Source organism: Choloepus didactylus, chromosome 6 (assembly GCF_015220235.1).
Source record: "Choloepus didactylus isolate mChoDid1 chromosome 6, mChoDid1.pri, whole genome shotgun sequence".
In the NCBI taxonomy this organism is placed as follows: Eukaryota; Metazoa; Chordata; class Mammalia; order Pilosa; family Megalonychidae; genus Choloepus; species Choloepus didactylus.
Genome location: NC_051312.1, coordinates 122,290,431 through 122,421,748, shown reverse-complemented (window position 1 = coordinate 122,421,748; position 131,318 = coordinate 122,290,431). Strand labels below are relative to the sequence as shown.

The 131,318-nt window shown below is 36.9% G+C and overlaps 1 long non-coding RNA gene across 1 annotated transcript; it reads left to right on the top strand.

Moving 5' to 3' along the window:
* Positions 1-32,248: 32,248 nt before the first annotated feature.
* LOC119538388 lies at positions 32,249-80,740 on the top strand. The gene is made up of 3 exons (XR_005217548.1): positions 32,249-32,358; positions 79,704-79,782; positions 80,707-80,740. It is a non-coding gene; the product is annotated as an uncharacterized LOC119538388 (long non-coding RNA).
* Positions 80,741-131,318: the final 50,578 nt, after the last annotated feature.

Sequence of the window (131,318 nt, the reverse complement as noted above, 5' to 3'; positions counted from 1 at the left end):
AATAGAGAGCAATTAAGGAAGGGGGAACAATAATCCAAGAAGAACAGATAAGCTATTTAAGGTTCTGGGGATGCCCAGGGATGACTATGGTCTGTTAATTTCTGATGGATATAGTAGGAGCAAGTTCACAGAAATGTTGCTATATTAGGTAACTTTCTTGGGGTAAAGTAGGAACATGTTGGAAGTTAAGCAGTTATCTTAGGTTAGTTGTCTTTTTCTTACTCCCTTGTTATGGTCTCTTTGAAATGTTCTTTTATTGTATGTTTGTTTTCTTTTTAACTTTTTTTTTCATACAGTTGATTTAAAAAAGAAGGGAAAGTTAAAAAAAAAAAAAAAAAAAGATTTAGTGCCCCTTTGAGGAGCCTGTGGAGAATGCAGGGGTATTCGCCTACCCCACCTCCATGGTTGCTAACATGACCACAGACATAGGGGACTGGTGGTTTGATGGGTTGAGCCCTCTACCACAGGTTTTACCCTTGGGAAGACGGTTGCTGCAAAGGAGAGGCTAGGCCTCCCTATGGTTGTGCCTAAGAGCCTCCTCCCGAATGCCTCTTTGTTGCTCAGATGTGGCCCTCTCTCTCTGGCTAAGCCAACTTGAAAGGTGAAATCACTGCCCTCCCCCCTACGTGGGATCAGACACCCAGGGGAGTGAATCTCCCTGGCAACGTGGAATATGACTCCTGGGGAGGAATGTAGACCTGGCATCGTGGGACGGAGAACATCTTCTTGACCAAAAGGGGGATGTGAAAGGAAATGAAATAAGCTTCAGTGGCAGAGAGATTCCAAAAGGAGCCGAGAGGTCACTCTGGTGGGCACTCTTATGCACACTTTAGACAACCCTTTTTAGGTTCTAAAGAATTGGGGTAGCTGGTGGTGGATACCTGAAACTATCAAACTGCAACCCAGAACCCATGAATCTCGAAGACAGTTGTATAAAAATGTAGCTTATGAGGGGTGACAATGGGATTGGGAAAGCCATAAGGACCACACTCCACTTTGTCTAGTTTAGGGATGGATGAGTAGAAAAATAGGGGAAGGAAACAAACAGACAAAGGTACCCAGTGTTCTTTTTTACTTCAATTGCTCTTTTTCACTCTAATTATTATTCTTGTTATTTTTGGGTGTGTGCTAATGAAGGTGCCAGGGATTGATTTGGGTGATGAATGTACCACCATGTAATGGTACTGTAAACAATCAAAAGTACGATTTGTTTTGTATGACTGCGTGGTATGTGAATATATCTCAATAAAATGAAGATTTAAAAAAAAAAAAAAAAAAAGTTGTTCCTTGGTGGAGGTAGACCATCTTCCAACAATGCCCAGATGTGTCCTTGATAGTTAAGCCGATTACTTCTAAGGGGGGGGTGAAGGGAGTAGGGGTGGGCTCAGTTTATTAGTATTCCCAAACAGCAGGAATGAATCCCAAGTAGAATCACAGGGAGCATTTGCACCTACCTAACAGCTGCACCAGGTAGCGGGATACCTTGCTTGAGCTCCCTCAGCGTGGCTGGAACCACTCTGACAAGGAAATATCAGCAGCTGCTTTACTGCATGCACTGTCACTGGATATGAGTCCCACATTTCTAGTGCAGAAGAACCTCCCAGATATTTCAGTTCATGAACAGCCTGGTGTGTGGCTCATCACAAGGCTTGTCCTGGAATACAAATCTAACCACTTATTCCATGAACCCACCTTCAGAAAATTGCAGTGACTTTTCAAATGTGAAGGGATTTGGTATCTTTTCGAGTAATGCTTACATTGCTAATTCCTCTTTCTCCTTCTTAACCTTCTCACTGATATTTTCCCCCACCCTAAATAAATTCATGTGGGATGGAAGAACAGAACTTTTTTCCCACTCCAGTTTGGGATTCCTGAAAAGGTTTTCTACCTGTGATTAATAATAAAAACGTTTGTGTAGCCAAGCAGTGTGCCAAGTGCTCTACTTATATTATCTTATTTAAAATCACAGGAGCCCAGAAAAGGAGGTTCGGTCTCTCTCCATTCTAAAACTGAGGATGCTGAGATGTCAGTTTGCTGCCCAAGTTCTCACAGCTGGTGAGTGAAAGGGAGGGTTGGGGTAGATTTTAACCCAGATCAGTTCTACTCCAATGCTACCTTCTTATCATGACTCCAGCAGTTCTCAAAATTCATCAGCATCACCTGGGAACTTGTTAGAAATGCAAATTCTTAACCGTACCCCAGGCCTTCTGAATTGAAACTCTGAGAGGGGTGCCCAGGATTCGGGTTTAGAAAGCCCTCCAGGTGATTCTGATACAGGCTAACAATTGAGAACCACTGATGTAAGCCAGGTGTCAGCAAGCTGTGGCCAGAGAGCCAACTCCAACCCCACAGCCTGTTGTTCCATGGCCCTGAGCTTAAAACAGTTACAGCTTTAAAAGGTGGTCAAAACTAAAACAAAAAAGAATATGTGACAAAGAATGAATGTGACTAGCAAAGCCTAAAATGTTTACCATCCTAAGTTTGCTGACTCCTACTTTAGATCTATGTGTTTCAGTGGACTATGACCACTAGACCTCCTTCCACTGTTTATTTCCCTACTAATACATAATCAGTAATTACTATTTCACCACACTGCCTCCCTCAGTTTCTTTCTTGCCACTTCAAAATTGTTTACCCCAATATTTTTAGCAAACTATCAGCATCTTGTTCTATTCATTATTGCCTCTTTACATTTGCATATCTTTATGGATTTGAGTTTGTGAAGTTTTCCAGATGTTCACTTCTTCTGTGGCACTTTGCTTTCAAACACTAGACTTCTGTGGTATCTGGGAGAGATTTTTATAGTCTTATCCTTTGTTCACCCAAACTTCTGGAGTAGTTATTAATGTACTTATGAATTGAATACATTTTTTCTTAAGTAAATATATATTTTTATATAAATAAGTACTCTTTTCATTAATCCTAAGAAGCTCTTTGGTGGGTGTATTTTAAGATCTCTAAAATAGGATGCATCTTAAAATCTACTGTGCTTACAGTTGTTTTTTTGTCCAGGCAGCTGCTGTGCATAGTTCACACGTGGGTGAATGGGTTCATCACTATTCCTATTTCTTGAGTTACAAGTCTAGTTGATAATACCCTTGTTGAGTTTGCTATTTAAAATGCCTTCAAAGATGATATGATGCTTCAGTATAGAAACAAAAAGTCTCTCCATATGTAGAAAAAAAAACAAAAAAGAAGAGCGGTGAAGCAAATATTCATTGTTGGAAAAATGACTGACTATAATCGATATTTTCTTGCAAAATAACAAGCAAGTGCCTTACAGAATCAAAGAAAGGAAGATAACCAGCAAGTATATGAAGCTGCGTTACATTCTGTTTGTGAGAAACATGCAAAAGAATTGCTGACACTTGCTAGGCAACAAAATGATAGTAGAAATTACCAAAATCCTCAGAGTAGATGAAAGTAATTTCTAAGCAATAAGAGGCTTGTGTGAACAATTCATACATCATGCAAAAGTTTCTTTAATGCATTGTGTCATATTTTATCCAACAGAGTTTTTGTCTCTGTTAGTGATCCATAAAATAACAGTGGGTCTTGTGATTGATGTTGTGTTAGATTTTATGAAGCGGGGTCTTAACAATTGCATTAATGAGTATTGCTAAAAACTATGTAATGATATTCTAATAAAATCAACATGAATTTAATAATATCTATTTTTAAAATGCTAGTGTTCAGAGTCTACTCACCATTCACATGTTCAGGTATCATCAAGGTTGCTTATTCATGCAGATATGATCAAGGGTTGCTTAATTAACTGCTTTTATCACAGCTTAATTAGAAAATGTCTAACTAATCCTAATCTATTAAACTAAACTCATTTTTTTTCCCCAGAGGCAAAAAAGGTTAGGATGCTCTTGACATAGTTTTTATCAAACCCCTGGAATTACTTCTTGTTTTTGTTTTGTTTTACATCTCTCTTCCAGAAAAATGCCTGGCTGTCTACAATTCACCTGAGTAAAGGCTTAGATTATGATTCCAGAGTGTACTGGATTGAATGGTGCCCCAGCCCCTAACTCACATAAACCTAGAACCTGTGAATAGTGACCTTGATTGGAAATTTGGTCTTTGCAGTTAAAATGAGGTCGTACTGGATTAGGGTGGGCCCTAAATCCAATAGGACTAATGTCCTTATAAGAAGAGGGACATTTAGTCACAGAGACACTGACACTCAGATAACGCCAAGGGATGACAGAGGTAGAGATTATAGTTAGGTGTCTACCAGCTAAGGAACACCAAGGATTGCCAGGAAACACCAGAAGTTAGGAGAGAGGCAGGGAACACCTTTACCCCTGGAGCCTTTGGAGGGGGCTGTGCCTGGCTGACACCTTCATTTCACACTTCTAGGTTCCAGAATTGTGAGGGGATACTTTTCTGTTGCTTTATGCCACCTAGTTTGTGGTAATTTGTCAAGGCAGTCCTAGGAAACTAATACACAGAGTAAATATTTTCAGCTCCAGCTTCTTCAGAGGAAGCAGAAACAAAGAAAAAGAAAGACCATCTGCTATCAAGAAACCGTTGGCTCTCATACACACCCATTATTTATTTCCAATTAAATATAAAGGAGGTGGTATTCCCATTGTCACTGTCAGTCTCTTTATTGAGAATACCTCATAGTTTCATCCTTCCATTTGGCATTTGCTCCCTTGCCAATCATAATATGATGACTTCTAAAAACTGCTTAGAGTTTAAAAAGAAAAAGACAAATGCTAACAATTTATTCATATTTTAATAGATATGCATTTTAAAAATCATAGTATATTGGTCTTTCTAGAAAGAACAGTAACATTTGAAGCTACTCTTATGCCTTCTACCTATATCAACAGAAATCCAAAATTTAATTCCTATTTAACCCCCCAAATCACTAAAGAGCAAGTTGCCCAGTGAACATGGATTGGTGATAATTTAAGGTTCAAAGACGGGCCTGCCTGATAATGATCTAGTACTATGTAAAGTGCTTCTGGGCTAGGAAAATGTATCTTCAGTCCCACGCTTGTAATTACAAAGACAAGTAGCCCTTCAATTATGTGAGTAGATTATTGGCATTGGCAAACCAACAGGCATCTTAGGTTTAGCTCATTTCCCCTGAATTTCATTTAAGAGAGTAGTTTCCAATAAAAGTTGCCTAATGAAATCACAACCTGCAGTACTACGATGCAGAAAGCAGTTGCTGAATATGACTTGAAGCACAGCTTGAGTGGAGAAAATGTTAGCATTTCAATGTTAGCATCTCCTTTGAAACTACTGGAAAAATAACAGGCTTTCCCTGATTCAGCTACCTCTATACTGCCTAACAAAAGCTGTGTGTGGCAGGTCATTTTTTTTTGTTTAGTTTCCTTTAACAGCAACTCCATAATTTAACAAAAACTGACTCTTTAAGGATATGGTTGTTTTCTGAAATATGGGCACAGATATTCTTGAGAATGGAAGAAATATACCAAATATTTACCTAATACTTTAAAACACCATTTTACAATTACATAGAACTTTGACTAGGAAGTGAGATATGGTAGGTTAGTATAGTTTAGAGTGAAATAGTGACACATCCCAAAGTAATTTGGGCAGAGAATAAGAATATATTTACAGGGCCCCCTGAAGAGCTGGGGGAAAGTGCAGAAGTGTTGGACTTCCTCACCTGGACTGATGCTGATGTTGTCACACACGTTAGGACTGGTGGTTGATGTGCTGAGCCCTCTATCATGGGACTTGCCCTTATGAAGCTCGTTACTGCAAAGGAGAGGCTAAACTTGCATGTAATTGTGCCTAAGAGTCTCTCCCCGAGTACCTCTTTGTTCCTCAGATGTGGCCCTCTCTCTCTTTAATTGAGCCACCCCAGCAGGTGAACTCACTGCCCTCCCCCCTACATGGGACCTGACTCCCAGAGGTGTAAATCTCCCAGGCAACGCAGGATATGACTCCCAGGGATGAATCTGGACCTGACATCATAGGATTGAGAATAACTTCCTGACCAAAAGGGGGATGCAAAATGAGACGAAATAGTCTCAGTGACTGAGAGATTTCAAATGGAGTCAAGAGGTCACTCTGGTGGACATTCTTATGCACTATGTAGATAACACCTCTTAGGTTTTAATGTATTGGAATAGCTAGAAGTAAATACCTGAAACTACCAAACTCCAACCCAGTAGTCTGGACTCCTGAAGACGACTGTCTAACAATGTAGATTACAAGGAGTGACAGTGTGATTGTGAAACCTTGTGGATCACACTCCCTTTATCTAGTGTATGGATGGATGAGTAGAAAAATGGGGACAAAAACTAAATGAAAAATAGAGTGGGATGGGGGGATGATTTGAGTGTTCTTTTTTACTTTTATTTTTTATTCTTATTTTTATTCTTTCTGATGTAAGGAAAATGTTCAGAAATAAATTGTGGTGATGAATGCATAACTATATGATGGTACTGTGAACAGCTGATTGTTCACCATGGATGATTGTATGGTATGTGAATATATTTCAATAAAACTGAATTTAATTAAAAAAACAAAACAAAACAAAAAAACACCATTTTAAGGTTTCCTTGATCAGCTTTTACTGAGTAAGCTAAATTGTCCATTGGTCAGTTAGATCGAGTTACTTGGTAATGAGACCTTACTTATTAATTATTTTAAATACATAGCACCTGGTACAACACACACACACACACAAAATAAAATGCTGATTGGAAGGTAGGATGACAGAAAGGATAACAAGGAAAAAAAAATGGGAGGAAACAGAGAGGGGAAAAGAAAACAAAAAGAAGAAAGGGAAAAGGAATGAAAGGAGGAAGGAAAGAAAGAAAAAAAGGGAGTGGGGAAAGAAGAGGAGAAAGTCTAAGATGTTTAGAATGCATGGAAAAAAGGCTTTAACATTTAGGTTGATTTTCCAAAATATATAGAGATATATAATGAATGAATCATAATTAGAATTGAAAAGGCTTTTTTGATGATTACTTACAGATTGGAAATATTCAGGATTGCAATGCTGATTTCTGGCATGGGGGGAAGAGGCCTTAAAATAAAGCATGCCATGAAAAGGCAAACACATCTAAACCTCTGGAGGGTGAAAGAGCCTTGTGGTAGAACTTAAAATAGAAGTTTTAACTTCATCCTCAAATACAAAGTTCCCAAGTATGAGCATGTTAAGTGGGTATCATGGAGAACAAACATCTTTGATCGATGGGATACACTAAATCCAAAAGTGTAGGTAGAATTGAGGTTGGACTTAGGTTTGCTCTTCGAGCAAGACATAAACTTGAGTGAGGCTTGGTTTTTCTTTGGCTTGTCCGTCACACTGCAGGAGGCACAGGGAGAAGTGGTGGACTGAAAGGTCAGGATTCTAAATGGGATGGCTTGGCCTGGGGCAGGAGAGTTCAGCTCCCAGAGGGACTGGCACTGGTAGCCAGAGAGAAGACAGGACCCATCCATTGTCTTGCACCTCTGCTCCTCTCTGTTAGTTTGGATAATTTAGTGTGTTGACTGAACTTGAGGATTTTATAGGATTCTTAGGATGTTTCATTAATCTTCACAGTTCTCTAAAGTCTTTTGGTATAAATTAAAATATATCAATTTAGTTATTTCTTTTTATTTCTGAAATCAAACAAACATATTAATGCCAATTAAGTGCCAATGACCCACCATTTGAAATAGGTATGACAATTGCATGTATTTGGCATACTTTGATGTGTTTGAGGATATCAGGTTGTTTTGGTTTGGTATTTTTTTTTTCCTCTCATGTAAAGTGCTCACCCAGAATAGAACTGGTAAAGATAAAGAGGAGAAGAAAAGAAAATGTCCAATTTGAGGGAAGGTCATGCAGGGAAATTTGTCAAGAAAAAAAATTGTGAACATACTTTGATTTTCGTGAATGAAAAGGGCATTTTTCAAAGGACACTCAGAAATTCCTTATTAAGGAGATTAAAGTTCCTAATTTAACTGTCAGGTTTTCCATATTTCACGTAAACTGAACATTGGATAAAATCTACCATTAGGTAGAAATCTAGATATAGACACTTCCCATTATTTGTAAATACTCAATTAGGCATTTCCACCTCTTTTTCAGTATTAAAAATCAGATCCTGCATTGCATATGATATTCTTGTTAATTTCTTAGTACTGATTCTGTCTACATTATGCATTTTATTGCCAGGTAAATTTGGAAATCCTTAAGTATATTGTAAGTTTCCAAATATCAGGATTTTTTTCATTTGAAATGACTATGGTTCATAGAAATGAGCATTTAAAAAGCACTAACATATACTGAGAGTTCCCTGTGTGAAAACAACATACATTATTGCTAGCCTTCACAATAACTCAAAAGTAAATTTCACTAGCCTCATTTTACTGAGGGAAGAACGGCTGTGGTACGAAGCTTGGGGTAAAGAGTGTGGGGTTTGGAATCTCACAGACCTGGTTTCAAATCTCAGCTCTACCCCCTCTTCTTGTGATTTTGGGCAAATGATACAACCTCTTTACACCTCTCATCCTTTCCTCATCAATAAAATAAAATTTTTAGTATGCATTTCAGAGAAGCTTTGCCAGAATCAAATTAAAAATGCACTAGTATATGGTAAGTGTTCAATTCATCTTAATTTCTATTACTTTATAATATCTTGCATAAGCCATAGAATTAGTAAGTGGCATTTCTAAGAATCACACCAGGGTCTATCTAACCTCAAAATAAACTCACATCTATTATACCATGCTACTCACAAATCATCAGAAGGGAATATTTCAAATACATTAATATATGCAATAACTACTACCTAATTTGACTACATTTCGAGTGGAGAGCACGGAAAATAGATTCTCTTTACCCAGTTAGTATTTTGTTACTAGATTTTTATAAATACTTTCTTATAGCCACAGATGGCTTACTTTTGAAATGCTTAAAATCTGGAATTGTCTTTAACTGGGCACCTGAAAAAAATTATGAGTTCACTTGAGAGCAAAACTTGTCAGATAAAATTACAAAGTGATAATTTGCAATATAATAATAGAAGCTTTTTTTGGGGGGGGGTTCCTCCTTTCTTCATGGCACTATGCTAAGGTCTTCACAGGCATTCTTTCATCTGAACCTCCACACAGACTCATGAGTAGTTCTCACACTACCCACTTCACAAAGAGCAGTGGAGGCTTCAAGAAATCAAGGAACCTAATCAAGTGGCAAAGGCAGGATTTGAACCCAAGTCTGCCTTATAACAAAACCTAGTTCTTAACCATTAAATCTAAACTGAATTCAATAAGCCTTGTTAATTCAATAGATTTATGGCACCAGAGACCACTGTGGCTCTGAATAGAACCAGGCATGCATATGTTTACACGTCAGTTACTAGAAATCTCCACAGAGGAGAGAAGGTTTAAATCATCTGTAAATCTGTCTCAAACAAGAACTACAATATCCAAGGGCTATCGTTTACCTAAGCTGCCTTGAGCCTCCCAACCACCTGGGCTCTTTTCCCTAAGATGTTCCAAGCCTCTTTGATTACACCTCACAGCATGAAGCTGTTAAAGACCCACTCAGTGTGGGCTGCTGAGGTTCTGCAGATCACGATCCTGCCCCATAACTTTCCCTGGAGAGTTGTTTTCAAAGGCTGAGAACAATGACTAAGCAACTTCCAATCTTCCAACTTCTAGCTGTAGAACCCAAGGGTGAGGATTCTAAATGGGAAGACTTGGTGTTGGGCATAGGAGACCAGCTCATGTGGGGCCAAAGCAATCTTTTAATCTTATTTTGTGTGTCAAGCTATCCAAAACCTGAGCTCCCAGAGTAGTCAGTCCACCTTGCAGCCTTGTCATTTGCTACCGTTGGGCAAAATGCCTGACATTCTTCAATTCACTAAACACTCTGACAGAGGTAACCAGTGATTTCTTAATAGTCAAAGCAAAGAGCTCTTTCCAGAACTTTTATGGCTGATCCTTTATGGACTATTTGATGTTGCTGCCCACTCTGCCGTTGATGAAACTGTATCTCAGTTTCCTCACCCTCTTTAATAAAAGCTCTTAGCACAATATATAACACTCAACACAGTTCATTAAATTTTAACCACACTTATTATTACATCCCTCTTCAATCTTGTCCATAGCCATATCTTCCCTCCCCCACAAATATAGTCAGCTAATTCAGCTAACTTGAGTGGGTATGCAGTATGAATCACTTTCAGGTCCTGAAACATTCCCTGATGTTTCCAGTTTTCTCTCCTTGAAATTTTCCTTCCTTGCTCTCTTTTCTATTTCCCATTTTTAAAATTAGCTCATTCATCATTTCCTTTAAAAAGTCATTTCTGACCATTCCATATAAAGTTTAACACTTCTTTTTTAAATATCCTATTAGCACCTAGAATGCTTTATTGCACTTATTTTTTTAAAATCAGTTTTATTGAGATATATTCACATACCATACAGTCATCCATGGTGTACAATCAACTGTTCACAGTACCATTATATAGTTGTGCATTCATCACCCTAATCTATTTTTGAACATTTTCCTTATACCAGAAATAATCAGAATAAGAAAAAAAATAAAACTAAAAAAGAACACCCAAATCATCCCCCCATCCCACCCTATTTTTCATTTAGTTTTTGTCCCCATTTATGTACTCATCCATCTGTACACTGGACAAAGGGAGGATTGCACTTATTTTTACCTGTCCTGTCTTTAACTAGTCTGTGAATTCTTTGACCTCTCATAGACCACCTAAAAACAGCATTTAGTGAATGTAAATCTCTCTCCTCTCTACCTCCAGCCCCATTCTACTCCCCAGGTGTAATCAGTGATGGATTTTTATGTGTGCTACCAGAAATTTTCCAAGTATACAATTTATATTTATTTAATTTACATTTCTATAAATATATACATACTTGAAATAGTATCCAAATTGGTCTGAAGCTTACTTTTTAATATACTTAACACCATTATGGGAATTTTCCCATATCAATACATTGTTTTAAATACCTATTTCATATTCCATTGTATGCATAGACTCTGATGTATTTAAATGGAAGGGATATGTCCTGCTCATTTTGTGTCCTTTCCAACTAGAATGGTGCTTGGCATGTAGGACATACATAATAAATGTTGGTGGATTGGATACCGTTATCCAAACAGAATTACACAGTTTTTCCACTTCTGAAAGAGGGGTCTTTGGCTTGGACCAAGTCACAGCAATTTCCCACTGACTCTCCCTGTACTCTGCCGTTCAATTCCTGACCCTTTCTAAACATAACTTTCAACTGAATTAACCATGACTGAATATCCATTCCACCCTGAGAATATCTGATAAAGCCTGGATTTATCTTTTTTTTTTTCTTTAAGAGGAGCACCATCTGGATGCAAACCGAACATTTGATTCTGAAATTGATCTTCAGGATGTTTTGATTCCAATCCTAGGACCATTTCAGTGGTGTCCATCTGAAATTAGGACATGCCAGTCAGCAACATTGGCCCAATCCACATTTGTTCTAATAAACTTATGGACCTAGTCAAGGAAATGGAGATTTTAATTTTGTTACTAACACTCTTAGAGTAACTGAATGTTCTGGTTTGCACAGGACAGCTCCCAGTTATGTCTATTGTCCTGGTATCCCATTTAATATACCCTTGCACTCCCCATAAATTATATGGGCACTCTAAGCATGCTCCCTCTCCAACAGGCTTGTTTTCTCTCCAGTTGGACAGACATAAACTCAGCCACAACAGAAGCATTATTGTCAGCCCTGCTCAGCTGTCCCTTTGGTGTGACGTGTGTTACTGAAATCCATAAAAATGCCTTTTAAAGCACAGATTTTAATGTATGCTCTACTGTCTCATTTCATTTCAAACTGCCAATCAATTGTCACCTCCTACACCCTTTGGTCTTGAGACCTGATGTGGCTTTTCACTCTTTGTCAAGCCTACCTCAGGAAGGGCTCTTGCATGCAACAATGTTTACCAGTGGGTCTATGTGAGTCGGAGAAACAGGGCCAAGGATGGTATAAGAAAGCTGCCTCTTTTTCAGATACGTTCAGTACATGATCTCCAACAACTGTTTAAAACTTGTGCATCTGACTTAGACTATTCATCTGCTGAATGTGTCTCCTGTGGTTTTAATTTTTCTTCCTCCCTCCCTTTCTTCCTTCCTTCCTATCTTCCTTCCTTTCAGTGGCCCATTGTTCTGAAAATTTGAGCAACACCTCTTACCATCCCACACTCCTCGGACTTTTCTTCTTTCTGAACATTGGACTAACCCCTAGGCCTTCTTTCCTGAATACACTCTTCCTTGGACTTCTGCTTCGTATAAACTGTGTTGAAGCTGCTTCTACTTCTACCACTGACTGTGAGCCTGTCTGGAAGGTAGAAGTATAACTTCTGCTCTCTGACAGGATTGGTCCCCTGGGAGGTAGACCCCTGCTATCACTCAGAGCATTTCTTTATCCAGACTACAAACTGACTCTATGGACCAGAAGTAGCTGCTCAAAATAGTATTTTCCTAACACTGATCTAATGTAATGAAAACTGAAAAATTCAACTAGAGGTTGGTCTTACCACTGAACATAGATTAGATCATCCTAAATTCATTATTACCAAACTAAGTACCATTTGTACCACATGAAGTGAACCATTTGTTTTGACAAGTATTGTTCATTTGAGGAGCACAATATTTAAAATCAATTTATTCTTTTATTCTTTCAACATATATTTATTAAGCATCTTCTACAATGTGCCAGGAACTACTCTAGAATCTGGGGATCCACTGGTGAATAAAATAGACACATGATTTATGCCCTAAAGGAACTTGGAGTGAGTCAAGGAGAGTAACAAGTAAATCCATTATTTGAGCATCATGAGGTAAATGCTTTAAACGGTATAGGCACTGAGTACTCAGGGATCAATAAGAAGGGGCACTTAATCCAACATGGAGGTATTAAATATGAGCCTGGCCTTGAGGAATTCCATTCCCCTTATAGTGCCCCTTAGTTTTGAAATTGGGAAGACAATCAAGTACTCAGTGTTTCCATCTGTGTTGTCCAATATGGGAGCCACTAGTCACATGTGGCCATTGAGCACTTGAAATGTGGTTAGTGCAACTGAGGGGCTGAATTTTTAATTTATTTAATTTTGACACGTTTAAATTTTAAAGTGGAAGCAATATAAACCTTTTCAATTAAATGCAATTTATTGTTTTGGTAGGCTCCTATTCCACTTAAACTCTGAAGGCTTAGCATTTGAATTGACACCTGCCATAAATGTAAAACACACACCAGATTTGCAAGACTTGGTAGGAAAAAAATATTAATACTATAATGATAGTAATAATTTTATACTGATTACATGTCAAAATGATGATTTAGATAAATTGGATTAAATAAAATATATTATTGAAATGAATTTCACCTTTTTAAACTTCTTAAAAGGTGGCTACTAGAAAATTTAAAATTACATACATGGCTTGGGTTTCTGTTGGACAGAATTGGTCTAACATTTAGTTGGCACTGGATTGAAGTGGACTTTGGGGGTGGGGGAAAGAACACAGTGTTATAATCTGACTTTTGCATTTTTTTCTGACTGGAAGATCTTTATGACATCACTTAACCTTTGGTCAGTGGTTTTCACTATAGTTTGGGGAATGTGATTCCTTTAGATCCAGAAATGCTACATAGATTAAGTACTTTAATGTTTAATAAGCCATTTATGAAGAATCTTTTCTCCTATTTGCAAAATGAGTTGTCACAAAACAATCATAAGGGCAGATTACCATCTTAAATCGTATTATAGACTGCTAAAATAATTTCTAAACTGAAGAAATGAGGGAGATAAATTTTTTAAATCACTTTTTAAAATTTATTTAGACTTCATCAGACTTAACACAAACTAAATCAAAGAACTGAGAATGAAAATGAGGTTAGCTAAATAATTTATGTCACAAGCGGATATAAGAATCATAGCCACCATTAATTCAGAACTTTATCTGTTCCAGTTAAGTGTTTGTAGATGGTATTTCATTTAATACTCACAGCAACCCAAGAGGTAGGGATATTACCACCTCATTACAGAGGAGGGATCTAGGCTCAGAGAACTAAGTATGCTCAAGAATGCACGGCTGTTAGGTGGTATGAACGGTGTTCACATCCACATGTGTTATTCCATAGGGATTGAACTCTTAACCACTACAGGTAAAGACAGGCCAGTGAGGGTCTGGATGCCTGTAACAAGGGAGGATCAGGGTAGGCAGCCACAGGGGTCCAAACACCAAGTAATGGAACATGACCCAGGAAATCAGGAGGCCACTATGGAAATTTCTGAAGTAGGCCAAGAGAACAGGTCCCTGGAGAAGGGCCAAGATCCATGGCAATAAATTCTGAAAGGAGGAAATAAGCAGAGGACCAGAGAAGCAGGCAGCCTGCTCCCAGGGTCTGATAGAAAGTACAGAGACCCAACCAAAGTAGCTTTTGGGATTCGGGACACAATTGTAGTTCCTGGAAGGACAGTGGCCAGAGCCCTTGCCATAGCCATGTACTGCATTCTTGAAAACCTAACCCCAAAATGCACGTCAAAAGCAAATTTTTCTGAAGAAGTGATAGTGAAAGACTGTTGTCTAATACCTAGGGTACTAGGTGTAGAGGCACGTTCCCCCAGGGAGTCATTATACACATTAGATTCAATTACCTTCCTATTACTCTGCTTCCTGTCAGAGTCAAATATCACATACATACCAAAAGAAAAAGCTGATAAAGATACCTCTGCTTCTTTACTTTTGCTTTCCTCTTCAAAGCACTCAAGTATGGATTCTACCACAACTTCACACCAAAACTGTTCTCACAGTGGTCACCAATGATTTTCACATTGCCAAATCTAAAGGAAGATTGTTAATCCTCCTCTTATTTATCCTTTCACCAATATTCAGCATAATTGATCAGAACCCTTCTGCTTTACTTTCTTCTCTTGGCTTTTCCAATACCACAAGCTTCCAGTAGCAAATCTTCCCCTTTCCAGCCACTCCTCAGTTTATTTGGCGGCTGCTCCTCCTGTACGAAACTCTAAATGTAGAATTTTTTTTTCTCCATGTACACACTGCTTTAGATGATCTCATTAATATCCATGACCTCAAATATCTTATAAAGGTTAATGATGCATAAATTTTGATCTCCGGCTTAGATTTCCCTCTGAACTCCAGACCCATTATATCCATTAGCTGACATCCATCTCAAACTACAGGCATCCCCCAAACCGCCTCTTCCTTCAATCTTCCCCAAATCAGTAAATCCACAATCCACCCAACTGCTTAGAACCAGATCTTGGGGTTGCTCCTGTCACCTCAATTCCCCTGTTCTGGTTTGCTAATGCTGCCGTTATGCAAAATACCAGAAATGGATTGACTTTTATAAAGGGAATTTATTATGTTACACATGTACTGTTCTACAGCCATAAGAGCATCCAAACCAAGGCATAAACATGAATATACCTTCACTGCAGAAAGGCTGTTGGCTTCTGGAAAACCTCTGTTAGCTGGGAAGGCACATGGCTGGTGTCTCCTTGCTCCCAGGTTGCATTTCAAAATGGCATTATCCAAAATGTCTAAATGTCAGCCAACATCAGAGATCCACAACTCCATGCATCTCTGAGCTAAGCCAGCAAGCCTCTGGGTCTGTGCCAGCATTTTTAAAGGAATCTAGTAAACTAATTAAGACCCATGCTGAAATGGGCGGGGCCACACCTCCATGGAAATAATCTAATCAAAAGTTTCACCCACAGTTGGGTGAGTCACATCTCCATGGAAACAATCTAATTACAATATCCCACAAGATTGGATTAAAGATCATGGCTTTCTGTGGGGGACATAATATATCCAAACCTGCACAACTCCTAAACAATAGAATTGCTGATAAATTGAATACATCCCTCAAAAGTCCTGAACAAGTCCGCTCCTCTTATTTCCACTGTCTCCACTCTAATTTAAAAGTCACTTTTCTGGTCTTTGCATTTCCCCTCTTGACCCTCTCCAACCCATTCCACAGTTATTTTTAAAACAGATCAGGTCATGTCATCCCTGGGTAAGAACACATGAATTGCTTCCCACTGTACTTAGGACCAAACCCCAAACCCTTAACATGGACTATGAGCCCAGGTCACTATACCTGCTGTCTACAGCCCCAGTCTTTTTTTTTTCTTCTTCTTTTTTTCTTTTTTTTGGCCATTTTACTCCTTGCTTTCTCTGGGCCACGTACTCTGACCTTTCAGTTCCCCAAATATACAATATTCCTTCCCAAATCATAACCAACCTGACTACCTCCTACTTAACATTCATTTATTTGTCTACATGTTATTTCCTCATAAACACATCCTTTGATCCTCAATATCAATTATGTCCTCCTCCTATACTCTTTCACAGCTCTACATAACCCTTCATAGGGTCTCAATTGTCTGTGTGACTGTCTTCCCCGCTGAGCTTATATGTAGGGACCATTCTTTTTTTACTTATTTCTGTATTCCCAACCCTAGTAGAGTGCTTGGCACATAGTAGGTGCTCAATGAACACCTGTTAAGTGAAAGTTGCTTGACTGATTGAATGGTTGAATAAATGAATGAAAAAAGTCTGCTCTTAGTAGTTGGCGTCTCCTTCAGCAACTTGATATTCATCAAGTGACAGGTATAGTACTGCATAGCCAGAAGACACTTCAGTGAGCCACTATGAGGCTAAACTTCTTTCATTGTCAGAGTGGAGTTAGAAGGCTTGGTCACAGGTAATATCCCTTGATTGGAGATTAAGCAACTCCCAAGATTAGGCAATATCTTGCTGCCTTATTCTCCTAACTCTGAACATGAGCTTTTGGACATAGATCAAGTTGGTTAAAAATCAATAAATAAATGGCTAAATTTCACTGCTGCTCCTAAATGGTGATGATTGAACCTTGAAACGCCTAAAAAATTAAAATTGTGTATCCTATGAAATTGATAAAGGGTACCCCAAACTTTCAAGTTCTGTATATTAAAGCCATAAAAGCATGCCATATGAAGAGAGAAAACATTATTAGCTTTTGTTCTTCCCCCTCTTGAATTCATTAAGTAGTTTTTTTCCTTGGAAATGGATAAGATACTTCCTTTGTAATACTTCACTAGTAAGCATAGGATCAGGATATATAATTTTTGCAAAAACTCATTTTGAAGTGATAGAAAAAATAAATATGTGTTTTCTTTTGATAAGAGAAAATAAACTGAATATTCTAACTTTGGGGAAAAATTAGCTAAATGCTAAAATGAAAGCTATAGAAAAACAGGACAAGAAAAATTTGATAAAGATTCCATTGCTCCGTTGGCTCTTAAAATATTTCTGAGAGGCTCAGTTATTACTAAACATATTACATTTTGGAAATCCTGATATTTATTGGCAAAATCCAAATGCATTCTTGTTACTATTAATATGTAAGCAATTCTTCACTTTAGGTTTTGGAGAAACAATGTTAAATGGAAATATTTTTAGATATGTATAAACTTTCATTTGGAGAATGGGAGCAATCTGACCTCAGAGGCTTTTAGAGGAAAGAAAGACTTGGAGTGTGGAGACATCATTTAGGTACACACACACACACACACACACACACACACACACACACACACACACTTCCATTGCAGGAGACTGAAAACTTCTAGTATGGCTTCAACATTATCATTTGAAAGTTAATTATCTGTTTCATGGATTTCATATTGACCTGGAAGACAAGAAGAAAGGTCAGCATTTTGGGTAACTGGATATCTGTGCACAGGTCCAACAAGGGTTTAAGAGTTTTATATAATTTTTACAAACTCCTTATTGTAGACATTATGGGAGAACCCATCTGCTCTCCCTATTCTAGAATTTACCCCATTCTCAGCCCTTCTTGTTGGAAGCAATTCCTCACCTCTAGCTCACTTGGCCAGGATTGAATGCTAACATAGGAAGAACCAGTGCACAGTCTGGGTTGAACTAATCAGATTCTTTCTCTTGAGAAATTGCACTTGTTGACCCAGGGACTATTACTTATTCAGCAATTGAATTGATGTGTCTGGGGCAGCAGAAGTAGGACAGTTATATGGAATCACATGAAGCCAAATAAGGCAGAAAAGAAAGATGCTAAAATGAAAAGGATCTCATATTTTAGAAACACAGAGAATGATCTTACACCCAGCTTTCCTGTTCTAGTGTCTGTTCCCGTATAACTCGGCTCTATTTCATTTCCTATCCTTCAATGCCTGTAAGGTTGCTTGTTTGAGTCTAAAATAAATTTCCCCTAACTTAAGCTGGCTTAAGTGGGCTTCTGTTCTTTGCAACCAGTAATCCTGGGCTGATGCATTATTTTATAGAATGGTCTATGTCCGAATTTAACGGGTCCTCCATCTTCAAATCAGTCTGTTGTTGCAGGAGACTCCTGTATGTTTAGTCAGTAACTTCTTTTGGCCAGGGCTCACATTTGTAAATTGACAATGGCCTCAAAAGAGCAGCTCCAAGGATCAGGCAAACTGTCATCCTATTTCCCCACTGCAGACACAAAATGCAAGGAATGTCCTTCATAAACAGCCAGGAGGAAGTCATTGTATCTGGGGGTTTGTGCTCTCTGTGCCAATTTCTTAGCGGTGGTAGGCAAGATCTTTGAAGCTCCATCCAAAAATGGCACAGCTCTAAATAACACAGTTGAAACATATTGAAGCAGATTCATAACTGTCTGCAAAAGAAATCTCCTGCTGACGTCTATAGGAGTTTATCCTGAGGGCCTAAGAATTAGGCAAGTATTACTACATTTTGCTGAGTTATTTCAATCTGATTTCTGAAGGCATTAGCTTTTTCCTTCCCTAGAGTGGGCTGGAGAAGAGGAGGATGTGACTATGTAAGAACACTTTGATGTTCTCAGTGTTTTACTTGGAGATTTTACTTAGGAAGTTTGAGTTAGAAGAAATTAAATACATGTTTTCATTCTTCTTTATGCTTTGACTCTCTTCTCCCTCCTTAACCCTTTTCTATTCTTCTTGCACTTCTCTTATATTATTTTGATTTTTCATGATTACAAGAAAAAATTTTGAAAACTACATTTGGATTTAAAAGCAGGTAGCATTGCATGTGTTGAGCATTTAATCATTAAGTTTTGAGGCCTTGGTTAAGTTTATGTTCCCTTTATCATTATTTCCATTAAGAAATCAGGTTTTTTTTTTTTTTTTGGCATGATGGGTGTAAGCACTCAAAGTAATTAATTTATGTGGATCTATTAAATTAGGCAAAACATTTTAGATGAGTAGAAGGAAAAGAATGTATAAGAAAAAAGAAATGCTATGGCTTTGGAAATGCACAATGTTTTTTCCAAAACTGCATACACATGAATAAGCCACTCCACATTTACCCAGTTGGAAATTCTTATTTCACAAACTAGAATTCAACATAGGAAAAGACTTTTTTTCCTGATGTCTAACAAAAGCATGCTAAAATCAGACATATAGTCCTAATTTATTGTTCAAATTGAGACACACTGAGAATGAAGGGATACAATTAATAGTGTACCTGGAACAACAGGTATAAATCAGCATGCCTCACAAATAAGGCCCTTGTTGTCAATATTTTCCCCCAAAAGTTCAAAAACATTGAAAAGTTTTCCTTTGTTCCCAAAATAATTGGTGCTGTCTACTTAGTTTCTAGACTTCACAAAGGCTTCAAACATTTAATTGCCCTCAGTATATACAATTCGAGATTCCACTTGTTTCAGCTTTGAAAGTAGTGTGGATTCTATATAATTTTCTCTGCTAGTTATTTGGCTTTCCTAATTTTATTGTTTTATATTTGAACATTTTTTCTTTGTTATTGTGAAACATTATAAACATATAGAAAAGTATCTCAAAAATATAGAGTTAATTATTATACATAAAACTTCTATTTAATAACCTCCCATATACTTCCCAATAAAAACACTTTATCACCCTGGAAAGGTAACCTCAGCCCATATAATGTTAAGGCAATTCCTTATTTGGTTTTCTTTGTAGTTTTAACTTTTAACTATGCATCCCTAAACAATATAATTTATTCTTGCTGATTTTATTCAAAATTTATATGAAATAATTCATACCACATGTGTTTTATATGCATATGTGTTTGACTTCTTTTCAGTATTACAAATTTAAAAAATCATCCATATTATTATATCATTAGTGCTGTATAGCATGTCAATGTATGAACATGCCACACTTTGTTTATCCATTCTATTGTTGGTAGATATTTGGGCTGTTTCTTGTTTTGCCATTAAAAATAATACTGCTGAGAAATTTTCTTATTTGTGTCTCCTCGTACAAAAATGTATGAATTCCTGTAAGGGGTATACTGAAAAAAGGAATCATGGGTAGGGTGCGTGTAACTTTTCCTTTAGTAGTTAATGCTAAACAGTTTTCCAAAGTGCATGCTTTACGTTCCCTCACTGGCATTACCAGCAAGACCTGCAAGTTGTTTAGAAAGCCAATTCTTAGCCACACTCGCCTTCCCCTTCCCACCCCCCAGCTGAATCAGAAACTCTTGAGGTGGAGCCAGGCAATCTTTGTTTTAACAAGTCCTCTATGTTATTCTGATGCAAGGTCAAGAGCAGGGATTCCTAAACTTTGTTGCACATTGGAATTTTCCTAAAGATTTTTAGGAATCTTTTTTAAAAATACCACTGCCTAGCTCCTTTGCTCCAAATATTCTAATTTAATTCATATGGGGTATGACCTGGGCATTAGGACTGAAAGAGTGGTTGTCAGTCCTAGCTGTTAAATTAAAATCACCCAAGGAGCCTTGAAAACAATACAAACAAAAAGACTGTGTCCTATACCCCCCCCCCCCCAAAAAAAAGATAAAAAAAGAAAAAAGAAAAAAGAAAAAGAAAAGAGATTTGGACATAATAATTGCCCTTAGAAGTGAAGGACTCAGGCATTGGTCTCTGTTTTGTTTTGTTTTGTTTTAAATTGCTTCCTTGGCAGTTTTAATATGCAGCCAGGATTTAGGCCACTGCCTTGGAGTGGTGAAGCTATATGACAGCATCATAAATGCCCCCGTTGGTTCCAATTATCTCTCTCCTCTCTATTCTCCTCCAATCTCTCACTATCATTTCTCAATGCAATTCAATTCGGGAAAAAAAATAAATTTGATTCAACTAAATCATACACAGGTGAGAGTCCCAAAGTTACTTCTTATTTCATACTGAACTGTTATCTAAAATGAATCTCTAACTGGTAGAATAAAAACTGAAATCAAGGATAATTCAGAGCAGAAAGAGCTGTTCAGCACCTTTTAAATCACGTAAAACATGTTTCATCTGAGAATGTGATAACCTGCTCTTTTCTCTTTAAAGTGTCCACTTTCAATTTGTTTTATAATCTGGTGGAGATTATTTTACCTCTCAGTCATAATTTTCCTGTTGAAAGATGTGCCTATTCCTTTCAAAACGACACGATAGAAAATGTTGATAATGTAAAGTACTTTGATCATGCTGGTGGAAAAAAACATAATTTAAATCTATTTCAAGATACTACATGGGTAACGTTCTTTTACCATTTAAATCCTATTTCTGAGTAATTATTTTAAAGAAAGAATTAGAAATTAAATCAACCAGGACAGATTTTCAGAAAAGCTATACAAAGTGTTTAGTATTTGACCTGTTACTTAAGGTGTCTTTTACTTAAATTCAAAATAAGTTATCCTATTTCTGATCACTCCATGATCCACTTAGTGTCCCAAGTTGAAGATACAGGGAATTCTGTTTTCAGCATTGAAATTCTGTGAATTCTGTATCACTTCACAGCAATCTGACAGTGTGGCAGATAGTAAGACATATATTCAAACATAAAATAGGCTTTTTTATAGTACCAAAATTAATCAGCACCTATCTACAGGATAGAGCTCCCAAGACTCCCAACAAAAACCATGTTTTTTGTTTGTTTGTTTTTTTTTAATAGCTCCGGGATGATTTGGTGGTGAGGACTGGTATATGAAAGCAGGATCACAACCTCCTCTCTGAATCTTCCCTGAAAACTCAGCATGAGCTCAGATTCCTTCTCCTTGTTGAATGCAAAAACACAGGGAAACAAATCCACCGCACCTATCATTACGGCTAGGTGGGCATGGGCACCCAAGAGGCATTTCCAAAAGGTGAAAGCGGTCAGCCCAGGAGGAAGAGGCAGTGTTTTCTCCCTACTGAGAGTATTCTTTGAAGAGCAACTGAAGGCTCTTCCAAAGTTAACCCAACTCCGAGCAATCCCATAACCTTCGCCGACACTGTTTTCTTCCACTACCCATAGGAAGTTTAATGCATAATTAATTCTGACTTAGATGCTTGAGTCTTTTCTAGTTAGTTAGTACTGGTGTGGGTAGACTTGGATGAAAGGGATCATCCTTTTTAATAAGCATATATTGATTACCTACTAATTGCCAGGCACTATGCTAGAGAATCCCCAGATAAATAAGAATAGCCTCCGTAGAGAGAAATCCATCATGGCAGGGCACGCTGGGTAGCCAGGACAACAAAGAGGAAGACCTAAGCATCAGATACAGAAACAGAGAAGAGGAGGCAGGAAAGAAAGAAGATGGACCCATGTTTCCATTTTTAAGGGCAAACTCAGCTAATGGACAAAACCCAGCAGAAGCCAAAATTAACCTTTCACCTAGAATGTTGTTTGATGCAAAATGATATATTGTGGCATGTGAAAACAGGGCCCTAAGCCTGGAGTTAAAATGCCTGGCTTCAAATCCATGTTACACTATCGACTTGTGTGACCTTTGACACCCACCCTCATTGAATTTTCAATTTTTCATCTATAAATTAGGGTGGTAGTAGTGTTTTTAACAATTGGCTCTAAGGGTTGTTGTTAAACAAGAAAACATAAGAAAATTCCCAATACTCTCAAGCTTTCAATAAACATACTGCTTTCACTCTCTACATTCCTCCACGCAGTTCTTCATTCATTCTGCAGGTACTAATTAACTACTACATGTCAGACACTGGTCTAGTACTTAGGATACAACTGCTAACAAAATGAATATCCCACTCTCATGAAAACAGCATTCCACTTAGGGAGACAGAGAGTTTAAAAAAAAAAAAAAAAACATAATGACAAACAGAATTTTAAATGCTCTTGATAAAGTTAGAACAAAAGGGATTATTAGAGTTTGGGATTGCAATTTTAAATGGGGTGGTCTGGGTAGGCTTTTTTTGTGTGTGTCAGTGAAATCTGAGAAGGCTTGAAGGTAGCAAGGAAGTTACACATAGGAATATCTTGGAGTAAAGCTTTCCAGGCAAGAGGACAGACAATGCTCAGCATGATCAAAGAACACAGGACAATATGGCAAAGTGGTATGAGGAAGAGAGAGAGTATTAAGAGTTGTGGCCAGAAAGATGTTAGGTCAAACTCATAGAGGGCCCTGCATGTAGAATACGCTGGTGGCTCGGGACAGCATGGTAGCAGTATTCTGATCAGACTCTGGATTTACATTAAAGAAAGGGCCTTTATAGGATAAAAATATGAAATGAGTTGTTAAGGAAAGAGAGGAGTTAAGGTTGACTCCAAGGTTTTTGATCAATGCATCTAGAAGGATGGGGTTGTCATCCTTTGGAATACGGAAGGCTATAGGTGGAACAGGTTTGTGGGGGTTGCAGGCAAGACTATTTTAGACATGTTGCATTTGAGTCTATTAGATTCCCAATGGAAACGTTGAATAGAAAATTAAATATAGGTCTGGAGTTTGTAAGAGAATTCTGGGATGGAAATAAATGTGGAAGTTCTTAGCATATAATCGGTTATAAAGCCAGGCAATTGGATGAGATCATCAAGGGAATACATGGAAAAAGAGAGGAGAAGTAGACTAAGAACCAGGTCCTGCAGCCCCCATACTTTAAAAAAACAAAAGACAAAAAACAAAACAAAACAAAACAAAAAACAGTGAGACTACAAAGATATGGTGAAAGAAGACAGAAAATCAGCAACTAGTGAGAGAAAAAAAATGCCAAGAGAGTGTGGTATCATGGAAAACCACTGAATGAAATATATCACGATAAAAGGAAAGCAACTGTGTCAAATACTGCTTATAGAGAAAGTAAGGTGAGGATGAGAATGAGAATTTGCTGGAGATCACTGGTGACCTTGACAAGAGAGGATTTGGTAGTGTGATGGTGGCAAATCTTTACTGGAGTGGTTTTAAGAGAGGAGAGGAAAAGAAATCAGAGAGAGGGAGCATAGGCATCTCCTTCAAGAGTTTTACTACAAAGGTAAATGAAAACGTGGGATGGGAGCTGGCAGATAAATGAGTCAATAAAAGGCATTTTATATAAGACAGGAAAGAAACCAGCATATTTTGTGTTCTGATGGTAATAATCCAACATAAAATGAAAATTTGGTGATGTGGCATGGAGTGGGGTGATTACTGAAGCCATGTCTTTAAACAGAAAAGGAACGGAATCTGGTACATGGGTGGAGGGGTTGGCATTAAATAGAGATAGGCGAGAAGGTAGGAGACTGAATGCAGGTGCTGGTAGGTGGATCATCATGGGGGTGGGGTCCATGTAAGTTTTCTTTCCATTGCTCTTGAAGTTCAGTTTAGTGGCCTGAACACTTGAAAATTCAGATTGGGTTCTAGGACTTGATTTTCATATCTCTTTTTTTTTAGCAGGAAGGCAAGGAACAAAGCAGTTCAGGTCATTGCTAAACCTTCTAGTTACTTGAGGGAGCATTGATCTGTCATTCTCAGGGTATGTGTTTGTTTTGGGAGGTGGGAAACAGAATAGAGGAAAGGGGAGTTCTAGGAGTATGACATTAGTCCAGTTTCCCCAAAGTAATGCTACATTCAGACCTGGGGCAATCTCCTTGAAAGAGCTGTGCTGCATGACAGCTGACACTACAGGACTCAATAAGGAGTTTGGCATTAGAAATGCTTATCTATACCAACACCAAGGAGTTCAAGGAGTTTTTTAGAAGCCAAGAGATGCAGAGAACCCTATGAGAGTTGTTGATAGGAATCTGCTCAGATTTTTTGTTATACTAGATCATGTTCTGGAGGCCAAGGCTCTGTGGGAACCAGGCAAAGAGCAAGAACTCTCTTAGAGACACCAGGAGGAATTGCTAAGAGGTTCTATGGAAACTGATGAAAACAAGACTTTTTTAGGTTCACATTGTGCAAAATTATCACTGAAAGAGTTAAAATGGAGAGCCAAAGGATTTCAGCTCTCTTTGAACCATCATTAGTGCCACCAAGAGAGAGTAAACAACTGTGATATCCCATTGTATAAATAATGGAATCATCTGAAGTTAATCCTGTAATTCCAATTAATCCTGAAGTTAGTGCTGGGTGGCTTTGAAAACAAACTAGATAGAGGCAGCCCTTCTACACTTCTCTCAGAGGAAAGGTCAATAACTAAGCACAGCTTTCCATGGGACTGAGGGCTTCTTATCTAGCAGGGAAATTATAACATTCCATGAGTCACAGGGGGCTGGACAGTTGACATTCCAAATCAAATGTATATAATAACTAGCAATGGCACACCAAGGCTAGACTACCTGGCAACAAGTAGCCTGTGTATTCTCCCACTGACAAGACTGCTTTCTTGTACTTCTCCTGTGAAAAGGAAGAATAACAGAAGGAAATGTTCATCCCCTCTAAAACCCACTTCATGAGTTCCCTGCAGAGTTCCCTGGCCCCAGCACACCTCTCAGAGTGGGATGGTGAAAGCATGATGGACCAGTGCCTTCTCTTTTGTGGCTGGCCCTGGTCAAAATGTTGTTGTGAACTTAACCTCAAACACTTTAGCCTGACAAATGGACACCCAGGACAAATACAATGAGCATGACATATTCCTAATACACATCATAAAATGAATGAAGAATAAACAGTTTTCTATAAGGAAATCTGGAAGAGTTGAATGTCCAGAAAGTCTGGGTTAAGGTATAAGTTAGCTATAGATGGCTTAGCAATGCAACTTGATCTTCAGAATCTTGGTAAAGAATGCAGTTCTCCAATTGAAGGTTGACTCTCCAATCAATCTTCATTTTCAACCTGTTTCTGCTCTCCAGCAACAGTTGTGAAGTCAATGCTCCCATTCCCTCTTTGCTATAGGATTGGCTACCAAGAGACATTTTAGAATTCACTACTTGGAATGACCACTTTTTATCTTTTCTTTTTTTTTAATTTACTATATTTTTGAAACTTTCCACATTAGCAATTCATTCATTTGATGAGAACATTACATTCTTCAGGAGTATTTGCATTTTAAGATGGGATTTCTGAAGATGTATCACATTAAGATATTATGAGCCAGGAATTATTTACTATGAAATTGTAGATTAGTCAATCAAAACTTAGCAACATACTAGGACAGTGGTTCTCAAAGTGTATTCCTTGAACAAGCAGTGTCGCCATCACCTAGGAACTTGCTAGAAATAAAAATTTTCAGTGACCTACCATACCAACCCTACAGATTAGAAATTCTGAGAGTAGGATTCAAATATATGCTCTTCCAAACTCTCGGGTGCAACTCATGCAGGCTAAATTTGAGGCCCATTCTTCCAGAATAATGGGACGTAGATTCTGAACAGGTAGGATATGACTGATGAATTAGTGAGTAGACTTCTGGTTTTAAGACCATGGGTGAAACAAGTCTATGCCTCATTCACCTGTCAGGAATCACCCCCCAAACAGAGAAAGAGATACAGAAATGTAAACATACTCTTTCATGAAATTAGAGGCTATCTGTATTCTGGGGAAGTCATGGATACAGCTAGTGGCCATCTCCCAGCCCTTGCCTACCCCCTCCACATCTGTTGTGTGCAGATGTTTCAAAGTTTCCATTGCACAGCTCTGGGGCAACTAGGTCTAAACAATAGCCTGACGTGACTGTATCTTAAAGGAAAACTAGGAACAAGCATTTCCAGCTGCTTATCAGGGCAGGGACTCTCAGTGGCAGAGCCCCCTCCCCGTGGAGTATGTAAATACCTAACAGCAGCATGGCTGTCCCTCATCTCCATGGCAAATCAGGACATGCAGAGCCACTGCCCGCTGAGTCTGACTTGAGCAGCTGGCTTCCTGGGAGACTGGCCATGATGGGATCCCATCCCCTGCTCTTTTGGACACTTTGTCTCTGTAAGTAATGAAGCAATCATTTGCTGAAGGTTTCTGCTTTGCCTGAGCCTATGTTCACAAGACACGTTGTAGAGAACTCACTTCACACTATATTCCTAACACACAATATATGAAAGTGGTCTCCTAAATGCAGTGAAGGTCAAACAAGGATGTAGAAAGACACTAAGGGGATGCCTGTGGTTTCAGATCTTAGACAAATCTGGTAGACCCAGCTCTCCAAATTTGGTAGGACACTGAAGGGCAAAACCGTGATCCCCTTTTTGGATCAATGGGAAGGCAATGCAGAGAATGGCAGAGAAAACTTTCCTGAATCCTGTTTGATGACAGGGAGTAAGGCAGAACAAAGAAACACTGTCAATTCATTTTTAAAGCAATAATAAAAAAAAAAATCAGTGAGGTAAAGTGGAGGAGAGTAACTGAATTCTGGACAGTCCTGCAGCTAATCATATCTATCAGCTGGGAAGATGTAAAAACCAAATCAATTCTCTCATACATATACACAAACAAAACCTTGTGTCATAAGAAGCTTCCCTTGAACCACTGAAAATTCCCACTGGCCCAAAACTTTGGCCAGATACGTCACTACATAAATAACAAACACAGGTTAGCTGTTACAGAAGAGAAATATATAGAATTTGAGCATTCCTGTGATTTTTATATTCCTTCATTATATGTGGTGTTGGGTATCCATAGTGATTAATGAAAATAGGCAAAATATGGTAGATACTTACCAAGGAACATCATTAAATAGTTAGAAGCAATGGGTTGTGATTATACAAATAAATTTTCTAAACTGATATCAGATTATATGAAGATTTTAAAATGATCACTGACTACAAAAGAAATAGAGAAATGTAAACAAAAATCAAAACAAAATAAACTATTGTCCAAATAAACACTGAGCCTAAATAATTTCACAGAAGGAAATAATCTGTTGAAAGGAACAGATAACTTCAAAGCTTTTAAGAATTGCTCCAGAGAATATAAAAGAAGCAATTCTATCAAGTTATTTTTATAAAGTGATCATAATATTGATAACAAACATGTTGAGTATTGCCAACAAAAAACGCACCGTCATCAATCCAATCAGTTGGAGGCCTTGAAGTAAGAACTGAGGATTTTAGCAGTCAGAAAGAACAATTTCTATCTCTACTTCAGCCAGCCAGCTTCTGCTGGGGAATTCAACTTCACTTTCATCTGAGTTTCCAACTTATGCCCTGTCCTACAAAATTTAGACTTGCCAATCCCCACAGTCACGTGAGCCAATTCTTACCATAAATCTGTTCAGCTAGCTATCATCTATCTTTCCTGTCAGTTCTGTTTCTCTGGAGAGCCCTGACTAATGCATATAAATCAATCAGAACAACCTTTAGAAAGGTCAATTTGGCAATTTCCCAAAAATGAAAATGCCCATTCCTTTTGACCCAGTAATTCTACTTCTGTAGATTTAGTCTACAGATCTACTCACAGTGGGGTGAAATTATATATGTACATTGATGTGTACTGAAACAGTATTTTTAATATCAAATGATTGGAGACCATTAAAATATCCATAAACAGGGGACTGATTAATTAAATTATGATATATCCAGAATGGAATACTATACAGCTCTCAAAAAGAATAAAGCAGCTATATTTGCTTTGGTATGGAAATATTGAATGTTAAATAACAAAAGCAAGGCACTGAATAGTGAGCTTAAAAAGTTACCATTGTTGTAATAAACAAGCATATTTAGAGATCCATTTCCAATATTGCTGAGTAAGGTCCCACTGTACTGACCTTCCCACATGTCAAACTATAAACTCTCAAGAATGAATGATGCAGATTATGGAGGAGAGATGATATTTAGAAGGAAGTGGTATGTTTCTCTTTTTTATGGTTTTAGCTTGAGAACAGTCTGCTTCTGGCACTGCACTGGGGGAAAATTTTCTTTTATGGCGTATTTTCTGGCTTGAAGAACTAAATTCACACCAGTGGAATGTTAAGGGATGTATTGGGGTTCTCCAGAAAAACACAACTGACACGATGGAGCTAAAGCAGTGGTTAGAAAGAAATGTTTAGATCTAAATGTTTATATTACAAAGGAAGGAAAATCTAAAATCAATCATCTATGTTTCTACCTTCAGAAGCTAGTAAAAGAAGAGGGGAAAAAAACCAAAGTAAATACAAGGAAGGAAATAATGTAATTGCAGAAATCAACAAAAAGAGACCCTCCCCCCCCCAAAAAAAGAGAGAAAACTGACAATGCCAACAGATAGTTAATTGTTAAGATTAACAGATTAACAAAATTGATAAATCTCTAGCTGTATCATTCAAAAAAAAAAAAAAGAAAACCCATATGTAGAACATAATCAATATCAGAAATTATAGAGGAATTATCAACAAAAATCCAACAGAAATTTAAAAACATAATACTACATAATAATACTACTGTGAGCAACTTTATACACACAAAAAAAAATTAACAATAAAAATGAAATGGACAAATTCCTTAAAAAATAAAATTTCCCAAAATTGACACAAGATGAAATATCAAATCTGAATGGCCATGTATCTATTAAGAAATGAAATGAAATTTGTTTGAAAAAATTCTCCCACAAAGAAAATTCCAGACATCTATGGTTTTGTTAGTGAATTCTGTCAAAATTTAAATAAAAAATAAAGCAAACTAATAAAAATATTTCAGAAATAGAGTACAGAATACTTTGTGATGTGTTCTATTGCCAGCAAAACCCTAATACCAAAGCCTAACAAAGACATTCCAAAAAATTTACAGAGTACTACCCTTCATGAACATAGATATAAAAACACTTAACATAATTTTGGCAAATCAAATCTGTGAAAATATGAAAGAGATAATAGATCATGACTGGCTAGGATTTATTCCAGGAACAGGAATGCAAGGTAAATTTAACATTCAAAAATCATTGTAATCCACCATATTAACCAAATGGAGGAGAAAAATATATGCACATTTGACAAAATTTAATATTTGTTAATTATAAAAACTCTCAGTAAACTACCAAAAGAAGGGAATTTATTCAATCTGATAAGGGGCACCTAAGAAAAACCTAAAACTAACATTATACCTAACACTGAAATATTGAAAGCTTTCCCCCTGTGTTTAGAAACAAGCAAGTGTGCCCTCTTTGTTCAATTCTATTTGACCTTATACTGTTGGGGCTAGCCACTGTAAGAAAGCAAGAAAGCAAGTGAGCAAGCAAGCAAGCAAGCAAGCAAAAAAGCAAATTGTCTCTGTTTGATTATTTATGTAGAAAATTGTCAAGAATCCTCAAAACAACCACTAGAGATAGAAATATTTAGCAAGGTAGGAGGATACAATGTTAATATATAAAGATCAATTGCATTTTTATATATTTACAACAAAGAATTGAAAAATACAATTTAAAAAATCCAATTGGATTAGCTTAAGAAAACATAAAACACAAAATAAATTTAATGAAATATATGCAAAAACTCTATGTGAAAAGATACACAACATTGCTGAAAGAGATTAAAGAACATCTAAATAAATGTAGAGCTATACCATGATCATGCATTAGAAGGCATTAAAAACCTTTGCATTTTATTGTATTTAAAGTTTACAACAAAAGAAAATCTAAAAAATTTGTTGAGCTCTAGCTGATGACATGCTTACTGCGGTATTTAGGGAGTTGTATAATAAAGTCTGCAACTTACTTTGAAATGCATCAGAAATAAGATGGCTAGATCAATGGAAAAAGGGATGAATACATAGATAGAAAAATGATTTTTTTGAAGTTCAATGAAACAACAATAGAATCTAAGTGGTAGGTATAAATTATTTTAACATTGCTATGTATCTAAAAGTTTCCATAATAAAATGTTGTGTATGCATAAGCATATAAAATAATATATGTTTGTGTATGCATAAAGTAACTTTGGAAGGAATACCAAGAAGCCAGTAACTGTGGTTGCTTCTTGGGAGTGTACTGGGTGGTGGAAACATCTAGTGGCACAGCAACACATCCCTTGAACTGTGTACCATTCTGTACTTTTGAATATTAATCACATGCATGTATGGTATATAAAACGAAGGAAGAGGACATCTCTAATTGAGCCCCCACCCCCCCCCCCCATACTCAATAAATCTCTCCTCTCTTATCCTACTTTATCTTATGGTAGATAAAATTATACTATATAATATATATATTTCATTGTCTACTTCCTCCACTAATGCAAGCTCCATGATAGTATGAATCTTGTCTTGCTCATCACTCTATCATCAATGCTTAGCACACAATTTTTAAAAAGAGAAAAAGAACTTGACCATTTTGTGGTCTTGAGGCAGCAGGCAGGGGCAGGTATCACAGTTACTGAGCAGACAGGTCTGGGCAGGTAAGGCAAAGGGTACTGGCCACATGGATGACTTCAAATGAGCGAGAGGGCTACAGGGAAGGAATCGGAGAGGAAACTGAACACAGATAACTTTACTGTTTCTAAAGTTGGAACTCAGTTTTTATTTCCTGTTGACATTGACATGTCTGCGTTAGGACACACATTGGGCCTAGCCTGGGATCTTGCATATCCTACCAGAGTTTTCTCTTCTGTCTAAACCAGATCACTGCAGAGGGTCGTTACCACATGCCAACTCTCCAGGCTGTTGATGAAGCTACATCTCAAATCTGAGCAATGGCAGGTATTCCCTTAGAAGGCCTATCTTTGTCCTTGTTTGAAAAAGAGTCAAATAATTTTCCTCCTTCTCCAGAGACTGCATTTCCTCAGAGCCACTTTCCAGTGAAAAAAACGTCAAAATCCCAAGTTATTTCTACTTCTTATTTCCATCCATAAAGGGAGCCTTTCCAGCCCCATATTGCCCTCAAATTCTGGGATTACCTCAAACAGCTGCACAGCCCATGGGTGGGGAGACTGCTTTCTTGCCAGCAAAGCTTGAGGGCAAAGTTTTGATGTCTTTGACAACCTGAGTTTATTTTTAGAGATATTAGGGTGACTCACCTCTCCTGACATTTGTTTCTATAAAAACTAACTTTAAAATGTCACACTTCCAACTCTGTACAAAGAGTGAGAGAAAAGCTGTAAAAGCAGTTGAACCCAAAGAGGACTTCACTTGAGAGTTCCTTTCATCCTGCCTTGTCTCGCCTCTCTCCCTTTTGCTTGCTGAGATTGATAAGCCTCTTCCGACCACCCCCGACGGAGCCGTGTCCTGCGGGTGTTTGTTGAGTGAGACACCTGACAACAGATGTCTGGGGACAGGAGGTCAGTTATACAAGCCAAAATAAAATGAACCGCTATTCAAAGTGCTGCCTCTACACATGAATTGCTGGCCATAAAATTAGTAACAGTTAAATTATACATATTCTTAATACAATATCAAACAAATTTTTAAAAAATGTTTCAAATATAGGTAACACAAAAATGCTTCTGACACAATATCCAGTACCACATACCTTTCCTTTTATTTTATTTAATCCTCTCAAGGGACATTGAGTCGATTCTAATCAAAAAGGGTAACATAAAGAAAAGAGGTAGGTATATCATGAAAGATTTTCAGAAGTCTATAGGTAAAGAGGGTGAATGGAAATGTACAAAGTGCAGACATATTTGCAAAATGCTAAGTTTATTGGAAAGCTAAGATTATAAGGATTTTTTTCCTCTGGCTGCCCCAAATTTCTAATTTCCAAATATTATTTTAAAAATGTTATTTTATCAACATTCTCTAAGTGAATATGTGTTCATGTGTGTATATTTAAAGTATATGGACGTGTATAGTCTGGAAATTCCTAGATCAGTTACTTTGAAGGATTTAAGGCAGTCAGCAATCAAATGGTATAAATAGAAATCCACCAACAAAGCTCAGTGTGCCAAAGGGATATATAGGAGCCAACTGGGAGAGCAAGAGAATGAGTTCTGGCTGGCTGACAGATGCAATAAAAGCATGAAACTGCTGAGAAAGGTCTCGTGTATCCAAATTAACTAGAGAATAATAGGACAAACTCAACTAGATTCCTAATCTGGGGATAACTGTCTTATTCAGGAGTCAATAGATTTGAGAATATTTACTAAGCACTATGCACTAAGTAATCATATCTAAGTCCAATGGGATAAACACAACACACAGTAAAATGTTCCAGTTTCTTTGGGGGGATATAATCATCAAATAGTACAGATAGTTACTTGTCAAGATTTAAAAGATGCAAGGCAAACTGTGCATGCAAAAGGAGATCAGATAAGAGAAAGATGGGGGGGTGGATTTTGGAAAACATTAGATGATGGAAGGATCTTGGCTGAATCTTGAGTGATGGGTGAGAGAAAGGTAGGGTATTAGAAGTGGGAAAAACAGTCTGCCTCATTATAGAGAGATAGTAGGAAGTTTTGAAATAAGAATATTCACAGATTCTTACTAAATATTGTATTATGAATGAATGAATGAGTAAACAAATGCATTTTGAATTGAATTCTGTGCATTTTCAAATGATAGTGGGCATTTAAAGCTTGTGTTCATTCTGCTCCCAACACTTTAGCTGCTTTTAGTTTGTGTACAGCTTTGGCCTGGAACTCTCCATGAACACTGCTTTCAGGAACTCCCTCATTGCCTCCCATGCTGCAGAAGTGGGGCAGTGACAATCCCACCCCTGTGCTGCACCCAAGCTCCAGGACCAGCCCTTAGTTCTGCTCTAGCTGCTTATCTGGAAAGGGGTTTCCTGAATGGGGCTGGGAGTCCACTGACAACATGCTGAGTCTGCTAGGACAGAAGGCTGGCCTCCAGTTTGGTTGACCCCATTGATTACTTAATTGATGAGTGTCTTACATGTGCATAGCTCTGTGCTCATTTCTAGAATTCAGTGATGAGTAAGACAGAGTTTCTGCCCTCATGGAATTCACATTCCAGTGAAGGAGAAGTGGGCTATGGTAGTGAGTTTGGAGTTAAATGAAAGAGGTCATTAAAGGGTGCTAGGTTGGAGAGTTATATGATCCCATTTATGTATTAAAGAAATTACTCTTGTCCTGAGCAGATGACTTGTTAGGTGACATTAAAGTAGATCAGAGGAGAAAAGGTGATAGTTGGGATTGATAGAGATGGTGGAGATGGAGAGAAACGGGTGTTTATGATATATTTGGAAGATAGACTTGACAGGATTTGCTAATGCAATGGATTTGAGTGAGAGAGGGCAAGTGTGAAGAGTCCCCTGGAGATTCTTGGAACCAGGGGAGTTCCGGATTCAGCTGACTTTCAAGTGAGATTGACTCACAGAAGAGAGTCAAGAGGGACTTGAATACTAGTATTGCAACTGGTCAGCCTCAACCCTGCAAGTTTTGAAATGTAAGTTATCACTTTAACCTAAGTAAGCCAAATCTCACCGTTCTGTAGTTTGGCAGTGCTTAGACTAGAGGTTTGTCCAAAGCTATGAACATACAGTGCCCAGACTCAAGACCATCTGTTTGGTGGGATAAAGCTCATTCAGAGGCAGATCTTCTGGATTTAGCAGTGGCCAGCTGCCAAACACAGATGGGAGAACTATAAACTAAAGGAAGAAATTGGTGTTTCCTGGAACGCAGTGATTCTTGACAAAAGGAAAGGAATCCCTACTCTTTGACTTGTTGATTCTAGTGACTTAAATATAGAAGTAAACCACTGTAGGAAACTCCTTGGAAAAGCAGGATGAATGCCATCTGTCTCAGTTTGTGAAAGTGTTTTGGCATCCTGTTTGACTTTACTCACTTGTCCTGCCAAGGCTATTATCTCCAGGCTAACATTTCTGCTGAAAGAACAAGGCCAAATTTACAGACAGCAGTTTGCTGGCCTCCATATCAGGCCTTTATTCTCTGGCCCCAGGCAGTTCTGCAACAATACTTATGTGTGTCCTCAGAGGATGCTTCTTTGTGTCTCAAAGCTACCAAATATTTACAGTTAAGAGTTATCTTGCAGTTCACCTGCCCCATGCTAACAAGGTCCTACATGCTGCCTTTATTTGTCTCCCCAGAAGTTCTGAAGAACATGGAAGATATGTGAGAAACTTTGTTCCTCTCTAGCTTAGGGCATTACTGCACACATGATCTGTCCATTTCTGAAATTATTTTTGATGGTACTCAAGAAAGAAGATCAGGCAGAGAGGTGGTGATAAAAGTGTTGTGGTAGATTAGAGGTAGGAGAGACTCAAGGATTAGAGGATAGTAATAATATCCCATTTATAGTGTGCCTGCTAAGCACTAGGTAACATTCAATGCCTCACATCTGGTTTTCTATTTGAACTTCTACTGTACAAAATCAGTGTTGTTCCTATTTTGCAAAAGATAAATCTAGACTCAAAATCACCCTATGGGTGATTACTATGATTACTATGAAAATAGCAATTTGAAGTAAAAATTGGTACCAACCATTGGTTATTCTTTCTGGACTCCCAGGCTATCCTAAGCTCGTTTCTGAGTTAAAGCTGACTTTCTGTGGTTTCCTGTCTCTCTGAGGAGCTATGCCATAGAGATCTCTACCACTCAGATGGTTGAGATGATATTAACAAAACCACTTGGAATATTTTATTCTCTCCAGCTATATGCTTAATGTTTAGCTCTGTGATAAATACTTTCCTTCTTCTCTATCATACAAATGCTCAAGGTTAGCATTATAGCATCATCTGCAGTTTTTTGTTATCATGCCTTACTAGATTAATAACTAATGTCATTTGCAGTGTCACTAGTATACAAGAACAGACAGGGAGGTAACCTACTGATGTAATTTATGAGATATTAAGACAAAGCTCCCCACCTACCAATGGGGTTTCCCACTCTGGATATACCCAAATGAAAACTATTGTTAAAAGGCAAATGTTACCCCTAAAGGAAAAATCAAACAAAACAAACAATGACCTCAGAAAAGATGCAATTGTTAGTCATAAATATCTTGGTTCAAACTAGTTTTAATAAAGAAAGGGCAAGGGTAAGGAGGAGGAGATACCGATATTGGGGGTGGGGGTGGGGAGTCTGGGGGGGTAGAAGAGCAGGTTACCCAGAGTTTAGTCGGAAGTCACAGGAAGAGAGAGGGAGAGATGGAGGGGTGTGTGTGTGTGTGTGTGTGTGTGTGTGCATGTGTGTAGAGTGAGCATACGCACATGCAGACTAAAGGGTAAAACTGGATACCCAACGCGCCTGCCTCCCATGTTTCACGTAACCAGCTCAATGTAAATGGGCATTTAAACTTGATTCCTGAACTCATTTAGGTTCAGATTCTTCTCTCTTTTTAAGATGTTATGTGACCAAGGTGCTTTTCAGAGAGCATATTTATTTAAAAATAGTTATTTCTGAAAATATACTGCAATGGAGGCTAATCCATGAGGCACTGGGTTAAATATATCATTGTTCCTTTAAACCTTCACTAGTCACTCTTGAGAACGGATGCTGCTTTTGGAGGGTAATCAGCAGGGGAGCCATGTTGTGTTTGCACTCCAGGAGATGAGGAGGAGAAAGAAGAATCATTAAAGAACCCAGATTTATTTTTGGAAATAGACAAGGTGATGCAATTTCCAGGCTGATGAATGCAACCCTTTCCTCCAATGATCTATGACATAGGAAGATAAAAGCCATATGAAAGGTGAACCCAGTGAAGGATGCTTTTCCTGCTTTGTGGTTCTTACATTCTGCTAGGGAACATGTGGGAGTCCCTGAGATTGCTGAAGACTAGCAGACCTACTTGTGTTGTCATGGATTTCCAGGCTCAATGAAATGTGGCTTATTCTTTCCTCTCTGTCCAAGCAGGACCAAGAGTTTCCTTAAACAAATACTTAATGACTGTCACCAAACACCAAACAGGACACCTAATGCTAAGGATAAAATGGTCCATAGGCATAGCTGTGTCTTTGAGGAGCTTATTTGATTATACCTGATACTCAGGGTTTTCCTCATTCCGATAACTGTGAAGGTTTTCTTGTCAATTTATATATTCAGCATTGCAGAAGCAGTTCAAAGAAGCCGGTTATTTTCACTTTGGAACTTCTTAGCAGTTAAGATCACCCACCAGTGGGTGAGTGGTGGTACGGTGGCTATTGTGGTACATGGGCTAACAAAACCTCAGCCCTTACCTGATTGTCAATAGTGCCAGCCTCAAGCATTTCTAAAATGCATATGGAAACTGAAAAGTTCATCAACAAACTTAAGACAATCTTGAGGAAGATGATCAAAGAGAAAAACACATTATGTCATACATCTAGACTTACTATCAAACTACATAAATAGACCAGTTATTCAGAATAGAGACTGGAAACAGATCCATACATATATGGCCATTAGTCTCATGCAAAATAGATACTTCAGAGCTTTGGAGAAGGATTGAGTATTCAAAAAATAGTGCTACAACAATTAGTAATCTATGTGGGGAAAAGAAAACCCTGACCCCTAGCCCATACCATACTTAAACATAAATTCCAGATGAAATAAGACTTGAACATGAAAGGTAAAGCAATAAAGCTTCTAGAAGACAACAAAGTGGAATTTTATGACCTTGGTATAGGGAAAGATTTCTTAAACTTGACACAGAAAGCACTAACCATAAAAGAAATTTTTATTAAACTATATTAAAATTAATATAATTCTTCTAATAAAAAGTCTCCAGTAAGAGAATGAAAAGACAAATCCACAGACTAGGACATACTCTCAGTATTTAACGTCTGAATAAGGGCTCATTTCCTATATATATGAACTCCTATACATCAATAAAAAGAGATGGCCAACTTGATAAAAAAGAATGGCAAAACAAACAAGAACTTGAGGACCTTCAAAAAAAGCATATCTGTATGGTCAATGAACACGTGTAAATGTGCTTAACCTCCTTATTCATCAGAGAAATGCAAATTAATACCACAATGAAAATCCACTACACACCCACCAGAATGGCTAAAATTAAAAAGATTGACAATGTCAAGTGTTTGTGAGAATTTGGAGTAACTCTGCTCTCACACACTGCTGGTGAGACTACAAATTTTTAGAGCCATTTTGGAAAACTCTGCAGCAGTATTTACTAAAGTTGAACATACACATATTCCTTGACCCATCTATTTCAGTCCTAGATACATGCAACAGAAATGCATAAAAATGCACAGCTGTAATAGACCAAAGAGGATACAATTCAAAAGTCTATCAAGAGTAGATGGAAAAATGAATTATAGTATATTATAGGGTATATTATACAACAATAAAAATAAACTACAGTTTCATACAACAATATAAATGAATCTCTCAAGCATAACATTGAATGAAATACAACAAACATAAAAGAATATACTGGATGGATCTATTTGTTTAATGTTCATAACAAACCAAATTGATCTGTGGAGTCAGAAGCATTAAAGGGACTATGGCAATGTAAAGGCAATATAAAGGTTATAAAGGTCTCTTTTAGAATGATAGCAGCTGGAAACTAAAAAGAGCTAGTATTGAACAAAACCTCATGAAAATTAAACAACTTTTAGCCTTGTTGGAATTTGCATTTGTTTTTACAATGTGCTTTGTATGTCTTAACCAATATACTCATCAGGAATGCCCAGTGTTTTGATAACCTACTCTCAAGGAAAAAAAAGAAAAAGCCCTTTTTGTAACATCTATTGATTTCAGTACTGTAAATATTCTCACCATGGCCAGTTTCAGGTTACCAACAGGATGTTGCTGAACTCAGTTTTGGAAAGAGATACACACAGTCAGCTCTCCTCAACCTCTAGGAACTGGATCCAACATACCACTGACTGTAACCCGTTATTAATAATATATTTCAGACCTCATAAATGGTATCCCTTAATTTTGAATTAATGTTTTCAGTGCAATGAGGCTAAAACACATTTTTGCAGTTTATAACAAAAGGGTTTAAGAAAATTCAGTTAAAGAAAATGGAGGGAAAATAGTGGTGGCATGGTGCAGTGGAAAAGGCAAAGCACTGAGAATCAAACCAGAAGGCAAGTGCTACTTGTCAAGTGGAAATGACATTCTCAGTGCTTACAGTATTTCTGGGAACACACCTGCAAATTTTTGCCATACATTGACAGGTAATTTTGGAGACGTGGCAATTTACAATCACTGTGTGTTCTCTTAATAATTTCCTTTCCTGGGTTTTAATTCCTTTTAAACAATGTTCGATCTACCCTTTCCTGTTAGCATATTGTTCTTAATGACAGAGAAGAGAGAAGTAAAATAAGGGTTGAGTCACTTTGCTTTCTCTCTCATTGGTTAAAATTATAGTTTTACTGAAGCACTGAAGCTATCCTTATCTCACTGACTAAATGTAGCTGTAAGAATATATGTATATGCTGCATTCACATATTTTGTATAGCAGCTTATTTTGGTGCCTGCCACAGTGGGATGTATTCAATAAAACAAAATATTTGTTAGAATAAATAAATGAAAGAAATAAAAAAAATGAATAAATGAATGGTATTCCAGGTTTTTGTATTCATTCTATGGCCTAACAAGTTTGTATCATTTTTTGTACATTTTCTTAGCCAACCCTAACCCATCTTCTGTACATGGTCTTTTAAAACCTGAGCCTACTGGCCAGTTCGATAGATTTTTTCATTGAATTCTCCTTTCCAAAAAGATTATTAATATGCAATTATTTATACAAATGCTGTTTTTAGAGAAGCTTTCATCCTACTGAGACGTTTTCCATTTTTGAATCTTTATCTATGGGATAAAATAGAAACTATTATCTCTGCTTTTTCACATTCTGCTTTTCTAAAACCTAGACCAGTGATTTAGCACTCTACAGAAAGAGGTAGACTGCTGGGTTTCACAACATTAAAGAATTGTTCATAGATTATTAATTTCCAATCTTGGCATTTTATCAAAATCACCTGGAAAAATGTTTATAGCAATTCCTGGATGTCACATCCAGAGATTTGCATTCAGTGAATCTGGGCTAAGAGCTTGGCAGTTATGTTTTTAAAAGATGCTTGAGCTTCTCCAATTTTAATGTGCATTTGCGTTACTTGGAGATCTTGTTAAAGTGCAAATTCTGGTTCAGTAGTGCTGCAGTGGGGCTCAAAAATGATAATTTAGATGTTGTAGTTACTGCTTCCATGAACCACACTTTGAGAGCAAGGGTCTAGATTAAACATATATCATTTTATTGGTTTGCTGTGTGAACCGCTATATAAAATTTACATATAAGAATACCTAGGCCTCTAAGAACATACAGCAATGTCTAAAGTCAGGATATTTGAGGAAATATGTACTTTTATGCTTTTAAAAATTCCTTAAGAGAAAGACTGATTGTTACATGGATGGATAATTAAATAGTATCATATCAAATGAATGCACTTCAATTTTTATGGATGTAAATTAATAGTTATTGAATGTTCCAGGATCCTTTCTTTGTTGAGATTTAACTTGTTATTATCCCCTGGTCTCAGGGGTTTCACTAAGATAGTTTGGTTTTTCCTTTAGAAAATTAGTCTTGCTTATTGCATACTATTCATTAATATGCAATGACTATTAAGCATGCTATTGAGAGCACTAAACTGTTATTTTCTATCTTTCTTTCTTTCTTAGGGGAGGAAAAGGAAGAGTTTACTAGGAGTTGCCAAAATTAACAAAGCTTCTCAGAATTTAAATAGCACAAGTGAAAATCATGAAAAAAAAAGGAATTATTTACTAATTTCTCAGTTGGTAGCATAATTGGAAGTGATTACTAGAAATAGTAGTAAAATAGCAAGTATTGAAAAAGTTTCCCTATTACCTCCCAGAAACTTTTAGACAATGAATTACAACGGGAATGGAAGCTAGAACATCCTCTAAGTCACATGGGTTATAGCATATAATAGAAAATAAGAGGTGAAAATAAGTCATATGTGGGAGCTCCTATTGTAGAAAAGTGGGGTTGTGGGGCAGGCAGGGATTTCTCTTTCATCCTTGGCATTTGGAACAATGATTTATATACAGTGGGTTTGCAATGTTTCTAGAGGACCTGACTGGTAATAAATATCACATTTTGTGTAGCTTTATTTTATCTACTATGCACATGAATTAAATAAGGCACCTGCTGGGCTATATACAGCTAATATATATATTAAGACTCACATTTGTTCCCTCATTCACTTAAGACATGCCTAGACATAGACCCTCTGAATTCCCATTCTTTGTCTCATAAATGATCAGCTGAACTATTTGTCTCCACTGATAACAACAAAATATTTGTTCACTTGACCAAACATTTGTTACATTTCTCTCCACCCCAAAAGACCCTGAGTTTTGACCCACCCCAGCCTGAGCCAGCATTGGATCACAGGACTAGCCCCTCCTAAGCATCACTGACTGACCGCTGCGAAAAAATTCCCAATCCCACTCCCCATTCTGGTTCTTTATAGTCTATAAAAGAAAAGCTTTTTTTGTGCCTGAACTTGATGGGCTTGCAGATCTTACAAGAGTGTTTTCCCTATTGCAATAGCCTTTTCAGATAGTCTCTCCTTATTTATTTGTTTATTTGACAGTAATCTTTTCTCCAGGCTCACCCTTCCCATGTATCCATCATGCGCCACAAACAGGACTGCCCCATTACATAACTTCAGGGGACTCAATTCACATGGGAGAAGACATAAATGACACCCACTGGAATTGTACAAGCCATACTGTGTGTGATAACACATGGTAGTAGCAGCCACAGGAGTGGAATCTTTACAGCTAAAAACTGACCTCTTTACTCCTTTGCCTACAGTAAGTTAATGACTCCAAGTGTCAATAGGAAAATATACAAACTCTTTGACCTGACATGCAGGTACTTTCATAGTTTGGTTCTCACTTCTTTCTCTAGTTTCATCTCTTACCCTTTCCTTTGTGTTATCCTTTAACCTTCTCAGGATCCACCATTCCCTGTCAATTCTCTGTGTCATTGGACCTATTCTTCTCTCTGTCCAAAATATCCCTGCCCATCACTCGAGGTCAGAGTGTTCCCCCCACTTTGAAGCCTTTTTTAATCCTCTTTCTGACTTATAGTCGGAACTGGGCATTCCCAACTCTGATCATTTGCCATATGTAAAAATCTCTAGTATACCAATTACATTGCTTAATAGTAATTTATTTCTAAGGCCATCTCTTTCATGAGGCTGTAAGATTCTTTTTTTCTTTTTTAGGCCAACTGGTTGATGGAATCTTCTTTTTATTTTATTTTATTTTATTTTATTTTATTTTTATTTTGAAATAAATTCAAAGTTATAGGAACAGTTGCAAAAACAATACTAACCCCATACACAGAATTCCATTATACCCTGACCCCCCTCCCCCGATAGCTCAATCCACCAACTTTAACATGCTGTCACTATTTCTTTCCCTCCCTCCCTATCTATCATCCATCATCTATTGCTCTGTCATTTGAACATATGAGAGCTAGCTGCACACATCCTTGAACATACACTATAATTCATGTATACACTTCCCATGAACAAGAACATTCTTTTATGCAATCCCATTAAGTGCAGCTAAGAAGTACAAGAGATTCAACAATGATACAAAGCTTACATTCTATATTTCCTTTTCCTTATGTCTCAACTGTGTCCCTTTGAGCCACCTGTCCTCTATCCTCCAATCCCATCCAAGTTCATCCTCGGCATTCAATTGTCATCTATTTAGACTGTCTTTTTCTTTTCCAATTGTGGAGACATATATACAGCCTAAATCTTCCCATTCCACCCCCTCCCTAGCCTTCCATTAGTGGGATTAATCACATTTAGAATGTTGTAATGCTCTTTCCCATCATCCATTACTAGAAATTTCCCTTCACCTCAAACAGCAACCCTACACTCATTTCTTAACTCCCCATTGCCCCTTCCCCCATTTCTCTTAACCCAAACTCTACTTTTCATCTCTATGGTTATATTCTCTGATAATTTCTTTGTGTTTACTGTGGGACTTAAAATTAACCTCTTAAATCCATAGCAATCTTGTTTTTCTTTGATACCACCTTCACTTCAATAGGACACAAACTATGTTCCTATAATCCTCCATTCCCCGACCTTTATATAGTTGTCTAAAATTACATATTTTACATTGAGTTCAAAACCACTGATTTCTCATTAGAGCTTGTGTATTTTATATCATGTAGGAAGTAAATAGTGGAGTTACAGTTCAAAAATTATTGACTTCTATTTGTATTCCATTGTGGTTGGAGAATGTGCTTTGAGTATATTCAATTTTTTTTCTTTTTTTAATTTCTTGAGGCTTGTTTTATGTCCCAGCTTATGGTCCCTTCTGGAGAAAGATCCATGATCACTGGAGAAAAATGAGTGTCCTGGTGATTTGGGATGTAGGGTACTATATATGTCTGTTAAAATTCTCTATATCTCTTTCTCCTTTCTTTGTTTCTCTGTTGGTAGGGCTCCTTTTAGTATCTGAAGTAGGGCAGGTCTTTTATTGGCAAAGTCTCTCAGCATTTGTTTGTCTGTGAAAAATTTAAGCTCTCCCTCAAATTTGAAGGAGAGTTTTGCTGGATAAAGTATTCTTGGTTGGAAATCCCTCTCTCTCAGAATTTTAAATATGTCATGCCACTGCCTTCTCGCCTCCATGGTGGCTGCTGAGTAGTCACAACTTATGATGTTGTTTCCTTTGTATGTGGTGAATTGCTTTTCTCTTGCTGCTTTCAGAACTTGCTCCTTCTCTTCAGTATTTGAGAGTCTGATCAGACTATGTCTTGGAGTAGGTTTATTTGGATTTATTCTGTTTGGAGTTCGCTGGGCATTTATGCTTTGTGTATTTATATTGTGTAGAAGGTTTGTGAAGTTTTCCCTAACAATTTCTTTGAATACTCTTTCTAGACCTTTACCCTTCTCTTCCCCTTCTGGGACACCAATCAGTCTTAAGTTTGGACGTTTTATTTTATCTATCGTATCCCTGAGATCCGTTTCGATTTTTTTTTTTTATTTTTTTCTCCATTCTTTCTTTTGTTCTTTCATTTTCTGTTCTGTGGACTTCTAGGACACTGAGACATTGTTCAGCTTCCTCTAGTCTTGTATTGTGAATATCCAGAGTCTTTTTAATTTGGCCAACCATATATATGTCTCCACAATTGGTAAAATAAACGACAGTCTAAATAGATGACAAATGAAGGCCAAGGATGAACTTGGATGGGATTGGAGGATAGAGGACAGGTGGCTCAAAGGGACACAGTTGAGACATAAGGAAAAGGAAATATAGAATGTAAGCTTTGCATCATTGTTGAATCTCTTGTACTTCTTAGCTGCACTTAATGGGATTGCATAAAAGAATGTTCTTGTTCGTGGGAAGTGTATACGTGAATTATAGTGTATGTTCAAGGATGTGTGCAGCTAGCTCTCACATGTTCAGAAGACAGGGATCTTCTATTTTTTTATTTACTCTTGCAATGTCTTCTTTATGCTCTTCTAGGGTCTTCTTTATGTCGCTTATATCCTGGGCCATGGTCTTCTTGATGTCCTTTAAATCCTTTGCCATGTTTTCATTCCTCAATTGTAGTTCTTTGATTAATTGTGCGAGGTACTTTGTCTCTTCCAATACCTTGATTTGTGTGTTTGGAGTTGGATTCTCCATATCATCTGGTTTTATCATATGCATTAAGATTTTCTTTTGTTTTTGGCCTCTTGGCATTTGCTTTGCTTGATAGGGTTCTTTCAAGTTGTAAAAAAAAAAAAAAATACCTATCTAATCTCTCAGAAACACAGTTTGGTGGCGTATACTTTCTCTAACTATCCAGCAGATGGCATCTGTGAGTCACCCATACCCCTCAAGTCAGATCTCCACCTTGTCCCCATGGTGTGTGGGGAAATGATTCTTGTGGGGTTCAGATGGTGAACTCAGTTTGGGTGTGTTGCTGGAGCCTTCCACCCTGAATGTGGGGCGTGTGTATGGGTGGCCAGGGAGGAAGGACAGTTTTAATATTCAAATCCCCCAGGTTCCCAGGGATTCAAGGCCACTGCAAGAGTCTAAGCCTTTATTTCATTTCAGCCCCAGACCCTCTCTCTTGCTGTCCCACAAACCACCGGACTTGGCATATTGTCCCTGGGTTCTCCAAGCGGGTCCCCCACCCAGCCACGATCCTCCAGGACCTCTGCTGAGGGAATACCGTGGTATGTCACCAGTGCACACTGTCCCTCAAGGGAAGCCCTGGGCCGCCGGGCCGTGCCAGGGCGCTTACAGCCTGATGTAAAGATGGCCGAACAGGGCATCTCCACACCCCCCTCCTCGCACAGTTCCTCCTTCCCAGCTCCGGGACAACTGGCAGAGCTCTGGGCTGTGGGCACGGCCCCGGGCTGGAGTTTATCCAGCCCTCCGGGGAGCCAGCTGTGAGCCATGGGGTTTCTTTCTGCTTCCGGCTCTCCCCTCCATTCCCCCGGCCCCGAGGGTATCTGCAGCAGGCCATCTTCCAGGCCAGACACCAAAAGGCCAGCCCAGCCCCCTCTTGCTGTGTTTTACTGCGTGGTTCCCACTATTGCAGCTGCAGCTGCTCCTGGGTTTTTCCCTTTTTTTTTTTAAAAAAAAACAGAGCCTGTCGGTCTCCAAATGCCAAACCCTGGCTTTCCTAGACTGCTGCATGGCTGCGGGTCTTCCAGCCAGCTTACTCACTCGTTTCAGAATGCAGACTCCCGGTTTCACCAAGTATACGGCCTCTGTGGAACTAGAAGACCTCACCCAGTTGGCACATCACTGTAACCGGTATTCTGGGTCCCTTTCTGGTTTTTATCTAGTGTTTTACATGGAGGTGTATTTTTGCCCTGTCTTACCTAGCCACCATCTTAGTTTCTGCTCAAGGCTGTGAGATTCTTAAGGGCAGTGGGTGAGTCAGGAGATGAATTATATGTATAAATGCAGTGAATCTGGATAGGACTGCTTGCGTTTGAGTCTTAATGCAAGAATTACACAAGCCTGGATAGTTGAAATGATGACAAGACGCCAAAGAGCATACTCATGTTACACTTTAGTAAAGGTAAAGAATGCAGAACCCCTTGAGAAAGAAAGTTCAGGCAAGCATTGAGGGCCAGAGAGACTTCTAGGTGCATTTCCTCAGGGTCCATTCTTAGCTGCACTGAGTGCATTTCATCTCCAGATTATAAACAATCAATAAATTTTTGAGGAATCTTGATTTCAAGAGAGCTCAGAAGAACTGCAAAGTAGGTAAATTTATGCTCCAATATCATGTAGCCAAGCCAGGCTGGGAACAAGTTAACGCAGGTGTCAGTCATCAACCTACCCACCATAAACAAGGTAAGCAAGTTTACCCTGAGAGGACTCGGGAGACCTTTGAATTTTAAATAGCAAATTATAAATCACTACCTAATCCACCACTGCTTATCCCGTTTCTTTTCTTCCCATCATTCAATCATTCACACATTTATTCATTTATTGGTTAATCTCATCAATGGCAGTGAATTTCCTTTTTCTATTTCTTTCCTTCTTATTTTAAAGCCTCTCTTACCCTTTCCCTAAGGCACTTTGTGTCCTCAGATTCTCTCCAGTCTTCCTTTTTGCTATAATCACTTTCAATAAAAATTGATTAAATTAATTCGTGCTAAAGTATACAGCTATTTTGTGGATTAAAGTGTTACTCATTATGGCTTAACGGGAAACAACTTATGTTACAGAACAATTCTCAAATTGTGAAATTTCAAGTACTAAGAAGAAAATAAAGGAAACTTTTTTTGAGGTACAGAGGATTCATATGCTGAGTTGTAGAGTTGTTTGTGCCTTAGATATTTCCAAAGACTATATTTCCTGCAGAAATTATCTTGAAAAGTTCCCCAGTTCCCCATTTCAGCAAATAGGATTCAAACATGTAAAAGTTATAGTGAGATATCCACTTCTGGATAGCATTTGGTTGTCCACAACAAGCCAATATTTTTCCTGCAAGAAATGTAAAAATATGGATAATCTACCAAAAAATCTATCTAAAGGTATCAGATTCCTGTGGAAAAAATGGAACTAGATGAACTAAAATTCTGTGAGGGAAGAAAAATTCCTGTGAGGTGAACTGACACTGCCTGCTGTTTTTACTTGTTTTCCTAGGAGAATCTGAAAATTCTGGTGCTGGTGAAGGAACCAGCTCGACCCGGATAAAGGAAAGATAAACCAGAAAAAATACACGGCAATTTTTTGAGGGACTAAAAACTTGAAAAAAGTCAAGCATAAGCTATTTTTCCTCATGAAAGATTTGCACAGGAGCCTGTAAAACTAAACCAAAAGTTTCTCAGCGGTAGAGTTAAATTTCCTGCAGACTTGTGAATCCTAGAAAAAGACCAACCAGAGAATGCAGGACTTTCTCAAGCATACAACTTGTTTCCCTGTTGAGGAATTTACCAGATATTGAAGCTGTGTAGCTGGAGAGCTGGGTTGAGAATCTTTGAATGACAAAAATGTATCTCCTACAGTCTTCAGAAATGAGAAGGAGATCACCAGGGCCTAGAAAGGGAAAGGTTAAATTTGAAATTGGTATAGAAAACAGGATTGGTGAACTAGAAAACAGATTAATGAAAACACCCAACTGAATCACAGACAAAATAAAAGGAGAGAGAGGAGAGGAGAGGAGAGGAGAGGAGGGGAGGGGAGGGGAGGGAATGTAAAAGGGTAAAGGCTTTGTAGGACTTGCTCAAAAGTTATAAAATAGGTGTACTGGTTTGTATCTATTATGTCCCCCAGAAAAGCCATGTTCTTTAATGCAATCTTGTGGAGGCAGATTTATTAGTCTTTCAATTAGGTTAGAAACTTTAGATTATTTCCCTGGAGGTGTGCCCTGCCCATTCAGGGTGGGTCTTAATTAGATCACTGGAGTCCTTAAGAGAGCTCACACAGAGAGCAGGAGGACAAAATGTCCCAAGAAAAGCTGAGAGAGCCCCCGGGTGAAGCTAAGAGCCTAAACAGACACTGACATTTGCAGACACTTGGAGTTGCAGACAGAATTATGTTTGGAGATGCTAAGCTAAGATATGAAGCCCAGAGTTTGCTCTGGAGAAGCTAAGAGATGCTTAGAGAGAAACATCCTGGGAGAAAGAAGCAAGGATGCACAGGAGTTGAGAGAGAGGAGTGAAGATAGAAGCCTGGAGACATTTTGGAGAAAGCCATTTTGAACTACAATCTGGGAACAAAGGACCAGCAGATGCCAGCCACGTGCCTTCCCAGCTGACAGAGGTGTTCCAGATGCCATCAGCCTTACTTTAGTGAAGGTATCCTCTTGTTAATGCTTTAGTTTTGGCCCTTTTATGGCCTTAGGACTGTAAATTTGTAACCAAATAAACCCCCTTTATAAAAGCCAATCCATTTTTGGTATTCTGCACAATAGCAGCATTAGCAAACTGGAGCAATAGGTATAATTGGAGTCCCAGAAGGAGAGGAAAGAGAGAATGGTCAGAATACATATTTGATGAGAGAATGGCTGACAAAATTTACCAAAGTTGTTGAAAAATATCAGCCCAAAGATTTAAGAAGTTTAATGAAACCAAAGCAGAATTAATATGAAGAAAATCACAACTAGGTACAACTACTAAAACAAAATAAAAGAGAAAAAAATTAAAATAGCTGGAGGATCAATATAATTTACCTTTACTGGAGCAATGATGAGATTGATAGCCGACTTCTCAACTAAAATGGAAGCTAGAAGACAGTGTAAGGGTATTTTCTTGATGTGGAAAGGAAAAAAAAAAGCCACCTAGAATTCTATACACAATAAAATTATCATCCAAAATTAAAGGTGAAATCAAGACATTTTCAGAAAGACAAAAGTTGAGAGAATTAATTACCAGAAGGCCTGAACTATAAGAAATAATAGAGAGAGTTCTTAAAGCTTGAGTTTCTTAGGTTCAAGAGAAAAATGATTCCAGTGGTTGTATGGACAGGCAGGAAGGAATAAAGTGCACCAGGAAATACGTAGGTCAACATAAATTTGTGGTTAAACAAAAATGAATATTGATTGCATAAAGCACTAATAGTCATCCATTATGTAGTCTGAAAAATAGATAGAAGGGAGATGGGTAAATGGGCTAAAAATGTTCTAAAGTCCTATGAGTATGGGGGAAATGGTAAAAGTTATAATTTGTAACTTTTTATAACCCCATTTATGGGAAAAAAAAACAAGGAATAGGAGGGAACTTCCTTAATTTTATAAATAAAATACATTTAAAAAATTTAGCAAAACATCATACTTAATGATGAAATATTCAATGCTTTCCCAGAGGTTAGGAATGAGACAGAGTTCCTTGCTATTCAATACCAGTCCTATTTAACATTATACTAGAGACCCCTGCCAGTGTAACAGGCCAGGAGAAGAAATAAAATACATAGGAATTTGAAAGGAAGAAATAAAACTGTCATTATTCGAAGATAGCATGACTATATTCTAAGATAATAAAAATAATCTACAGGAATACTATTAAAATTAATCATTTAATATAGCAAGGTTGCTAGATACAGAGTTACTATTAAAATGAATTGTATTTCTATATGCCAGCAACAAATACATACAAATGAAAATTTTTATAAGATACAATTATAACAGCATGAAAACACATCAAATACTTAGGAATGAATAAATTTCATGCAAAACTTCTACATTGAAAAATCTAAAAACATGTTGAGAGAAAATAAGACATAAATAAAGAAAGGGAACTTCCTTTCCAACTGTGGTGGATTAACTAGCACCTGTTTTACTCTCCTACTATACATAGCTAGGAAACTGAGTACAGTATCGAAAACAAACATTGGGCAACAGGCAGTAAAGGATTATGATCTTTGAGAGAATGGAAAGTAATAAGAGGGTTTGTTATGGTATATAGTTATACAACAAATTATGCACCTATTAGAAGCTTGCCTACATTCTTGAAATAACCATGTAGCAAAACAATCTGGTTTCTCTAATCAAAAGCCCTGTTTTTTAGAAGATGTAAAACTGGAACAGTTTTGCAGTATCTTCTAAAATTAAACACTTGTCTATCTTGTAATCGAGCAATTCTATTCTTTGGTATACATCCAACAGAGTTGGATGCCTGTGTTCACCAAAAGATAAGCACTAGAATGTCCATCGCAGTACTATTTTCAATAGCCCCAAACTGGAAATAGCCATATGCCCACCAATAGTAGAATGGGTAAATAAATTATAGTATACTACATAGTAATGAAATGACTACTTGACAATGTGGATGCATCTCACAAATATAACTTTGAGCAAAAGAAGCCTGACACAGAAATAGTCAATATAATTTGATTCCATGTATATAAAGTAAAAAACACACAAAACTAATTAGGAAGGAATCTCAATAGTGGTCATACTTGAGAACGGATAATGAGGAGAAGGAAATGCAAAGGAGACTCCTCAATGCTTATAAAGGCTTTGTAAAAAAAAATGCTTTGTCAAAAAGATAAAAAAAGATCTGGGCAATGGTTACATTTGTGTAATTAGTTTGTGAAAATTCTTTGAGCTTTACCTTTATGATATATGCCCTTTTATGTTTTAAAATTACACTTCAATAACACTTTTTAAAAAATGTGTAAGGAGTTCCCCAAACAGGTTGTTGAATAACACTTAGTGAGATTAATGACAATTTACATAATTGGACTCTAAAATCTTTCAAAGTTGTCAAAAGCATGAAATGAACAACTATCTGCCTACTGATGGATAAAAGGAATACTTTGACACTTCATATTCATTAAAGTTTTCAATCTTTTCCTTCCTTTGCCCTGCAGTTCAATGCTTAGCCTATGGAGATGTGGAGTTGGAATGAACTCCTTCCGCGTTGTTATTTTGACAGGTTCAGTGTATGATGGTGTTTTCTCAGTATTTGTATGTAGCACATATTTGGTGCTTTTCATCCTACAGCACACATTCTTTCTTCCAGGAACAGCATCTCCTACCTTTCTGGGAATTAATTCTCCTTCTCCACCAGAATGGCCAAAGAGAAAAAGATGCACAATAGTGAATGTTAGAAAGGTTGTGATCAACTGGAACTTTCACAGTGTTGTTGTCTGAACGGGAAGCTGAGGAGGATGTGACTGTCCTGAGAGGAGTCAATGAAAGTTTCATAGAGAATATATTTGAGTTGTCATGGTATTAAAGAAGTAGATTATACATCACACAGGCAGTAAAAGCAAACAAACAAACAAACAAACAAACAAAAAAACACCAGAAATTTTACTGAAGAATGCAGATTAGGGATGTAGGTGGCAAATTCAAATTTCTTTAATGCTACAAAAACTCCAAAGTGATAAAAATGATGAAAAAATAGATATATAAAAGAAAAGGAATCCAGAAAACGGAGGAAGAATACATAGATTATAGAATCTCCTGAAGAAAGATGAGATCAAACAAAATATTTAAAGGGATAATTTAAAAACAATGAAGAGTCTTCCTGAATGAAGAAATGCACATGCCATCATCTCACTGCCAGCTGAGGAAATCATGCAGTACTTTGCCTCCTACAGTCTATTTTCAAAGCAGGAACCAGAGGATCCTTTTAAAGGGTGAGGCTGTGGGGTGTCATGTCATCTGGCTCCTCTGTTTATAATCCTCCAGTAGCTTCTCATCTCACTCAGACCCTCCGTGGCCTGGTTCTGCTGCTACCTCTCTGCCTTCATTGTCTAGCAGTTTCTCCCTTACCCAGTCCACTCCAGCCTAATAAAACCAGCTTCAACTGCTTCTGCCTCATGGAATTTGCATTTGTTTCTCTCTCTTCCTGGAACACTCTTCCCCTAGATATCTTCATTTATTTAGGTCTCTATTCAAGTGCCACCTTGTTAGAAAGTCCTTCCCCAAACACTCTGTATAAAATGGCATCGCTCCCCCTGCACACTTTGCCTCATTTTCCCGCATTTTTACCATCTAATACTACATATTTATTTAATTTATTTATGATCTGCCTCTCCCCTACTGGACCCCAAACTTCAAAAGGTCAGGATTTGTTGGTTTTGTTTTGTGTACTCTGAGAACCTAGAACAATTTCTAGAATAAAATGAGTTCCATAAATATTTGTTGAATGAATGAATTTGAAATTTATCGTGTACTACAAGAACATAGATTTAACAACAAAATAATATAGTAGAGTTCATAGTGAAAAACAACAGTTCTCTGCTCTACCATTCTTCACACTTAGGTTTCATGTCTCAGAGGGAATTAATTTCCATGGTTATGGCTGTTTCGTTACCTATTTGTCATCCTATTTCTAAATAATGTGGTTATACTGCTATTTATTAATTTTGCAAATTTAAACATTATCTATCGTCTTTTTACTAGAAAGGAGGGAGGGGGCTAACATTCTTATTTCTTCCCCAGCAGTGGCACAGGCATTCTCCCATTATAGTTATATTACAATTTTAAAGGTTTACATTATTATGACTATGTAAAAACTATCCCCCAGCTGAGCCAAATGATCTACTATGATGACATGATTAAATCTCCTTTCTTGTACAATTATGTCTTTGCTTCCTGGATTGAAATATTGCTTCATTTTTGTTTCCTTAGCATTCTATATAACTATCACTAATTCTTCCTTAAATGCTTCCTTTTGAGATTGTCAAATACATCAAGTAATCTATCGGTTCTGTTTTCTTAGCACAATCTCCCCTATTGTCTTTAATCTGGGTTTCTATAGAACAGAACTGGGACCTTACTTTCATCGTCCTGAAATTTCATCAATTTCACCTCCTCCCATTGCTTCTCCTTTGTCAGATACCCCATTTCCTGAATCCCATATCGTCTCTTTCTTGGTTTACTTCTTCATTTTAGTAAAGTCTATCATCCAATGACTTCCAGAGAAGTTATGTAAGATAAGTGACATCCTGATTCTATCTCACACCAAAGTGCTAATTTAAGGCTATAGGATTCTAGTTTGGGAATTATATTACAGAAATATAAAGGCATTATTTTATTATATACTAAATTCCAATATTTATTAAGAAAGAAATCAAATACCATTGTGATTCCTGATCCTTTGTATGTAACCTTTTCTTATTATTTCTGTGTGTTATGAGAATCTTCTGTTTGCCCTAATGTTATGATAATATGCCTTGATATGATTCTTTTACCATTAACTGTGCTGAGTTCTAAGTAAATTCTTTCCAAACGAGAAACTCAAATCATCCAGTTCTGTAATATTCTCTTGCCTCATTTTTCTGGTCATTTAGCTTTTGGACCTCCTTCACCACATCTCTGTTTTTTATCTTTTCTTTCTCTTATTTTATATTTGTTTATCTTTTTTCTAAAATGTGGCAGGTTTTATCAAATTTATCTTGTGAAAGTTATTTTTTTTTCATTCAACCAATATTTAGGTACTGATAACAGCATTGGGAAACACAGACAGAAATCCCTACTCTCATGGAGCTTGCATTTTAGTAGGAGAGAGAGACAATAAACAAAATAATAAAAATAGAGTATGTCAGATGTGAATAAATACTATAAAAATTAAAGTGTGGAAGTGGAAGAGGGACTACTGATGCTGGGGATAAGGGTATGATTTTTAAAAATATGGTAAGCAAGGAAGACTCTCCTGGTGACATTGAGCAAAACAGAAAGATAAGAGAGTGGGCCAGATGGATAGTTTGGAGAAGAATTTTCTGGCAGAGAGAAGAATAAGGGTAAAGACTATAATGTAGGACAATGTGTATTGTCTTGAAGGAATAGTAAGAAGACCAATATAGTGTGAATGAAGGAAAGAGTACTATAAGATGGGGTCTTGGAAGTCAGGAGAGGGCTAAAAGGTGGAGTCAATGTTATAGGTCCTTGTAACTATTGTGAAGACTTTGGCTTTTACTGTCAGGTTGCTGAGAAGCCATTGGAGGATTCTGAGCAAAGAGGTCAGATAATCTGCAAGATGTATTTTAACACCTGGCTTCTGTGTTGAGGATAGACTGTATCAGAATAATGACAGAATCAGGGAGACCAGGCTAATGCAGAAATCCAGATGAAAGATTAAGAAATGATGATGGCTTGGTACAGTGGGGTAGCAGAGTGATAGCAGTGGAGGTAATGTTAAATGGACATATTGTTGATATTTTTGGGAAAACGTGTTTTATATTCACCCACATGTTTATGACATCCTGCAATCTTTGTTCCTTTGTGTAGACACAAATTTCTATCTTGTATAATTTTCCTTATGCCTGAAGAACTTCATTGATATTTCTTGTCAGGCCAATCTACTAGAGATGAAATCTCTCAGCTTTTGTTTATATGAAAAAGTCTTTATTTCTTGTTCATTTGTAAAAGATATTCTGGTATAGTAGACAATATAGGTTGGCCTTATTTAATTTTTCACATTTTGATACTTTAAAGACATATTTCCATCATCTCTTGGCTTGCATGAATTCTGACAGCAGTCTACAGTAATTCTTATCTTTGTTCCTCTCTATATAATGTTTCTTTCTTTCTCAGATGTTTTTATGATTTTCTCTTTATTACTGGTTTTCAGAACTTTGATTATGATGTGCCTTGGTGTGGTCTTAAAATACATATTTATGATGCTAATATTCTTAAGTAGTGGATTTATAGATTTCATCGAATTTAGAAAATATGTGACCATTATTTCTGAAAATATTTTTTCTATTCTTGCACCTTTTTGGACTCAAATGATGCATATGTTAGACTGCACAGGGTAATTATGATTTGTGCATTTTTTTCAGGTTTTTCCCCCTTCTGAGTGCTTTATTTTGGATAGTCTATTGGTACATTTTCAAGGCCACTGATCTTTTCTTCTTCAGTGTCTTCCTTATCTTCAGATCCTGTACTATGAACAAATATATTTCATTACTGTAATTTCTATTACTTAGAATCAAGACTATCCTATGAAGGTTACTCTTCTAAAATAAGTCTGCATAGGTGTCCAGAATAATTTCCCTAAAAGTCATATCTGACCATAAGGCCCAAAATGATCCGGTTTCCCATTTCTTCTCTGAACCATTTCCCTCTCCTCTCCATATCACTCCTTCTAGTCTATTCTTCTAGCTCTCTTGGCTTTTACAAATGTGCTAGATATTCTTCTGCCTCATGTCATTTGTGGTGGCTGGAGAAAAACCCTTGCTTGGAATGTTCTTCCACTAAATATTTTCTGGGGTCATGTCCTTATCTCTTTCAAGTTTTTGCTCAGACATCACCTAATCAGTGAGATCATCACTAACTACTCTGATAAACCTGCAGGACACATCCTACCAGCACTTCTAATACCTCTCACATAGTTTAATTATTTTTCTATAGAACTTGTTACTTCTAATAAAATGTATATATTTGTTTATGTTTATTATCAGTCTACCCACACTAGAATGTAAGTTTCATAAGATGTTTTACTATTTTATTCAACAAATGTATTCACAGCACCAATAATAATGTCTGGAACACAGGTGTTTTCAAAAAATATTTTTTATGGGATTGAATTAATTAATTATTTTATGGAAAATCCTTCAGTGGTTCCTTTTGAACTATAGAACTAATGTTCAGATTGTTAGCAGGTCATACAAGTCTTCTTTAACTAGAACATACTGCTCTCTCATACCTTACCCTCTGCCACCTCTTCTTTGCAATCTGCAATCACATCATGCTGCGGGTCACTCCCTGCTTACACTATGCTCTTATGCGTCCATGTCATAGCTGGTGGGGTTACTTTCATGTTCCACTGCTGGCTTATGGCCAGGGGTCCTTTAATACTCAACCTATCCCCAAAGGTATTTTATAACTGGCTTTCCTATCAGTCATGTTTTTACTTATCATAATTGTGGTGATGTGGTAGATTGAATTATGTCCTACAATTTAGTCATATTCTTAGGCTTAATCCACATTCTTGTGGGTATAAACACATTTTTCTTAGTTTTCCAGCTGCAGTCACAAATACCACAAAATGGGTTGGCTTAAACAATAGGAATTTCTTAGCTCACAATTTGAGGCTAGGAGAAATCCAAAATCATGGCAGCAGCAAGTCAATGCTTTTTCCCCGAAGGCTGTGGCATCCTGGGGCCTGCTGCCTGGATCCTTGGCTTTTCTCTCACATGGCAATGCACATAGCTGTGTCTTCTCCTTTCTCTTCTGGGTTCCACTGCCTTCCACCTTCTGCTCTTCCATGTGGCTTTCTCTTCACAAAGTTCCCAATAATAAGAATAAGGTCCAACCTTATTCAATTGGGCCACACCTTAACTTCTTCAGAAGGTCCTATTTACCATGGATTCACACCCTCAAGAATGGATTAAGATTAAGAACTTGCCTTCTTCTGGGGTACATAATTCAACCTACCACACCCTTGTAGATAGGATCACCAGTCTCTCAGATTTTTAAACATTTCTGTCATTAGTTTTTCATTGACATAACAAAAAATTATCAAACAGAAACTCTACACAATTCTCTCAGCCAGGTGTTATTGATAGAGTGGTGAATAGACCACCACTGATTCAAGTTCAAGGATGAATGCTGAATTTGATTGCACTGAATGGCTACTTTAAAGCATTAAGAGGCTCCCAGGTATTTTTAGCATAAGGTCAAAATCCTTGGTCCAATGTAAAAATCCCTTTATATTTTCACTTTGTCCACTTCCCTCTTAAGATGTATTCATGTACACATGTGTCCTATATGCTTCAGCGGTTCTAAGCTACTCGACTTTTCTTGTCTCAAAGCTCTATACATTTACTAGTGTTGTTCTAGTTCAAATATCTTTTTATTATAAGAAACCCAGTCAAATTTTAGCTTCATTTCAAGGTTTGCATGTTTGGTGTGTGTGTGTGTGCGTGTGTGTGTGTGATATTTTAAGCTGCTGAGAAGACATGGATGTAAGAGAAGTCAAACTTCATGGCAAACAGAAAGCTTCCTTCAGGAAATATGGCTGCTGCTCTCAGTGTCTTTCATTCCCCTGAACTTGTTTCTGCTTCGCTCTTCTTTCTCTGATGGCTGCCTCCATTTACTTATGGTTCCTAGTCCAGAGCATGTTGGCTCACATGTGACATTGGTTTACTTCCTTCTCTTCAGCCTACCTCAGCCCCAGCATGGAGTGACCTCCAACAGAAAACCATCACCATGTGTACACCGTCAGGAGTACGGTCTTTTTGTTAACATTTTGAGGGGTAATCTGACTTTTGATTGGTACTCTGTGGGTCAGGGGTTTACTTCTGGTTAAATCAGCTGTATTTGGCAAAAGGGAGGAAGTCAGATGTTCCAGCAGCTGCAGGCAAGGCAGGGTAAATGTGAAAGGAAATAGTGGCATACCTAGCAAGCTATCACTATATTGAACCCTCAGTTTCAAACCTGTCTCCTTTTGGTTTATTGGAAAGAACATGGGTTTGAGAAGTCAGATGTGGACTCAGATCTGAGTTGTACTATTTACTGCTATGGTAATCTTGACCAATTTATTTGAACTTCTGTTTACTCTTCTATAAAATATGGGTTTATTGTGAGGAATAAGTGAGAAAAAGATCACAAAGTGTCTATCATAGGGCTTGGAATATGGTGGACATCTCAAAAATACTGAATTCCTCTTTCCTTTTATCTATATATTTTGGCTCCAATAACATTGGAACTTGTAAACCTGAAATCACTTTCCAACACCGCACAGAATTGTAAGTCACCCACTTCAGTGTGCTGCCATAACGTTTATAATTTAAAATAATTTCTGTGGTTTTCTCCTCCCCTATAGTGAAAGCAATATGAAATCAGGACCCTTTTCTTATTTATCCTTGTATTGCCAATGCTAACACATTGCTTAGCAAACAGTAGGAATTCAATATATGCTTTTTAAATAAAGGAGTAAATGGATGGTGTGCCAGTTTGGATATGTTATGTACCCCCAAAAGCCATATTCTTTCCCACCAAAAGCCATATTCTTAACGCAATCTTGTGAGGACAGATATATTAGTGTTGATTAGGTTGGAATCTTGATTGAGTGTTTCCATGGAGATGTGACTCAATCAACTGTAGGCAAAATGTTTGATTAAATTATTTCCATGGAGATATGGACCTCACCCATTCAGGGTGGGTCTTGGTTTAATCACTGGAGTCCTATAAAAAGCTTACAAATAGAGGGATCTCAGAGCAGCTGAGAGGGACATTTTGGAGAGAAGTTAATAGCTGACCCTGATGCTGACATTTGGAGATGCTTGGAGATGTTTGGGGATGCTCGCCCAGAGTTTGCTCTGGAGATGCTAAGAGAGGACCCTGATGCATAGATGCACAGGAGCTGAAGAAGCTAAGAGAGACACAGAGACATTTTTTGGAGAAAACCATTCTGAAATGCAACCTGGTACCAAAGGAATAGCAAACACCAGTCACGTGCCTTCCCAGCTGACAGAGGTGTTCCAAATTCCACTGGCCATTCTTCGGGGAAGAGATCATCTTGTTGACGCCTTAGTTTGGATACTTTTATGGTCTTAGGACTATAACTTTGTAATCAAATAAACCCTGCTTATAAAAGTCAATCCATTTCTGGTATTTTGCATAACAGCAGCATTAGCAAACCAGAACAGATGGGAATGGATGAACAAATGACAAAATCGAGTCAGATGCTCTATAGAATAAGACCATTGGTCTCAAATAAGGCTGATGATCCCCTTCTATTTGCTCTTAAATAAATTCAAAGTATCAGGCCAGAGCCCCAGTTCACAATCAGGAGAACCATTGCTATGTACAAAAGGCATTGCATTCAGTTTGAAAACATTTTTCTTCCAAAGGGAAGCCCAGGAGAAAAGAGTGTAAGTTAAAAGCTCCTTAGGCAATGGGGTAAAACTGGAAACTTAAAGCCATGAACTAAGCCCCATTTCAACTGAAGATAAAACACCTAAACTTTCTATACTCATGAGGGAGGGAATTTTGAAAAGCACCATCTTTTTATATTTCAAAAATCCTTTAATCCTCTAGTGATTTAGTTTTTTTTTTTTTTAAACACTGCTGACATCCTACTTAAAACTATATAGATGTAAATCAGTGCATTTTCATGGCTGAAAATCTTAAAGGGAAGACCATTTGTCACCATAAACCAGGGTTTCTCAACAAGCACTACTGACAATTTGGATTTGACAATTCTTTGTCGGAGGTGGGGGTGGGGTTGGTCCTGTGCATTGTAGTATGCTTAGTAGCACCCCTGGCCTCTAGTCACTAGATGACAAGAGAAATCACCCCTATTGTGGAAACCAACAATATCTCTAGATATTGCCATATGTCTCCTGGGGGGTGCAAAATTACCTCCAGTTGAGGATCATTGTCATAAATCATCAATAGATGATTGTTTCAAACACTTGATCTTTTCACTTTCTCAGTCTCCAAGTCACATTTTTGGTGTCTAAAAGTCTTGAAAAAACACCTAGTTCCTCATTCTACCTGTCTAGGGAGATAGCACCTCCACTACCTCAGACCAATGGCAATCTAATATAATACTGGCCAGGGTAGTAAAGGATATTTAAATCACCAAGAATTTTGACAGGACCAGTGTTTGAGAATGTGATAGTGGGTATAGCTAAAATCTTCAAGGAAGAAGAGGGAGTAAAGAAGAGGGAGTTACTCAAGGGTCAATAGATCACTAAAATAAGGAAAGTTTGTGGGTGGTATTGTTTGATGATGTGAGATTCAAAGCAGAGATACTGTAAGGAAAAGAGCAGGAGAATAATGTGGATGAGGCAATGAGGAGCCCCACTTCCAGGCTGAGAGGTAAGAGGATTGTCCACTGCTTTAGAGGACCAATAGAGAAGCAATCCTCAGAGGAGTGGCAGGTTTAAGTTACAGCAAGAAAGTAAAGATGATAAGTATATGGGAGATTTTGCTGAAGACTGATCCTGAGATCCAGGGGGAGGGAGAGTGAAAGGGATTCAGGATATGGGTAAATGTGGAAGACGGTATAATAAAAGGGAACGTACAGGAGAGGATTGTGGGAGGATGGCAGAGTTGGAAGCCTGAGGAATTAGCAACTCCACCAGAAAAAAAAACAAACTATTAAATAGGCAGATACTCTCTAATCAATTGTTTCAGAACTCTGGAGTCCAGTAGCAGCGTCAAGGAAAGAGTGGGAGGAGTGATTGGTAAATTGCAATAAATACCAGTGACTTGTTCTCTCCAAGGGCAGGTACCATAGCCTATTCCCCAGCCTCTTGGCTGGCAGCAGTGCTGGTGCCAGGGTGGGGCATAAGACCTGGTTGCCCAAGATCCAGGGGTGTGTGGTCCCATTGCTGATCAGTACTTTTGATTAGCTACTCAGATTGCCGGGGGCCTGGCTCTGAGGGCACCCATTGTTCCAACCCACCCAGAACAAAGGTGGCAGAAGAGATTTTAGGACAATATGCTTCCCCAGAGATGCGGAGGAAAACAGAAGGGCTGCATTTGCTGGGGAGGTGCCAATTCAGGAAAGCACAGCTTTTGGGAGCCATGAGAGAAGCTCTTGGCACCTGCCTGGCCCCTCCTTCCTCCCCTCCTAGGGTAACCTGGAGCTAGGCATGGAGCGCTCCCTTTGTGGTTCTCTGGTCTTGTGCCTGCTGGGAATGACTGACTTGGGAAACTCCTCTCCAGCCTGCCCCCACCCCCAGAATTTGCCCTCCAAGCAAAAGAAGACGAGGCAGTGAAAGCAGAGTAGGAAACAATTGCGTCAAGCAACCTGGAACAAAGGCTTACCTGCTTTGTGAATCTGGCAGTGGGACACCTGGGAGAGGGAGAGGTCTGTTTCCTGAGGAGTAGAGGAAGCATAGAAACTCCTGCAAATACGGGAGCTCCTAAGGCCAATGGCAAGTACATGCCCAAGACAAGGCACAAGCCCAGAATAGACAGGGAGGAGCTGCACTTTGCTTTCACCTTGGGCTGACCTTCTCAAAAGGAGGGCTAAACTCTGAAGGAGAGCACCAGCCAATGTAAAACTTAAATCACTGAGGTTCATTCATAGTAAAAATAGAGAAGGTACAGATGTAGGCAGGTTAGTAGATGTAGTAGGGGGGAACTTGTGGAAGTTTTCTTAATGCCTTTTAAAAATTCTCCTCTAAGAGGGCATGATTTTTCCTTCTTAAGAAACCTGTTAGGATGAGTTCTACAACTTTATCATGCTGCATCCTTTCTTTTTTATGCTCCTTTATATGTGCTTTTGTATTTTCCATATTAATTATGAAGTACTTTGAGCATGGGGGGGAGAGGCATACTTAATTTGTCTATTTTTTTTTCTTCCTCTCTCTTTGGTTCCTAGCATCACAGAACTTAAAACACAGAATGTGGTCTCTCAAACAGCACTGAATATATGATTCCAGTTCCAAATATAACTAAGTAAAATTAACATCCTCCTCCATCTAATATATCATAAACGGGGTCCAGGTCATTGAGGGAGGAAGCACTGCTCTCTGAAGTTCTACTACTTAAGGAAGACGGCAGTGGAGATAAAATCGATGGCTTAGCTAGCAGATCTAAAACAGACCAGAATCTAAGGAAATAAAATAATCAAATTTCAAAAGCAGTGACTTCTGGCCAAGATGGCATAACCAGGACCAGACTTACCCTTCCATCTGAAACTACATGAACTAGACAAACAATACAAAACAATGGCTTTTAGGACATTGGACATCAGGCAACAAGGGCAATTATCCTTGAGAGAGAGGTGAAATAAGTGAGATGAACTCTAAAATTGCCCCAGATTATAGTCTTAAGAGAGTTTTAGACAAGGTTTCAGGGAAGAGGAGCCCAGGTAGAGACTGGTAGTCCTCTAGAGTTGACAAGGTAGAATACTGTGTGTCTGGGGAATCCAAAGGAAGTATTCACAGACCAGAGTACTAGAGATGGAAGAGCTACATAGAGATTAACCAGAGATTTTCAGAGGATGCCCCTCTTATACTCAGTTAAGAAATGATAGCTTCCCAAAGCTAGAGAGAATTGCCTGAAAGGATCAAGGGAACAGTTCTAAGAATTCTCACAGTGCTAAAAATAATTCTTCTCCCAAGCAGTCAAGATGGAAAGTCATATAATTCATGGGGTATCAGAATACTGAAAAGCATCTTACCTAAGTAGTGGGGAAACTAACCATAGATTAACGGTGCTCTCATACCAATAAAAGAGTTTAGAAATAAGACCGGAAAAGAGTAAATAGTTTCCAAATAACTAAATGGCAACCTAAAAAAAAATCTCAAGAATACTTCTTGGAATAAAAAAGTCTTGAGCATAAAACAAGGTAAAATTCACAATGCATGGTATCCAATCAGAAATTACCAGACCAAAAAATAAAGCTACCAGACATGCAAAAAGGTAGCAGAATTTAACCAGCCCAAAACACAGAGGAAATTCTATCAGCTGAAACCAACTAGGAAATGACACATATGATGGAAATAATAGACAAGAACATTTAAGCATTCCATACATTCAAGACACTAGAGGAAAGACTGAACATATTAAATAGAAAGAGGAAGCATATTTAAAGAGGATTAATAGCAACATTTTGAACTAAAATCTAAAATGTCTCAGATGAAAATATGCTGGAGGAAATTAGTGACAGACTGGACATTGTAGAAGAAACAACTAGTGGAGTTGAAGATAGCAATAGAAAATACCCAAAATAAAACACAGAGAGGCTGAGCTAAGATGGCAGCACAGAGAGGAGTGAAAGCTAGTTAGTCCCCCTGTAACAATTAATAAACAATAGGAACAACAAGTAAATAACCTGGAATAACTGCAGGGAGACAAACGTGACCGTTCACTCATCATAGACCAACCTGAATTGGGAGGAATGCCCAAAATCACAGCATAAAGTCTGTAAGTAAACACCGTGGACCCATGCTGAGAGCTCCTCCCTCACAGAAGCCTCACGGAGATAGAGAGCAGCACTCTCTGAACAAGCGAATATACCTCAGCCCAGCTCCAACTGGAGTTTTAATGTTAACTGCTCAATATAGACTGCGAATTCCCAACAAGCAGACAGAGGCTTCTGGAGACGACTAACCTTGGAGAGTCAGGGGATGGGGAGCCCACAGGATCGGGGGCTATCTCTGGCTGACAGGTGAATCTGGGCACTTTCTGTCCCTTTCTCCATCTCTCAACCTGGGCGGCTCAGTGGAGAAAGCCTCAGCCATTTTCAGCCTGCAGTGTTTGCAGTAGCGAAAGCCTCAGCCATTTTAAACTCACAGCACTCTGACCCAGACAAGGGTGGAGATAGCAGAGTCAGAGAAGCAAAGAATCTATTTTGACCTCTCTCTAGGGGGCATAGCTTCTCAAGAGAAAAGAGATGGGGCCCAGCTCTACTACCCGATTTCCTTTCAGAACCAGACCCCAGAGCCTGGGGGAGGAGAGCCGTGGACCACACTTCCTTACACCAGCCTGGAGTGACAGGCTGACAGGCACCACCTGCTGGGCAGAAGGGCACAGGGTGTGTCAATCCTCTAAGACACACCATCAGGGAATCCGGATACTGAATATTTCCTCCTTCTGGGACCTGAGCCTGCTCTCATCTGGGAAAACCTGACTGGAGTGGCCAAGGAGGCCAGATGCTTAAACAACAGAAAACCATAACCTACACTAAGAAAAATGAAGTTATGGCCCAGTCAAAGGAACAAACTTACACTTCAACTGAGATACAAGAATTTAAACAACTAATGCTAAATCAATTCAAAAAGTTTAGAGAAGATATGGCAAAAGAGATAAAGGCTATAAAGAAAACACTGGGTATACATGAGGCAGAAACTGAATGTTCAAAAAAACAGCTGGCAGAATCTATGGAAATGAAAGGCACAACACAAGAGATGAAAGACACAATGGAAACATGCAACAGCAGATCTCAAGAGGCAGAAGAAAACACTCAAGAACTGGAGAACAAGGCACCTGAAATCCTACACACAGAAGAACAGATAGAGAAAAGAATGGAAAAGTATGAGAAACATCTCCGGGAACTTAAGGACAAAACAACATACAAGAATGTACATATCATTGGTGTCCCAGAAGCAGAAGAGAAGGGAAAAGGGACAGAAGCAATAACAGAGGAAATAATCAATGAAAATTTCCCATCTTTTATGAAAGACATGAAATTACACATCCAAGAAGTACAGCATATTCCAAACAGAATAGATCTGAATAGACCTCCTCCAAGACACTTAATAATCAGATTATCAAATGTCAAAGACAAAGAGAATCCTGAAAGCAGCAAGAGAAAAGCGATCCATCACATACAAAGGAAGCTTGATAAGACTATGTGTGGATTTCTCAGCAGAAACCATGGAGGCAAGAAGGAAGTGGGGTGATATATTTAAGATACTGAAAGAGAAAATCTGCCAACCAAGAATCCTATATACGGCAAAACTGTCCTTCAAATATGAGGGAGAGTTCAGAATATTCTCTGACAAATAGACAATGAGAGAGTTTGTGAACAAGATACCTTCCCTACAGGAAATACTAAAGGGAGCACTACAGACTGATAGAAAAAGACTGGAGTGAGAGGTTTGGAACACAATTTTGGGTGATGGTAGCACAGCAATGTAAGTACACTGAACAAAGATAACTATGAATATGGTTGAAAGAGGAAGGTTAGGAACATGTGGGACACCAGAAGGAAAGAGGAAAGATAAAGACTGAGACTGTATAACTCAGTGAAACCTAGGGTGTTCAACAATTGTGATAAAATGTACAAATATGTCTTTTCATGAGAGAGAACAAATGAATGTCAAGCTTGCAAGGTGTTAAAAATAGGGAGGTATTGGGGGAAAAATACAATCAACGTAAACTAGAGAATATAATTAACAGAATCATTGCATTATGTTTCCTTTAATGTAAGAAAGGCAATATACCAAGGTAAATGCAGATAAGGGGGGGACATAGGGGAGGGGTGTGAGACTCTTGGCATTGGTGGTGTTGTTTGACTCTTTATTCTGCTTTGATCTAAGGTTATCTTTCCTTTTGCTGCTTCCTAGCTGTCATGTTTTTTGTTTGTTTGTTTAGTTGTTTCTCTCTTTCTTTTTTCTTTTTTCTTTTTATTTTGCCTCTCTACCTTCTTTGACTCTTCCTCCTGCTTTGTGAAAGAAATGTAGAAGTCCTTATATAGATAGTGGTGAGGGTAGTGAACACATAAATATGTGACTATACAGGGAACCATTGATAGTTTACTTAGGATGGAATGTATGGTGTGTGAACAAAACCATCTTTAAAAAATTGGGTTGATGATGAAACCTTGAGGGCAATATACTGAGTGAAATTAGCCAGGCACATAAGAACAAATATTGCAGGGTCTCACTGATAGGAACTAATTATAATATGTAAACTCATAGACATGAAATGTAAGTTACCAAGATATAAAACAAGGCTAAAGAATGGGGAACGGTTGCTTAGTATGAGCAGAAGTTCAGCTAGGATGAACTTAAATATTTGGAAATGAACTGAGGTGACAGTAGCATGTTGTGAGAATAACTAACGGTTCTGAATGGTGCATGAATGTGGAGGAAAGGGGAAGCTCGGAGTCATTTTTGTCACCAGAAAGAAAGTTGGAGTTTGAAAGATGGGAATGTATAAAACAGTAAACCTTGTGGTGGGCAATGTCCGAGATTAACTGTACAAATATTAGAAACCTCTTTCATGAACCAGAACAAATGCATGACACTACAACTAGAAGTTATTAATCGAAGGGTATATAGGGAGAAATATATAACTATTGCAAACTATAACTACAGCTAGTAGTATTTCAACGTTCTTATATAAACAGTTACAAATGTACTACACCAATACTACAAGTCAACAATGGAGGGGGGTTGGTTAGGGATATGGGAGGATGTGAGTTTCCTTTTCTTTTTTTTTTCTTCTTTGTCTTTCTTTCTTTTCTGGAGTAATGAAAATGTTCTAAAAATTGAACAAAAATTAATTGTGGTGATGGATGCACAGCTGTATGATAGTACTGGGGGCAACTGATTGTACACTTTGGATCTTTGGATGATTGTATGGTATGTGAACAATCACAATAAAAAAAGTAAATCTAAATAAAACACAGAGAGAAAAATGAAAAGAACATCTTTGAGCTGTTCACTACTTCAGTCAGCTTATGAAATACATATTTCTCTAAGGAGGGGGGATTATTTTAAGAAATAAGACTGAAATTTTTCCAAATTTGAAGAAAACTATAAACCCACAGATCCAGGAATCCCATAAAACACCATGCATACGACAAATAAAGAAGACTACATCAAGATATAGCATAATCAAGTTGCTCAAAATCAGTGACAATCTTAAAAGCCAAGGGGGCAGGGAGACGTTCTATGTAAAGGACAAAAGATAAGGATGAAAGATTTCTTATCAGAAAGAATGCAAGCTAGAAGGCAGTAGACTCACAGTTTTAAGGTAAAATTTGTTTAAAAAATTTTGAGTTACAATTTTCTATTCAGTGAAAATTTCTTTCAAAAATAAGGGTGAGATAAAGATACTTTTAGATATAGAAAAGCTAAATAAATTCATCATTAGCCCCCTGCATTACAAAAAATTTTAAAGGAAGTTCTTCAAGAAGAAGGAAAATAATACTAAATGAAACCTGGATCTACATAAAGGATAAAAAGAGAGAGAGGAAAAAAATAGATCTGATGAATAAAAACCAAAGGATAAGATGGTTGAATCAAGAACTGTCTTTACAGTAATAACTTTGAATGTCAATGGATTAAACTCTCCAATTAAAAACACAGATTGACAGAATGGATTAAAAAATATGATCCATCTATATGCTGTTTACATGAGATCATCTTAGACTCAAAGATACAAATAGGTTGAAAGTTAAAGGATGGAAAAAGATAAGAGACAAGGAAGGACATTATATATTAATAAAAGGGGAATTCACCAAGAAGAAATAACAATCATAAATGTTTACGCACCCAATCAGAGAGCTCCAAAGTACAAGAGGCAAACACTGGCAAAACTGAAGGGAGCGACAGGTGTTTCTACAATAATAGTGGGAGACTTCAATACATCACTCTCTTCTATAGGTAGAACAATCAGATAGAGGTTCAGTAAGGAAATAGAGAACATAAAAACTATGATAAATGAATTAGACCTAACAGACATATATGGATTGTTGCACTCCAAAACACCAGAATATGCATTCTTCTCAAATGCTCATGAAACATTCTCCAGGATAGATCATATTCTGGGGCACTAAACAGTTCTTAATAATTTTAAAAAGATTGAAAGTATACAGAGCACTTTCTCTGATAATAATGGAATGAAGCTGGAAATCAGTAACCACTGAAGAACCAGAACTTTCACAAATGTATGGAGATTCAACAACATATTCTTAAACAATCAGTGAGTCAAAGAAGAAACTGCAAGAGAAATCAGTAAATATTTGGAGATGAATGAAGACGAGATGAAAACGACAAATTCCTTGAAACAATTAAAAATATAAAGCTCATTCAAGAAGAAATAGATAACCTCAATAGCCTTCTATATTAAAGCAATTGAATTTGTGGTTTAAAACTTTCCCACAAAGTAAACTCCAGCTTCACTGGTCAATTTGACCAAATATTTAGGGAATAAATAATGCCAATTATGTGCAAATCTTCCAGTAAATTGAAGAGGGAGAAATATTCCCAATCTGATTCTAAAATTCATAAGTAACTACAGAAGTTCAAGAACAGCTAAAATAACTTGTAAAGGAATAACAAAGTAGGAAAACTTCTTACACCAGCTCACTCCAAGACCTAATATAAAACAACAAAGATTAAGAAAGAAAAAAGTTGATATCAAGATAGACAAATAGGTCACTGAAACAATAGACAGCCTACAAATAGAACTATATGGCCAAGTGATATTTTACACAGTAGCAAAGGCAATTCAATAAATATTCATATGCAAGAAAATGATCCTCGAACCTCACACCAGGAATAATGTCTAATTACAAATGGATCATAGCCCAAAACTATCAAACTGAATAAGAAACAATTGAATAAAAAATAGGCAAATAATTCAAACAGTTGTTTCATTCAAGAAGTTACATGGATGAAAAATAAGCACGTGAAAAGATGCTCAACATCAGTAGCCATTACAAAAATGAAAAATTAAAACCACAAGGAACTTCTACTACAGACCTATTAGAAAAGTTGGAAAGAATGTGGAGGAATTGGAAATTTTTTACACTACTGATGAGAATGTAAAATTGTTCAACCACTTTAAAAAACAATTTGGATGTTTCTTAACATTTTAAACACATACCATCATATCATTCAGCCATATAAGGCCTAGATATTTTATCCAAGAGAAATGAAAGGATATACTCATACAAAGGCTGAGACAGGAATGCTCATAGCAGCTTTATTTGTATTAACCCCAAACTGGAAAATACTCAAATATCCATCGAGAGGTGAATGTATAAAGAAATTTTGGTTTATCTATAAAATAGAATACCACTTAGCAATAAAAAGGAATGAACTATTGATAGATGCAGGTTGTTTCTCAAAATAATTTTGCCAAGTGAAAGAAGACATACTTTGTGATTCCTTTTATCAGATTCTGGAAAATGCAAACTATTACATGATGGCAGAAAGCAGATCAGTGCTTGTCTGGGAAACAGGGAATGGATTGTGGCAGGAGGGAGAGATTACAAATGGCCATGAGACAACTGTGGTGGTGATGAATAGGTTCAATATCTTAGTCATGGTTATGTTTTCATGGGTATGTGCACATGTCAAAACTTATCAAATTGTATACTTTAAACATATGCAGTATATATTTTTGTAAATTATATCTCAATTAAACTGTTCAAAGAAATTAAAATAAACTTCCAACAAACATATTATATTCCTTCATGCAAAAATACACACACACATGCACACACTTTCATAGGTCCATACTTAATAAAAGCACATATAGCAAAAATAAGGAGGCTCGCGAGCATCACCTCTTCCATTATTCAACACATTTAGTGTTCACCTACCATAGACTAAAATCTATATATTAAAGATTAACATATGAATGTGAATCAGACATCACCATACCTACAGTCATGCTACCACCCTTGTCCCTTTTTTACTTTTTCCCTTTAATTATTTTAAACTAGCCACATATATAATGAGAGTAGGGGTCATCTGAGAGCAGGAACCAACATGACACAATTTGCTGCTGTAGCCCAATGTTTTTCAACTTCAGCACTATTATATTGTGGGCTGAATTCTTCATATTGGGAAACTTTCCTGTGCATTGTAAGATGTCTAGCAGCATTCTTGGCTTCTGCATGCTAGATTCTAGGAGCACACCTGGGATCATTAATTTCATGTGTCAGCTTGGCTAGGTTATGGTATCCAGTTATTTGGCCAAATACAGGCTTAGTTGTTAGAGTAGAAGTATTTGATAGATGTGATTAGCATCTACAATCAGTTGATCTTATGTAAAAACAATTATCTTTCACAATGTGAAAGAGCCACATCCGATCAACTGGAGGTCTTAACAGCAAGAAGCGAGAGTTCCAGAGATCAGAAAGAATTCTACTTCAAGACTCTACTTTCCAATCCTTCCTTAGTTTCAGTCCAAAGATATTTGGACTCAAGAATTCAATGTCACTCTTACCAGGTTTTCCAGCCTCCAGCCTTTCAATGAAATCAGATTTGCCAGGCCCCACATTGTGTGAGACACACATTTCAATTTTGGTTATATTTCTCTGGAGAACTCTGCTACCTGATACCACATTCCACCCCCTAGTTGAGATAACCAAAAAAATGTATCCAAACATTTCCAAATGTCCCCCAAGATGAGGAGGGAGGGTAAAATAGCCCGCATTTTAAAAACCACTGCACCAGCCCCAGTTTATAGCACAATATTGTATTAGTAGGTGCAAAGTATATGTTTTTTGAATGGATGAATGAAAACACACCATTTGTACAAAAATACTGGGCACAAGACATCAACAAGTATGAAATGTAGTTCATTCTTGCTCATGCATTTTGCTTAAAATTATCGTTTCCAGTGACATACAGGTACCTACGGCAGGTCATATTTTATGTGTGACTATTTCTTTGGAGGAAAGATCATTTTCTCTCTGGGGTCTGCTACTTTTTCCATCAATAGGAGAGTACGATGAGACAAAAACCGTTTTTATCCATTGCTTGGTAGTTACAATTCTTTCTTCATTGGGAGCTTATTGATTTTATTTCATCTTTCAGCTGGTAAATAAAGCCAGTTCTCAATGTCCACAGTATGGGGCTGACAATATCAAAAGCAGAAGTTCACATTCACCAACTTGACTTATTTTTCTGCTGTCACTATTCTAGCTGAACTGAGAAAACCACTTGAAAGAATTTCCCACCTCTTAGCAGGTGGTTTAAATTCCCCCAGAGACGGCAAAGAGAGCACAGTGCTCAGGTTTCTGCTAATAAATGGCACAATTAAATTTGCGGGTAGGCTACATGGGATCATTTCATGGGTACTCGGAAAATTCCTCCTGCATAAAAGATGTTTCTTTCCTTCCTCTTTGATTCAACTACAATATAACTCAAACTTATTTATTGAAAGCCGACTGTGGGCCAGGCACTGAGTTAGGTTCTTGGATTATGGTCATTACTCTTGATATAGTCATTTTTTGAAAAGATATCTATTCTAATAAGTGTGTAGTAGTATTTCATATTTTTTATTTGTATTTTCCTAATGGCTAAAGATGCTGCACATCTTTTATGCCTACTTGCCACCTATATATCTTCTTTGATGAAGTGTCTATTCAAATTTTTGCCCATTTTATTGGATTATTTGCTGTTATTACTAATATTTGAGAGTTTGTTACTTATTCTGGTTACAAATTCTTGATTGGATATAGGATTTGCAAATATTTTTTTCTGTCTGGTTTGCCTTTTCATTCTCTTAACTTCGTCTTCCAAAGAGCAGAGGTTTTGATTTTGATGAAATCTAATTTATCATTTTTTTTCTTTAAGGGTCATGATTGGGTATTCTACCTATGAAACTTCTGTCTAACCAAAGATCACACAGAATTTTTTCCCATGTTATCATCCACAAATGTTTGGTTTTGGGTTTTACATTTAGGCCTATGATCCATTTTGGGTTATTTTTTGGCTATGGCATGAGATATGGATTGAAGTTATTTTTTTTTTTGCATATGGATATTCAATAATTCCAGCACAGATACTAATCTTTCTTCACCAAATAGTCTCCACACCTTTTGTTGACATTTAGTTATCCATTTATGTAGGAGTACATTTCTGGACTGTCTATTTTGTTCCATTGACTTCTTTTGCATTTTTTATGCTGATACCAAACTTTCTTTGTAAGTGTAGCTTCACAATAAACCTTGAAAACAGGTATTGTTACTCTTGCATTTTTTTTCTTTTTCAAATTTAATTTGTCTCTTCTAGATTGTATTTCCACATGAATTTTTCAGTCATTTTGTTAATTTCTCCAAAAAAAAAAAAAAACCCTGTTGCTATTTTGACAGATTATGTTGAATCTACAGATCAAAATTTTCACAAAATTCGTCTTCTGATGTATGATCATGTTGTATCTTTCCATTTATTTTGGTCTTTAAGGTTCTTTTAATAATATTCTGTAGCTTTCAGTATATAGGTCTGTGTTGGTTTGAGTCTGTTCTATAACCCAGAAAAGACTATGTTCTTTTAATCCAATCTTGTGGGGACAGACCTATCATGGGTGGGACCTTTTCATTAGATTGTTTCCACGGAGATGTGATCCTGCCCATTCAAGATGAGTCTTAATCCCCTTGTCCTCTATGAGAGGATAAAAGGCAGAGACATTTTGAAGAGAGCTCAGAGAAGCTAAGATATGTAATCCAGAGTCTGCCCCTGGGAGAAGCAAAAAGGATCCATAGGAGCTGAGAGATGCTAAGACAGAAGCTCAGAGACATTTTGGAGAAAGCTATAGAAACCAGAAGCTAAACCTGGGAGAGGACAAGCAGACTGCAGCCATGTACCTTCCCATGTGTATTAGTTATGGTTCTCCAGGGAAACAATCAATAGGAAATATCTGTAAATATGAGATTTTATAAAAGTGTCTCATGCAACTTTGGGGATGCATGAGTCCAAATTCTGTAGGGCAGGATGCACGAGTCAAATTTCTGTAGGGCAGGCAGTGGGCTGGCAACTCTGATGAAGTCTTCAATGAAGAGGCTGGCTAGCTGAAGAAGAGAAATTCCATAGGGTTGGCTGTGAGCTGACACTCCAATGAGATCTTCAATGAATTTTCCAGGAGAGGCTGGCTGGCTGGAGAAGAAATGAAAGTTCTCTCTCTCCTCCCTTTAAAGTCTTCAACTGTTTGGGTTAAATAGAGCTGATTGAATTCTCTCATTGTGGAAGACACCTCCTTCGTTGATGTTATCAGCCACAGATGCAACCAACTGACTGGTGATTTAATAAACCAGCCTTCTGGTTTATTAACCAACCACAAATGTCCTTGCATTAACGGTTAGGCCAGCTCTTGCTTGACCAGACACCTGGGCGCCATCACCTGGCCAAGTTGACACATGAACCTAACCATCACAGTCCACCCTTTGTCAACTTGTCGACTATATGCAACACCTTAGACCATACTTAATCTCTAAGTAGAACACAATAACGGCCTTATATTTTCCCTAACAATACTCAGCTGTCCTGTGTACAATCGGAAAAGCACTAGATCTCTCCAGAGTAGGGTGCAAGCCCTTAGGTAACATTCACTCTTAAACTTGATATCCTATAACTTAAATACTATGAAATGAACAATACAACTTATGTCATATGATAAGGGGATAAGATAGAGAAGAAAACAAAGATAATTTGCTTCATGTACAATTACAAATATACTCATAACAAAACAAGGAGGAAATCATGCCATCACAGCCCTAATTTCTGTAACTAGTCACACAGTTGCAGTTTATATTTATCATTACCTTCCTCCACTACCCATTCCATGTTCCCTTTACCCTCAGCAAGCACTTCAGCTGGCCATGGTTCTTTGCCTGGTGGGGTGACCCAAACCTTCATTCCTGAAGTTTCTGGGCCATTGCTAGTCCTGCCTGGATTGGGTTGTTGCCATTTTCCATTGACTTTAATTACAGGGCATGGTAGTACTAAGAGACACCCTAGGGGATCTCCTGTATTCCAGAAAAATTCTTCTTTACCTCCACTGTGTTTAAGGATTCTAGCTCAGTGACAGCAGCTCCCACAGTAATATCTGACCAACAGAGAAGAGCAACTACAGAGCTCTTCAGGGATCACAGAGTTAGTCTTACAAATTTATTCCTCACAGTCCTGGTAAAAGGTGTGTCCTCTGGACATTCCTGGGGTATGTGAGCAGGTCTTCCATGATAAATCCACTCTAACATTCCAATCTCTCTAAGCCTTTGAATTCCCTTCTCTCCATTATACCAGGACAGTTCTCGCATTTCAACCTCAGGTAATGTCGGCCACCTTTTGATCCATGCTTCAGTCATCCACCCAAACAAACTGTTAACACCCTTTCTAACCCCTCAAGCTACAACATTGAATGCAGAATCTCTGCTTAGTGGGCCCATATCAATAAATTAAGCCTGATCCAACTTTATATTCCATCCACCATTATCTCACACCTTTAATATCCATTCCCACAAATATTGCCCTGATTTCTGTCTATATATATTGAAAAACTCATGCAGTTATTTGGAGGGTAGTGTACTTCCCCATGGGTCACACTTTGGACCTCATCTTTCAGGGTCTGTTGTGACTTTGGTCTAGTTATAGGCTTGGAAGAAAAGAGTGGTGGTGGGGGGAGGTCATGAAACGAATTAGAAGTATCCTTCAAGCCAATTACCTCAGGTCATTCCATTGCAGTTTCATCTGGTTGAACTGAATTAATCTCTCCAGACAGAGGAGTGAGGGTTGTTTCTCTAGGGGAGGTAATTACAGGTTTAGCAGGCACTGAAGGGTTAATCTTTTAGGCAGACGTTGGATGGCAGTCTCCTCAGGGCAGACTCCTCTGGTTCTTGAGAAACAGAATCTTAAAATGGGATTTTACAGTTGTTTTTCTTACCTGATTAGATTCAAAAGCACTAATGACTCTATTTCCCATAATCAAGATGTCACTGACAGTCCATGGCATGAGTTGGCAATGGAGATACACAAAATACCACCATTTGAATCTCCTAATCATACTCTTGTATGAGGCAAGGCTCTTGGTGACAGCGTTTTTGACACCGTAATAGAGTTTTGTGGAGTTAAGAGGTATAATGATGTCAGCTGGTTGTTCTTAGATATGCTGAATACAGTTATAAGAGAAAGGGAAACTGTTTTCTCAAGGCAGGCTGGAGGGTGGGTAGCTGTCTCCTCAGGGCAAGGCTGGAGAGTGGGTGGCTCTTACCTCAGGGCAGGCTGGACGTGGGGGGGGGCGTTTCCTCAGGGCAGACCATTCCAGTTATATCTAGCAAAGACTCAGCAGAAACCAGGGTTCCAATGTTCACACTGCCATCATTATTAACCCATATGTCCCCATCCCAATTTTCTAGATCCCATCCTTTTCCAATTAATGCCTTTAACAGCAGACACCTGTGAGACTAAAATTTTTGTTTGCATTGTAAATTTGCTACTCGCACAATGAGACTCTGGTCTGGTTTTCAGAGATCTCAAGTCTGCAGCCACAGGAAAAAACTTTTCTTTCAGGGCATATATAGAAACCTTTACATCTTTCATACAGTGTTTAAGTTGCAAATTTGAAGCCTTCGGCTCATCCCTTTCTCTTATAACTGTATCCAGTGTATCTAAGAGCAGCCAGTCAACGTCATTATACCTCTTAACTCCACAAAACTCTAAGGTGCCAAAAACACTGTCACCAAGAGCCTTGCCTCATACAAGAGTATGATTAGGAGATTCAAATGGTGATATTTTGTGTATCTCCATTGCCAACTCATGCCATGGACTGTCAGTGACATCTTGATTATGGGAAATAGAGTCATTAGTGCCTTTGAATCTAATCAGATGAGAAAAACAACTGTAAAAGCCCATTTTAATATGCTGTTTCTCAAGAGCCATTCCCGGTACCAAGCTATATTAAGCAGGGCTCTCTAGGGAACCAGAATCAACAGAAGATATCTATAAATATGAGATTTTTTAAAAGCGTCTCATGCAACTATGGGAACGCATGAGTCTAAATTCCATAGGGTAGGCAGTGAGCTGGCAACTCCAATGAAAGTCTTAGATGAATTCTCCAGGAGAGGCTGGTTAGCTGAAGAAGAAATGAAAGTTCTCTCTCTTCTCCCTTAAAAGTCTTCAACTGATTGGGTTAAATCCAGCTGATTGAATGCTTTCATTGCAGAAGACACTCTCTTTGTTAATGTAATCAGCCACAGATGCAATCAATTGACTGATGATTTAATAAACCAGCCACAAATGTCCTTACAGTAATGGTTAGGCCAGTGCTTGCTTGACCAGACACTTGGGCAGCATTACCTGGCCAAGTCGACACACGAACCTAAACATCACATCATGTGATAGAGAAACCCCAGATGCCATTGGCCTTTCTTCAGAGAAGGTATTGTCTTGTTGATGCCTTAATTTGGATATTTTCATGGCCTTAGAACTGTAAATTTGTGAACTAATAAATCCCCATTGTAAAAGCCCGTCCATTTCTGGTACATTGCATTTCAGTCTAGTTACATTTGGTTTTGTCTTAATTGCACTAGTAATAGCTTCTAGGACAATGTTGAATAAAAGTGATGAGAATAGAAATCCTTGTCTTGTTTCAGACCTTAGGGAAAAATCAGCCAGTTTTTAATGATTAAGTATGATATTGGCTGTAGGTTTTTGTAGATGTCCTTTAACAAGTTGAGGAAACTCCCTTTTATTATAGCTTCTTCAGAATTTTTTTAGATTTGTTGATTTTGAGGTAACTATTAGAGATCTAATGGAGACATCCAGCAAACAACTGGCAATCTGTATTTGAAGCTCAAGAGGAAGGAAGAAGACAAGCCATTGGGAGATGAAGATATAATTGGTTTCTTCAGCCCTTAGAGTTGATGGAATCAAATGGGGAGAGTTGTATGGACAGAGGAGAAGAACGCTTACAGTATTAATATATAAAAGATGGGTAGAGGAATAAGAGCCAGGAAAAGGGCCTTAGATGAAGCAGGCAGGGACAGGAAGGAAAAACAGGTGTGTGATATATCACAAGTCAAGGACTATCAAATTTCCTTTAATAAACGGGAGTGGAAAATATGGCTCAGTAGATACTAACATAAAATTTGATGTGGTCACAATCCCTCCCTTTTTCTTTCAAACAAATGTAAATGGATAATAAACATTTGAATTTTAAATAAAATTAATAACCAAAAAAATACATGTTTAACAATTTAAAAAATTAAATTGGCAAATATTTTTTAAAAGATAAAAAGAAGAAAATACATAATGTCAGAAATGATCAATGGATAGATATTGCTATAATCTTTTTGAGAAGGAATTTAGTAATGGAATTTGACCAGTTTTGTGTATCTTAAGAAAATACAGATCTTTAATTCTTTAGATATATAGATGTTTGATAGAGTGCTATTCATTTCAGCAAAATCTTAGAAAAAAATTGAAAAGTTCCACACACACAAAAAAATAAATTACTACATAAATAATGCTTAATTCATTTGAAAGTAGTATGCAATTCCAAAAATTGAAAATTTGAGGCTAAATGAAAATTGCAAGTACAGTATGTTTTCAATTATTTAAAAATATGCATTGGAGAAAACCTTTAGTTGTGCATGCTTTAAGTAATTAATCGGTTTCTTAGCTACTAACAACATTTTATCAATAAGTAAATTTGAGGAACTACCACATTAGATAGTTTCCCTTCTCTAATATAGGCATAAAATAGATAGCTTTGGTAACTGAGTTAAAGGAGATTTCACATTTGTCCAAAATACTTTTTCTGCAATATTCTACTGCGAATATTAACTGATACATCATTTCTGACGACAAAAAAAAATAGGTTGACTCTGAGAAAGGGGCAAATATGAATAGATTCTTTTCCCTGGCTGTTAGATAAAGTATCAAATTTCCCCCCAGAACATTAGCAAGGAGTAAAGAAACCTATACTATAAACAAACAAATGAAAATCTGTAGAGTGTTTATAAAGTATGTGAAGTTTCTAAAAAGTTAGTTATTCACTGGACTAAACTATGATTCATCAAAGGGTTGAGGTAAAATTGATATTTAATAACTGTAGTATAGACTCATATCAACTTTAAAGGTCAAATTATTACCTCCAATCTTCATGACATACAGTGAAGTCTGTCTTTTAAAACTATCTTGTCTATGCCAGCAAAATATGTACTTTTAAGTATGTGCAGAGGTGAGAATTACATTCATTCTTATGAAATAAACTTTTAATATACATTTACTGTGTGCCAAGCACTGCCCTAGGCCCTGGGGATGTCAAGGAGAAAATCAAAGTGTCCACAGACTGAGAGACAAAGGCATAAACAATTTAATGATAAAAGCCGCAGCAAAGACATGTGCAGGGGATTACAGGAACATAGAGGAGGTACATTTAATCAAAGCCAGGAGTAAGAAACAGAGAGAGGTCAGGAAAAGCATTTCTAAAGTTTAAGCTATCTGAACTGAATTTGTAAGGGATGATAGGATTTAGCCAGGTAAAAATGGAGGAAGGACAGCTGGCAAAGGAAATAGTTTGAGAAAAAGAAGCAAAAAAAAAAAAAAAATAGCATGGCACATATGGAGCCTTGCAAGTGGTGGCTGGAGAAATGTCTTTATTATTATCAGCTTTAGGTTTTAATGGCTGCAGCAAGGACTGGCTTCATGGGCAATCTGACCTGTGCAGTCACACAAGGCCCTATTCTTAGAAAGTCCCCATGCTTGGTTTAATGCTCTGCTGTCATCATCTTGAAATTCTTAATAATGTTTGAACAGGACACCTGTATTTTCATTTTGCATTGCACCCCATAAATTATGCAGCTAGTCCTGCCTGGGACATGAGTTGGCAGGAGCAGGGGTTAGAACTGCAAGAGTGAACTAATGAAATGACCTCAAAGGCTTGGTTTAGAATTTGGGTTTTTTGGAAAGTGATAGTGTCACTAAAAAGAAGAATTTGAGCTAGGAGTGGTCATGATTAGTTCTGCATTTTGTAACAATAAACATTGATTGAACTATTGAGAATGGATGGAATGGGCAAGGCTGGAGGTAGAGAGATAATTAGGAAGCTACTGCAGTAATACAAAAGGAGAGATTAGTAGGATATACAATCTGGAAATAGCAATTGAAATGAGAAGAGACCAAAATTTCCAGATATATTTAGGAGGTATAACTAAAGGACATGGTGACCAACAGGATGAGTGATAGAGGACTCAGAGATTACTCTAGACCATACTATTAACCAAACAGATATTGAGGAAGAGATAGACTTTAGAAGATAAATTCATTCATCTTTCTATATTCCAGCTTCACACAGTACATGAGTTAGGCGGCCCTGCCTACATTATGTGATCTGCGAGGATCTAAATGATCCTCCTGCCAATTTCCTTCCACAGGTGATAACTGATTGGGTTAAGGCAATGGGAAAAGAAGACCTCTGGGAAATATCAAACATATTATCTGATAGTGATAATCATCAATCTCCAATTACTTGTGGAGAGGAAGGTCTGGGTGTGGGGGCAATAGCAAGCATGATTGTTCTTTACGATAGCCTGGGGAGTTGGAGTTGAAGAGGGCAGCTAAAAGAAAGGCCAATCAAAGACTAATTTTACCTCCTTGATTGTGTAACAAGATGACCTTTCATGGAATGTATTTTGGAAAAAATTATGCAAAGGGACATTTGAATTTCCTTGATAAAATATGCACTAAATAAATCATGTTAAATAATATGCAACACAACCAGGAACTTCAATGGCCTTACCGTTCCTTTGGGAACTTTGTATCTTGGTTTTGATTCGAAATAAAATCTTTAAGTATTTGACTACTCTGAGCAGCAGCAGCAGATATATAATATGAAGGAACACCAATAAACAAACATTTACTAAAGATGGTATTGAATTATTAATGCCAACTTTTAGAAGTTTTAGGGAATGTAGAGAGGCATTCTGTTTGCAAAAAGTTTACAATTTATGGATTATGAATCTTAGACATACCATACACATATGCACACATACACATGGTTATCACAAGCCACTTCCTTGGAGGGAATATCATGGAGAATCACCCCCCCCCCCCAGAAAAAAACAAACAAACAAAAAGTAGGACAATAGCACAAAAGCAAGAAGATAGAAAAGAGGAGGGGAAAAGGATAGAAAAATATAAAATCAATCCTACAGATTGTAAAACTAAAAAATAGGTGTTTCAGAGAGATAGAACAGAAATCTAAAAGGAGTAAAGTTTCAAAATAATAAATGAGAAATTTCTAGAACTGAAGAGCAAACGTTTCCAGGTTGACAGAGCCCATCAAGTGTCTGGCAAAATGGATGAGCTAAAAATGCACAGCAATGTACATTATCATGAATTTTGAGAACATTGTGGGAAAAGAGAAGATGATAAAATATGAAAGAGACAGTAATATAGATGAGAGAAAGGGAGAGAGGGGAGAAGAGAGATCAAGATTATGAACAAAGGGTTTGTAATTAGAATTGCATCAAAGTTATAATGGTAAAACTGTAAGCTACAATAATATGGAGGAATGCTTTCAAACTTCTGAGGAAAAATATTTTTCAGCATAGGATTCTATATTTAGGCCAAATAATCAAATGTATGGGTAGAATGAAGACATTTTCATTCATAAACGTTCTCCACATTTAACCACCCAGGCTTTTATTGATGTAAATCAAGAAGAGGAAAATAGTGGATCTAATACAAGAAAGATGCAAAGAGAACCCCCAAACCATGGTAAGGAAATGTCCAAGATTACCGAGTTGCCAATGTTCTAGAGAAAAAAGCATATCCAGATTGCACTAGGAGAAAGGAAGGCTCCAGAAGGAATGTTGCAAAGGAAAAGATGAAATTAGTACATTACTCAGTGTATTTAAACATATCAGGAAGACACAGACTTATGGTAAAGAATTTGGGGCCAATTTTATGGTAAATACATAGAAAACAAAGCAACCAAGAATCAGTTAATTATTAACTGCATGGAAAATAAAAGATTATACAAGAAAGTAAATGTACAATACATTGTTTAGCTGTGATTAATATTTATAACACCGTAATAGTGAACATACTGAACAGTGATCAAACCAAGCATTATAAACATATAAACTATCTTGGAATCATGGGACAGAGGGGAAAAGTGTACATGGGAAGAGGAGGTAGCCCCCAGAGCGGGAGGTCAACAATTATATGTGAAACTGAAATTTTTTTTAAAAATCTGGCAAAATAGAAGCATAATATTTTATTTAGCAATATAGATGTAAATATCATTAGAAGCAGTCAAAAGAGTTGAAAAGTGGTTGCCTCTGGGAAGTAGAAATGAGTTTTGGAGGCAGTAAGGGACAATTTTCCTTTTAAATTATACGTTTTAAACAAATTGATAGAAATTCAAATTTTAAAATGGGATTTGATGGGGTAGTTATGGAAGTGATTTCTGTGCTGAGGGAACAGTGTGAATAGAGGCCAAAAAATGGGTACGCATAGAGTATGATTAGGTCAAGTTGTAAAGTGTGACACAAATAAAAGTCTAGAGAAGGGGAAAAAATAGGTAAAACATGGGACTAAAAACAGAGGTTGAGGCCAGATCACTGAGGAAATTGGGTTTGGACTTTAATTTTGGTTTTGGTTGCCACTTACTATGTCTTTTCCTGATCTTTCCCTCAGAAATGCCCGCCCATACCACAAGCGAGATGCCAGGCAGCCATGTTTCTGCTAACTGAACTTCCAGTCATAGCCAGCTGTGGAAGGATGGACAGCTGACCCTTGTTTGGGCAGTAGATTCTGTTTTAGGAATTCAGGTATTAAATTCAGAAACATAAGGGTAGGAGTTATTAGTAACTGAGTCACATTATTTATAGTATTGACAGGAAAGGTCTAAAAACTACAGCTCATTATTTTCCCAGGAATGCTCTGATTCTGGTTTTCCCCAAGCCTTGGTTATTTGGCTCTCATTTGGATTTTGTGAGATACACAGATACCCCATCAATACACTGCACTTTGTGCTTTAACATTTAGAGTCTGTTTCTGTTGTTTATACCTTAACTAATGTATAACTAATTGGGAACACTCATGAACTGTTGTCCTTCATAATAAAACAAAAATTGAACACAGGTCAAATTGCTAATTCTTTCAGGGCTAGTTGCCCCTTAGCAAGGATCTAATCTCAAATTGGAATAACTCCCTGTCACTGGAGTTGAAATAGGATGACTGCTTTTTGGGAATGCTGGAGGGAATTATTCAAAAGGAAGTTTATTCAGTGCCTGAATAGTGGAATTATGACTTTGGGATACACAGCCTCACCAACATCCCTAAAATCACACAGCTACCTGTTTCAATTTTTTCCTAAGGTTGACTCTGAAGTCAGAATCTCTTCTTTTCATGGTGGTCAGAAAGTCCAGCCCTTTGATCTCACTCTTCTCATGAATCCACTTCTCAGGGACTGCAGGAAATCATATTTGAAAGATTTTAGGGCCTGTCCTGTCCACTTCCCCTTCAAAGAGAAATTGCCCCACTCAGGCACTGCTGAGGTGGCAGTGACCCAATTTTGTACCAAAATATCCTGGCCCCTAAGTCATAAACTGTAAGATTAAGGTTGGAAAGCTGACCCAAGTACAGTCAGTCAGTTGGCAAACTGACAGATTATGACATATAGATGAAAACCCAAGGCTTGATGTGAAAAGCTGTGCCAAGGCAATCAATTTCCACTCTAGGGATTCTTTATTGAAATTATTTGGTAGAAAGAGAAGGCAAAAATTTGCATAAAGGGATTCCATGAGGAAGAGTCCAGGCTGGAATGGCTTGGCAAGTCAAAGTTGAAATTGTGAAGAATCAGAATTTTTGAAAGTGCAGAAAACCCTAATTGCTAAACACAGGTGTCTGGAACAGTTCACAGAAAAAAGAAGAGATGCTAAAATAAAGAATACCCTCTGATAATTGAGTACCCAGTCCCTAGTGCTGCCTTAGTCCCCGTTAATATTCAGTTTCCAGTTCACTGGTGTTTATAAAATAAACTGCCCTTTCTTTGAACTTGGCAGTGGGCATGGCTGGCAGTGCAGTGGTCAGGGATGATGAATACTGCTTTCCTTAGTTGGAGTTAACAGTGCATTTAATGGAAAAGTTTTGCATGGCAGTAGCTTGTTCAAAGTAATTAGCTAAAACAACAGGAATCAATTCTTCAAGCAACTCATTTCAGAAAAAATAGTCAATTCAGTAAACTCCTGAACAAATTAAACAAAAGAGGCAAACTTGATTCCTTTGGAGAGTAAGAAAAACAAAAACAAAACAAGCAATGAGGAACATTAAGACTTGGATAAAAAAGAGGTCAATAAATAATCCATTCTTAGTTTAATCAACATCTTAGTTTGGAAATGGGGAAGCCATACTAAAATGAGAAGTCTGAAGTCTAAAATCTAGGTTTGTAAAAAATTAAAAAAAAAAAGTGCATTCTAGCTAGTGGACTAGAGTAAAGGAGGGGAGAACAAGAAAACCCTGAGAACAAAGTCCTAGAATGTCCAGCACCAGAGTTGGTTCACTATTTCTCTGGTGAGCTACAGAGTTATGTGTTTTTCTACACTCCAGGATGGAGCAGGGTCTGAACCCATGGGAGGCACCATGCAATGGAATCCAGGAAGGTATTACCAAGCCATCTTTCCTTCTTACCACCCATTAATTCTCTACTCTATGGTAGCCTGTTTGCTAAATGTCAAACATTATTGGCTGTTTTAATGCTTTTGTACATATTCTCCCCACTACCTGGAATCCTATCTCTTTCTTTCTATATAAATTCTATCCTTTTTAAAACCAAGTTCAAATGCTATCAAATCTTCCTAGTCCACTGATATTAAATGGAATTTAAATGTCATTGTCTTGCCTGTCCACTTATCAACAGTTCCTTGATATCTTTAATGCCCAGTTCATATTAAAATTTACTATTCCCCAAACTCTCTTTTTTTCAGTTGATTTATTTCAATCACAATTTTTTTTAAAAGTCTCTTTTAAGTTTTTTTTTAATCTAGAATAGTCTTTAGTTATTTTTCAATGCTACTGTTTTGTTGAGGGAAATGCAGTAGATCCCACATTCTGGATTTGGATTTGTACTTCCCCATTGTGGTGGTTTGAAACTGTATGAACCCCAGAAAATCATGTTCTTAAAGTTCATCCATCCCTGTGAATGTGGAATGTAGGTAGGATCTTTTGATAAGGCTACTTCTTACGGTGAAAGTCCTTTCAAACTGGCTCATATGTCATTTTGACAATACCCCATTTCCCTCTTATGGTTTCTCATTTCCCTGACTCAAGATGTTTGCAGCTTATCTTCTGTATTTCCTTACTTAGATTTGAAAAAAACTGTTTCACAAGAGCAGTGATTAAGTGGCCAACTTAGAAGGAAGCATCAAAAAACTTCTCTCTCCCACTTTCCCCAAAATGTTTTAAGAAAATAGTCCTTAAGGAAAAAGAAAAAGCTGCCCCTTGGGTCATCAGTACTTGGTAGTGACTATAGACAAAACTAGATACAAACCACACAGATATGTTCTGTATCTTCAAAAAGTTTACAGTTTAGAAGGAAAATCATATTTCTACTGGTAATCATGGGCAAATTTAATGTGTTATAGACTCTCCAGCATGGAAAATTAGAAAATATCTGCTTAATTTAAATGGATATAAATAGTATTCACCAATATTTTGATTCTCTACTAAGTAGCTTAATAATTTTCCCCTAAGCAATTATCAACAGTGGCTTTGATGTTTCTTAGACTGAATGACTTATTAGGAATACTTACAATTTTCTCTTTTATTAGATAAAAAAAGTATAAATTCATTTCCCTTCTATGTGACTTTTAGAATTCCTATAAATATTTATAATGAAGCTACCAGTTCACACAGAGATGTCAGAGGTCTTGGTCCACTTGCAAAAATAAACTGCCTTGCATTATCCTCAAAAACATTACTCTGACAGCAATTTCACATACTACACTCCTGGGAGTGATCGTGTGTCTGAAACCTCAGATGAAAATTCTCTAAATGATTTTCAACATTTAGAAAAGGAAAAATATAATTCCTTCTCCAACAACTCTTCAACTATAATAACTATGTCTTTGCATTTGTGAAAGGACTTTGTGTTAGGATAGGAATAGACAAGGAATGGCTTTAGCTTGTTAGGGCTCAATATGCTCTCGAGTTTGCCACTCGAGGTCTGACCGCCTGCACCTCAGCTCAGAGGCAAAGTCCTCATTAACCTTGAAGATACTTAGCTGGCTCTAGAAACTGACCTGGGGAGGATACAAATAATTGGCAGAGACTATTTCAGGGTTACTCTCTCTTACCAATCTTAATTGTAATCTATTCAAAACAAAAAATACATTCATTCTTTACTGTTCTTACATTTTCAGCAACACAGACACAACTAACACAAGTCACACCAAAAATGCATAAAAGCTTGTTAGTAATGGATTGACTTCATGAATCCATATATATTGTGCATTCACTCCAAATCAGATAGAATTTTGCTCATTCATTTCTCTCTTGATCATTCACTCAAATGCTCCATCTATCCATTCAAAAAATATTTAATGGTAACTTACTATTTTGTGCCAGGTGCTATATTTGACATTCCTAGAATAGAAACTTTCATAATACCTGGTTCCTACTCTTGAGGAACTGCTAGATGAATGTGAGAGAGGCTTACAAACAACTACATTATATTTCAGAGAGCATCAGTGTTATAAAGTATCATGGTAGTGTTCTGCTTAGGAATGTTGAGTAACGCTTCAGAGAGCTCGTCATCAGTGACCGGGGTTAAGGAATGAGTGGAAGCCATCAGTCAGGTAAAAAGGCAGTTATTTTTGTATCCGACTACTAAATACACATTTAATATTCCCCCAGATAATCCTGATCTCAAATATTGGGAACTTTACTCAGACAAGTCTCAGGTTATATGTCCTGATTTACTTTAAAAGTTAGAGTTCTTTAATGGTTAACTGAGTAAAGGGAGAAATATGTTTTCCATCTCAAACACTATTTCAAAAAATCAACAAGATAACTATTAATTAAAACCACTACTCTTAGAATTAGTAAGGAACATTTTGTTACAGAAATAAAAAAATGTGTGCAATTTAATACTTCTTTCATGAAATATTCATTTTAAATCTTAATCCTTGTTTTGCTTTTCCTTGGTAAACAATAAAGGGATTATTTGCTGCTGAAGTCTAGGTTCTTTTTTCCTAACCCTCTTTCTAGGAGATTCTTTCAACTCTACATAAAGTGGGAAAAATAAACAAACAGAAAAGAAATTCCATGATTCTTTTCCATAGCTGTACTTCAAATGCTATCTTGTGTTTTTTTGCAAGGAGAACTAAGATAAAACTACTTTCTCTCATTTTTAGTTTAAAATTTGCACGGGTTTTGTGTTAGTACAGGACTCAAATTCTGACTGCTTAGTAGCTCAAAGATTTTGAAGCAAGTATAAAACCCTTAGTTTCTTTAATTATAAAAGAGATTTTCTTTTCCTTACAAAGCTGGCAGGTCGTAGGTCTCTCCATAAAGTTTGTCCCCCTTCTAACTTTTTGTAGGATCTGAAATCTGCATTTGTTTTTGTAGCAACCAAGAATTTTTGTCCAGTTGCTTGCAGGTTAAAATTTATGCCAAAAATTGTTTATTGAAAGCACAATTTTTTTTTCAGAATTTCACTTAAAATAAAAATTTCTGTAGATATAATAATATAACTTAAATTTGTATGATTAGCTTTTTTTAATGATTGGCTTTTAAGACACAAACTTGCACTATGGGGACTCTGATGGTAATTTTAAAAATAGGAGTTACAATATTGCTTTGAGGAATGACAGCATTATTGAAAAAAATTGAATTTTCAGAATGTGATTTGAAAGGGTACTATTTAATATTTTTTTGAAGGTTGAAGTGAGCATCTTTTTACACTCCTTATAGTGAAAGGGCCTAATTCTCATTCCTACCAGTTCCTTCAGTTTTTGACATTTATTTTTCAAATTAGGAATACTTTATTAATTCAAAATTTTGCTAAAAATTTTATGAATTTTGGTATAGAACAAGGTAGCAACATTGAATGAAAAGAATATGAACTACAGAGTTAGACGGATGTGGGATCTGGTCCTGTTTTCTAAACTAACTGAAATAAGAATCGGTTGCTTCATTTTTTTGTTAAATTTGGAAAACATTTATGATTCTTCATAGTGAATATTTCCATTTTTTTCTTCTTTTACTTCCAACATCCAGCCCCCCTCTCCAGTGTTTGGGTACTACCCTTGTGGGATATAGTGACTTGATCTTCCTGTCTCCTGAGAACCAGAGACTTGCCACTTGACCTGGGCTCAGCACACTAGCTGCTTTAGCCAAGGACTTTGAATCTCGATCAAGGAACTCAATGGCAAAGGATGATTACAATTTATTGACAGGGATGATCCTGTGGTGGCATGACTCCCTGTATCTTAGCTAGAATATACCTTTTGGTTGGCCTCTGGAAACCCACCCTTTGGTTCTGTGAGCCTCCAATAACATACTGCAATAGATTCCTGTTCCTCTAAGAAAACCAGGGTCAATTCTTGTGGCTTGTAAGCAAGTGCCCTGACTGAAACACCTGTCTTACATGTTTTTATGAGTATTGCATAGAACCTATCTACCTACCTATCTATCCATAAAAGTTCATGTCAGTGTATTTTACATACTGTGTCAAAGAAATGAATTAATCAATTCATGAATGATGCCATTATTTTTATGGCTACTGTTAAATTGTTCAGTCCATTCCTTTCACAAATATCTACTGGGTGCCTATAAGAACAGGACCTGTGGGTACAAAGATATATGATGCTCTGCCCCTGTTTCCAAGGAGTTCATTTGTGAGGCAGAGGTTTCAGAGCTAAGTCTTCATCAGACATAGTACAGGGAACAGAAGTCCAATACAGGCAGAAAAAAATAGCCTTCTCAGAGCACAGACATGGCCGAGTTTATGGTATGTCTAGGGAAAGAAAGGAAGATCAGATTGCCTAGAACAAGGTGAGATGTCGGGTGAGACTGGAGAACTAAAGATGAGAATTGCCATTTCTACTAACATTGGTTGAGCCCAACTTAAGTAGAACATTGTGCCAAAGCATTTACTCCATAGCCTTCATGTAGTGAGAACCACTGAAGCTTTAAAAATAGTAGCAGATGATCAAATTTGTATTTTAAAGTCATTATTCTGGTGTCATTCAGAACGATAGACTTGGAAGAGATGGACCAAATTCATTAAAATCAGAGATCTTTCCATCACTGTACCATGAAAGTAAACATTACCAAACAAAGGAAAATCACAGAAATTCAGTGGAGATAACAAAACAAAACAAAATAAAACAAAACACCCTGGTACTATTGGTAAATGACAGTAGGGTCTCCATCTAGTTCCTGGTTCTTTTTTTTTAATTTTAATAACTTTATTGCTTTGGAAAATTAATATGTGCTTTGTGCTTAGAGATATCTTCATTTTGTGCTGTCAAGTCTACTTTCTACCTCTGCCCACCTTGCTCCACACCCCTGGAGGGTGACTTCTCTGAGCTACCTTAGTGGACTCCTATTGTAACAGTGAATTTTAAAATATAGTCTTAAAACTGTAGGCAAGCTGGACATTGTAACGTACTCTTAAAATGTAGCCTTCAAAGCTGGCAGCAGGCTATAATGGAAACTCTTGCCCCACAAAGGAACAATATGTAACTGTAAAGTCTGCACCTAGATCTGAATAAGCTTTAATCCATTGCCCCAAACCTCCCAGATATGAATAAGCCTTTCCTCTGTCTCCCTAGACTGGGAGGCACCTTCCCAGGTGTCACAGGATATAAATCCTAAAGGAAGTGGGATAAACTCCTGAAATTCTCCAGACCTCTGTTACCTGTTAACTAAGATGATTATCTCTCTTTGACTCTGATGGGTATAAAAGCCAACTGAAAAATCACTTCGGGGAGGCTGATTTGGGAAATCTTCCCTCTGCCCTCCCAGTGGTGTAAATAAACCCTCTTTTCCTCCTTGCCCAGTTTGGTGTGACTTCTATTAGCTGCACCGAGCGACAAAACTAGATTTGGGAAGTGCCCCTTCTACACTATGCCCTTTGGCTTCTGATTGGATTCAGACTTCACAGAGCTTTAGCACATTAGAGTTGCAGGAGGTAGTGATGTAGAGGTATATAGTCCTTTTGTTTTCCCAAACCCTCACTGGGCCACTGAGAACTTGGCTACAATTTTCATTCTCCCTACATTAAGAAAAAAGTATATTAAAAATTATATTAAAACTTCAAGTAGTTTTACTATGCATATTTTATGTGCCCTGTTGTTCAAAATACAAATTTTCATTATATGTAACTGTCATTGTCTGTTCTCTCCATATATTCTTTTCTCTAGTTGCTTTAATTTTTACAATTTTCCTCTACATTCTCTATAATTATCTCACATTGTTCTTCCGTATTATGAATCCAGCTTTTATCTATGTATATTCAGTTATTTGTAATTTCTAATTATTATATTATTTCTACAAAGGTGTCATTGATTTATTTTATTTTCTCATTTTACCTTATTCTGTTCTCTTGTATCAAAATTTTCATTATTTCATTTATATCATATTCTATTTAATTTTTTCCCATAATATAAAACATTTCTGTTATGTAACACTTTCTTCATGTATTCAGCAAATACTTATTGAGCTCTTCCTATGTCCTAGGCACTCCACTAGGCACTAGTGCATCAATAAAACAAAAAAATAAAAATGTTTCCTGCCTGGGTAAAGACATTTCAGATAAAGGGAAATGATCTTAAGTTGGCTGTGTGCCCAGAATTTTCAAGGAACAGCAAGGAGGTCAGTGTCACCAAAGCCTAGTAAAGTAAAGTAACAAGACATTAGTTTAGAGAAGTGACAAAAGAATAGAAAATGAAACGCTTTGTAGGTCACTATAAGGATGTTAACTTTGCAAGGACATTTCAAGGCTTTGAGCAGCAAAGTGCCATGATATAACTTACATTTTAAAAGGATATTTTTAGTAGCAGTGTTGAGAATAGACGGAAAAGAAGCAAGAAAATAAGTAGGAAAGTAAACTATGGTAGGTAATAATGCATCTCCAACCAGAGTGGTAACAGAGCAGATGATAAGAAATGGATGTGCTGATGGGTTGGTTACGAGATGTGAAAGAAGGAGACGATCAAGAATGATTCCCAGATTTTTGAGTTGAGCAATTTGAAGGCTAGAGATGCCATCAACTGAGGTTGAGAAAATTTTAGGTGGAGAGGTTTGGAATGCAGAGGATTAGAAATTCAGTTCTTGACATGCTGAATATGAAAAGATTTTTGTAAAGATAAGTGGAGATATTTTTCTGTTTTACTGTTTATGTTTTCTTCCAAAATAGGTTCTTTATTTTCTTTTTCATGCCATCTATATTCCCTCCTCTCTTTCCTTCCTTTTGGTTGTTTGAAATAAATTAGCTTTGGGCAATTGAATTTTGGTTGGGCTTAGAGGGAGGTCCTACTTAGGGCTCAAGTCTAAATCAGGATTCCAAGTCAGTTTTACTGAAATTCAGCATTTAGCATGTGGGGCAATGGACGATCTAATGATAAGGTGGCATTTTATTTTGCATTTAGCTAGTTTTTCTTTTCTATATACTTCTCTAGAATCAGATTGATAGAGCAGAATTTGGGCATTTATGAGCCATCTACCTAAATACCATTAAATGCCATAAAAATCACAACTAAAGGTACAAATATCATTTGGAGAAAGTAAGTTTTGTAGATAGAGTATCTAGCAATTGATACATTTCAGATAGGTATTTAAAGTAGCTGCTACTAAATAGAGAAAGAGAGAGAGAGATTGAGAGAGAGACATCGAAACAGAGAGAGACTAAGCTAGAATCTTTTTACACCTCTGGGAGCATCCTTTCCATCCTTTCTTTCCTAAAATTAATCTCTTTCAACCTCTTCACTTTATTTAAACCACTCAAGTTTAGGGTTTCTCATCTGTAAAACAAAGATAATAATTTGTACACCATAGGATTGTTCTGAATATTAAATGACTAAGTGCATTTCACATGAATTATTTTGAGGGATGTGCTATTAAATACACATTTTACAGATGAAGAACCTCAAGTTAAAGAGATGAAACAAGCCATCCCAGAAATTTATTCAGCACCTAAGCTCCTGCTTTCTATGATACATAATTTTAAACAGAACAACTAGGATGGAATCAAATTCTCTTTGGCTCCAAAGACCAAAGTTCCCTTCACTATAGATTTTGGACCCTTAAGCCTAACAATGATGATGGAACCTGGAAAAGTTTAGGAAGAAAATAGATAATCAAATAAAAGTGTTGATCTGAGAAGTGAGGATTTTTGAAATCTCACTGAGACTTCTGATAAAGCATAGCAGAATGAACGTGTATGTTTATTTCATCTCTTTCTCAAATTCCCACTAAAATGAATATACAAATTGTAAATTATACATACCAACCAGTGTGAGGAGGATAGAGCAGGCTAAACTGTTGACAGCTTTGGAAATATAGGAAGCATGTTCAGGAATGGTAATTGACTTCTAGGAAAGAGAAAAACCTACACTATTGGGGATGGAGTATAGACTGGAGTAGAGCAGGTGGGACAATGTGAGAGAATGGATAAAAAAGGAAAGGCTTTCTTCAAACCACAGAACCTGGAAAGTCTCAGAAAATGGTGGTTCTAAGTATCTCTGAAGATTGGAGTGTGAAGTAGGCTGAAAATAGCTGTGGAGGGATGAGGACAATATTGAAAACCAGGAGATTATGTTGAATTCTTCTCAGAGAATAGTAAGAAACTCATCTTTTCCTCACTGCCTCAATTCTCAGAGTACATACACTTCATCCTCGGTATTGGACGGGGAAGCACAGTATGGATGCAGATAGATTGGTAGTTGCAGTGCTGAAATGATGCAAGATTTCTTTTTGCATGTTTTTTCTCAATGAAATCTGAGGCAAGATCCTTAACTAAAAGTGAAAGAAATGGATCAGGGGGAATAATGTTTGAAGAGAAAAGAGAAGGAATGAAATACTTATTTTAAGAGTAGAAATGGGAACATAGTGGGGAAATCTAGAGGCTGATTCATAGAGAGAAAGTAGTACAACAATGGATCAAAAGCTTCCAGGATAAGTCCTCAGAACCAGGCTTCTACTACCAATCCCCAACAGAAGGAACCAAGGCTCTTTGGAGAAATGACTGATTCTGTTACTGGGGCAGGAAATATACAATATGAATCTGGAGAATCTTATAGTTCCAAAAAATAAGGAAGTGCTAAAGAGAAACCACACACACACACACACACACACACACACACACACAAACACAGAATGATGGGGTAGGCTGAAGGGACTCAGAAGCTAACTGAAAGTGCTCCTGATGGCCAAAGGTGGTACATTTGAGTAACAAAATAAAGTAGTATTGGGTTATAATCCAAAGAACAAAATAAATATTCACGATTCCACACCAATACCAATATAAATAAATTACTGAATGAATAAATGGGGAAGAAGAAACAAATCCCCATGCAGAATTTCAAATATTTGATGTAGCTACTTCACCCTCAAGAAAGTGGACCTTACCTCTCTACTCTCTATGTGTGAGGTGACATTGTGACTTCCTTCCAAGGAATACAGTATAGAAACCTGGGGTGGGGAAAGAGTGACTACAGTGGAGAAACCTGACAATCACTACCTCAGCCAGGTGATCAAAGTTAGCATCAAGAGTGATGTCAAATTGATAGTATGTATCCTTGAAATGATTTGATGAAAAATGGTACATTACCTCTGTGATCTTCCCCTCACAAACCCATATCACCAGTATAATCATAAGAAAAGCATCAGAAGAATCTCAGTTGAGAGTCATTCTACAAAAATATCAGACCAATACTACTCAATACTGTCAAGGAAAATCCGAAAAACTTCCCCACCCAAGAGGTCATAGTTAAGTTGTCATAGAGATATGGCAACTAAAAGTAATGTGGTATTCTGGATAAAATCCTGCAACAGAAAGGGGGCATTAGGTAAAAACTAAGGGAATCTGAATAAAGTATAGACTTTAGCTAACAATAATGTGTTAGTATCAACTTCTTAATTATGACAAATGTACTGTAATATTATAAAAGGTTAGCAAGAGGGAAAACTAGGTGTTGGGTAGTGGGGTATTTGAGAACTCTGCACTCTCTTCACAATTTTTCTGAAAATTTAAACTAAAATAAAAAGTTTATTTAAAAAAAGAAGAAGAGAAAAGAAAAAAGAAAAAAAGTCTCTGGAGATGCTGAAATGGGACCACCAAACTAGGTAAACTGGAAAGGAGGAGGTGGTATGTGGAGAAGTCAGTATTTTAGAGGTGCTATATTATTGGGGGATGACAATTTCAAGAGTATGATCCAGTGAGGGATGCATGATTTAGTGGTATAGATCACTGAGGACAGGGAAGTTGAAAAAATAAGATGCTAATAAAAATAAGGCTATACACTGGTATGAAGACCCCTAAAATAATTTCAGCAGTAATTGTGGAAAAGAAGACAGAGAAATCTTGTTACACTGCAAAACGATTTTTAAGAAGCTCTTTGGCTGTAGTCCCCGGGATTCCATGGAATGAGCTCTGGTCTCTGAATGAAATGCTAGTTCTTAATTAAAACACATCCATAAGTTATAATATAACCTTTCTTAAGTAACTTCAGTCAGCTTTCAAATGAGCGGACAGTATCTAATTTCACCAAAGTAACAGCTTATGAAAAATGGCAGTGAAGTTAGCTGTTTTTCTCTGTATGGGATGCTTAAACAAGGAACATATGTCAGTGTCTGATAGTCAATCATCCTTCTGCAATATGGCAACAAATTCAAGCTCTGGTGGTCCAAAGAAAATAAGAATTTTTGTAATTGTTTACAGAAGTAGAGTTTCAGTATTTAGAAGGCTCCTTTGAAATAGTTCTCCCGAGTTTTTCCCTTGGAGCCTAAAGAAGTAATACAGAGTTGCAGAAAAAGGTGCCAGATTAAATTTGTGCCAGAAGGTCCAACTATTATTTTATCTGTTTTCTGATACCTGTTTAATCACTTTTTAATGGTGCTTCACTTTTAAGACACTTTATAGTTTTCATGGACTTGCTATAAATACTTACCTGAGGTAGAAAGAATAGATGTTATCATTCCAGTTTTACTAATGTGAAAACAGAAGCTCAGGGGAGTTAAGTCACTTTTTTAATGTCAGCACAGCTAATAAAAGGCAAATTCAGACCTAGAACTCCTTACTTCTTCTGAATTTAAACCAGTTTCCCCCTCACTGAAACATACAACAACGCCTCTCTACCACTATCTCCAAAATCTCCACCTTCCTAAGCATTCATTTGCTGTCTTTATTCCAAGTTCTTCTTTTTTCTGGAAAATAAATTTTAATAAATCATTTGGAAATCCTTTAATGACATCCGTTTTTTAGTTAATCTCATTAGTCTGTATGCTTTTTAAAATCAAGAACCAGGTTTTTCTTTCTAGTAACTCCCCAGGGTTGAGCCCTCTGCCTGCACAAAGCAGGCACTCAATAAATATTGAAAAAATAAAGAGATTTTTCAAAGAATTTTTTAAGCATAAAAAAAATCCCTGAATATATTTATTCATAAAAAAGTAATTATGCCTTGCATATTTTGAGACAGGATATTCCACTGGAGAGATCACTGACCTGAGGTTCAGAAGATAGGTTTCATATATTGATCAGTTTGTTTCATCTATAGAATGAAATAGTCCCTCTCTTTGGCATTAAATTATATGGTATAACAAAATAAAAAGAGGTATCATATTATGATTTCATCACTGTCTGTGGTGGTTTAAATTATTGTCCTTAATTCTTCACCTCTTTATATATCTATGCCATTTACCATCTTACTTGGCAATTCCTCCCCAAAAAGATCTTTGGATTTTGGGCTCAGTCATGTGATTTTCTTTGGCCAGTGGAATGTAGAAATGATACAAATAGGACATGATACAAATTTACATTGGCTTGTACAATTGAGCGTTCCCTATTGTGCACCTGCTATGCTCTTGAGAATATGCCATGTTCTCAAGGATACGTGTTCGCAGGGATGAACTGCTAACACGTAAGAGAGAAATACAGGCTTACTGCTGTATGCCACTGAGATTTAGAGGTTGCTTCTTATGCAGTAATATTTGACTAATAACTGGTTCTATCCTGTCCATTTTTTAAAAAAAGATAATTCTTCACTATAGAGAATAGAAAGAAAAATGTAGGAGCTGAGGATTCTCCTTACTTATTGATCTCTAACATTATTTCATCTGTCCCAAACACTGGATCTTTGGTTCATGCAGTCTTTAGCATCCTCAAAGTTTTATCAATGTGTCCTTTATTAAAACACCTTTCCTTCCACCTTCTGTTCAAGCCCTTTTAAAATATGAGGGCCTCAGATGGCTTCCACTTTTCTTCCTCATCACAATCTAGCTTGAGACTCTCACATTCTTCTAGATCCATCTTCCCTTTAGAGCATTATGCTTTTTCTATGAACTTTACAATATCTGTTACCCTGTTGTCTAGCACATCTGTTTGAAATAATAGCTACATAAGAGATGCACATGAAAGAGCCACCAAATTCAGAAGCTTGGACCATCATTTCCCACTGGCTCTCTAGGGATAGGATCAGAGAATTCTTGTTTTAAAAGTTCTACTGAAAGAATTCTTTAGTAGCAAATTTTGTAACATTCTCAATCCAATTTGCTTTTCCTTGGCTTCTTAACACTAAGAATGACATGACCAGAATGTTCCACTTATTTCTACCTTCTAGCTAATTATTTCTTGTCTATCAAAAGCAGATCAGAAAGCACATTCTCTGACCACAATGGAATACAATTATAAGTCAATAACCATCAGAGAGTTAGAAAATTCACAAATACCTGGAGGTTAAACAACACACTCCTAAACAATCAGTGGGTTAAAGAAGAAATAGCAAGAGAAATTGCTAAATATATAGAGACGAATGAAAATGAGAACACAACATACCAAAACCTGTGGGATGCAGCAAAAGCAGTGCTAAGGGGGAAATTTATAGCACTAAACGCATATATTAAAAAGGAAGAAAGAGCCAAAATCAAAGAACTAATGGATCAACTGAAGAAGCTAGAAAATGAACAGCAAACCAAGCCTAAACCAAGTAGAAGAAAAGAAATAACAAGGATTAAAGCAGAAATAAATGACATAGAGAACAAAAAAACAATAGAGAGGATAAATATCACCAAAAGTTGGTTCTTTGAGAAGATCAACAAGATTGACAAGCCCCTAGCTACACTGACAAAATCAAAAAGAGAGAAGACCCATATAAACAAAATAATGAATGAAAAAGGTGACATAACTACAGATCCTGAAGAAATTAAAAAAATTATAAGAGGATATTACGAACAACTGTATGGCAACAAACTGGATAATGTAGAAGAAATGGACAATTTCCTGGAAACATATGAACAACCTAGACTGACCAGAGAAGAAATAGAAGACCTCAACCAACCCATCACAAGCAAAGAGATCCAATCAGTCATCAAAAATCTTCCCACAAATAAATGCCCAGGGCCAGATGGCTTCACAGGGGAATTCTACCAAACTTTCCAGAAAGAACTGACACCAATCTTACTCAAACTCTTTCAAAACATTGAAGAAAATGGAACACTACCTAACTCATTTTATGAAGCTAACATCAATCTAATACCAAAACCAGGCAAAGATGCTACAAAAAAGGAAAACTACCGGCCAATCTCCCTAATGAATATAGATGCAAAAATCCTCAACAAAATACTTGCAAATCGAATCCAAAGACACATTAAAAAAATCATACACCATGACCAAGTGGGGTTTATTCCAGGCATGCAAGGATGGTTCAACATAAGAAAATCAATCAATGTATTACAACACATTAACAAGTCAAAAGGGAAAAATCAATTGATCATCTCAATAGATGCTGAAAAAGCATTTGACAAAATCCAACATCCCTTTTTGATAAAAACACTTCAAAAGGTAGGAATTGAAGGAAACTTCCTCAACATGATAAAGAGCATATATGAAAAACCCACAGCCAGCATAGTACTCAATGGTGAGAGACTGAAAGCCTTCCCTCTAAGATCAGGAACAAGACAAGGATGCCCGCTGTCACCACTGTTATTCAACATTGTGCTGGAAGTGCTAGCCAGGGCAATCCGGCAAGACAAAGAAATAAAAGGCATCCAAATTGGAAAAGAAGAAGTAAAACTGTCATTGTTTGCAGATGATATGATCTTATATCTAGAAAACCCTGAGAAATCGACAATACAGCTACTAGAGCTAATAAACAAATTTAGCAAAGTAGCGGGATACAAGATTAATGCACATAAGTCAGTAATGTTTCTATATGCTAGAAATGAACAAACTGAAGAGACACTCAAGAAAAAGATACCATTTTCAATAGCAACTAAAAAAATCAAGTACCTAGGAATAAACTTAACCAAAGATGTAAAAGACCTATACAAAGAAAACTACATAACTCTACTAAAAGAAATAGAAGGGGACCTTAAAAGATGGAAAAATATTCCATGTTCATGGATAGGAAGGCTAAATGTCATTAAGATGTCAATTCTACCCAAACTCATCTACAGATTCAATGCAATCCCAATCAAAATTCCAACAACCTACTTTGCAGACTTGGAAAAGCTAGTTATCAAATTTATTTGGAAAGGGAAGATGCCTCGAATTGCTAAAGACACTCTAAAAAAGAAAAACGAAGTGGGAGGACTTACACTCCCTGACTTTGAAGCTTATTATAAAGCCACAGTTGCCAAAACAGCATGGTACTGGCACAAAGATAGACATATAGATCAATGGAATCGAATTGAGAATTCAGAGATAGACCCTCAGATCTATGGCTGACTGATCTTTGATAAGGCCCCCAAAGTCACTGAACTGAGTCATAATGGTCTTTTCAACAAATGGGGCTGGGAGAGTTGGATATCCATATCCAAAAGAATGAAAGGGGACCCCTACCTCACACCGTACACAAAAATTAACTCAAAATGGACCAAAGACCTCAATATAAAAGAAAGTACCATAAAACTCCTAGAAGATAATGTAGGAAAACATCTTCAAGACCTGGTATTAGGCGGCCACTTCCTAGACTTTACACCCAAAGCACAAACAACAAAAGAGAAAATAGATAAATGGGAACTTCTCAAGCTTAGAAGTTTCTGCACCTCAAAGGAATTTCTCAAAAAGGTAAAGAGGCAGCCAACTCAATGGGAAAAAATTTTTGGAAACCATGTATCTGACAAAAGACTGATATCTTGCATATATAAAGAAATCCTACAACTCAATGACAATAGTACAGACAGCCCAATTATAAAATGGGCAAAAGATATGAAAAGACAGTTCTCTGAATAGGAAATACAAATGGCCAAGAAACACATGAAAAAATGTTCAGCTTCACTAGCTATTAGAGAGATGCAAATTAAGACCACAATGAGATACCATCTAACACCGGTTAGAATAGCTGCCATGAAACAAACAGGAAACTACAAATGCTGGAGGGGATGTGGAGAAATTGGGACTCTTATTCATTGTTGGTGGGACTGTATAATGGTTCAGCCACTCTGGAAGTCAGTCTGGCAGTTCCTTAGAAAACTAGATATAGAGTTACCATTCGATCCAGCGATTGCACTTCTCGGTATATACCCGGAAGATCGGAAAGCAGTGACACGAGGAGACATCTGCACGCCAATGTTCATAGCAGCATTATTCACAATTGCCAAGAGATGGAAACAACCCAAATGTCCTTCAACAGATGAGTGGATAAATAAAATGTGGTATATACACATGATGGAATACTACGTGGCAGTAAGAAGGAATGATCTCGTGAAACATATGACAACATGGATGAACCTTGAAGACATAATGCTGAGCGAAATAAGCCAGGCACAAAAAGAGAAATATTATATGCTACCACTAATGTGAACTTTGAAAAATGTAAAACAAATGGTTTATAATGTAGAATGTAGGGGAACTAGCAATAGAGAGCAATTAAGGAAGGGGGAACAATAATCCAAGGAGAACACATAAGCTATTTAATGTTCTGGGGATGCCCAGGAATGACTATGGTCTGTTAATTTCTGATGGATATAGTAGGAACAAGTTCACAGAAATGTTGCTATATTATGTAACTTTCTTGGGGTAAAGTAGGAACATGTTGGAAGTTAAGCAGTTATCTTAGGTTAGTTGTCTTTTTCTTATGCCCTTGTTATGGTCTCTTTGAAATGTTCTTTTATTGTATGTTTGTTTTCTTTTTAACTTTTTTTTCATACAGTTGATTTAAAAAAGAAGGGAAAGTTAAAAAAAAAAAAAAAAAGAAAAACAAGGAAAAAAAAAGATGTAGTGCCCCCTTGAGGAGCCTGTGGAGAATGCAGGGGTATTGGCCTACCCCACCTCCATGGTTGCTAACATGACCACAGACATAGGGGACTGGTGGTTTGATGGGCTGAGCCCTCTACCATAAGTTTTACCCTTGGGAAGACGGTTGCTGCAAAGGAGAGGCTAGGCCTCCCTATGGTTGTGCCTAAGAGCCTCCTCCCGAATGCCTCTTTGTTGCTCAGATGTGGCCCTCTCTCTCTGGCTAAGCCAACTTGAAAGGTGAAATCACTGCCCTCCCCCCTACGTGGGATCAGACACCCAGGGGAGTGAATCTCCCTGGCAACATGGAATATGACTCCCGGGGAGGAATGTAGACCTGGCATCATGGGACGGAGAACATCTTCTTGACCAAAAGGGGGATGTGAAAGGAAATGAAATAAGCTTCAGTGGCAGAGAGATTCCAAAAGGAGCCAAGAGGTCACTCTGGTGGGCACTCTTATGCACACTTTAGACAACCCTTTTTAGGTTCTAAAGAATTGGGGTAGCTGGTGGTGGATACCTGAAACTATCAAACTGCAACCCAGAACCCATGAATCTCGAAGACAGTTGTATAAAAATGTAGCTTATGAGGGGTGACAGTGGGATTGGGAATGCCATAAGGACCAAACTCCACTTTGTCTAGTTTAGGGATGGATGAGTAGAAAAATAGGGGAAGGAAACAAACAGACAAAGGTACCCAGTGTTCTTTTTTTACTTCAATTGCTCTTTTTCACTCTAATTATTATTCTTGTTATTTTTGTGTGTGTGCTAATGAAGGTGTCAGGGATTGATTTAGGTGATGAATGTACAACTATGTAATGGTACTGTAAACAATCGAAAGTACGATTTGTTTTGTATGACTGCGTGGTATGTGAATATATGTCAATAAAATGAAGATAAAAAAAAAAAAAAAGCAGATCAGAAAACAAGTTCTCATACCTCCTACAAACTTCAGAGAACAAAACTCACCAATAAAGCAAGGCAAAAAATAATAGAAATGTTACTTTTCACAGAATAGTATTTCTAATAAATGTATAGCTAATTGACAACTTCCATCACAGCTCTATCTATCTTCTCTGGGTGACTTTATTATAATCGTTTCATTTGAAAAGCATTATCTATATTGGGTGTCTGATTAGGCGCTGAAATAAACTTCCTGGGTCTTTTTTTTTTGTTTCTGTTGTTTCTACTTTCTAGTTTATGGATTTCCAAAATGGCATCTCAGGTCCTTTAGTTTTAGAAATTCATTTAATCTTTGAAAAATATAAGAAAATAAACAATAATTAACCCTAATTTGCCAATGGGGACACTGAGGCTCAAAGAGGTTGTTAGTTATTCACTCAGGATCACATAATTTTGAGTAGCAGAACTTGGTTTAAATTAAGGCCTGTTTTATTCTAAAGATTCATGATCTTCCAACTATGCCACCTTGCCCATTTACTAAATCAAGTTAAGTTGAAATTACATTTGAATTTCCTCCTTTGTTCCCAATACAATTTTTTTAAATGTCTCTAGAGACCCACATGTATACTATAAGAATTCCATGATTTCTAGAAACAAATCATTACAGTCTTCCAGCTAAAATATTAAAAAGCCCCTATGAGGAGGGCAGCATACAAATAAATGCTATTAATAAACAAAATTCCAGAAGTCGGCTGATAATTTATTTCTTGCCTCCACGTTTTAGTCCTCCTCACAATTTAGTTTTTGCAGTACAGACTCAGGAGTGTATTTGCCAATTTGATATGGTTGCTATTTGTGTTAACAGTCCAGATGAATGGGGGCGGACCTAAATGTAGCAAAAAGGACACCCTTGAAATTTCAAGATGCTGCTTTCTCTAGTAAGCTCTGGGGTTCTAGCATTTAGAAAATATCACCTTCGAACATACAAGAAAAATTTGTTATTTACAGGGAGGAGAAACTAAATAAAGACTAATTTTCTAAAATTCTGAGAACTTATTCCTCTGGATTTGTTCTTTTTAAACAATCAGCAATGACCCCATTAAAAATATTCATTGCTTAGAAATATACCAAGACCTCAGTGATGTAGTCCAGGTATTATCATTCTTGTGGATTACGTGTTTTCCAAACTATTCATGCATTTAGCTTCTCCTTCTGCTTGATTCTCTCTACCTTTGGTTCATTACCCACCTCATTAAAATTCCCGTCAAGGAGAAGACACCTAATTCAGTCCCATCAGTTGTTAACTGCTCTAGCAGAGGCTGCATGTGTTGGCAAATTAAAAGCAATGGCTAAAGTGCGGATTTAATCTAGCTTCTCTTTTTCGTGTTTTCATTATCAGCTGAGGAGCAGCAAATGCTTCTTGAGTGAACATTGTGTTCAAAATGCTTTATTAAGAAAAATGGGATTTCCACATTGCTCTGCCCATAAGGAGCTTGTGATAAGGGTTAGAGGAGGCTGGGTTTTATGCACAATGCAATCAAAAGGGGACGGGTATAACAGACGTGCTCACAGATACACATTGAATATGTGCTCTGCATGCAAATAAATGCTGCCAACCTTAATATACATGTATGAGATTACATATACCTAAGAGATTTATGTTGGTTTTAGCAATGTAAATGGAGTGAGATATTGATTCTATCAAAGAAAGGAGGGGTGGGAAGACAATAAGAGCGAGGGGGTGGTAAGTGAGTTGAGAATTGCAGCCAGACAATAGGTGCTCTAAGTGTCATTGTTGGGTCCAGAAAGTTGTCTTAGTTTGCCTGGGCTTTTATAACAAATACAAGACTGATTGACTTAAACAATGGGAATTTATTATCTCATAGGTTTGAAGACTAGAAGTCCAAAATCAAGTTGTCAGCAGAATCATGCCTTCTCTGAAGTCTGTGATATCCTAATGTGGCTTGCCGGCAATTCATAACTCAATCTCTACCTTCATCACATGGCCATCTGTCTCCTTCTGTATCCCACTCCAACCGTGCTGATAAGGTCTTCAGTCATACTGGATTAAGGACATCCTGATTTAGTTTGGCCTCATTTTAATAGGATCTTTGAAGAGCCTATTTACAAATTAGCTCCCATCTACAGGTCCAGGGGTTAGGACTCAAACGTGACTTTGTGGGGGATTTGATTCAATCCATAACAGAAGGGAGCCCAGCAAAAGTGGTTAGTTGCAAGCAAGACATTCCTGTGGCTGATTTTACCCACCACACCCACATGGCCTTCTTGCCTTCAGGAACTTGAAATACATTTTTTCATGCCTAGGAGCAAAGATAAGTAATCACCAGAGTAGATGAGCATTCTTTTTCTTATGAATAACATAGGATCTGAAATTACAAGGGAATCCAGAGATTTTCCAGTCCAAAACCCTACAAATTAGGAAACCAAAGTTGTGGATGGTGGAAAAACTTGCTAAGTTTTCCTTCTAGGCTCTCCCCAAGACTTCATATCACCTGTCACCAGAGCACTGGAAACTTTTGCAGCTGTGATTGTAGAATAATCTCAGTAATCTTTTAGTTTTCACTGAAAATGGTATAGGTGCCAGAGACTGGAGATGGGTCAAATTTTTCACCAGTGAATTTGGTGTAGATCCTTGCTGAATCAGTTCTAAAAGTAGTGATCCAAGAAAGTAGGAACCAAGATGAATTCACTTAATAGAATTTATTCAAACTAATCTTTTGTTTTTCTCCCAATTTGTATGGATAAAGAGTAACAGTAATTTAGCAATTTGTTTCACAAAGTTTCTCATGAGGATATAGCAAAAGTGGAACTCTCATGCACTGCTAGTAGGAATATCAACTGCTACAGCCATTCTAGGAAACAATGTTAATTTCACCATGTACTCTATATATCAGATATGCTCCCTGTACCCCTCTAAATTCACTTTGCACCGTTCTCCACCTTGTTCTCTGCCCCAGGGAGTCTGTCCTATACGGATGACATCAGTTGGGCTCTGATGCAGCCTGGTTTCCAGCTGGGTTCAGCCACTGGGAGCCCAAGCAGGGGACTGGAGGGAGAGAGGAGAATGCCAATCCCTTGTTTACCACCCTGAGGGGCTGGCTGTGTGCCAAGACTACCAGCGGTCACTGCTCTGCTCAAGAGAACTCTTCTAAATGTCTCACTTACTTTAAAAGTTCTGATAACCACTCTTTTGACCCACACCTTGGATGAAGGGGTGGTAGTAATTCCACTTCTGCTTGTCACAGGGATCTTGAACTATCCGTCCTATCTAATATTTAATCTGATACTTGAAAGGATCAAAAGAGCAACTCTAGAAATGGAAGTATTGATTTTAACAGAAATCCTTGCAAACAATCCCTCAGATATTTCTTATCCCTAAGACATATTTTATATGTTTTCCTAAAAGACTAATCCAACCTTGGACATCATTTATAGAGATGTAACATCCACACCAAGGATGGTTATGTCCTAGTGTATTTCACCACAGTCAGATCATACCTGGCACTTGGTGTTCTTTTCTAGGAAGCCTAGTTTCAAAAAGAGCTTCAACAACAGCAATTCTGGGGGAAAAAAGAATGGAGAACGGTTTAAAAAATAAATATCATATACCTACAACTTAATAAGAAAGCAAACAAAACTTTTCCATCACCTCTTTTCACTGACAATTCCTTCAGAGTTATCAGAACTTACAGGTATTCCATATTTGAAATCTGTTAGGGATGTGCTTCAACCCCAGACTCCATATGCAGAAGCTACAGTTTTCTTTACTGACTGATTGAGTCAAATTTGGGGGACATTACCACAAAGTTTAATTTCTTCATTACAACCTTTCTCAGCTGTATTTTTCCAATCTTCCTTCTAATGATGAGCCCATTCTATCATTTTCACTCAGAATATACTCCTTTAGATAAGATGGTCAAATCAAAGAAGTCTGTGGTTTCACATACAATAAGAAATACATTTGAGAGAGAGAGAGAGAGGCTGTGAGTGAGTCCGAATTTTGAGGGAAGCACGGTTTAAACCATCATTTGTCTTCTGGACATTTGTTTCAGGAACTCCACAATAAGCTCAGTATTACTTTTCCACTTTGGAAGCTACCAGGATTTCCTGATAGGATGCTTCTAGGAAGAACACATAGGAAAGATGTAGCAGCCAAAAGGAAAATTGAGTTAAACAGCTACTTACAGAGCTTGATAGGTGCTTCAACAGATGCAGCAGAGTGTGATCTTGTTTGTACTTTTTCCCTACCCATTACGTCGTTATGAGAAAGCTGAAAGAAGAGCTAAGTCTGCAGGTGCAGGTCGCTTCAGACCTATCCCAGGCCAAAGAGGAGGAGCAGTGGTCTCTCTCTCATTCTGAAATCCTGCTCTTTTATCACAGTGATGCACAGTAAAGACCTTGCAAGTGCTTACAAAAAACGACTGGAGAGAAAACCTATAGCTTGTTAAATATATATTTTTCATTATAGGTTTATGAAGATGGAGTTGACCCAAATCCATGTATCAAAAAATACCTAATTCCAGAAATCCACTAAACATCCAAATATAAAATCAATATTTCATGAAAAACAAGCAATCTGATATTAAAGAAAATGTTTGCCAAGAGCAGATAACAGCAAAGAAATCCTAAAACAAAGAGACCTTTAACTAAGTGTACGCAATGTGGAATTCCTGCAGGTGAATTTTTTTATTGGAATAATCCTGCTTCTGAAAGATTCCAACTTAAGCAAACAGATTATCACATGGTGTGAGCTGATTGCCACAACTGATTTGTAAGCTACTTAATGTCTTAGCTTTGGAGGCAAGAACACTTATAAATGTGCACATGTGCACACACACACACACACACACACACTTATTTTTGAACATTGCATAGTACTGTTATACCTGGACAGACATTATAAATTTAAATACTCTTGCTGGACAGACATTATAAATTTAAATATTCATCTGTCAGACCAACAGTCACAAAACTAACTTTGTGAATGCCACTGCTATTTTTTGTTAAAGACATACTGCATATAGAATGCTGCAAACCCTAAACTTATGTATAAGTCCTGAAAAAAGACTGAGTTGGTGAAGGTTTTGATCCTTTCTTGAGTAACTCAGAGTCATAACTTTAGTTTGGTCTGATAGTACTATGTCAGTTCAACTACCTATTTTGCAACACTTCTAGTACAGACACAGCATATTTTTTATATTTGTTTTTTTATTATGTACCTTTTACAGACTCTACTGCTGTGTATGTTTGCAAATACCAAAGGAAAGGAAAGGTGCGGATGTTATCAGAAAGTGCAGCTCCTATTCATAGGGCTGAAAAGCAAGGCACATATAATACGTAACTATGTTAAGAACTATTAAATAGTGTACAGAAGCAGGGGAAAAATAACGTAGCTTTTTATTATTCATGACTTTGAAGCCTTTTTGTAGATTAAGTGCCAATCACTGAGGCTGTGAATAATGGTGTCTTGACTTCATGTGTGTCCCTGACTCTTCAATTTGATTTATTCTCAACACTTGACAAATAATTACTAAGTAGTTTTCACTCTCTTTCAATTTAACAAAAACAAGAAATTGTGTAAATTACTAATGTTTTTTTTTCCCACAGAACAATCATTTTCTTTACTTATTTGTGATTTAGTTATTTAAACAGGCAAGCCATTTAAATCTCTGTTACCCAGTAAATGAATGAGATTGATCAATAAAGCTGTATGCTAAATTCCATCATCTTATTATAATTCTATATTTATTCCAAGGGGTGTGAGTTGAAGTTTAGCAATTTTACCTCCATGTATCTATTCTCCTCTCCCTCATTAAACAAGAGAAAGTTGTTCAGCCATGTGCCCATGCTTATTTGCTCCAAGAACTGCATGAGTAAGACAGACACATCATAAGAAGTGCAGAGCAAGTCAAGCATCCAGCTTGAATTTAAATATAAACATTTATGGAGAATTTTGCCTTATAAACTATCTTAATTACATTTTTAAACATTGTACACTCACATAAATTATTTCCCTTAATATAATGGGATTCAGAATCATAAAGGACATGATTGAAATTATTCTACAGTAGCTATTAAGAATTATATTCATTTTTCTTGGTTATTCATTCAACTTCATATATAATTTGTGTTTAGTTTTGATAAATATGTATATGCCATATTGACTTCCATGGTTAATGACAAACTATGCAATGAAGAATAATAAGACAAAAGGAATAATCTCAAATCAGTTGCCCCTAACTGGAACTATGATACTGTAACTCATAACAACTTTGGGAATTTCCTATATAACTACTTGTTAAATCATATTTTGAAAGCTATTACCTTTTTGTATATATGTTGTATTTCACAATAAGGAAATAACTGAAACCGATGAAATGTAACCCATAATATTCTTTGAAATTTGCTCTCTAACTACTTGTTAAATTGCACTTGGAAAGTTATCATTTCTATGTATATATGTTATATTCTACAATAAAAATGTGATTTATAAAAAGGAAAAAAGAATAAATATAAAATCAAATGAATAAGAAAACAAACAAAAATCAGTTGCCTAGAACAGAATTTTTATGAATTGTGCAAATGTTTAATGTAAATGGTGACACCTGCAGATAAAAGAGTTGAGGATATATCAGTCAAACAGGTTTAAAAAAAGCCTTGAAATTTTGGGTACCTAACATTAATGATCCATGTGTAAGAAAACTCATGAGAGTTTTGCAATGTAAAGAAATATTAGATATTTTCACTTCTTTTTCAGACATAATTCCATCCCTTCATTGCCACTTAGCCACTGGAGGAAAAATGTACTATCTTTATTAAAAGGTGACATTGTTAATTGGACTCAATGGACACAATGTTTACTGCCTTATTGCAATCAGTTACAGTATCTTTTAACACAAATAACAGAACTACAAAATATGTCACTGTAATTGCAAGAAATATAGATTCTTCTCTAAAATGGTTTATCATGAATAACACTGTACAGTTAACCAGAGTTCAAAATAAATGATAATGAAGTTTTCTCTTAATTTAGCTCATTGTTGTGCCTTCTTTGGTCATTAAAAATATGCACATGCACAAATTTTTCACATATTTTAATATAAACTTTTTATTTATGAAGTGATAATTTCAGCCCTTACAAAACAAACAAACAAAGGGCCAAAGGAGGCTCTTTATGCTACTACTACCAACAAATTTTAAATCAATGGGATTTTTAAACATTTTTAAAAACCTTGCATTCAGGTATCTGTGTGACAACCGAGACGCAGAGCTAGAGATCTGCAGCTATTAAAGTCAGTATTAACCCATATAGCAACTATTAAAAAAGCTGAAAAAAGAGTTCAGACTTCAGTTAGAGATATGAATGAAGCTGACCTGGTTAGGACTAAGGCAAATCAGACTAAAGGGTAAATAATGATATTGATGGTGTTTCAAAACTTCAACTTCTGTGTGAGAACAAAGGAAGAGATGCTTATTGGGTGCAAAAATCTATATTTTCTGTAGCACACTAGATAATTTTACTTGTATGGTCAGTTTATTCAAACACTGTAATTATATGGAACTTGGAATAGGGAGTGAGATATGGTTGGATTGTGCAAGTTAGTGTGAAGGGCCAATACATCCCAGAGTAATTTGGGCAGAGAATAAAAATGTATTTGCAAAGCCCTCTTGTTGGACTGGGGAAATACGTGGAAATATTAAACTTCTCCACCTGGATTCAAGTATTGAGGTGTTTAAAAAAGAAAAAAGGAAAGATTTATTTTGGATACTTAGAGTTCAGAACAAAAAGAATTGAAACCTCATTATCATAATTCAAAGATTTACTTATATGTTGTTTGACTAGCAATGCAAATATGGATGAATACGGTAGTTTCATCTAATATACAAATACTTTAATTAAACTGTATTATGTAGCAAATAAAGATGTATAATATTTTTACTAATATTTTGAATATATTCAGTGGGTTGAACATGATTTCATAACCATACTACAATGGGATGAAAATATTTCTGGAATAAAGGAAAAATAAATAAATATCAGGTGTGAAATCAATGAGAAAATTATTGATATTGGATTTTGATAAAGGATGACTTAAGGGAAGTATAATACCAAGAAGAACTGTGGAAGAAGGAATAGCTCAGTGTTATTCTCACAAACATTGTGGACTACCAATTTAGAAGACCAAGATTTTGATCTTGGGTTTGCCCTTATGAAGCTTGTTACTGCAAAGGAGAGGCTTAGCCTACTTATAATGGTGCCTAAGAGTCTTCCCCAGAGAACCTCTTTTGTTGTTCAGATGTGGGCTGTCTCTCTCTAAGCACACTCAGCTCGTAAACTCACTGCCCACCTCCCTACATGGGACATGACTCCCAGGGGTGTAAATCTCCCTGGCAACATGGGACATGACTCCTGGAGATGAGCCTGGACTGGAATCATGGGATTGAGAAAACCTTCTTGACCAAAAGGGGGAAGAGAAACGAAACAAAATAAAGTTTCAGTGGCTGAGAGATTTCAAATGGAGTTGAGAGGTCATTTTGGAGGTTATTCTTATGCATTATATTGATAACCCTTTTTAGTTTTTAGTGTATTGGAATAGCTAGAAGGAAATACCTGGAACTGTTGAATTGCAACCCAGTAGCCTTGATTCTTGAAGATGACTGTATAATCATATAGCTTATACTGTAAGACCCTATGGTTGTGAAAACCTTGTGGCTCCCACTACCTTTATCCAGTGTATGGACAGATGAGTAGAAAAATGGGGACAAAAATTAAACACATAATGGGGGGGATGAGGGGATGGGATGTTTTGGGTATTTTTTTATAATTTTATTTTTATTCTTATTTTTATATTTGTGGAGTTATGAAAATGTTCAAAAACTGTGGTGATGAATGCCATGGTACTGTAAACAACTGATTATATAATTTGGATGATTGTATGATTGAATATATCTCAATAAAATTGAATGTAAAAGAGAATTTTATAAAAGCTTGCATTAAAGTAACTCTGAAAGACAAAAGCTTGAACATATTGACAAAGACACTAATTTTATGTATAATCGTAATATTTTGTACCTAAATAATTATACTATAAAATAACAATGCTACATATAAATCCTGCTCCAGAAGTCTTTTCTCTTGAAAGTGTTTTGGGATTTGAAGATAATGGTTTACTACAAGAATCTATTATTTTTCCCTATTGAGGGACCCAATATAGAACTGACACTGATATTTTTCTTGCTACCTTTATTTGAATTTACAGGTATCTGAATGTTAAGGCATGTATGATCTTTGACAAAATATTATTTTATCTGTTTCAGATTAGAGTTGTATAAAAATTTTAATACTTTGCCTAAATTGCTTGGCCTTCTTCGGATTCAAGTATTGAGGTGTTTAAAAAAGAAAAAAGGAAACATTTATTTTGGATACTTAGAGTTCAGAACAAAAAGAACTGAAACATTATCATAATTCAAAGATTGACTTATATGTTGTTTGACTAGCAATGCAAATATGGATGAATATGGTAGTCTCATCTAACATCCAAATACTTTAATTAAGCTATTATGTAGCAAATAAAGATGTATAATATTTTTACTAATATTTTGAATATATTCAGTGGGTTGAACATGACTTCATAACCGTACTACAATGGGATTAAAATATTTCTGGAATAAAGGGAAAATAAATAAATATCAGATGTGAAATCAATGAGACAATTATTGATATTGGATTTTGATAAAGGATGACTTAAGGAAAGTATAATACCAAGAATAACTGTAGAAGAAGGAATAGCTTAGTGTTCCAGAAGATAGATCTCAGCTTCTGTTTAGTGTAACTGAGAATATACTAGTGGATTTGGACACAAATATAAGGTTAGGTGATAAATATTACATGAGCAGACACCCAGTTGACCATGTATCAAGGCAGCTAAAGAGAGGCTTGGGAATCTGTGAATAGCTACAATGCCCTGTATGTTCCCTTGTATTTTAGTCTCTGAGGTTCACTGTTTTGTCATTTGTCCTCCTTGACACCTACAAGTTCTGCAGAGTTCTTTCAGAAACCACCACAAGGACTAGAGGACTGGAGTAGGGAAGACTGCATTCTTCCACCCTCACCTCCCACCCCACTTCACTCAGCGGAGCACAGCTTTTATATGTTGAACTTCCAAGCAAGAGCTGAAGAAAGAGTTTGGAAGAAAGAGTTGATAAGCATGTATAAAAAGACTTACAAACCCAGAAATGGAGTTCTATGAATCTGCCTTCTGATTCTTCAGTTAGTTATAATTCTAAAAACATTTATATCGGAATGACAAAATGCTGCAAAGCCAGGAAGCTCATTCATTTTGTGGCCATTTCTGGATTAGTGCTAAATAAAAATGTCACATCATTTAAAAGCTGAAAAGGTTCAATCTGGCAGTACAATGAATTCAATTCTATAGTGGCATTTTCAAGAATAATTCTTTATCCTCAATTCAGAGTACGAAGTGAAGGATAATTTTTCCATTTCACCTCCATTACAGAATTTATTTTTTTGAAGTCACACAAAAACATCTCTGATTAAAAAAACTAGAATGACTCGGGTGAATTCAGAGCTTGTACACAGAAGATCTGAGAGGAAGAGTCTGAATCTAATATTGTAAAGTTGAAAATCAATGTTCTCTTCCTGAAGACACAGTAGCAGAGCTCTCTCTCTCATCAGCTATTCTGCCTCTGTTAAGGCTATGTGTTCTGTAAGGAGAGGGATTTTTCTAGAACAAAAGCAGTCGTTTGTCTAGTCGGTGAAGTGTTCTATCTTTCTAATACACAATTGGCACCTCAGCCAAAGCTTCTTTGAAATTATAAAGGTAAAGATACAGCAAATAAACATAAGGTCTAACCTATGGATGACACGGCCCTTGTCTCAAAGTGGCTATATCAGAAATGGGCATGTACCGATTCAGCATATGCAGTCAACACTCAGTACCAGCAACTTCTTCCTGGATACTGCTTCTCACATTTATCAGTTCTTACCAACAGAGGTTTTCCAGCATTCATCAAGAGATAAATAATAATTAAATGATCTCCTAACTAGTGCTTCGGGAAGTCAGAGAAAACTTGGATTTGCCACTTTCTAGTAATATGGATATGTGGAAGATAATTTAATTGATCTGAAGCTTAGTTTCCTAATCTATGAAAGTCCTACTTCATAGGATGGTTTTCAGGGGTAAATGAATGTAAATACTTAGGGTATAATAAGTGCACAATTATTTCTGGTGTTTTTTAATTATTAACTTTTGTTTTACCATATATCCAAAATTCAAGAAATCTTATTTTTTAACATTTTAATTTGTGTGGACTACACTTGCTTCACTGACATCATGAAGGTTTCTTGTATTTATTTTTGGCTGCTAATACTCAATTTAGGAAACCTGAAATATAAACAATATACTACTAAGTTCAAAATTACAAATCAGATATGGTCTCCTACTTCATTTTCTCATTTTTTCTCTTTCCAATTTCAGGAAATTCTTACATGACCCCAACACACATTCAACTGAGACTTGTCCACAGGCATGAACTATTGTTCCAATTATTTAACGTAATCTCCTTTTTCTCCTTTTTATATATGTATCAATAATAGTGATGTTGATGATGAAGAATATACTTTGAAAACATAATAGCTGAACTATGCAAAATGCTGTTATATATATTACCTGCCTGTTGTCATATTCTAATAGCATTAGAGTACTATGATATTGGTTTGTTATATTACCTTTTCAGGGACTTTTATATATTTTTAAAAAATTCCTGAAAATCAATACATTACATTTTGGAAGAGTTTTTGACATTATACATACAAAAAAGTGGGGAAAAAAAAACTCTTTACTTTAAATAAAATTATACATACTGAGAAGCAAAAGTTTGTGCTCTGACCCTTCTCCAAGTGACAGAGTCTAGAGAACAGTCAGAGAACTTCAATTGTTAAAGTGCAAAGTGCAGTGAGAGAAGCTGGAGATGAAGTTGAAGAGATTGGCAGGGATCAACCCATAAAGCTCCTTGTACACCACACTATGGGATTTGAACTTTATATCAAACAACTTGGGAACCATTGAGGAATTTCCAGAAGGAGAGGAATTTGATCAGCTTTCCATTTTTTGAAAGTCCATCTTGGCAGCAGTGTAGAATACAGTTAAGTTATGACAGCAATTAAAGATGGAAATGAAGAAGCGATCTAAGATAGTAGCAGAGGGAGTTTAAAGAAAGGAACTGTGCCAATTTGAATGTATTATGCCCCCCAAAATGCCATTATCTTTGATGCAGTCTTGTGGGGGCAGCAATATTAGTAGGGATTAAGTTGGAACGTTTGGACTAGGTTGTTTCTACTGAAATGCAGCCTACTCAACTGTGGGTGATAACTCTGAATGGATAATTTCCATGGAGGTGTGGCCCCGCCCATTCAGCATTAGTTTACTAGAGCACTATATAAGCTCAGACAGAAGGAGCGAGCTTGCTATAGCCAAGAGGAACACTTTGAAGAATGCACAGGAGCTGAGAGAGGAACTGCAGTTTACAGAGATATTTTGGAGATGGCCTTGAAAGCAGACTTTTGCTCCAGAGAAGCTAAGAGAGGACAAACACCCCAAGAGCAACTGACAGTGACATTCTGGAGAGAAGCTGCAGCCTAGAGATGAATGTCCTGGGAGAAAGCCATTTTGAAACCAGAACTCTGGAGCAGTCACCAGATCCATTTAACCAGCTAACAGAGGTCTTCCGGACGCCATTGGCCATCCTCCAGTGAAGGTTCCTGATTGTTGATGACTTACCTTGGACACTTTATGGCCTTAAGACAGTAACTTTGTAACCAAATAAAACCCTTTTATAAAAGCCAATCTATTTCTGGTATTTTGCATAACAGACAGCATTAGCAAACCAGAACAGGAACCAATTCAAGGTTTGTTCAGAAAATAACATTGAAAGGCCTTAATTACTTAGGGATGACAGAGAATGAAAAATCTGGTAATAGTTGCTGTTGTAATTCTCTTAATTAGAAAACAGAGGAAAAGAAGAATTTTGAGATAGTTCTGGAAATAATAAGTTTAGATTTGAACAAACTGAGCTTGTTTTAATATAAAGTAGGAATTAAATTTAAAGTAGGAATATTCAACTTGTATATATGGATAGCAGATAGCTAGGATGAATAGGATAGCAAAGTGAGACAGTACTGTGAAAAAAAGGCCTACAATAATTTCAGAAAAACATTAACATTTAGGAGAGCAAGGAATCCAAAAAAACGATACTGATGAATGACTGCAGAATTAGAACACCAGGGAAGAGTCATAAATGCCAAAGAAGAGAGATCCAAGGAGGGAATAATCTCCAATGTCCAAACCCTCTATGATGTCAAGTAAAAAATGGAAAGCAGTGTCCAAAGTATTTGACAACCAACTGGTCTTTGTTGACCTAAGTGAGAGCAGTTACAGTAGTGTGGTGGGGAAAAATCCAGAGGACAGTGAATTGAGCAATAAAGTTCCCTAAGGTCCAAGTCAGGAAAGACTAGAGAGCAAGTTGAGAAAATGTATATAAATTATTTCAAGATTGGATGAAGGATAAAAACGATTTTTTTTTTTTTTAATCTCAGAGAGAGGCTTAAAAAAGAATGGGATAGGAAGCAAGTGTATTTCAAATGAGAAGAGGCTGCATAAAGGAAGAGGACACATTTTGAGAGATGAAGCTGCTTAATTGACATGGGCCACCTTTGGAGGTCTTCTCATTTTCTGAATCTTCCTCTATAGTCACTTTAAAGTAGTCAGCAGATGACCTTGAGATACTGGTCCATCCTTTCATTTGTCATTGGCACCTTTCTCACATAGACATTTGGTGTGTTCTAGAGGGACAAGGGGCAGGACTCTGCCATCCTCAGGGTTGTACTACCTTCAGGATTGTCCCTCATGGTTTCTTTTAGAGAGAAACAGTTATTTCTCTTTAAAAAGGTAAAGGAAAAACCAACCAGCGCCTCTTTTTTTTGCTAACGTGTGGGGTAGCTTAACAGTGGATGGTTCTCCTGTCCACCTGCCAACTCCCTGAGCCAGAAACATTAGAGAGAGCCCTGTGGCCAAGTCTGAAAAACCCATTCTCCCTTCTCACCTCTGCTTAGTTCTCACAATATCACACAGAAAGCATACATATATTCCACAGCATTTCTTTTCTGCATAATGGCAGGAAGTGGGGGCAAGTTTGCAATTTGCAGAGGATATGAAACTCATGAAAGTCACAGTACTTTCCTGCTACATGTCTTCTATCACTGCTATGCTTTGTAGGAAAAAACAGAACAAAGTGCACCATGAGCAAAAGAGCCATGATTTCCCGTTTGTAAATTGTTGTTCACTTCAGAATAAACTTTATCAGTCAAGTTTTTTTTTAGTTGCAAAGAACATAAATTCAACTCAAAATAACTTTATCAAACTTTATTGGCTTGCGTATTCCAATCATTTATATGCAGGAGAAGATTTGTTTTCAGGGGTGCCTGGATTCAGGGACTAGAAAATTTTTCATCATTCATTTATGCTCCTTTCAGCTTACTGGCTTTATTCTCTTCAACTTTAGTGGACTTTCTTCATCACCTGATAAAATGACCTTGGTTTGCTTAAATTCAAGAAGATATAGGTCTTCTATTTATCATATTAAGTTTGAAAATTTCTAAGGAGGAACTCTAGCTGGTCCCTGTAGGTTGTATCTCCACCCACCCCTTGAAACAATCACTGTGTGACCTATGACTGACCAAGCCTGGGCCATGTTCCATGCTACGTGGTGGTAATTGTAGGGTCTGTTACCCCAGAAAGTTGTAGCATAGGAAGATCAGTGAGATAAACCACATCAGAGAAATCCTTATTTGTGCCTACTGTAGGAGCTAAGACCCATCCATGTATAAAAACAATAGAGAAAGTAGCCCTATTTAAGATAAAGCAGCACTTATTGGGATAAAAATAATTGCTCATAAAGTAGAGATCTTTCACCAGGCTACTGCTCAGAAGATATACCAAAGCAATTTAGCTAGTAAGAAAGAGAAAGTCCCTAATATGGAATTAGTGAAGACTGTGTTGTCTACTTACTTGCAGTGTGATCGTGGGCAAACTACTTATTCTTTCTGAGCCTCAGTTTTTAAATGAAAAATTTTTGCATTAAAATATGTACCTCTAAAGTTGTTTAGAGAAGTAAGCAAAATAATAGATGTGAAATCCCTCACAGAATACTTGGCCATGAAAATTCTTCACATAGTTCCTTTCCTTTTCTGACATGCTCCTTCTGCACTGGTATGGAGAATAACTAGACTGCGTAGTATTTTCTCACACTGCTGCTAAGATTATCTCACCTATGTAATGAATATTTCCCTCTTCTAGAGGTAGGTCCTTAATAAATTCATGTTGCCTTCCATAAATGTATGTGCATATGACACTGCCTTGTTTTTGATGCTGACTTCAGTCTCATCATGTTGCCATCTATCTCATTAGAAAGAGCAGCCCTGCCTTCCTTGTGTGCAGTGAAGCAGACAGAAGTATGAGGAGAAAAATTTTTTCACGAGAGTGCATGAGATGGGTTTGAATTAGTGATATCAGCTTGTGGCATTGCAAAGGCCTGGTCCACTGAACAAATACTTAACATCTATGTCTAGGAAAGATGTATAGTAGAGTGGAATAATAGGCTCTTGAGTTGTCTGCAATAGATTCAAGATTTGGCTCTATTATTACTGAGATGGCCATGGGAAAGTTACTTAGCCATTTTGAGTTTCACTGCCCACATCTGCTAAAAATGGATATAATAATAATAATTGCCTTAATGGGAAGGAGTAGTAAAAAGTTTCTGAAATGGAAGATATGCAGGATATCTGGACCAAATAGAGGTTGTCAAGAGTTCAAGTCTTCCAGGGTTACAGGGAATTAGGACCTAAGGAACCCTATAGGTAACAAATAAATATCTGAATGTCATGATTTTGCCCCTAAAATTTTTTCTGTGGCTGTGGCCTCTACCAAGCCTCTGTGAGCATTATAAGAAGGGAGCAGAGGCAGCTTTTCAGCCATGACTTGCATCAACATGCATGCTGGTCAAGAACGTGGAATGTAATATCTGATCTTGAACTAAGGACAGTAGCTATGTGAAGGAAACCATCAAACCAACATACATGAAATAAGACTGGGAAGGAAGGAAGGAGAGGGAAAGTAAAAGAAAAGACAAAAAAAGGGGGGGGGGTGGGGAAGAGAAAAGAAAAGAAGAGAAAATTTTACTCAAGTCCCATGAAGAAAATCAACATGAGGAACAATTGTCAACACAGTTAACAAATGGAAGACTTTACTTAGGTTCTGGTTAGGAACATGAATTATGGATCTAAGATATTAATTCTGTATACCATATCTCTATTCTTTACTTGTGACTAATTTGAGAAAATTAATTAATTTCCTTATGCCTGAGTTTTCTCATGAAAAAAAATATATATACAATAACATCTCTGTATGCTCTTGATATATGGAAAGGACCAGACACTTTCACCTCAGGCTAATCTTCTTGTCAGGAGGTCTAAACTCTGATGGAAAACACCAGCCAAAAGGGCCAATTTGCAAAGACTGTGAAAGATGTTTTTGGCAACAGTTTTTTTGTGTTTCTTAACTTCTGACTCACAAGGAAATTTCTGTAACATAACCAGCTATCTGTTAAGGAACAGAGAGCTCAGGAAAAAACTCCAGAGTTAACACCTTAAAATGTTAAAGTGTATAGTATGCAACAAAAGATTACAATACAAGCAAAGAAACAAGAAATGATAGCCAATTCAAGGAAACAAGTTAAAACTTCATAAACTATCAATGAGCAGGATAAGATTTTGGATGTGAGAGACAAAGACTTTGAAAATTGATCCTCAGTATGTTCAAAGATATAAAGAAAGAACTAAAGGCTATTAGGAAATTATAAATATACAAAATGAGATTCTCAATAAAGACAGAAATTACAAAAAAGAAAGAAACAAATACTGGAGATGAAGACCACAACATATGAAATAAAAAATTCCCTAGGGAGTTCCATCAGCAGCTTGAAGCTGATAGTAAAAAGAATCAGGGAACTCAAAGGTTAAATAATTGAAATTATTCAGGCTGAGGAGCCCAAAGAAGAAAGAATGAAGAAAAGTAACAGAGCCTAAGACACATGTGGGGCATCATCCACTACACCAGTATACTCATTATGGGAGTCCCAGGAGGAGAAGAAAGAAAGGGGCAGAAGGATATCCAAATAAATAATGGCAGAAATTTCCAAAAATTTAGCAAAAGACAAAAGAATATAAACATTCAAGGTGACTAAGAAACCTTAAACAGGATAAACTCAAAAGAACCACGTTCAGACACATTATAATCAAACTTCCAAAGGCCAAAGACAAAGAGAGAATTCTGAAAGCTGCAAGATAAATACAATGTATCATACATAAGAGAGACCCAATAAAACTGAGGATTGATTTCTCATCAGAAACCATCAAGGTAAAAAAGTGACCAGAGAAAATAATTGTCAGGGTACAAGATCAACACATAAAAATAAATAGTGCTTCTGTTGGCTAGTAACGAAAAATCTGAAGAGGAAATCAAGAAAAAAATCCATTTATAATAGGAACTAAAATAATCACATATCTAGGAATAAATTTAACCAAGGATAAAGGATTTGTACACAGAAAACTACAAAACATTGCTGAAAGTAATTAAAGTAGACTCAAATAAGGGGAAGGATATTCCATGTTCACAGATTGGAAGACTATTGTGAATATGTCAATTCTACCCAAAGTGATTTATGGATTCAGTACAATCCCAATCAAAATTCCAACAGCCTTCTTCGCAAAAATGGAAAAGTCAGTCATCAAATTCATATGGAAGGTAACGGGCTCTGAACAGACAAAACCATCATGAAGAAGAACAAAATTGGAGGACTAACATTTACTGATTTCAAAACCAATTATCAAGCTACATTAGTCAAAACAGCATGGTAGTGGCACAAGGATACACACACACACACCCCAGTGGAATCAAAATGAGAGTTCAGAAATAAACTCTCACATCTATGGTCAATTGATTTTTGATAAGGATGCCGAGTCCACTCAATAGGGAAAGTACAGTCTCTTCAACAAATGGTGCTAGGATAACTGAATTTTTTTATCCATATGCAAAACAATGAATATGGACCCCTCCCTCACACCATGTATACAAATTAACAATGGATCAAAGACCCAAATATAAGGACCAAAACTATAAAATTCTTGTAAGAAAACATAGGGAAATATCTTCAGAATCTTGAGTTAGTCAGTAGTTTCTTAAACATTACACCAAAAGCACAAGCAACAGAACAAAATAATAGATAACTGGGACTCATTTTTGTGCATCAGAGGACTTTATTAAGAAAGTAAAAAGACAACCTACAGAATGGGAGAAAATTTTTGGAAACCATATATCTAATAAGGGTTTAATATCTGGAATATACTCCTACAATTCAACAATAAAAAGACAGACAATCAAATTTAAAAAATGAGTAAAACATGTGAATAGACATTTCTGCAAAGAAGATACACAAATGGGCAATAAGGACATGAAAAGATGCTCAACATCATTAGTGTTTAGGGAAATGTAAATCAAAACCATGATCAGCTACCATTTCACACCCACTAGAATGGCTACTATTTAAAAAAGCAAAATGACATGTTGGGGAGGATGTGGAGACATAGGAACACTTCAGTCACTGTGGAAGACAGTTTGACAGTTCCTCAGAAAGTTAGGTATAGAATTATCACATATCCTGAAAATCCCTCTTCTATGAATATACCCAAAAGAATTGAACTCAGGGACTCAAGAAGATAGTTGCACACTGACATTCATGTAACAGTATTGACGATTACCAAAAGGTAGAAACAACTCAAGTGTCCATTAACAGATGAATGGATAAACAAAATGTGATATACACATACAATGGAGAATTATTCAGCCATAAAACAGTGATCCACGTGACAAAATGGATGACCCTTGAAGACATCGAGAGAAATAGGTCAGATAAAAAAGGACAAATATTGCATGATTTCACTTATGTAAAATAGAATATTCAAATTCATAGAGTCAGAAATTAGAATAAATTTTACCAGGGACTTGGGTGGTGGTGAGGAATGGGGAGTTAATGCTTAATTGGTACAGAGTATCTGTTTGGGATGGGTAAAAAGTTTTGGCAATAGATGGTGGTGATGGTTATGTAACATTGTGAATGTAATTAACACCATTGAATGGGAGATTTTAGTTTGTATATATGTTACCAGAATAAAAACAAACAAAAAACCCATTGCTCTGCACAACAGAAAGACAGAACCCTAATGTAAATTAAGGACTGTAGTTAATAGTATAATTATAATAATGTTCTATCATTTGCAACAAAGGTACCACACACATGCTAAATGTCAATAACAGGTAAAACTGTGTGGTTTTTTTTTTTTTATTTTTATTTTGTATTTCTTCATTTTTCTGAAAACCTACACTGATCTAATAACTTTTTGAAAAGATATAAAATAAAAATACAAATCAAGCAAAAGCTGGAAATAGCTATATATTATCAAAGTGGATTTTAGAGGAAAAAATATTACCAGGGTTAAAGAAGTCTATTTTTAAAAATAAAGAGGTCATTTCATCAAAAGGACATAATAATCCTACACATTTATGCATCTAGTAGCAAAGCTTCAAAATACATGAAGCAAAAACTTATAGAACAGCAAGAAAAAAACAGACAAAACCATAATGAGTCAAAAGATTTCAATACCCCTCTCTCAATAACTGAGAGAACAGTCAGAAAATCATAAAGATATAGAAGACTTCAAAAATGCAATCACCTAACTTGATCTAAATGACATACATAACACTCCATCCCACAAACACAGAACATCTACCAGGATTGGCTATATTCTGAGCCATAAAACAAGTTACAACAAATTAAAAAGGATTCAAGTCATACAAAATATATCCTTTGAGTACAAAGGAATTAAATTAGAAATCAGTAACATAAAGATACCTGGAAAATCCCCAGATAGTTAGACACTAAATATTAGACTTCTTAAAAACCCATGGGTGAAAAAATTTATCGAAAGGAAAATTAAAATGTATTTTTAACTAAATGAAAATGAAAAGAAAAAGAACCACAATATAGAAAAATTTGTGGAGCATCCCTAAAGAAGTTCCTAGGGGGAAATTTAGAGCACTAAATGTCTTTTCAGAAAAAAAAAAGAGACATCTTAATTCAATGACCTCAGCTTCCTCCATAAGAAACTAGGAAACGAATATCAAATAGAACTCAAAGTAAGTAGAGGTAAGCAAACAAAGATCAGAGTGGAAATCAAAACTGGAAAAAAATAGAAAATAATCAATAAAAACCAAAGTTAGTACTTTGAAAAGATTAATAAAATTGGTAAACTCTGGATATCCAGAAGAGGAAAAAAAATTTAAGTGATTAGCCCTATAACTACTAAAGAAATTGAATTTACAAGTAAAAATATTTCCCACGAAGAAAACTTTAGGCTGAGATTAATTTACTACTCAATTCTACTAAGCATTTGAGAAAAAAATAACACTAATCCTAAACAAATTTTTCTAGGAAATTGTAGAGGGACAGACTCGTAATATGAGAATAACATTACCCTGATACCAAAACATGACAAAAACATAAGAAAAGGAAACTACAGACTGTTATTCTTCATGAACATACATGCAAAAATTCTTTAAAATTTTAGCCAATTGAATCCAATATATAAAAAGGATAATACATCATGACTGAGTTTTTTTTTTTTTCTTGTAAATCTAAGGTTGGTTTAAAAATCACAGATTAATCAAGATAACTTACCATATAAACAACCAAACAAGCAAAAGCTCATGATCATTTCAATAGAAGCAAATGATTCCTTGGATAAGATTGAAATCCATTCCTTAAAAAAAAAAAAAAAAAAAAAAAAAAAAAAAAAAAAAAAAAAAAAAAATTCTCAGCAAACTAGGAATAGAAAGGAACTTTGAAAAACGGATGAAAGTATTCATGAAAAATCTACAGATAACATTATACTTAAATTGTGAAAAACTTATTGCAGTCCCCCTAAGATTAAGAACCAGAGAAGGATACCTGCCCCTATGGATGCTACTCAACATCTTATTGTCATTCCTAGCCAGTGCAATAAGGCAATAAAAAGAAATTAAATGTATCCAGATTGGAAAGGAGGAAGTAAAACTTTTTATTCACATCTATTTAGAAAATCCAAAGGACCTAAAAAAAAGATAGAAGAATAATTGTACTTAGCAAGGTTTCAGGTTATGGTATCAATATGCAAAAATCAAATGTATTTGTATATAGTTGTGATGAACAATCAGAAAGTGAAGTTAAAAATTCCATTTACAATAGCATTGAAAGTCTGAAATACTTGGAATAAATATAACAAAATATATGGAAAAACGTTACATTAATTACTGCAAAAATTGCTGAGGGAAATTAAAGAAAACCTGAGTAAATGGGGAAATATAACATATTAATGGATTCAAGATCCATTATTGGTAAAATGTTGATTCTCCCCAAATATATATATAAATAAACTGCTATCTCAATTAAATATCCAAGCAACATAATCTTAAAAATTGGCCTACTGATTCTAAAATTTGCATGGAGATTCAAAGAACCTAAATGGTTGAAATGATTTTCAACACTAGAATTTATGCTACTTGATTGGAAGACATACTTAAAAGCCACAGTTATCAAGGCATATATCAGCATAATGAGAGTCATAAAAATCCATGGAACAGAATAGAGAACATAAATATATGGCCAATTGATTTTCAACACAGGAGCTGATGCAATTCAATGGGTGAAGGAGGTTTTTTTAATCAAGTGAAGTTTGATCAGCTGGATATCTAAAAACTGAGCAATTGAACTGAACACTTACCTCCCAACCAAAGCAAAATTAATTTCAAATGGACTAGAGGCCTATACATAGAAGCTAAACATAAAAACTTTTAGAAGAAAACATAGGAAAAAAATGGCAGCCAGGGATAAGTAAACATTTCATAGACCCCCAAAAGCATAAAACATAAAAAATAAAATGGATAAACTGGACTTTATCAAATTAAAACTTTCTGCTCTTGAATTTTCTATCAAGAAAATGAAAACTTAGGTCACAGAGCAGAGAAAATGTTAGCAACTCATATATCTAACATAGAATATATACCTAGAATATATAAAGAGATCTCCTAAATCAATAGCAAGACGACAAACAACCCAATAGAAGCTTGTAAAGATTTGAGCAGATATTTCACAAATGAAAACTCACAAGTGATCAATGAGCACAGAAATGAAAGCTCAACATCATTAGTCATCAAGAAATGCAAGTTAAAATTACAATAAGTACTATTTTTCACTAAAGATGATTAAAAGCAACTGGATCTCTCATATACTGCTGATGTAGGTGTAAAATGGTACAGCCATCTTGGAGAATTGTATGGAAGTTCCATACAAATTTAAATATACATTTAATACATAACCCAACAATTCCATATCTTGAAATTTATTCAAGTGAAATGAAAACATTCATACATAAAATCACTGATACATGAATGCTCATAGCAGTGTTAGTCATAATAATCCTGAATTTGAAAAAAGAAAAAGCAAATGTTCATCAACAAGTAAATGGATAAACAAATTGGGGTATATTCATACAATAAAATACTACAGAGTAATTAAAATGAAGACATGTGCTACATACAATATGGATGAATCTTAAACACATTATGTTGAAAGAAGGACACCATTTCAAAAGAGGAATATGTTGCCTTCAAAATCCAAAAAGACCAACTACGCAGTATGCCTTCCCTTTGGCTGTAGGAGGGGCCAGATGCAACAGCTTATACTTCATCTTAAAGGGATGTCTCAACATGCCCCACACCACTGTATACCTAGAAATTTTACTGAGGTGGAAGTCCCCTGAATTTTTGTCACATTTATCTCCTACCCTCTGACATTCAAATGCTTTACCATTAAGTCCAGGGTATTGCTACTTCTTGCTTACTAGGTCTAATCAACATGACAGCATCAATATAATGGACCAGTGTAGTGTCTTGTGGAAGGGAGTAGCAATGAAGATCCTTGTGAACTAGATTATGACATAGAGCTGGAGAGTTGATATATCCCTAATGCAGGACAGTGAAAGTATATTGCCAGTCTTGCCTGCTGAAAGTAAATTGTTTCCGGTAGTTCTTATTAAAAGGCATCAAGAAAAAAGCATTTGCCAGATCAATAGCTGCATACCAGGTACCAGGGGATGTGTTGCTTTGTTCAAGCAATGATACTGTATCTGGAAGAGGAGCTGCAATTGGAGTCACCACCTGGTTAAAGTTTATGATAATCCACTATCATCCTCCAAGACCCATTTCTTTTCTGCACAGGCCAAATAAGAGAGTGAATGGAGCTGTGGTGGGAATCACCCCCCCTGCATCCTTCAAGTCATTAATGGTGGCACTAATCTCTGCAATCTCTCCTAGAATGCAGGATTGCTTTTGATTTACCATTTTTCTAGGCAGTTCTAGTGGCTTCCACTTGGCATTTCCTATCATGAAAGCCCTCACTCCACAAGTCAGGGAACCAATGTGGGGATTTTGCCAGTTACAAAGCATGCCTTTTACACATTTGGAAACAGGAAATAACCACAGAATGGGTTTGGTGATCCACTGTATCTACTCTGAGATGGACATAAACTAAAATTCCATTGATTACCTATTCTGGCCGGTTGACCACAGTGACAGTTTGGGTCTCCTGGAATTAAAATCAGTTCAGAGCCAGTGCCTAATAATCCCCAAAATATCTGCTCACTTCCTTCTCAAAGCATAATCACCCTGGTAAAAGGCTGTAGATCTCTTTGGGGAAGGCTCGGAAGATTAAAGAGGATCTTACACTCCCTTCATTCAAGGGTTCTGGGCTTATAAACTGTCTCAAATCTGGAAATTGATTGACGGACTGTTTTTGTGATTCAAATTAGACCTTTGTTTATATGACCTAGAAATCTGCTTATACAGATCAAGTAGGAATTTGGTAGACTGCCCATCATATTTTACTTCTAGCTGCCCCACAGTCTACTAGCCAATGCCATAGGTCTCTGTGAGTCAGACTATTTCGATTGTTGCTTTGAGTCTGCTATCCATTATGATAGCCAAACCCACCTCATCTTTGGCAATTAAGTGCTGCCACTTGGCTTCTGCAAACCCGGCATCTGATCATCCCCATTGTGTTTAAGGATCGACATTCAGTGACAGCAGTTCCTACAGTAATATCTGACCTACAGAGAAGAGCAACCACAGAGCCCTTTGGGAATGACGGAGCGAGTCTCACAAACTTTATCTTCACAATTCTACTTAAGAGTGTGTCCTCTGGACATTCCTGGGGTAGGTTAGCAGGTCTTGCTTGATAAATCCATTTTAACATTCCAATCTCTCTAAGCTTCTTGGATCCCCTTATCTACATCATACCAGGGCAGTTTTGGCATTTCAACCTCAGGTAATGTCGACCACCTTTAGGTTCATGGTTAGGCCAACAGCTTTAACAAATTGTTAGAGCCCTTTCTAACCATTTGAGCTACAACATTGAAATCAGAATCTCTGCTTAGTGGACTTGTATAAAAAATTTCAGCCTGATCCAACTTTATGTTCCTTCCACATATCCCAAACCCTTAATATCCATTCCTGCACATATTCCCCTGATTTCTGGCTATATAAATAGGAAAATCATGCAGTTCTTTGAGAGTATCATATACCTTCTCATGGGTTGCACTTCATACCTCACTGTTTAGGGCCTGTTGGGACTTCAGTCTAGTATGGATCTGGAAGAAAAGAGGAGTTGGAGTGGGGTGGGGCGGGATAGGTCACAAGAAGAATTAGAAGTGTCATTCAAGCCAACTACCTCAGGACATTAAATTACAGTTTCATCTGGTGAAACAGAGTTAATCTCTTCAGATGGAGGTATGAGGCTTGTTCCTCAGAGAGGAAGTTTTACAGATTTATCAAGCACAGCATTGTTAATCTCTTCAGGTGAGGCAGGATGGCTGATTATTCACAGCAGACCATTTTCAGTTTATCTGGCAAAGAAGACTCAGCAGAATCTAGGCTTTTGATGTTCACCATCATCATCATCAGCCCATATGTCCCCACTATACTTTTCAGGATCCTATTCCTTCTGCATTAATGCCTTCACTCTAACAGTGGACAAACTGCAAGTTTGGAAATTCAATTTAGGTTGTAATTCAGCCATTCACACAATGAGACTCTGGGTCTGATCTTCAGAAACATTGAGTCAGTAGTTAAAAGAAATTAATTTCTTTCAGGGCACACATCCTTCATGTGGTGCTTGAGCTGGGAATTTAAAGCCTTGAGCACATCCTTTTTTTAAATAACTATATCCAGCACATTTAGGACCAGCTAACATCATTATACTTTCTAATTCTAACATCATTATAATTTCTAATTCTACAAAACTCTGTTAAGGTGTCACCCACAGCCTCACCTCTTATAAGCATTTGAGAGGCAGTATCCAGAGGTGATATTTTACATATCTGTATTGCCAATTCACACCATGGACTATTAGTGCCATCTCAATCATTGGAAATGGAATTACCAGCTTTTAATCTTATCAGACTAGAGAACCAATTCCCAAACCCCAGTACCAACTCAGAAATTTCCTCAAGATTCTGTTTCTCAAGAACCACTTTTGGTATGAAAATCCATTACTAGTTAGATTTCCCCAGGGAAAGACAGCCAACAGAATCAATCAATTAATTAATTATGAGATTTATTATAGGAATTGGCTCACATGACCCTGGGGATTGGCAAGTCTGAATTCCATAGGGCAGGCTAAGTAGAGATAGAAATTCTTTCTGACTGCTGAAATCATCAGTTCTCCCTTTGTGGCCTTCAACTGATTGGATGAGCCTTCTCTCATTGCTGAAGGCAATCTCCTTTGTTTATTGTAGATGTAATAAGCCAGAGATTCAGGTGACTGACAAATGACTTAAATCTATGAGCTGCTGTCACAATAACAATCAGGCCAGTGCTTGCTTGACCAAACAACTGGACACCATACCCTAGTTATGCTGACACACAAACTAACCATCACAGCACACATACATCAATATACTTTTGAATTTGAGCATTTTCTTTAAATTTCTCCATTCTTTTCTCTCCCTTCCTCCCCAGCCTGCCAGGCAAACCAAAATCCTCATCCTAGTGTCATTCTTTTACAACTTTCTCCATGTGCACATAGTAACATACCACAGATATTAATATAGGCCTTAAAATATTTTAAAATTAAAACTGATTACACTACATACATTTTTATACAAGTTTTTATCATTTAAAAATAAATCAAGGAAACTTCTGTTAATATTTTATTGAAGAAAAAAGTTGATTTTATTGAAGCATACATACAGTTAAGTAGATATCTCTCAAATGTATATTTAGTGATTTTTTTTACAAATGCATACACCTGTATAAAACAAGATATATGATATTGTTACTTCAATGGGTTACTCAAAAAATATATAAAGCTGGTGAGAGGTAGAACCAAGATTCACGTATGATTGCAGTAACCTAACATAATGCTCTTTCAGGTAACCTTGTAGCTTAACTAAAGAAGAATTGACAATGATCTGGAATCAATAACCAAGTGTGCCAGTTTGAATGTATTATGTCCCCCCAAACGCCATTATCTTTGATGCAATCTTGTGTGGGCAGACATATTAGTGTGATTAGATTGTAATTCTTTGAGTGTTTCCATGGAGATGCGACCCACCAACTTGTAGGTGATCACTCTGATTAGATAATTTCCATGGAGGTGTGGCCCCACGCATTCAACATGGGCCTTGATTAGTTTACTGGAGCACTATGTAGGCTCAGATAGAAAGAGTGAGTTTGCTACAGCCAAGAGGGACACTTTGAAGAACGCACAGGAGCTGAGAGAGGAGCTGAAGCTTACAGAGACATTTTGGAGATGGCCTTTGAAAGCAGACTTTTGCTCTAGAGAAGCTAAGAGAGGACAAACGCCCCAAGAGCAACTAAGAGGGAGATTTTTGAGGAGCTGCAGCCTAGAGAGGAACATCCTGGAAGAAAGCCATTTTGAAACCAGAACTTTGGAGCAGACACCAGCTGCGTGCCTTCCCAGCTAACAGAGGTTTTCTGAACACCATTGGCCATCCTCCAGTGAAGGTACCCAATTATTGTTGCGTTACCTGAGACACTTTATGGCCTTAAGACTGTAACTGTGTAACCCAATAAAACCCTTTTACAAAAGCCAATCCATTTCTGGTGTTTTGCCTAACAAAAGCATTGGCGAATTGGAACACCAAGCCTACTTACAAACAAATGCGTCACTCTACTGATACCTTTTCCCCATTATCTGAACATAGTGAAAATATCTGCTTATTGGTATCTTTACTCTATGGAATGATTTCAATATTTTTGCTCCTTTTATTATAGACAAACTGAGATTTAAAATAATCAGAATAAGGGTTTTATAAACTTTGGGATTTAGTAGAATAAGGAAATGCCCTTCTCTACTATATCTCCTTTATACTTTGCAACATATATTTATCAATTTGGAGATTTGAAATTTCATGGTCTATTTAACTCAGTGTTGCTGTTTGTTATTCTGCCATGCTCAGTAACATCACTGTACATTCCAGGCACATCCACATGACCTAGTTAATGAATGCCCTGAATACTCTGAGATTCATGCTGATAATATACTGTGTTTACACCAGAGAAGAGGATGGGGCCCAACAAGGGCTCATTTTGTTTCTTGGCTACTGATTTGCTATGTAAACTTGAATAATATATTTAGTGGCTAATAATAGCGTATTTGACTGGCAAGTGCTTTAACAACCTTGTCAGAAAAACACTGTAAGTGTACATGTATTATTTATGAGGTCTATGGGAAATTAAATCCAACTGTTTTGTTTTTCTACAAAATAAGTGTCATAGAAATGGATCAACCAAGACTGAATGGTAAGAAATATAAAAGACCATTGAAAACAGAAACAGTTTTACCTTAATTATTATCATCAGCATTATTTTTAACCTGTTATTTAAAGGTTGTGTCCATTTACATGTGATCATTGATTTATCTAGCATCCATCCAGATGGCTTTTCACCTTAATTAATTATTGAACATGAAGTGAAAAACACACCACCAAAATGTCACTTGCATTAAACTCTCTCAATAGCTAATGCAACCAGATTTACATTCCTGTAAATTTAGCTGCTAATAGGAATTGACCTTTGGGAAATCAATCAGTTGCCCAACAAACAACTAACCATCTTGTACAGCTACCATAGTCAAAATTATGTTCTTCTGTCTAAACAGATTGCCTTACCAAAAAATACCAGATATTCTGTGAATATACTACTTTCTTATTTATCTCAGCTATACTGACTAGATACCATTAGGCAATGTTGCATTATTCAATAAAAAGGTGAGTGAAAGTTTAGTTAAGTTATACTTTTCTCTAGGGAATTAGAGATGCTGGTGGACATCTAGAGAACTTATCACGGAGACTTTCATCATGCTTGAGTTGCAATAAGGAAGCCCTCTCTTCCTCTTCATATATAATAAATGGAGCATTAAATAAAAAATTATTGCCTAAAATATATAATCAAAATCAAAACTAAATGCCAGAATTTAACTCAAAAGGGTGAAGAGGACTCAAAGTTCTATGGCCCATTTGTCAGTTTGGATGTATTATGTCCCCCAAAATGCCATGTTCTTTGATGAAATCTTGTGGGGGCAGACATATTAGTATTGATTAGGTTGGAATCCTTTGCTTGTTTCCATGGAGATGTGACTCAATCAACTGTGGGCAAGACCTTTGATTGGATAATTTCCATGGAGGTGTTACCCCACCCATTCAGGGTGGGTTTTAGTTAAATCATTGGAGCCATATAAAAGAGCTCACAAACAGAAGGAACTCAGTGCTGCTGCAGCCGAGGAGAGTCATTCTGGAGATGGCCATTGAAAGTAGACTTTTGCTAATCAGGAGTTTGCCTGGAAGAAACTGAGAGAATACCCCCAGAAGCCTAGAGAGAAATGTCCTGGGAGAAAGCCATCTTGAAACCAGAACCCTGGAGCAGATGCCGGCCACATGCCTGTGGCTTCCCAGCTAACAGAGGTTTTTCGGATGATTATGGCCTTTCTCCAGTGAAGGTACCCTATTGTTGATGCCTTACCTTGGACACTCTATGGCCTTAAGACTGTAACTTTGTAACCAAATAAGCCCCCTTTATAAAAGCCAATCCACTTCTGGTGTTTTGCAAAATGGCAGCATTAGCAAACTGGAAGAGCCCAGGATTAACTAAATATGATATATATGACTTTGGGTTAGTGGGTATAATGATCATAGAGAGTTGATGAGCATTGAGGCTGGAGACGACATGCTCAAAAGGGGATCTGGAACAATAAAGATCAGGACCTAGGAATAGTTGTCCCATCCATGAAAGGAGGCTTGGAAACCTCAGCTCTCTGGCCAAAGGATATGATGAAAAGGTGGGCTGCTTGGCCTGGGCTCTGGTATAACAGAAATGGCAGTTGTACTGGTTTGCTCAAGTTGCTGGATTGCAATATACCAGAAAAGGGTTGGGTTTTACAAAAAGGGATTTATTAGCTTACAAATTTACAGTTCTAAAGCTGTGAAAATGTCCAAATTAGGGCACCAGCAGGATGATACCTTCTCTGAAGAAAGACTACAGGCATCTGGGACACCTCTGTCACATGGGAAGGCACATGACTGGCATCTGCTTGTCCTTCTTTCCTGGTTTCATTGCTTTCAAACTCTGACTTCAGTGGCTTCCCTTCTCACCTCCTCCAGGGGCTTTTTCTCTATGAGCTTCCTTTAATCTCGTCTCACTTAAAGGACTCCAGTAAAAGGATTAAGATCCACCTTGGGGCAACTCCTCAATTTAAATAACCTAATCAAAAGGTCCCACCTATAACAGGCTGCACCCACAGGAACGGATTAAAAGAACATGACCTTTTCTGGAGTGCATAGCAGCTTCAAACCACCACAGTAATCTTTTAGGAATGCAATTTTTGGGCCATAAGTCTTGCTAAAAATGTAAGATGTGCTGGAACCTAAAGCAAATAAATTAATATAGAAACCATTCTAGGAACAATGAATCCCAAAATATCTTGGCACAATCCCACCCCACAAGGATGCCTCAAGAATCTATGGCTCACAAAGGACCACACTGAAGAAGATAATTTTCAGTAAAGATGAGTGCACAGACCAAATTACAAAGTATGTAGGGCAATCTACTGCTTTGAGATATAGACAGGTGACAAGTCACACCCAAGAAACTAAAGGTAATACAGCAATTGGAAAGAGACTTTGAGATAAATCACTTGAATTAAAATGTTCAAAAATATTTTTAAAAAGAATACAGGTTAAAAATGGCAAATTCAAGGCACAGTTGAAATGGAAAGCCTAGAAATGCAAAACATAATAATAGAAAATTTTTTTTAAAAAATCCAATGGATGGTTAAAGAGTGAAGTTGATAAAACTGAACAGAGAATTATTGAATTGAAAGACAGATCTTAGTACATCACTCAAAAATCAGCACAAAGAGATATTTCTCCTTTATCTTATTTTTGTTTTTGGAAAATATGAAAGATGTAGAGAACAGAATGAGAACCTCCAAGTTACGTTTAATAATGTTTCAGAATAAAAGGCAATATTAAAAGAATTAACCTTGGAAAAGTTTTCAAGTGTAAAGAAAATATGAATCCTTGGAGGAAAATGCCAAGATTTAAGCAGGAAAAAAAAAAAAAACGCACACAAAAAAACCCAAAGTCACACGTCTAACTAGTCATTCCCTAACTTAAAAAATAAAAACAAAAAAAACCCACAAAACACCTTAAAATCTGCCAGAGTAAAGACAAGGGAATGACCTTCAAATGGATAGCCTATTTCTTATCTAAAATAACAGATGGCAGAAAATGATATAATAATATCTTGAAAGTGTGTTAAAAAAAAAAAAAAACCACCTGTAATCCTATATCCAAATAATTATCATTGGTATGTGAGTGTGAAGGAAAACGTATCCTTTTTTTCAGGAAAACAGGACTAAAAACTTTTACTCCTCACAAACCGTCACTGAAGAACTCCTCAAGAATGTACAACAGCAAAAAAAAAAAAAAAGTGAACCAAAAGGAAAATTAGATTATAAGGCGCAATTATTGAAAGACTGGAAGGAAATATGTTTTTTAAAAGTGCTAACTTGCATCTTGTCTTAGTGGGATTTAAAGCATTTGAAAATGATTATTCTCTATATTTTATAATTGTTAAAATGAACATATTCTGTAATAAGAAACATAGTAAAGTTATATTAAAATTAAAAAGAGAATCTATCACTGGTAATTCTCAGCCTGTCCCTGTGGCCTAACACCTTGAAAGTTCTTCTGTAATGTGAGAAATGTTGATTTAATATCAAAGGAGACACTTAGGTGATAGATTCCAAAGTGGTATGTGGATGATTCTCAAAATATCTATCATGAAAGTAACAAGAACACTAATGGTTACAGAGAAATTACCCTAATGTCAAAGGATACAAATAGCCCTGTAGTAAAACATAAAACACTTACTGAGTAAAGTGTACCCTCTGCTTATGGGACGTTACTACGTTAAGGTTCATGATTGGTGAGGTAATATTTCATAGAATTGTGTGGTTACTGAGGAGGCCCCAGATGGCATCCTGTCTTGAAGTTAACTAGACCTCTTGACACTATTAACAAGTGCCCTAAATCCTACCATTTCTGTGGTTTTTGTGAAAGTGCAAATTCATGCAGACAACATTGCACCTCCTTGAATCATCGTTTCAGGTTATCAGTCAAAGA